Source organism: Pyrus communis, chromosome 8, assembly GCF_041283825.1.
Source record: "Pyrus communis isolate YQ-2024b chromosome 8, ASM4128382v1, whole genome shotgun sequence".
NCBI classification, from domain to species: Eukaryota; Viridiplantae; Streptophyta; class Magnoliopsida; order Rosales; family Rosaceae; genus Pyrus; species Pyrus communis.
This window is the reverse complement of record NC_142572.1, coordinates 22,657,501-22,795,330: the sequence shown is the minus strand read 5'-3', so window position 1 is coordinate 22,795,330 and position 137,830 is coordinate 22,657,501. Positions and strand designations below refer to the sequence as shown.

Here is a 137,830-nt window from a genome sequence, read left to right as displayed (position 1 = left end):
TATTTGATTAATATAATTTATGTTGATATAGAAACCATAAGGCAGCCCCGAAGATCTGCTTAAATCTTTGACTTTGGAGCTAATGAATCTACGGTTTTACTAGCAGAAGTTTGAAGTAAATAAATATAAGGGTGTGCTATTCACACTTTTTTTTTTTTTTTTATTTCTCACACTTCCATTGCTAATTTCTGTCACTTGATCTTATTCAATTCATCAAATTCGACAGCAGAAAATTAGAAAGGTGGGTGAGAAGTAAAAAGAGATGTGTAGATATCACACCCAAAAATATATATGTGTGTTAGGATAGGGGACACATTTTTCTACACCTATTTTTGTAGTGCTCATTTTGTAATGTTTTTTTTAACAATCTGAACGGTTTATTATTAGGTCTTCTCGCAAAGATCATGTCGACAAAAAATAACCCAAATCTGAAACTATAATTGTTGGATTAAATAATAGCAAAATCGTATTAGTTTATTTTTTTCATAAGAATAAATATCTTAATAGTTTCAAATTTATCTTATTTTTACTAGGATAATTTATAAATAATGAATTGAAATATAGACTGTTCGAATTCTTAAAAAAAAAAAAATTACAGAATAAAATAGGTGGCCAGTTGGGCAAGTCGTTGTTGAGTCTTTTGAGAAGCGGACCGTTTGTTTGGAAAAATTATGAAATTAACAATATAATATAAGAAATTTACCTTTATTCACTGAATCATGCTAACAAAGTTTTCTCCGGTATCCAATTAAATTACACACTGAGTAATTATATATTAGTTTAGAAGTTACCGCTCACTTGAAAAGCTTAAATTGGATTTCATCGATTCCGTCTCGACATAAGAGCATTGGTGGATCTGTGATTCTCTGTGTGTTCATGTATCAACTCCCTACTTTTTTGTATTATTTTTCTACCAAAGGATGAAGCATGAAGACGCACATATGAAGTTTTTGATGCGATATTCAGATGAGAAGATTTTACATGCAATTGTGATGTCAAAGTCCAATCACGTGATACCATGCAGACAAGTGAAAACTCAAAACAACTTGTGAGAAGTTTCGCATCCGGGTTTCGATTCTATGCAATTTCATCCACTGATTTGATACAGTAAACCATGAATGACGGGTTTAATTAGTTTAATTAATTTTGTAATAAAGCAAAGAGAAGTTGGATTGAGACACCAAAACGAAGAACTTAGGGACCACTCGTTTGAAAAAGAAACAAAAATCACATGTGCTATAGTAGGATCAGAGAAACAATTAGAGAAAGTACATTTACAAAAGACTAAAATTAAATTATAATATATGTCTGTAATCTCCAAAGTCTTATTCAGCATCTCTGTGTCCAAATATGAACCAGTCATTATCTGAATTAGAACCCAGTTATAGTGATAAATCAGGAATAAAGTTGGGCAGAAAGAAATAGTAAGCTTAATTATTGTCATACAATGGAAATATTTAGACTAATTAATAATACAATGGAATTATAATCTAGAGCACTCAATGACATCAAATCAAGTTGCTCTCGGGTCACATTATGGATAGTAATCAGCAGGCAACAGACAACAGGCAACATGCATGGCATGATCGAATAATTAAGGGAAAGGGATAAGAATCCTTTGGTTTCGGTTGGTGCTGACGGTAAATCCGTTGACCTGAGCGATGAAATAGCGAAGTGCATGGTGATTATGGTGGTGGCGACTTGTATTACCGGGTTGAGTCTGATTGGATTATCATGTGCTTTGTTTGGACTTCTTTGTTATTTTGACCTAATTACAATTTGTTTTTATGTTTATCTCCGGAAACATCTTCTTCTACCAATGAAGTTTATGTTTGACAAAAGCAAAACGTTAATTTCCTCTAATTGTTGGAATTATTCACTTTAAATCATGAATATTTGATTCTTTAAGATGGCTTGAAAGAAATATTGTCTGAAACAAAAAGATTTAACTCCGCTTTCCAATAGTTTTTCACCTCAAAAAGGGAGGAGGAAGTGCAGGCAAACTCAATCTCTTTGCAATCTTGATTTAACAATAAAAACTGTCGAGAGAAAAAAGGAGAGAGAAAAGAACAAGTACGTCCCTGCATGAACATGATATTATTTCATCTCAAGAGACAAGACTCTACGAAATTGCACTTTGGGTGGATCGAAGTGGGTTTCTTTGATATGTGTCATTGACTATAATGCTTTTATTATCTACTTTGATCATTTTCCTCTTGGAGAGCTGGAGAGTGACGAGCGTGGGGTATGGTAACGTCGAAATACATTAAGTCTCATACTTTTGTAGAAAATATTGTTTTACGAATGACGTAGTTTGGTCGGCACTTATACTGAAGTTTTTTCTCCCATGCATGGATGATATAAATATGTTTCAAGAGTATGTTGAAGTGTGTGAAAAGGCTACATCTGTCATCTTACAAAATAAACCGATGCCCATCTGTATGAAATTTTGATAGATCGGTCAAAAGGTTCGAGAGTCTACCAAATGCACTTTGGATGGATTTAAATGCCATTGACTATACAATGCTTTTGTTATCTAATTTGATTCTTTTCCTCTTGGAGGGTTGTAGAGTTGAGTTGGAGAGCGAGAGATGAGTTGGGTGATCGACAAGGAGAGCCATGCATGTTGGGAGGTGGACAACGTTGTAGGGTATCCATGTTGGATTTTCAACTTAGTAGATATGTTAGATTTCTATGTTTCTGGCATACCGTGGGCTACCACGTTTCTTTCATTTCCTATACTGTGTATATTCATCTGCAACTTTTCATGCTATTAAGCAACTGTTTCAATCCCGCTGATTTGAAATTTTAAAGGTCCACTGTCCAGCACGAAAGCGAAGTGGAACAAAATTATCAATCACCACAGGGTGGTTAGTGGGTTAGAGATGAATTCCAGCCGTGTATTCTACACGGCACTTTCTTAGTTAAATTACTGGCGCTAGTGAATCGCACGATGGTGATTAGGAGAAGCTGAAATGCTTTTGTAAGTATTGCCGACTTTGGAAGGATAGGCTATTGTGACAAAGTCACTGGCTAGTCTGTTTTTTTCAAAAAAAAAAAAGAAAAAGAATTATCATAAATATGGCAGTAAGAACTGTTAAGCAATCAAAGGGTGAGAAAGGAAGAATTAGTAATTGCAAATGTTGATTCTTATTTAACGGCACATATATATTATATACGATGAACGTATAGCTGAAAGACTACAAGACTTTATTATGAAACAAATATGAAAACAATCTTGCACTGTAAAACGTAAGATGCAACAGTACCCTACATAAAAATAAACCAATTTACCAACTAACTTTTTCAAAACGATAATCTTCTTTGCTAAATAAGAAAAATGTTAGGAAGATCACATTTTTGTAGCACATTGGTGTATCATCTGACGTGACAAGTGATGTGTATTTAACATATCAATCAATGAATTTATCTCATTGGCTAATGACTGTATGAATCTTTGTCGCATATGGTACACCAATGTAATATAAATATATAATCTAGCATTACTCCTAAATAATTAAAAACTGCAGACATCTGTGTAGCATTCATGGACAAACTAATTATTGAAGATTTAAGACTGATCTTCATCTTTTCTGGACAACTAACGGCCATGTTAAAAGTGAGAAAGTAATTGATCAATATTTTTACAGGTTTTTTTTTTTTTTTTGTTTTTCTCACAAAAGCTCCTTTGTATGTATAGAGATTTAATTTAAAAATCTGTAAATTATGATATTAACAGATGGAAAGACTTTGTGCACAGAATGTCCTGCAAGAAACCAAGCTTTGACTACGTCTGCCCTAACGAATCCGAAACGTGATCGAAGCCCAAACTTTAGCCTTAAGTATTGATTAACGTACTTATTTATAAAAAAGTGATACATCACATGATTTACAAATTTGATCGAAAAAGTTGGTTTATCTAACATATATAATCCTATATAAAAACCAAAAGATAAGCTGATATTAACTGCTACTGGCAAACTGTGTTTCAATTCCACTGCGTTTGTAGGTGTAATTCGTTTTGTTAACTGGTTCCGACTCTTTGTCCTAGTTAGTTTTCTGTCCATCGCCATTTTTAAGATTTACAGTTCGAGACTCTCTTTTGTGAAAGAAAAAAAATAATATTATCTGTGGATATATGATTTTACTGATTTATTATCTTTATTAACTAATGAAACCCTCTTTGTCAACAAAAAAAGGATGAAAAAACAACATAACTTAGTCTTCTATCACACAAAAAAAAAAATTGATGGGCAATAATGTAATTTCATAGGTCCAAATTTTATTTTTTTATTGAAGCCTCACCTACATACAGATGATGTTCAAATTAAAAAAAGAAAAAAAAAAAAAAAAAAACCAAAAACAAAAACATCTCACTCCCCCCGCTCTCTCTCTCTCTCTCTCTCACTCTCTCTCTCATTTTCTAAAACAATGTGTTCATACACACAAAATGTGTGGGCAAATGCTAGTATTAATTAAGCATAGTGAACCAGCCCTCCCAAAACAAAACCTTCGATCACAATTAGTTATGGAATTTTTTTTTATTAATTAAACAGTTGGTTCAACTCAGTTATACAGATGTGAAAATTAAATTAGGGTTGTCCCAACTGTATTTATTCGTAATATGAAATTATAAATCCTCAAAAGCGTCAATAACATATGTTTTTTTTCATCTTCATTCATTTTACAATATCCACCATATATACGACTAATATGTGCGCTGGGAAGTGTTGCAGTCAGGCTTGGCACTTTCGCACAGCCCGTGCGGTTATATCCATTGCTCTGCAGGAACCTCCGCGACTCTGTAGCCTGCAAATTTCAAACAAACAAAAAAGAAAAGGTAATTAATTCCTCCGTAAGATAACTGGTCGTAAATCTGTGACAGTATATACAACATATTATTCGTAAAATGATTTCATTTCAATACGGACCTGAGCTCAAACAAAATAGCGCGATGCAGAAAAGCACCAAGAAAAGGCCTCGAGCAAAGTTGACGGAATTCATATTGTCTGAGATTTTTTGATATTTGGATGAATGTTTGAAATCATGTTGTTAGAGCATGTCTATTTATAGTACACTAAAACTCTCTCTCTCTTTGATGGCGGATCTGGATTGGCATCTAGCAAATCAGTTTTTGGAGAATGTAAATTATGAGTAAGTAGCTTGTTTGATTCGCTACCAAATCAAGGGATCATGTAAATTCATTACGATTATTGACAAAAAAAAAACAAAAAAAAATTACATTTCTCAGATAGTGGCCCGTTTTGCATTTTATAAATATATTTGAACTATTTGTTTTTTATTAGTTGGTCATAAAAATATCATTCTTGCTAAAAACTAAATCAAATTCAAAACTATAAAGACATTCGTTTATCTTATCATGTTCATCAAACAACCTTAATATGACCATATGAGGACATGTAAGCAACTCTTTAAAAAAGATTTTTAGATTTATCCACCGGTGTATAGGGTATTAGGTTAAGCTGTCATTTTTTCACTAAATAGTTAGTCTTCCTAGTATTACTCTTTCTAGAAATAGTAAAATAATAATTCATTGACTTGAGTGGTTAAATGGTTTTGGGTACGAATAATTTTTGCAAGAACAAACTTTAAGAGAAAACTTAAAATGACGAAGGACAAAGTTGATGTTATTTTAGATATGGAAAAGTTAAAGGGAAGAAGCGCCATTTAATTAAAAAAGTGATTCGAGAATTAGTAATTCATAGGTTAAAAAAATATTTGATGTTGTCAGATCCCGAAAGTGGATGTATTTTACTTTTCAAGCAAAATTTGAGCGAATTATGTCATTTAATGTGTTTTATTCGTGTTTTAATATTTTAGGATCTTTTGATGTTTTGATATTTGTTTGATTCCTTTCCTATTTAAATTCCTAGGGTTTCTAAGGCTTGGTTATATTAGGTTGGCTATCTATCATATTATTAATCAAAATTTGAGAACTTCTCTCAATTCTCTGATGTTTCAGAATCCTAATCAAGAGTGATTGTTCGTGATCCCTTTTATCCTTTAGAATGACTGGTCATTTTCGCAATATCCTCTAGAATGACCATCTAAAGTTAACACCATACCATATTTCTTCAAAGAAAATAAATCCTTAAATTATGAAAAACTACCAATCATCCCTCTAAAGTGCATCATATGCAAGTCAGGTGATTTAAATTGACGAAAAATTAAATAAAATAGCTACGAATCTAATATTAAAGATGTAATTAGCAGATTGTTCTCAAAAAATTGTTCAGGAACCTAATTTTTACTCAAATAATAATTTAAGGAAGGACTAAATCAATAGTTCACCCTAAAAAACTAACTTAAGTTATTGAAATACAATGGGGCTAGGTCCTGAAAGAGTATCCTCAAACAAACTTATTTATGGCGTCCCTCAATTGAAGTTCCCTCAAATGATTTGAACTTTTAAAAGAGTCCAGCACGAAAGCGAAGGGAGGACAAAAATTATCGTCGTAAACAAGATAGTAAGTATGTAACAGCTCGATCACAATTAGTTAAAGAAAGCTTTATTAATTACATAGATGAGAAAATGAAATTAGGGTATACGTCCGACTGTATTGATCCGCAACATCCTCAAAAGCGACAATAACAAATGTTTTTTTCCAACTTTACTAAATGTATCGGCCTCATTGCTGATAGACACACTAGACTGCCGAGCAATCTTCTATAAGCGCTCGAGATCATCCTCCCCATCTTGTCGGGTCTTGGCCTTCCTTGGGCCTCTTGGGGTCGGAAAAGACCGCGCGTTAATAACCATCATCTCTCTTCCCTCTTTCATCCATCATCATCATGTATTGCAATAATCAGCCTTTAGTGAAGGAAGACAACAGTAGAAACTAACCAGTTTTGTACAAAATATTGGTGAATTCGAAGCAGGTGTGATGATGTGGTATGGAACAGCTTGACTGCACTGGTATAGAAGAGAAGGCATGGAGGAGTAGACAGTTCACTTAACCTTAGAGGAAAATGGATGATTTGGAAGCCACTGCCGATGAGGAGAAGACATATGGTAACATCAACTAATCGAGGCCTTCTTGGTGCATGAACATCAAAAAACAAGCACCAATATCGTCTATTTCAAAGCCTCCATGGTCTTCCCATCTTTGCGGAAGCTTGTGTCCCAGAACTTTGACCCACAAATCCATGTCAATCTAGTCTTGCTTGGTTCCCCATCCCCTTGTATCGACTTCAACCCACGGGAAACAATGTTTCCTTAATTACCTGTACAATCAGTTTCAAGTGCCACGCACGTGACTGTATTTAACAGAATTATTGACGGTGTTAACGAAAATGACCATAGTTGCACATTTTGACGAGTTGAGGGACCAATGGTTATGGAAATAAAGTTGAGGAATCATTGCTCCAATTGGATTAAAGTTAAGGAACAATTGCTACAATTTCCTCTTTATAGAACTAGTGGTCACCATTTCTAGACAGTGACACTAATCTTAGAACCAGTGTCAGTGACACCCAAACTAACATTTGGATCACAAGTAGTTTATGAAATTTTTATTAATTAAAGACTTGGGTACAACTCAATTATACAGATGAGAATACGAAATTAGGGTTGTACGTCCCAACTGTATTGATTCGTATGATCTGCAGCATCCTCAAACGCGACAATAACACATGTTTATTCCAACTTCATTCACTTTGCAATAGCCACCAAATCGAGGGTTCATACCAAGCTTGATGCAGAAAGTATTGCAGTCAGGCTTGGCCTTTTCACACGGCCCCCAGGGCCAATGCCTTTGCCCTGAAGGAACCTCCGCAGCACTGTAGCCTGCAAAATTCATACAAACAACAAAGGTAATTCCTCCATAAAATACGTGATCCTAACAATGTAAATGTGACTGTGCGACCCCAAGCCAACAAGAAACCTGTTTTGCAAGGATCGAGGGAGGGGAAACGTATGCGACCTTACTTTTTTTCTTTTCAAAAAGGCTATTTCCACAACTTAAACAATAACATTTCGTTGCGTCAAGGCTTGCCCTCGACCGTACATACTGCATAGTGTTTGAAAAATGATTTCATTTCAATGCGTACCTGAGCTCAGACGAAATAACGCGATGCAGAAAAACACCATGAAAAGGGCTCGAGCAAAGTTGATGGAAGTCATATCGTCTGACGATATTAGTTAGTTACTATATAGTTTGCTGTGTGATGAATGTTTGAAATCATGTGGTATTTATAGTACACTGAACCCCTCTCTCTTTGATGGAGAATCAGAATTGACTTCTCGCAAATCAGTTTTTGTTAAATGTAAGTTATGAGTAATAAGTATCGTTTTCGATTCGCTACCAAATCAAGGGATCATGTAAAATCCATTAGGATTATTGACCAAAATAAGAATTAGGATTCTATTTCGGGATCCTTCAGATAATTTTGTGGGCCCGTTTTGAATTTTATCTTGTATTGGAACTTTTTTTTTTTTTTTTTTTAGGAAAAGTAATGAACAACAATCCACAAAAAGTAGAAGGAGGATTGTCTCTCCGCCTAATCTCTCTTAGTTTCTCTCCCTTCTTATTTAATCGGTTACGATTAAGTCACGTCAACATCTTGTATTAATTTTTTATAGAGAGAAAGAAAAAAAAAAACTATGAGTGGAGGTGAGGGAAGAAGATGAGAATAACATAGGAGAATCCTACTCCCGAAAAATAAACAACAACCATATTTCAACAAACATTAAAAGTCTAAAATAACAATCATTCCTTTTTTTTTTTTTTTTTTTTTTTTGGACAAATGATAGTGTTAGTGGGTTAAATTGTCAATTATTAGGTGGAGGGTGATCAATGGGGATTGAACCCGCACCAGGATACATAGACATAATTGTATTCCGCCACTATGATAATGCGCTATCTGCTATCAATCATTTAATTGAGTAATTAAAAACTAGACGGCTTTGATTACTGAAATATAACAAGGACTAGATCCTAAAAGAGTATCCCTCAAATAGACTTATTTCAGGCATCCCTTAAATATGTATACTTTTAGTATCCAAACATCATAGGGGAATAGAAAATCGAACATAGAACCTTATGTACAAAGGGTAAACGCTCTTAATACTTATAAACTAGCTTGACCAAGTTAGTAAAAACAGTGTCTTCCTCTATACACCCGAGTTCGAAACTCTCTTCATGTATTGATTTTTCGCTCGAAACTCCAATGAATATATATATATGGTCCAGTGGGTTAACTCAAATACCCATATTATACATTCACACATTTAAAGACAGTTGGGCTTGAACAGGCCCGACTGGATACAAAGCCTGTCATAGTCTAAAGCGAATAGTAAGCAACAAACTGGAAGCAAATGGTCAAATCCGACCAGGCACAATCCGGTGTTCATTTGCTGAAACGAATGAGAAATCATATAACTGAGACACATTTGTATTCAAATACTTTGAAACGGTTCATAAACTATGTCATTGTTCCGATCAACCCGAAAATACAGACGTGGCGTGCGAAAGACAGAAAAAAACAAATAAACAGATATGGGATGATATCATATACAGCCATTAGTTACAAAATTACCTCCGCCTTCACAAGTATCTCCCCTCATCAGATTATATCTTCACACCCAGGAATTCCCGGGAAATGGCGTTTATAGCGCGAATGAAGGAGGTCTCTGTCTTCGGTGCTGGTTCTAATTATTCCTTTCAACGGCCTTTCCAACGAGAAAATGTGATTCAGGCTCTCGAGCTGCAAGCCTAATAACCGTTCTTTCCTTTTGAGGAGAAGAATCTGCTGATGCCGCGCTGATGTTTCTCTGGTGTTGGGGTAGAAGACGTAGATGAGGGAGTTGACTTGGAAGACTTGTGTTTCGGACTTTTGGAACTGACTGGTGATTTTAAGACAGTGCTTGCCTCTGTGTCGGATGGGCATGGAGAGTTATGCAGGTTGATGGGAGACTCGCTGCCCACTCTGTTTACATTGACAGAAGAAGCACCTTCCGTCTCACCTTTTTCTGAGTCTTGCAAGTTCATGGCACTGGTAGTGGGTTCATCCTCAGTGAACCCTTCACCCTTTTGACTCCTCCCATTGTATGGAGATCCCACGACCTCTGTTTGAGGGTGCAATGCCTTCAACTGCTTGCCGAGAAGAAATATGGTTTCTTGACACTCGGCAAGCTTCTCCGCTGCATCTGCCAACTCCCTGTCCTGTGATTACAGAATATAAATGTTCAAGCTATCAGCATCCACTTGCTTTAGTAGGCCAGGATATATCAATGTTGACAACACAAAAAACGATCAAGCACGGACAGAAAAGAAACAAGCAGAAAATGAACGTCGCCTCACCTGTTTTGTCTTGAATTCAGTCTCAACTTCCAAACGCTCATTGCTGGCATAAAAAAAGGAAAATGTAAAAGTTAGAGTCGATCGCCAAACCTGAGACCTAGTAAATTGAATGCTCAATAGTTTTCTTTTTTAATTTGCTATCAAGCAACAGATGCCACCGATGGAACAGAGATTGACACTAACCTTTTCAACTGCTCTTGAAGTTCCGTGCATCTGGCCAAAGCATCTTGATGGTTCCTTTTCTCTTCTTGTAGCTCACTTTCCAGAGTTTCGTTTCTGACTTGCAGAAGCTTCAGTTCAGTTTCTAACTCCTGAGCTCGTGACTCTAGTGACCTGTACGATTCTGCCATACATTTCAGCTGCGTCTCGGCTAAGCTATTTGAGTTCTTAGCAGAAGCAAATTGTAATTTAGCTTCAGCAAGAAGCTGCTCAGTTTCCTGTAATTGAGACTTTGTAATCTCTAAAGTTTCAGAACATCTTGCCAAATCCGTTGCCAGGTTATCTTTCTCTGATTTCAGTTGTTCAAACTCCTCCAGTGAGATTTTGCATGGTGCGGCATTTGGTTCATAGCCGGAGACAAGATTTCCATCGTCAGGAACTTCAGGGTTAGTATCATTAGGAATGTGGACACAAACATTTTGAAATCTTTGTGATGAATCCTTCTCAACTACCTTATTCTCTGGTAATGCTACCTTGTCAATACAATCAGGACTGTTAGTTTCTGACTCAACACCCTTGGCGCCTAGAACGTTGAATTTGAGTTCACTGGCGTTTGCTAAAACATGCGAAAGGCCAAGAACAAATTCACCCAAACTTAAGTTTCCATGAATAACTTTACTGAATGTGCCAGAGAATTCTTCAATCTTTAGGGTCAATCCATCGCCATCCGGAAGCGTGTCATGCACTTCCATCACTTCTTTGCCCAGGAACAGCACAAAGTCATGGATCAAAGAAATGGCAGATGCCAGATCTTCGCTTATTACTTTCATCGTCTCTGTGGCTGGCTGGGACAAAGTGATTTCCTTTTCTGTGGTTAAACCAGAATCATCAGGATTTGCGTGCCGGTCACATAGGGCATCAGAGCTGTGAACTTCCTCTGAAACACACTTTACAGTGTGCGGGTGCAGAGTATTTTGTGCTTCCTGGACTACAAGTTTGATATCCTCAATAACTTTCCCAAAATCCGTTTCCTTAGATAAGAATTCCAATAGCATACAGATTTTCGATCGGAGTTTCACCAGTGGCAGCTGGCTTTCATCAGATTCAGGACTGGATCCTGACAATTCCGCATTTGGCAGCTGGCTTTCATCAGATTCAGGACTGGATCCTGACAATTCCGCATTAGAAGATGCCTGGTCACCTACCAAGGGACTTGAATCATGCTGCTGCTCAGATTGGACATCTTTGGCGGCAGTGACATCTCCCAAAGCATCATGACTCTCTCTTTCGGATGTCTTACTAGAGATGGCTCCATTCGAGTCATTTGGCAAACAAGCCAACTTCTCCATCTCCAGAAAGTCATCCATAAGATTCAAGTCGTTTTGACTTTCAGATTTGTTTGACTTTGCATTGTTCTTCTCCAATGTTGTGGCCCAAGACTCAGCATAGCTTCTGGCGTCATCGTTACCATCTTCAGACAAGGAGGTCGAGCTTGGTGGATTGCTTGCATCCTGGCTTGACGAACCTCCAGGGGTGATCTGAACAACAGATTTTGGCGAGCCTTTCTGTAGATTGTTGATTTGAAGTTGTGCTTCTAATGTTTGAAGCTTGCTGGCTGCCTGAGCATACATACTCCTTGAATCCAGCACATCGCTGTTACGCTTTGCCAAAGCTTCTTTCAGCATCTTTGTTTCTTCTTCCATTGCTAATAAACGTTCTGTGAGAAATTCATTCTCCTTTTGAAACTTCTGTACATTATCAAGAGAAAACTCAGTCGCTAGGGACATGTGCTGGGACATTTGTGGACTAGAAGGCTTAACAGGAGACTTCCTTAATCGAGTTTCTCCATAATCTCGGCCTAAACTTTCAACCTCAAGCTTCATTTGTGCAAGTGCAGCAGGACCAGGTAACTTCTTCCGCACAAGACCACGTAATCTTTGGCACTCTGCTTCAAGCTTAGTTATTTTTTTAACACCTTCCATATGCTGCTTGTTGGCTGCTTCAGCAGACCTCATACTCATGTTCTTTTCCTCATTCCGAATTTCTAGCTCCTTGGCGGCTAGATGGAGTTCATACTTCAGAGAATGTATTTCCCTTTCACAAGACTCAACGTTGCTCTTAAAATGCTCAATTTCTGCCTCAGCTTGTGACTTCTCTTCGCTTATCTTGAATAGCATATTCGAACGCTCTTGTAAGGACCTGGAAATAGCAGCATTTTCAGCAGCGGACCTTAGGAGTTCTTGATCTAAATTAGCTATCTTCGCTTCGAGCTCATGCTTGATTTTGTCAACTTGCGTGTTTTTGGTGAAAACAACATCTTGTATTTTCTGCTCATGTTCTTCCTTAAGATTTCGTATCTGCCGCATGCACTCTTTAAGAGCACCATCCAAATGTGCGGCCCGGTCTTCAGCAGTGAGTTTCAAAAGAGTCACAGATTCTAGATGAGTTTTCAATGCGAGAGCCTCCGCTTCAGCCTTTTCCCAACCTGCGGCAAACGGGCGTTTTAAATAAATTAATTTCTGTCAAGTGTCAACTCAAGAAATCCTTGATCAGCACCTAATCAAGAACTTTATTTTTTTCTGTAGTCGAGTTACTTACACCAATATCATTATTATCATACCTGAGACAGCTTCTTCGGCAACTTTAGCATGCTGTTTAACCAAGCTCTCTTTGGTAGTCATCTCGGAATCGACCTCAGTGAGCTTATCATTCAAATCCTTAATTTCGTCCTCCAATGTCTGAACTTGATCCTCATAATTCTTCACTTGATCCTCGTAATTCTTCACTTGCTCCTCCAAACCGGTCAGATGTGAATATTGCTCCACAGAAATTTGCACATAATTTGGTTTTTTGTACTTCTCCTGATTGCATAAGAAGCAAAACCGAAAGAAAAAAAGAAGAAAAAAAAACTATTACTAAATTTGTTGCATCAAAACTCGAAAGAAACTATGAAGAAACCTAAATAATCCATCAAATTGCAACAGAAATTGCTGTCAACTGTGACAAATTCATTAAAAATTCAAAACTGCATAACGAAAACATACTAGAAGTGCCTACTTACTGAGTCAATGTAGTGAATATGCAAAATGTTATTGATTAATTTACTGTCAATGAACTTACTTGCTCAGTCTGTGCCTGGCTAGCTAAGGAGTCCGCTGCGGCGGCGGCTCTCTCCGCTGCCGCCCTGTCCGACGACTTTTTCTTCCACGGCCAACTCCGTCGGTCCATATTAGACTGTAATGTCTGCATAAATTACGATTCAAAATAGTAGTTGTTTGTTAGTTGCGAGAAAAAGGAAACCAATTGAATTAAATTAATTAAGAAACAAAAAAACTGATTAGGAAAGTAATTAGAAACTTCAAAACTTGAATCATTCAGTTTATAATCCAAGTCAAATAATGGTAAGAAAACTCAGAAGTTCCATTTCTGCAAGAGCATTGCGAAGAACAGAAAATGCAGATGCAAATCACAAAAACGACATGTCGACTAATGCAGAACGGAGAACGACGAGATCTTGATTACGGAGCTATATTTAGCTGGTGATCCTACGGATTTAAAGAGATTAATACCGTAATACACTGACACTGAAAAAGCTCAAAAATCCGATACGAAACGGAAATAAATGGAAAAAAAAATTGGAAAATCGGAAACACGAACGAAATCGTTTAATACAAAAGCAAAAAGATGAACAGGAAAATCGGTGGAAACAAGCAGAGAAAACCTCACCCACAGAAAGAGATGAAAATTTCTAATTTGATGAAGTAATAAATCGCATAAAAAATCACAGTTTGTTTCCATAAAGCAGAATAAAGACGAATTATCAGCAGAAAACCGCATTTATTTACTTAATTTCAAATATTTCATCTCTCGTGTATGAGAAGCTTCTGGTAGATGGCGGTGACGAACAGAGATTAAAAGAAGTCGGTGGAGACAGAATGCGTGGGGGAATCGGCTTACCGGAACTAATGCAGCTTCCGAAACACTCCGATGCGGAGAGTATCAGACTCCGAGACGGAGACCAAGACTCCGAAATGGAGATCCGAATTCGGATTTTGTTGTCGGTTTTAGAGAGAGGGAGTGCGACGGAGGTGGAGATTGTGGAAGAGCGGGGAGAGAGAGAGAGAGAGAGAGAGAGAGGAAGAAGGAGAAGGAGAAGAAGAAGGAGAAGAAATGGATTGCGGTGGTGGTGGTGGTGGGTGCGAGAAGAGAGTGAAATATTCGGACTGAGGTGTCACTTTAAAAGGTAAGACGTTAGAAAAAGCCTCCAAAAAACCATCGCCTTCAATTTTCTATTATTTTTTTGAAAAATTAAAAAAAAAATAAAAAATGGAGAAGACAATAAAATAAAAAATTAATTAATAAGCATGGGGGAATGCTTCGTTTTCCCTTATTTTTGTTCCTGTAATTTAATAGAATTTTAACGAAAAGTTCGCGGTATTATTCATTTTAACGAAAAATCATATTTTTATATTAAAAAATCAATCATAATACTATTCATTTTACCCTTTATTTTACCTTTATAATTAAAAATTAAAGTTTTCAAATTATTTTCGTTAATTTTTCTTTAATTTAATTAGAATCTGCGATATTTATTAATTGGAGCCTTGTTGGTTGACAAATTGGCGAATTTACCCTCAATAGAACATAAGAATGGCAATTGAGTCAAGACTGCTTCTGTAAAAAAACACTTTTTCTCACAAGTGTTCAAGCTATATATGTCAAAAATTATCGAAAATCAAAGCGTTTCTACACTTGAATGCGCTTATTCAGAAATTTTTGTAATTATCAAAAAGCACTTTTGGCGTTTACAGAAGCAGTCGCAAACGGACGCTCTTGCGACGCTTGTGGGGGAAGCAAGGGTGAGCTGTATCCGATATTAGAAAGTTCTGTTCTGCTGTTGGAGTATGTTATGTTTCCATTACCGGGTCTGGACCACCGTCAGTAGTCCAGCTCATCGCTCTAAAAATGCGCTGTGCTGTTGGATGCGCTGCGGGTGCTGCGTGGTGCGGTGGACTGTCGCAGCACGTTAGTGATTTTGTTATTTTATATAGATCGGAACATCAACGCCGTGTGAAATTTTTCAATGTGACCGGTACAAAAGATAGTACATCACGTGTTATTATACAAATTGTGGGATATATATGTTAAAAAAGTAATAACTAAAAAAATAAAATTTTTCACTACTTATATAAAAACACGTAGTGTATTTTCTGTGTTCCGGTCACAATGAAAAATTTCTCCAAGACCGTCGGTTGGACCAACCTTGGATATTCGTGGTTCTTTCTTGCTTATCATCGTATAATTTTTGGATATTTGTTTTCTATACCCTACTTCAGCATGGAATAATTATAATTTTCTACCAAAGCTTGACAAATAATTTGTTGATCTTGATTTTAGGATTTACCCATTAATTAAAGTGGAACGGATTCGTGACATTATTTTTTACACAAATTACACGTTCTGATAAGGTCATCTTCATAATGTATTTCAACGATATGAACGTTTATCTTTTAGGTCTTCTCTCAAATATCATGTTTACCAAAAGTTCTCAAAATCTGAAACCATATGAACGTAAGGGTTTGGGGTTTCTTTGTAGAACCATATTCTTCAATTTTCTTTACTACAAATAAATGTCTTAATGGTTTTGGATTTGTCTTATTTTTTTAAAATATGATCTATGAATGATGTTCTAAAAGATAAACGGTTTGAATCATTAAAATACAGTGAGCCCCACTAAAAAAGATTAAAAATTTGTGTAAAAAAACAGTCACAGATCTGTCCCTAATAAAGGACGTGTGATTCTAAACAAAACAAAGCATAAGTGGCAATGAATGAAAGAAAAATACTGTGCGAAAATCAATTCCCTTGTTTAGTAACTTTGGAATGCTCGTGTACTTTTATTTTGTCATGTGTTTTAACGTTTTTGTACTGTATCATAGTTTATTTGACCCAAATTTCTCGTCTCGAATTTTTCTAGTTTATGGACAATATACATGTATCGGTGCACATATTACTGTTATACGCATTAAACGTAAAAACATGTAAAAAGTTGGTAATTTCACCTTTTTGATGATTTAGCCCCATACTCGGTGATAGGTAGATAGCCCAATCAATCATTCAACAAATAGACCTCGTAAAAAGTAGTCATATATGATTAGATACAATACTTTCAACCAAAGCAATATGTAAGAATGACACAAAAATCAAAAGTAAGATTTGTGGTGTTTAAGTTTTGGGCATGTGAATTTTGATATTAGATTGCGGGGTATCAAAGTGCATGATTTCACGATTGAATCAAGATTTCCTTCGGATCATCAGAGTTGACAGACCAAGTAATTCGAATTACACAACGTCTAGCATTAATCCATTCCACTATTCACCTCACACAAATCAAATTCGGATCTCTCTATTTCTCTTGGATGGTCCAATTACACGGGTCATCTGCGAGATCCGAAAACAATCTGAATTCGTCACCATAGTTCTCTACAAAAGGTTGACTTAGATAACACGTATGCATTTGTTGCAGCGATGTTTTGAGTAAATGATACATCGATATGTGATTTTTTATTTTTTTTTCTTTGTACCCTTAAATATGGTCCTTAATTATTTGGTTACAGTGTTTTTTTTTTTTTTGTCAAAATTTAGTAACAGTGTTGGATAAGTATTAATGCAACGCTTGATATATTATAGCAAGATTAAACAATAGTACAGAAAACACAGATTTGCTCTGAATTTCTGTCAAACAAAATGAGACACATATATGGGAAAATATCATTAATTGGAAAAAATCAGAAGCATTATCATATATATTTTGGTGTTAATGGGGTATTCGGAACGATAGTAATGAAACGATGTAGATTTTGTTTTGTTTTTATTGAACTTATCGAAATTAAATATTGATGACATATTAATCAATTTGACGACATAACAATTAAATATGGACAACAAAACGATCAGATATCAACGACCAAATGAAGGTCACAATTGTAATTTTCAACGATAGATAAAACAGGATTACTTACCTAATCAAAAGATTAACGTCATCCATATACAATTATACCTACACATTACACGAAAACCAATTGATTTATCTATTTATTTTGGAGACTGACAGAGTGTGAGTTAGTGTATAATAAAAGCCTGCGTTACACTGCTACAGAACGGCGACTATGGAAAGCATCAACAGTTTCACTTTTTTCTTTTTCTGATAGAATGAAAATGAATAGTTGCAGCCACTGTTTGATGAGATTGTGTACAAAGTCAACCTAATTTTAGTTGACGTGGGATCATGACTGTTCAATTCAAACTATAAACAGGGAATTGGATCCACTTCAAATCTTAATGTTTGGAGCTTAAGGATTAATCCATATGGATCGCTGATTGATGTATAAAAGAAATAAGAGCTGCTGGTTTGTATGTGGGTCAGCGAAATGAGTTAATGGAGACCGTTGGATTCAATTTGTATAGAACCATCCATGAAGAATATCAAGAAAATGAACCCTCTCGCATGCTAAACCAAATTGTTTTCAAACTCAAACCGAGATCCTTTTCAAATCTCGTAGTCCGATGTTGACAAATCGAGATATTTAGACTATTCATTTTAAATTATACAGCTGTCGTTAACTCATTCCACTGGTCTACCGTACAAAAATAAAGAGACCGGATCTCTCTCTCCCTCTCGTGAACAGAGTCCGGACTACTCTGTCAGTGGGTTCCGGACCGCATATTCTCTATTAGCTTTTCATTAAACTTAATTATGGTTTTTAAACATATTTAACTCGATTAAAATTCACCCTATTGATAGCTAAGGTTACTAGTGGAAGTTGTTATTAAGATTTTAAGAAACAAATCAGCCACGAATAATGTAGCAACAAACCACGCTGATATTGTTATCTCAACTTATAATTTACTATCGGCAGATTACAACAGGTGTAAAAGTTCCATCACAAATTTATTAGTGAAACTACTCAATTTAAATTATATTAATTTTTGTTAATTTTTCCAACATGAGATTCTTGTAATTCTAAAATAGATTTGGATTCTATTCGGATCCATTCATCGTATATTGTGCGGTCAGAAATTATTTAAATTTTTTATTTAAAATTAAATAAAAATAGTATCAAATGAAAACTGATCGCACGATGTACGATGAACGGTTAAGATGTGATGATCCGAAAAGGATTCTCATCCTTCTAAAACATGTTATACAACCCCAAAATTGAGCGAGTGGACCCACACGCAAATTGAGGTACGTAGGAGATAGGACCAGTACAATCCAATAGTGGTGCAGAGGAGGAGCGGAGGGTAGCATCCTATGAAAACGAGGTGGTAAAAGACACGTGGTCCCCACGCAGCACACGTTTCAGCCTTCATTTGTCATAGACAAGCTTTGGGCTTTTTATCACGTGGGGTCCACCGACTTCTTACCCTCTTTCCCGCATACAATTGAGACTTTTTAATGTGTCAAAAATACTGCATGATACATCAAATATATAATGTAATTGGTTGAAAATCGGAAGAAATAAAATTCTCAAGCAATTTTATGACACCATGTGTGCCGAGCCATATTAACATGTGTCGAAGGAAACGACCATGTTTCATATAACACGGGTGATTAGCCCCCTTAATCATCGAAACGTACAGCGTCGGCAGCCCTAATTATTAATTAGGTTCCAATGACGACAGTCTATGATACAAAAACCAAACCGCGGTCCAAAACGGCAAAACCTACTATACAAAACAAAACATCATCCCAACATCACAAATTATTAAAACAACAAAACCAAGATTAAGATGTAATTATCCTCCTCGATCATCCTTCTTTTACTGTTTTGTACTCAACAAATTTTAAAATTCCTTCCAAGTACTTTCCCTGTTCATGTTCTATTTTGTACTTCACATATTTTAAATTTCCTTCCAACTACTTTGTCTGTTCATGATCTATAGTATGTACTTCGTTGAATAAGACAAGACAACCACCATAGGACAATTTTATGTCAAAATTCTACACGACACATCTTGTATTCGATTTATAATATTGTAAAGCACACAATAATAGTCAACCGGAGGTTAAAATGCTTATCTGAGTCTTTCCAACCCTAAAAAATATAAACTACCGTGATGAAACCTCCAATTAATCTCTTTTTTAAAAATAAAAAAAAAATTATATATATATATATATCTATACTTTTATACTACTAAGAGAATCCTATTTGTCAACTTTTCTCTTTTTTTCTATTTTGCCCTCACTTTTGATACACACTATTGACAAAAAGAGGACAAAATAGTAATTTTGTACCTTTTGACGAAATGATAATCATATCCCTATTTTTCCTATTTTACCCCTTTTTTTTTTTTTAATTTTAGAAAATGACAATCATATACTTATTTTTTCTAATTTTACCTTCACTTTTGATACACAATATTTACATAAATATGACAAAATAATAATTATGTAATATTAAAAAAAATGCACTTATTAAGAGAAATTGTTAATACACACAAAGTGTGTACTCTCTGCTAGTATATATGTATTAAATGCGACAGGATTGATATTTAGGCTCGTTTTAGAGTTTTGGATTGTTTGAGTTAGAGATTCAGCTTAATTGTGGTGAAGATTTTCAATTGTTTGTGCGGTCCTTCGACTTTCTTTTTGTTGTTAAATGATTCATCAGTGATTTGCCTCTCTGGCTCAATGGTCAACATATACGACGTAGCTTGAGGGATTTTGTTCATTCATAGTTTCATACCAGTTAAATTTTGTAAATTATTTTTTTATCAACAAGGAAAATACAATACAATAATGTACTATAAGTTTATAGAATTCTCTTTTTATTTGTTTTAATATATGGATTAGCTGTAAACTTTAGAAAAATCTAAACCATTGATGGATACATTTGAACCAGTCAAATTTATGTTTATATTTACACACAAAATGTCTCCATCTCTTACTACTAAGTTTTTTTTTTCTTTCAAAAGATGCCAGTTGGTAGTTTCTTCACCGTCCACCATTCGAAAAGTCAAGAAGACTAATAAAGACATTTCAGTCTCATTTCGGCCACCATTGTGTGTTTATCAACGTTAATAATCAAACTCAGAACGTGCAGTGTGAAATACAAGCATTACTAAGTTGTTTATTTTATGATATATTATACGTCTTAACCGAACTACCAAAGTATATAAATTGCAAATTGGAAAGGGTTGTTCTGAGTCTCCAAAATTAATTTATTGTATATTGTGCACTTATTCTTTTTAATTCATATAGTGTATGCATTAGATGACATACTACGCTCTAATAGATTGAGTGGATTTATATATATAAAACGAATGCATTAGATTAGATCAGTCCTAATGTATTGAAACCAACAAGTTAACAACCGAGTCCAGATTAATGAACACATCCACAACTAATTAATCACCATTTTAGTTGATTGCTCGTCTTTTTATTCTTTTTATTTGTTAAAATATGTTTAAATAGTTTGATTGATTGATGGCCTTTAGTTTGGTGGGAGTTGGGGGAGTTCTCCTTAGTGGCAGGGTCAAGATTTCAGTTTAGAAGGGGCCCAAAGGTTTTCATCCAAAACGCTTTTTTTATCTTACAAAAATTACCATGTCGTGTGTTGAGCAATTGACCACTGTCGTTTAGGTCTACTATAGTGTCGTCTTTATCATCATATTTCTTAAACTTAAACCCAAGCTTCTTTGATTTTTTCCTTATCTCCTTCCACTGATCTCAAGACTAGAGTTATCCTCAAAGCTCACAAACATTAACAGATTACCTGAACTCCCTAGGAGCCACCAACCTCAAATCAAACCTGATGAAAGAAATTAAAGTAAAAACGTCGAACCCAAACCTTAAGCCTACGGAAAAAATTTAAAGATCACAAGTATAACACGATTTTTTTTGCGTCCAAAAAATGTCAGAATGGACTTGTGACCATTATGGTCCCTCGTGATAGACAAAGAAAACCCTAATTTTCAATCAGAAACACAGTTTTGGTTGCTGGAGAAGAAGTCAAGTCCCGTCTGCCTCTGCATTTGTCAACAATTTGACCCCTCTTTTTTCTGCATGCCCTTTCCTCTGTCCCCGAACCATATTCATAATTGAATCGTGCATGCTACATGCAATAAATTTTCTACCATACGTCGGTATACAATATACGTAAATTCTCGTCCGTTGATTATTGTTTATTGAATTTTTTACTACGTATTTAATTATTTATTATTCTTTTGCTGTATATCTATACATCTCCATTATCTATTTCTTAAATATTTTTAAAATTTTCCGACATGACATTCAATTTCTCAAGAGACGACATTGGTTGAGCGTTTAGAGAAAGGATTTGGGGATTTGGGTCCTCTGCTAGACTAGGCTAGACTTTTAATAGTTTCTCTCATGTGATATTGAATTATTGAATCGAGACACTATGTATCGATAAACTCATTATATGTAAGTTGTTTTGTGTGTAGCTAATAACAAGGCGCACGAATTGCAATAAAATCCATTCGGTGATAGGGCATTTATCTTTAACCTATTGCGTCCCAGTTAGCATAAACTATGTAACTCAAGCACAAAACATCAATATCAACAACAACAAAAAAATATTTTATTGATACCAAAAAAACCAAAAAAAAAAATCTTCAATATATATATATACCAGTAGGATCCTTGCCGGATCCTCTTCAAATTCTCTTTTTGAGAATCCTGGGAATCTTCCAATTACATTCGTTCATCGTATATCATGCTGTTAGAAATCATTGTAAATTTTTTTTATTTAAAATTGAATATAAACAGTAACTGACAAAAAATGACCGCACGATATACGATAAACGGATGTGCTTGGAGGATCATCGGGATCCTTAGAAAGAGGATCCGGTGAGGATCATCTCTCATATATACATATACATATATATTTTATGTATTGTACATAAATAGATTAAGACAATACCTTAATGGGCAGTTGTCCTGGCCAATGACTTAACGTACTCAAAATATTCATCCATAAGCAATTGGCTGCTGCTAATATCAAAAATGTATTCTTTAGTTTTTACACGCCATACACACACACACGAATAATGGAAGCATTTTCTACGCACGACATTATTGTAAAAAATATTTATTTATTTTTTTTATAAAATAATTTTAAAAATGTAAAAAGTCGTGTAAACGGGGGCAGACATGGTAATATGGGGAACATCTTAATTGGGTTTCTTTAAGCACATGCACCGCGCAAGTACGTAACCATTATAAATCCGCAGTAGTCCCAATCATAACTGATAACTCATTCATTTGCACTCCTGCAAGTTATTTAAAATAAATAAGATTAATATAACATATAAGGATGATTAGAGTATTACTTAAATTTTGATAAACGTACTTATTTTCTATTGATAACAGATCATTTAGTTTACAAATTTTATCGTCTCCCTAACATTACCCAATAAATAAATGATGATGTTTTACTGCATTGACGGAAAGTAATGATGTCTACACTATCTAATACGGAATTGTTCTCACAATTTTCTTTTTTCCTTTAACCGTTAACAATTTAACTACTTTACGCTATCATTTACAATAAAATTATGGCATTAAAAATTTCCACAATTATATTTATGGGTGGGGTGTCCTATTCTTTTTTCCTTTTTTAGAATGTTTTTTCTTTTTATCGAATCCTTCTTTAGAATGTCAATACGGTGATTGAGGTGAGGATAATGATTCGTAAACAAGGTTGCTGTGGTTTGATAATTAATGATCACATCTTGATTTATTACATCTCAATCACTTTTAATTAGCAATTTATTATGATCAGCTAATTCATGTATGTATGGGGCATTTTGGGGATTTGCCTATTTGAAAATAACTTATTCGCACTAGTGTTTTTGCTAGGGCTTATTCAAAAACTAAGTGCTTCTTGCAGAGTGTTTGATAGTTGCTCTGCCTGTCTAATGCTTCTCCGCTTCTCCATAAAGTGTTTGCGCGTGTGCTTGAAAATGTTTTTAAAATAATTGAAAACGTATTTTTTTTATTAAAGTGCTTCATGTAGCTTCTTGAAAAATTTATTTTAAATGCTTTTAAAATTTAAAAACATTTTCATCGAAAGTGATCTTAATCATTTTAAAGCATATCCAAACGAGCTCTATAAAACCTTTATAGAATAGCATTTAATTTTTTTCATTTTTTTATACAAACTACACACTTATCTCTAACTATAATGTAAGGAAACTCAAGTATCTTTCATTTCATAATTCATAAAATATAATAGTTTCAATCTTTTGTGAGAATGGGAATTGGAATTTCATGCCTTTGCTTCGTTCGTACGGAAGATTTTTGTCAATGGGGTAGGAATGGGATTGGGGAGCATTTTTTTTTATTTTAAAAATTGTTATTATTAAAGGGAGGAAAATGATTCAAAACTATTACAATAATTTAGAAAGCGATAATTTCGAACCTGGTACGTATAGATGATAAAATAAAAAATATATTTATAAATAGTACCGAACGAGATTTTTAAAACGCTAATAACAATTCTCTAAATAATTTAATTTAATAACCCACTCACTCACTCACCCACCCTTTGCACAAGACAGCTTTAATACATCTCCCAATGTCCCCCACACTTCAGTTTCTGTTGCCTGCCAAAGTAATTGAGTTTTTTCTTTCCTTGGATTCGATTTCCCTTTGTTCTTACTTCACTAAATATATATGCTTTTCCTTTTCCTGCTTTTCCCCATAGCGCATCATCATCACCATCATCATTTTTCTCCTTTGTTCGCAACCATACTGAAAGTTGATTTTCATTCTATTTAGCTTTTCACATTTTTTTTAATTCTTAATTATTGAATTGGATAACTTAAATAGAGTTAAACTATAAGATTTAACAAGAGTGTGAGAAAAAATTGTCTAAGATGATTTGGACACGTGAACCGAAAACCTATAGATGCTTCGACTAGAAGATGCAACTTTAAAACGGAGGGTTTGGAGATAGAGGAATACTTGTAAAGACTTTGAAAGAGATTTTACAAAAAAATATAGAGTACTTGAAGTTAACGGAAAACTTTTTGTAAAACGTAGCGCAATGTCTTTCTAGAATTTATAGAACCGTCCCGATTTATGTAATAAGGCATAATTGTTGTTGTATTTTGTGTGAAAACTTTATAACAAAAAAAAGTGTTTTTATTATTATTTTTCATGGGGTCTCATTTTATATTCCTTGTGGTTTTTCTGTCTCAATTTGCATCTTAGCTAGCGTGAATAGAAGAGTAATGCCAAAGTGCAGTCTCCTTCCAATGATTCCATTTTTCTTTACAAATTTGACCCATCAATGTGAATGCATTATAATCAATGAAATTAAAGAATGTAAGCGTTCTCATAGTTGAATGTAACCACATTGACTGAAGCATATGCACTATTTTCTTTGTAACTGAGTTCAAAATTCTTCTTTACACGTTAAATCAGTCTTAAGATTACTTATATCAAAAGTAGAAAACATAACATTTTTTCTATTATAGTTATTATTATTATTTTTTTAAAAAGGACCAGCTGGCCGTTCTTTTCGAAGTCAAAAAGACTCGCAGTAGCATTTCAGTCTCTCTCACCACTGTGTGCTTAAAGTTTCACTGTCTCATTTTTTAGTGTCATATCTTACATTAATTAATTAGATTTTTTGTTAGGAAAACTAACTAAAAGTCCAAAAAAACTTTAGTTTTAATGAAAAAGACAAATAAAGGTGTAGATAATAGTATCAGGAAAAAGTAAAAATGTGATTTTTTGTTAAAAATGAATAATACTAGGTGTGTTTCGTTAAAATTTTTTTTTTTTTACTATTATTTGATAGGTCAAAAGTGCATGAGAAGATGGAATGTTGCTTTATAATTTCAAACAAGCATAATATGTTGGGCATTGTCTAAGTTCGGGTGATTCTTAGTGTTTAAGATTTGACAATTAACGAGTAACTTAAGGGAAGCTGGGCCCTCGCTCTGGGTTACGTAAGATTAGGAAGGGGCCCGTATGACAATACTGATGGCCTGTTACCAAGGGCCCATTTGTCATTTTCATCAGCCTGTCAGGCAAGTCATAAGTCACTGTTTCTATCTCTGTCTACTTCATCATTCTCCCTTCAGGTAAATTTGGACTTGCTTCCATAAAGAGTTAAACAGCCTCTGACAGACAACAGTGCAGATTTATCTAAAAAATATTAAAGTATTTTTGGATTAAAGAAACCCATTTGAAAAAAATAATAATAATACTTGATTACTTAAGGATGATAATGAACTTTCACTCAAAATTCTTCGTATTTGAATTACAGAGTTTTGTGCTTATAATTAAAACCGTTCATATTATGAAGCACATTGTAAAGATTATCTTTGTAAAAAATGAATTAATATTAAGGTTGTTTAGTTAATCTATTAACAAATACATAAATGATTTGTAATGCTTTATCAATTTCATTTGTTCTTTTTTTATACAGTTCGATGATTAAAGAATTAGTTTTGGTTGAGTTTTTGCAAAGACAATCTTTATACGATGATTTAAAATATGAATGATTTTAATCATAAAAATAAAGTTTTGTCAATCCATAACAAATAGTTTTGAATAAGATTTCCCACTCATCTTTTAAGTAGCTAAATACTGTTCCTAGATACATACTGCTTGTTTACGAAGCATTTTAAATAAATAAATAAACAACTATGAAATTATACAGTTATAACCAAACCAATTTTATCATCTTACACATGTTATTACTTAATAGAAGTGTAGTTAAAAAATATTATTATTTATTATTACAAGATGAAGTTTGTTCAAATATACATAACGGGTGCCAAGCTGAGACAACAATTTTTTATTATTGTAAGGAGGTTATCTTATTTTAAAGAGATTTTGCTGTAATACGAATTTTTTGCTGCTCAATTCAATTATTTATCTTTAAAGTGAACATGCATGCATTTTTTGGAATGAGGATCCTGACGATTTTCTAATCACAACCATTCATCATGTATCGTACAGTTTGAAATTATTGTAAATATTTTTATTTAAAATTAGATATAAATAGTATATAACGAAAATTAATCGTACTATGTACAACGAACAAATGTAATTGGAAAATCCCCAAATCCTCACAGAGAGAATCCAGAGAGGATCCTCATTGTATTGTTTTGTCTATTTTCTTCTTGAGTCAGTATTGAAATTATAATTAATAAGCACTTTTGATGGAAAATTTTCAAAATAAAATTCATTGTTTTCAATAATAAATCTCTACTCATAATGGTAAATCATCACTAATTAGGTACTTAATCTGCTTTTTTACTTTCGGTAATCCATCAAACCAAAAACAAAACAAAAAAGTACGTAACGACAAACCAAAAAAATAGACATTATTAAAGATCTTGAACAGGTTGAAAATTACGTATAAATTAATGATAACATTAGTTTCAACATATTTTTGTTCGATGGACCGATGTGACAATTACGACGTCAGCCATGAGGAATTCTAACAGTTCGTTAAACTTCCTGTTATGGCAACATGCAAGTTAAACTGATATATGTTGTTCTTGCGGGCCTTCCTCTATTGTTGCCATGCATGCCTGTCGTAACTGTCAAAAGTAAGACTGTAATCTTGTTACAGTATATTATTTGCTCGTTTATATTTGTTTTTAAAACGATTGAAAGTGTTTTGATGAAAATATTTTTAAACCAAATCAATCTTTAATAAAAATTCAAGTGAATTTTAGAATAACACTCTAAGTGTTTTTTAGAAGAAGCACTAGATATATACTTCTTGCAAAAGAGACATATGCAATAGAATGAAGCACCTATTATCAAAAATCAACCATTGCTAACTTGAGCTATGCAACCAGAATGATAAGGTGACGGTCATGGTATCTTAATCCAATAACGCATTTAGTCCAAGTGAGTTAAATGTACATGTGATAGGTCTGGATTCTTTGGAATAATGTTATATTGATATTTTTGTTGCATATAAGTTTTTCAGATGTGTTTAGTTGCAGTATAAGTTAGTTAACATACAACTGTTATATTGACGTTTCGATTTCATGTAAGTTTTTTCGAGAGGTGATTAAATGCGAAACGAGTACTGATGATATTCAAGGCAAGAAACAAAAACGAGTGGTCCATTGACAGAAGATGTGGAGATCCAGAGCAAAGGGTCGTCACATTCACAATGCCCTAACAGAAACATGCCACGTAAATTATCATCTTCTCGGTTGTTATTTTGTTTTTGGAAGCCACGAATGGATGGTCGTCAGACTTGCAAATGAAATCTTGGGTCCAGCAATGTAAGGCACGTTTCTGGTTCACAAGCGTCCCACTCGAACTGTCTCACATGACCTGAGAAACAAAGAAAGAAGGGAATCACTATTACCAATTTTTATTTAATAGTTAGAAACTAATAAGTATTTCGGAAATGAATCACACGTGAAGATTGTTTAAATAATTAACCTACTTAGTACTTAGGTGGATTAGGTTGTCTCTGATATTTCGGAGGTCTTGTCTAGAAATTATAAATGGATCTTTTTGCTCTCGTAATTCATTACATAATATCTCACAAATGTAATAAAACAATAAAAAATTACCATGCATAAATATCATGGATATTAAAAATTAAAAATAAAAATTCCACATATTCTTTTCTTAATCTCTTTAACTCTCACTCAATTCTCTCAGTCCAAACAAGAAACAAAATAATTAAAATCACGAAGTTCATTAATCTAACCATATATCAGTCAAAAGTTACACCCCCTCAAAACCGGTAGTGAGGTGGACTGTCAAAGCCAAACCCCACTTTTACTAATACTATTGAGGGTTTAATTAGACGATAGTCTTCCTTCTTCATGTAATCCATATTTATTCGAGCAATACTCAATTTTAGTTTAAGCTACATGAAGGAGAATTTGAGTTTGGATGCTTAGCCAACTCGGCGAACTTGAGTGAAGAAAAAGAATCGTACTGCTATAGTCAACTTGGCTACGCTTATATCTGCGTATTCGCTTAACTAATTAAAGTGGAACTTTTTGGCGGATCTACTGAGTGTTTTGTAGTAAAGGCATGCAGGACAGCTAGATGTATGAATTATCAAAAGAGTTTTTAAGCATTGCCCTAGCTAGTAGCAGACTACCAGTAGTACAGAAGGAGCAACATTCAGAGAGATTGTTTAGGCCTCCACCAACCGGCAATGTGATCAATAATCTACCCCCCGTAATATGTTTTCCCTATGATGTGACTCCTTGCTTTTGTCTCCCACTCTTGAAGCTTCCAAATCAGAAAAAAGAGGAAAAGGGTAAAACTTCTTTTTGTTTCTGGTTGGCAAAGAATAAAGGCAAATAAATTATTTTTTGAACACGTTTTTCTCTCTTTCTGCACACGTTTGTTTCTTTCAATCTATGTTTTATTCAATTGAAAGACCAAAATAAACAAGGGCGTTCATGAAGAGAAAAATGAGGTATGTAGATCATTTCTACACAAGAAATTGTGTAAGAAAATGATTGGACATGCAATTGGGTCCATGAAGAAATTAACGATACTTTTTTATCTTTGAGTTGTTCTGCTGGATTGGTTGCTCATGATCTTTGGTTTTTACCCCGACCCAATGAAAAAAATGGAAACACTTCTTATGACTTGTTGTGAATGATTATTGGAAGCAAAGGGCGCTTTGGTAAAATCTTCACGGACGTAAAAAGATCTGTTTAATAATGGTCGAGTTTCTTCGGTCCGAACCATGGAATCCCTTCAATATGATCATGATGAAATTACAACTTACCAGGATGATCGGTTTGAAGCCCACAATTACGATATTAAATAAACAAGCCCATCCTGGTCAAGTATGGTGTTGCTGCGAGTCGGAGATTATCGAGGAGCTTGATCCACGGAGTAGGAGGGAGAGCATCAGAATTTTAGAGAGAGAAAAGAAAGGGTTTTTTTTTTTTTTTTGAGAACTTTAACGAAAAACTTTTGGTATTGTTCACTTTAACGAAAAATCATATTTTTACATTAAAAAGTCAATCCTGATACTATTCATGTTACCCTTTATTATGTCCTTATCGTTAAAACTCAAAGTTTTCAAGTCATTTTCATTAATTTTTTTTTTTTTTTTTGGTAAACGAAAAGAAAGGGTTTTTGTTTGAGGGTTTATGAAAAGGGCCATTTAACAAGACGTGCACGGCCTGTCTTCCGTGGCCCAAACAGTTTTCATGTTAATTATGGGTCGAGCTAATGAGGCCAAGATTCGGGCTTACATAACAAATTAACATAAACGGATCCAGTTCATGGGCCTGGGTATTTTTTTAGATTTTGTTCATTCAAAGGATGTTCCAAAAAGAGTATTTGAACACAGGATCATGCGTACAAAAATGAATGTTCTTAGTTACTTGAGTTATAAGCTTTCTGCACATGGTTTTTTAGTTAGCATCAAGCCGGTACACATCTCTGTGATTTTTCAAGTTGTTCTGATTTATTCAGTCTTAAAGCTATTTACTCAATCACAAACATTTCTAAAACACTTCTAAAATAGAAAATCATAGCAAAGGCCTCTAACAAACAATTTATATTTTTTAATATTATTTTTCTTGTGTTTTATTTGATATTTTTTAGGCACTGAAAAAAGAAAATACCTTGTAGAAAATCACTTGGCACAATACACCAGAAAAAGTTGAACCTATTGTCCTTTTAGTGGGATGGCTCTAAGGGGGTCATGAGATACCCTACCCTTATCCAACCTTCCAAATATTTTCTCGAACAGAAATGCGATCGATGCCACTCCAAATCTGATCAGATTTTTAGACCCTATATATTCTCCATAACGGTCCCCATCAGTTGAAAGTGTCCTTATTTCCATTCATTCATCAAATATGACACTGGTTTTTACAAAGCGATTACAATACTATAAACTGCTCCAACTCACGTGAAAGGAGATCGAAACTCAAATTTAAAGAGACGGACATGTCCACCAACCCGCCAACCCTAACCCTAAGTATGAATATTGACTTCCACTATTTTTTCCTTGGCACATGGTTTATTTGTTTACATTTGTGTTTTTAGAGAGCTCCCAAGAGAAATCGACGTTAGCAACCACCACTGGCGCTCTAGTGCTTTGAGTTCAAGCATGATTCCTCAACTTATGGCTGGTTTGATATTGTTGTGCTTTAAGAAAAAGTTGCTTCTGCTGTGTTGTGAGAATAAGCAGTTGTGAAATAAAGCAGCAGAGTGTTTGGTAAATTTATTTGTAAAAGTGCTTTTTAAAAAAAAAAAACAGTATTATAGTGTTTGATAAAATTTTATGTAAAACAGATGTGAAAAAAAGGTGGTTTTTCAAAGCTAGGTTTTGCAGCTTCTTGTTTTTGGCTTTTTTTCACCCAAAACTGTGGAAAAAAGCTGAAGCTGAATGTTTACCAAACACAAAAACAGCTCACAACTTTTTTTTATACCAATTTTTTTTAGAATCACTTTAATACCAAACTAGGTCTTAGACTTCTCGAAAAGCTTGAGATAGATCATCTTGGCCTTAAAAAGCAAAGCAGCATGCATAGTCGTTTGATTGAGACGTCCATTTTGCCATGGAAGGGTCAAGTCGCCACATGCATGTGTTCAATGATCAAGTGCTTTATTCCTTTTTTTTTTTTTTTTTTGTGGTACTATCGTATCATATCGTATCATGCATGTCATTTTCTAAACATAGATTGTACGCGTTGCATGGCACGACATAGTACTAGTCATATATGACACGCTTTTTCAACGTCCAAACAAGAGAGTTTATGGGATACATTTCATACGCATCTTCATTAACACATAAGTCTCTCATTTATTGAGTGGTGCTATTTACATATTTTTTTTAATTTTTAGTCATTGGATTGAATGAACTGAAAAATATTAAAGGATATAAATTGGGTGGAAAGTAAAAATGAGTGTGGATAGTACCACTATTTATCAAACATGTTGGAGACCTAGATGTAGCTCGTGTTCTAACATATGTAGTAAGGGTAATGCTAGAGAAATTAAATTTGTAAACAAAATCACGGAAGTTGATAATTGATTGATTACTTAAACATTCATAAACGTGCTCATTTCTATTGGTAACACATTATTTAGTTTGCTAATTCTGTTTATAAATTTAGTCTCCTTAGCATTATCGATGCAGTAATAAGTCGCTTAATTCTCAAAAACGTTGCAGTATAGACATAATTCAGTTGGATAAAACAATGTGAATACTACTATGCACTCAAGTTCGAAATTAATTTGATCTTTTAATATAAGTTAAAATAGAATTTTATTTGAATAAATTAAAATTATCTCAAAGACGCGGACCATCATTGACCCCATTGCTCGAAAACTCTTCAGAAACTGGAAACTTGTTTGACCTAGTTTGGGACAAGAAAAAGATTAAGTAGGAGTTTGAATCCATCCCCCACAAGTCAAGGAAACTAAATTCATCAAAGGCACTCATGATACATATACATACATATTCATCAAAGGCACTCAATGAATGGATGTTGGGTTCTTGGCCATTTGGAAGTGGAGGCAAAATTACTCCTATAAGTGGCAGAAGGAGAGGAGATCAAAAGTCAGCGCCAGTAGACAAACGGTAGTGCATTGTGAATTCAAATCATTTTCGGATTTCTGTGTCCGGAGCCTACGAATTAGGGAATTTGGACCACTCAATTTGAATTCAGCAGCCCTTATTAGCCTTTTCATTGACCAATTTCACACAAAATCAAGCCCCAAAATGATCCGAATTCCTTGTTCCGTCAGCTCCAGACACAAAGATTCGAAAATTATCTGAATTCGTGCATTGCAATATCTGTACTTAGCTCGTATTTGAAATGTTTGGTTAAAACTCTAATCTAGTAATTTTGGGTCTAAAAGCTTGGACAGCAAAAAGCAAGAAAAATAATAATTCAATCGTTCGTAGCAAGTCAAAGGTTCATAATATAAGTGGATCGATGAGAGATTATATTCTCTTTGAATGATTAATTGGTTGATCGGAGTGACCTCTCTCAGCATCTCTGCATCTCTTCTGCATGGCCCATCAGAAAAGTTGGTGTCCTGTACACCACCAAAATTCGCAATGTTTTGTACTCTTGGTACATCACTCCGCCAGTATATGCTTATGCCTATGATTGCAGACGCGGATGCGGTAACAGTGGTCAGAAACCGAGTCTGAATCGCCCTCTGTATTCAATAAACAGTATCGAGTGTTCAATACTTTTGAATTCACAATTTTTGAATTTTGTAAAATTTAATAACAATGTCATCCTGTGTAATTCACAAATTTACCCTCACCGCATTTCTCGATTAAGAGTAAATTGTAGTAATGGTCTCTCAACTTTAACCAAATTGGAGTAATGGTTCCTCAACTAAAAATTTATTACTATTGGCCCATCAACTCATCAAAACATGTAGTTATGGTTATTTTTCGTCAACTCCGTCTCAATTCTGTCAAAATGAGTTATGGTGGAAGGACCATTGCTACAATTTGGTTAAAGTTGAGGGACCATTGCTCTAATTGAGTTAAAGTTGAGGGATTATTTCTCTAGTTGGATTAAAATTGAGGGACCATTGATACAATTTTTCTTATTTGCCCATTGATTCAGCCTCACGTGCATGGCGCATGACTCATTTTGACGGAAGTTTTAGCATAATTGACGAAAATGATCATAGCTGCACATTTTGATGAGTTGAGAGACCAATAGTAATGAATTTTTAGTTGAGGGATCATTACTCCAATTGGGATAGAGTTGAGAGACTATTGATATAATTTACTCCTCGATTAAACATCCTTGTTCACAAATTTATCCGTGACAAAACTAGAATAATCTGTCAAACCATCCTAACTGTTAATCATGTAATCTGGTGTACGAACCTGAAAATTTATTGAGTTTAACCGTCACACTGCCAAATGATTTCCACAAATACAAAATTGAATGAAGTTAAACATGCGGACCGGACCCTACATAAGGACCCTGGATTTCTGTTGTGATGTAATATGTGAATGACCCACATGAATAGTTTGTTACTATTCATCCAAAGAAAAATCAGATGAGTTATCATTCATATGAAGAAAGTTTGTAAAGCAAATAATGTTACTACAGCAATCTTTTGCCTATAAAATAAGAGCATACAGAGGAAGAAAAAAAGTGAGAAAGAAAAGAAGAGAGAGGAGAAGAAGAAGAGAAAGAAGAGAGATACAAAATAAAATACCAGTCAGAAACAGAGTCTGAATCGCCCTTTGTACTTCTATTATTTCACATAACGAAAGAGAGTACTACTGCTGCCCTAAGGACGTAGGCACATTTGCTGAATCTCGTAAATATTATGTCTTATTTACTTTATGTTTCACTGCACACATATCATCTATTTTACAATAATTTCAATATATAACTCCCATAAAATTTAAAAAAACAAAAGGTACTAATCAGTACTTGAAAATATTGCAGTTAATAGTTGTCAAAAAAAGGTACTAATATGCATTATTATCGCGATAATGAACAATCATGCTGGAATTCCTCTCCAAATTATCATTTAATTAATCAATAAATCACAGAATTTACAAGAAAAAAAGAGACCCAATTCAGTAATTTCCCTTTGTTAGTCATCTTCCTCCTCGGCAGCTCGCTTCAGCTCCGAAAATTCAATCACAAACTCTGCCTCCGCGCCGATGCGAACCCGGGACGACTCGGTGGATTGACTCACCCACTCAGTTGCCATCTCCATTGCATTCTTCGGAGCTTCATGCATTCGTAACTCGGCCACTCAGCTCAGTAACTCAGTATCCAGTGGCCCCAATAATTAATCACATAATTTCCACGGCAAAAAGAAAAAAAAAAGGGAAATGGAAAAGAGCACCCAACCCAACTGGGATAACTCGTCCGAGCTGATTTTGCACTTGAACTCTGCCGCTTAGCGTTTTACTCTGTTCAATCGATGGCTTTGGAGCGAGACGACCAGGACTGAGTCACACCCGGGCGAGTGAGAGAATCGGTGGGACTTCTTATATGTCTTTATTTTTTCAGAAACCATAAAAAAGAAACCGACTAAATTCAGCCGGTTTCCGGTAATTTTACCAAATTGTCTTCTCGGAAAATCCACGAAGCAGCGGTCGAGAATCGGCCCACAGTTCGAGGTTACTCCGGGCACCAACGTGGCAGTATTTCTGGAAGTCGTCGACGTTGACTAACCGGGTCGACTTACGCGACTCGGAGCGGGAAATGAATCGGAGAACCTCCTCGAACAGCGACTCGTCACAGGGGATCGCGAGCGGGCCGCTGTTCGAGAAGCCGTATTCCTCCTCGGCTTGCACAAGGAGCTTTTTGAAGACCGGGTGGTTCAAGTACGACGCGCGCACCACGAATCTGGTGCAGCTGGTGCCCACGCAGACTGCTACGTGTCCAGCGGGAACATCGGAGGGTATGCGCTTGGTGGACGTGCAGGCCTTGCTGCGCCACCGCCGCAGCAACTGGCGGAGCCGCACAATGTGGCGGATCTTGCTGCATTTTCCGAGTCCGTCTGACATTTTCTGGGAAAGTGAAGGAAAATGAGAGACTTCTGAGTTCTGTTTGGTTCGCTGGAAAATATAAGGCGCTGAATGAAAGATTTGGGGGATTGTGCTTCTGAGCCGAGAGGGAGTTATAAAGAGGAGGGGTTTTGAAAGTACCATTGGTTTTGGAGACAATTACATGGGTGCCGCCTGTTGTTTTCACACCTTTTTATTTGGGGCTGATTTGCTGATTCTAGTATATTTTTATGTTTTGTTGTTGTTGGGCTATTTAGGTAATACCACATAGTTACTCAGTGTAACAGTCTTGTGTTATTTTTTATCATTTGAAAGTAAAAGGTCTTAGGATCGAATCTCTTGGATGACGAATTCGAAATCAAATTAGGTTGCCTATTGTGTGGTTTAGCCAAACTCCCCTTCCTTAGTGTAAAAATATTGATGAGTTATAATTCTACAGAACCTATCAGACTATTATTTGGCCAAAAGACCATCAGGCTAACCAAATGTAGCCCTCTTCTTAGCTCCTTTTTTTGGGCCTAGCTTCTCAGTTAAAATAATTTATTCGAATTCAACAGCTAGATTTGAAAGCATCCAATGGTATTTAATTAAGCAATAAATTTAAAATATAATGTTAAGGCTAATAAATTATCGAGGGAGCTATCTTTAGTTCATTCGGTTGGAGATGGTATATGAATATGGCTTGACAGTGTTCATTTTAACATAATTTTTGGGTTAATTACACTAACACCCCCTGAGGTTTATCAAGTTTTCACAAAACCCCTTCACATTTGAGACATTACGCAAACACCCCTCAGGTTTTAATTCTCTTTCATATAACCCCTTCAGTCAAAATTTTGCTTATAGATTTACTAATTTACCCTTATTAATTACTTCAAACTAATAAAGAAAACTTTATAATTGTATAAAATAAAAGGAATTGCTATAGACACTCCAAAATTCTTATTCTACACTTCAAACTTTCTATTTTTAAAAAGAAAAATACACTTGTGAGAAGTGTAAAATGAGATTTTTGGAGTGCTAATAACACTTCCTAAAATAAATTGTAAGTCATTAAACACTTAAAAAAAAAGACAAATACAAAACCATTGGACGAAAACAAACTAAGACAAAAATTTAATTAATTCTTTGAAAATAATATTTTACTTAAAAATAGATGATCATAAAGCAAACAGCCATTCAACTTAATTTTGGAGGCGATAAAATTTTTTTTTTCATTATTAGGGTTCATAAAGATGACTTTGGAATTGCCCAATCCCAATGGACCAAAATTTAGGGCAAAATTTGAGCAAAAAATAAAATAAAAACCCAGCAAATTGAGTTGTCCTTTAGGGTGGCAGAAAAAAACCATGAACTAGAAGTTGAGTATCGAAAATTTTAAACAGAGGAAGAAGAAAGAGGTGGTCTTCTTCTTTGAAAAAATTTTAATTATTAATTTAAAAATAATATTTTATTAAGAAATAGATGACAATCGAATCAATCGTCGTCCATTATGCCGGACTGTGGGATTGGATTTGGTTCATTAGGGTTTTTTTGTTTGGAAGAAACGAGAAGTTTAGAGTGATTTTAAGAGAGGTTACATGTCCCCGCGAATACTGCCAGTTCAATTTGTTTGCTCTTATGAATTAAGGTGCTTCACTGATCTTGTACGGTGTTTTTTTTTTCACGTCGTCGATGCTGGTGTGTCAACCACACTATATTTGTGGGACTAATATTTTCTTAATTATTATTGCTAATCTCGATTTTGTTTGTGTAAAATTATAAATATTTTACACAATGTTGGAGATGGGGAGTAGGGGTGGTTTGGTATGGGATACCGAACCGAAACCTTAGTCCCGATTCCCAAACCGAAAATTTCGAGATTCCTAATTTCAAGACCGATCTCAAACCAAATTTTCGGAAATCCAAATTTTTAGGAATCCCGAAATATTTTGGGCTTTTCAGCTATAATAACTTGGCTGTGACTGTGCAGTGTACATAATAGCTAATCTACACTCAGGGCCGGCCCTGAGAATTTGGGGGCCCTAGGTGAGCCTTCGAAGTGGGGCCCTAAAATTCTATGATCTCCGGTTCTTTATATATTGATTTGTATAAAAAAGAATTCGCTAAATACATAAAAAGTTTGATTTTCACATCAAATATCATTAAAAATTAATATCAAAAGAAGATAAATATACAAACATTATTTAAACATTACACGATTCACGTTTTTAGACACAAATGTACTAACTATGTTCAGTCAAGAGTCTAAGATTGAGAGTGAAGAACAATAAAACTTGATGATCAAGAGATTCAATAACAATAAAACTTGATTGATGAGTATAATAAATTCAACATCATTCTCTTGTGTTTTTTTTTCTTCTAAAATCAACATCACACTAACGAATTGAATATTAAAATAATCCATTGATTAAAAAGTTATTGAAAAGAAAAATATAAATTCAAAGTTTTGACTACCTTAAAGTACAATCTTTAAAACTATATGATAGTTGGTTTAAACATTCAATAGAAATGGAGAGAATGGGAACTTGGTTTAAACATTCGATAGAAATGGAGAGAATGAGAAGTTGAAAGAAAAAAAGATTACAAAGAGACTTGAGTTTTATAACTTTAAATGCATTTGGACAGATGGATTGGGAGTTGGACAAATGGATTGGCAGTAAATTTGAAAAACAAGAAAAATCAAGAAAAATTTAGTAACTAAAAGGCAGCTTCGTGTTTCAAATTCAACACCCCAAGAAAAATGAAGCCAACATTTCCACTGCACTAACAAATGAATTATGATATTTCTTACTTTTTTTGTATTTATATGTTAATTACAAGATATAAAAAAATTTTGGGGGCCCTAGGCGGGCGCCTACTTAGGCTACCCTCAGGGCCGGCCCTGTCTGCACTGCATATCTTGGCTGTGCAGTGAAGTGATCATCATAAAAGAACATCACCACCTATCCATTAAACACCACGAAATGAGCAAGACCATTTATTAATTTGAAACAGAATATCAACACATGAGTCATGACTAATAAATTTCCAGATTAACTATCAATTTTAAGTTTTAACTACTTATTTCAACTAATTAACAAATACACACATTGCCCACAATTATATTCCAAAAAGGATGTTGTGTAAAGCAAACCCAAGTATATAGTATACTACAGAAAGTGACTTCATTCAAACCAACTGCTCAACACACCATTTTTTTCTTAAGATATCTCATTTCAGATTTGTCCTTCCATACCACCAAATATATATACTCTCTCAAGACTCATCATGTCAACAGTTGAGTCAGAGAAGCGGGATATGAACTTATAGTTTACATGTGTGCCAGTGTTCCCGTGAGTGAGAATCTGTGCATGTGTAAACAATTTAAAAGCACAGATAATGTCATGCTTTGATGACCATTCCAGCAAAACGTTTTACAAAGAACAAAGAAACAAAAGTAAAAAAGCTCTGATTGCATAAGGTATTTTAGAAAACATGATTTATGTCAGGCTTCCTCCGCCTTTAACCTCTCATTCCCTCTATATAACCTCTTTGTCGATTCAAAATCCCTAATTCCAAAAGCCCTAATTCAGAAACCCTAATTTCAGAAACTCCTAATTCCAAAAGCCCTAATTACCCTAATTTCAGAATTCCTAATTCAGAAACCCAAATTCAAAATCCCTAATCGAATTTGGAATCAAACAATTTGTATGAACTTTGGTTGAGTTTATTGCAGGAATTTCTTACCTTTTGTAGTGAGGAGGAGTGCGGACTGAGACTGAGAGCTCGATTCAGGAGCCGAATTCGGGTGGTATGGACAGTGGGTGAAGGCGCGATTTGGTGAGGAGTGAGGCTTGAGAGGAATGAGGACTGGTGTGGGTAGATTCAGGATTCAGGCGATGGATGTGGGAGGAGAAACAAATCGGCGAGGAGAGTGGTAAGGTTCCGTTCAGAAGATACTGAGGTGAGGTGAGGTTTTGAGTCTGAGGTGAGGTGAGTGTCGAGAAACAGAGAGAGAGTCAGAGACTGGGTTTGATAACTTTGATTTCGGGATCGGTTCGGTATTGGGTACCGAAATTTTTGAGAATTTCGATTTGGGATTTTTTTGGTTTGGTTTCGGGAATTTTTCGGTTTGGTTTGGGATTTTTTTCCAGCCCTAATGGAGAGATCCTTTTTTTGGTTTGTTCAAAAGTTGAATGGGTAGTGGTGATGGAGAAGGGAGGAGATGGGGTGGGAGGGAAAGAAGAAGATGAACACTTTTTTTTTTAATAAAATATTATTTTTAAAGTAATAAATAAATTTCCTTTCTTAATTTGTTTTTGTCAACGTGGTCTTCTTCTTGTCCTTTTTAAAGTGTTTAATGACTTATAATTTATTTTATACAATTATAAAGTTTTTCTATTAGTTTTAAGTAATTATTAAGGGTAAATTAGTAACTTTATAAGGAAAATTTTGACTTAAGGGGGTTATATGAAAGGGAATTATAACATGAGGGGGTGTTTGTGTAATGTCTCAAATGTGAGAGGGTTTTGTGAAAACTCGATAAACCTCAAGGTGTGTTAGTATAATTAACCCAATAATTGTTTGCAGAGGTATAATTCTGGACATGACTATATTTAACCCTTTCAATTGAAGACGACCTAAATTATGACTGTACTATCAACGCCTCGCACACTTTGATAGTACGGTCATAAGGTATTAGGATTTCTAGTATAGTCCATTTATGGGTAGGACTTTATTAGATTGAAGCCTGTAAATGTGTGAGGTCCTTGCTCGTTCTGCAATCATCACAAGCCATCCGTTTCTTATATGGTTCTCGTGGTTAAGGTGCAGTAGGGAGGAGAAAATCTCGAGTTCTTCTGTGGAGATTATTATCTCATTCATCATGTCGAGCTCGCAAGATTAATTTACTCATTATGTTTTAATGGTATGAAACTGATAATAACTTGCACTTAGATGGATTGAATTTCATGTTCCATTGCATGAGTTTTTCATTATGGATTGTTTTCAAACCTGCTAATGACGATCAACTCTTTTTCTTAATTATTAATTCGCGCCGATGAACTAGAATTAAAAAAAAAAAAAAAAAAAATTTTGGACTCCGAACTGAAAATTGAAAACTGAAAGCTCGTATTGCTTTTAATTCAATATAAGAAATTGAACTCCGAGCTGAAAATTGAAAACTCGTAACCCATGACCAAATGCATATACAATACTCGTGAAGAAAAAAAGGAAACACGAAAGTATATTTTCTGTATAAGTAGTTGAACCGAAACTATCACCACCAACGGAAGATGCTTTTTGGCTGCTCCCAAAATATTAAAATTATTTATAGAAGTTATTCAAAAAGTGCAACGATTTTGTATTCTCCAAATCTGACCTTTACCCCATGTGCAAGGATGCCCCATCTTTCCATTTCTTTATAGGGATGTGCTATTCACACACCCTATTTTACTTCTCACATACCCATTGATAATTTCTGTCCGTTGATCTTCTTCCATTCATCCGATCCGACAGCCAAAAATTAAAAAGGTGTGTGAGAAGTAAAATAGGGTGTGTGGATATCACACCCCTTCTTTATATCCCCCAAAACAAAGAGCCAAAAATGTCCCCCTCCTAATCACTTTTTAGCTCAGAGATAATTAGAATAGTGGTCTCTTAACTTTTGCTCGATTGAATCTTTGGTTTCTGAATTAAAAATTCGCAAGTATTGATCCCTAAAGTTGTAATAATATGGAGCAGTGGTCATTTTGACCAACTCCGTTAGAACTTCGATCCATTTTTTACCCCTTTAAACCTTTTATTTTGGATGAAAGTTCGAAAAGAAATAGCGAAAATAATCATTGCTCCATATTATAACAAGTTCAAGAATCAATACACTCACAGATTTTTAGTTCAAGAACCAAATTCTGTTAGAATTATAATTCAGGAACCATTGCCAATTTTCTCTTTTATTTGCCCATAGTTTTAGCATCCCACCTGATCGAAATTCCAGGTTTATTTTTTTAATCGTAACCCTGATGTCGCGACATCTGGCACTTAACTAACCATCTAAGATCAATTATTTTCCAATATCTCGATTTGGAATACTTAAAATTTGATAAAAAAAATAAAATAAAATAATGCACTATGAAAACTAGGTCAAATAATATGAGCTAATATAAGATGCATCAACAGGTCCACGTGCATGTTATGGGAGGTAGGGTGCATCCCCCGAACCAGGGATGAAGTCAGAGATTTGTATGAGCAGGAGCATCCTCAAACAATAAAGTCATAATTAAAAATCTCAAGAATTTATTGAACAAAACACTAATATATTAATCCATAAAGTTTTTCATACAACATATTACAATATTCCTTGAATCGTTTTCATGTTTTGAAAGTGTTGCATAACAATATCATTACCAATACCATTAAATATCTCTTTATATAAAAAAATCATCGTTTTATCATTCAACCTTTGATCTCTAAATTAAAAAGCTAAATTCTAAATTGAAATGCCAAAAACAAATTAATGAAGTAAAGTTGTATAAAATACCTTGTGTTGAATTTTGATAATTGATTACTTGAACTCCAACTAACACTCCAAAATTCAATTGAGTTTGGGTTGAATGAAAGGGGAGGAAAGATCTGGAGAAGTTGAGGACTGAAATTGCTTTGTCGTACGTGGTGGGATGAGTTTTGTGTGAATTAACGACAACCTAGGGTTAGAAAAGGGGGGAGACACAATTAAATTAATTGTTAATTAAATTATCATCAGGTGTGGCATTTGGGATCCAAAACGGTAGACTAATTTGGAGCTGGTTATTAAAAATTGGAACGCAACCATACATTTTTTTTAAATGAGTGGGGGCATCCGCCCCCTAGGCCTACACTAGTTCCGTCCTTACCACGAAGGTCACGTTACTTTGCATGGTTAGTTTTGGCGCCCTCACTCGCTCACTTGTTAGGATTCAAGGATCATGGTTCAGTGTTCTGTGTTTTTTTTTTAACAAAACACGATCTTCAACCAAATCCTAGCAATATAGTGCTATGATCTCCTCTTTGTCGCAATTAACATTTGGTCCACATTTATAATTTTCCCCGACTTTGTTTTCTTCCACTTTTAATCTATCCCCCTCTTTGTTTCTACTAGGACAAAATATCAGAAAGATTTGAGGAATATATGCAAGATTTAGTTGACATGACTATATCTATTTTAAGTTATTTTAGTTTATAAGGTTAAGATTTGAATTTGAGTGCAAACAGCGAGCACACTAATCTAATCAGTTAAGCTAATTCATATACGCGTCATATATGTAGAACTTGAGGAAAGGAAAATGACTTTTGCACTCACACTATCTGTCTGCCATAGAACATTCGTAGAATATGAAGAAGGAAAAATAACTTTGCACCCAGAGTCAATTTTTAAGACGTACCGCTGAATAAACCAAAGAATAATCCATAAATAAAAACATAGGTAAAATGCAAAAGTGGAAAACCAGCGTGTGAAAATTATTGTACAAGTGGGTAAAGTGGAAAGAGAAATGCTAAAGAGAATCTCTCAAAGTGAGAATCTTCATGAACTATCTGCTCTCTCACAGTTTAACGCTAATTTTGTGCCAACATTATAAAATTGGGAATTGTTATTGGCACTCCAAAAATCTCATTTTGCACTCCAAACTTTCTATAATTAGAAAGAAAAATACACTTGTAAAGTGTGTAGAATGAAAATTTTGAAATGCTAATTACAATTCTAATAAAATATTGTGCAAAAAATAAGAAGTGACAGTGAATATATGAAGAGTCTCCTTAGTCATCTCTAAAGGAGATGTCAAATTTTAAACATAAATTTTGAATTTGACAGCCTATATGACATTTTGACATCTTTCAAAATTTTACTCTCCACTCTATATGTCAAATTAAATATTATTTGATTACACTATTTTCTTTTCTTTTTATTTTATTAAACTATTATTTTCGGGGTTTGGAATGAAGACTCCAGAGTCCCAACCCACCCCCACTCCTACGCATAAAGAAAGAGAGAGAGAGAGCTCCCATTTCCTTCCGAGATAAACGAAAGAGGTAAGTAGGCATGCACTCAATTCTCACCCTTTGTTTTCAATTACGTATTCTCTGACTTTCCATCCAATTTTAAGTTTTAACCAAATATCGGATTCTTTTCCATTCATCATGACGATATCTGGTCTGATTGATTACTTTTTTTTCATAAATACTTGCTTGGTTGTTGAGAAAAGCATAAGAAAAGTCATCAAACCAAAAAAGAAAAAGAGCTTAAGAAACTAAATTATGGATTGTTGACTTTAAATAGGGTTTTTGGAAATTAAGTTACAGCCTTTGAACGGTTTCAAGAGTTCTTATTTGAGGTATCCTCCTTTAATTTTTCTATGTTCAGTTTGGTTGTCAAGAAAATTAAAGCGCTGTCACCTTTTTCTTCTTCTCGCCTTTCTTCAACTCCTCGACGAAGAGCTCCACCAGCTTCCCGCCGTCCGGCTTGATCAACCCGTTTGAAATTTGTAGCCTTTGGCAAGTTCTGGGCTTGGAGAGTTGCAGATCTGATAAAAAAATATTTGACAACGAGGGAGAGAGCTGCTACTCCATGTCATGCCACATCAAATTTGACTTCTCGGTTAGAAAATATTGTAATTATCTGTTTTTACTGTTATTGCTGATTTGAACATTTTAATATCTTCTTTAGAGATGTTCTTAACAATCAAAATTAAACACCGATTGCCTGTCTAATTTCAAACATTATTTTTATTTGAATTTTTGAAATTTATGGGGGTAATAAGGGGTCCAAGGTCCCACGAAGTGATGCCGGGGCGAAGTTCCATATCCGAGTGCGCGGTTAAACTCGTTATCCCACGTCAGTGTCAGGGGTTGATATGGCACAGCCACTCGTCTCGGGACACATGACAATGGATCCTGCAATCAGCTACTAGGGTCGGCATTGTGGTGGGTCTCACATGTGGGACTCAGTGTCCTCTAAATTAGCTAATGGAAGTTTTGGCCTTCGAAAAGGCTTTCAGGTTGGGAAGAGATTTTTCAGTATGGTCGAAACATGAGAAGATACATCTTGTGTTATTGTAGAATAGTGAGATATATGTGTTAAAAAGTTAATAATTTAAAAAATAAAATTTCTCACATGTGATGTACCACCAGTGTTCTGATCACAATGAAAATTTTCTCTAAATTCAAAGGGTGCCACGGGCGTCATGGACCCATAGACGGAGGACAAGGAGAGGGTTCAAATGAATGAGGATTCTCTTTGGGTCCCCTTTGTGAGGATCATGGAGATCCTTAAGTCATGTCAGTTCATCGTATATTGTGCTGTCGTAAATCATTTTAAATATGAATAGTATCTGTCAAAAATTGATCGCATGATATACAATGAATATATACAATTTGAGAATTTCCAAGATTCTCATAAAGAAGATTAGAGGATACTCATCTTCTGATCCTCTCATCCTCGTACGGGCTGTCGTAATTAAAAGCAAAAAGCAAAAAATATATGCACCGTATGCTATTGCAGGCAAACCATGATCTAAAATAAAAAAGCTCTTTGTTTGACCAAAAAGCAAAAATATATGCACTTTATTTGACAAATAAAAAAAAATAAAAACCAAACCGTGACAAGAATCCCATCCAAATTTGGTTGATAATATAAACTATAAACTAACACCAATGGTGCTCTTAATTCTAATTAGAGCACCTGATTTGATCATTATTTGGTGTATTAACTTGTTGAATAGCCCACTAATACAACAAAATAGTGATATTCCTTTTTCGTTATAATTTAAATGGAATATGTCATATTCAGCTCACGAGATTACGAGTTTCATACCTAATTATTATAGATGTTGTAAATCCTATTGAATATGAATGCTTGAAAATACCACGATCATGGTACATTGAGTTGTACAATTTTTTATTTAATTGTACATTTGCCACATTAAGTGAGGAATGCAACTAAGCTTCAACAGTCTACAACACCGTCTGATTGGTGTAAGTACACTGTTTGATGGTTGTTTGGAAGTGTTCGTGCTTTCTGTTCCACTGAAAATCTTTTGATTAGGAGCTATAAAATAAGTTTAAAAAGTACTTAAAGAGACACACAAAGGTAAGCTTGTAATTGCTTTTGACGTCCAATCCAAAGAGAAAAAGAAAGTAATGGCCAGCCATGGACGGTGGAATGTAGACGTGGGCACTTTTTTGTATGTAAGTTTGTTTATCTGATCATAACTTACAACTTTTGTTGCTAATGAGCATCGTATTTGGCCTTAATGTTTGGTTTAGGGAATGTCCTTTATCGTTTTTATAGTTAATCCACTGATTAAGCTTTTTTCATGGCAGTCGAGTCGGACGATGGGTGACATTGTAAGCTGGCACATCCCAATTGCCAAAGCTAGTTTAGTGACGTACGTTCTAATCACTAATTGTTAATTAACTTAATTAACACTCTCTTTAATCGGTCGACTTTTTCTTTGCGTTTATTATTTTTAAATTTTTGATGTTTTGGATTTTATGTTGTAACCACTTTCGGTATACGTCCGCAGTAATGTTTTTTTTTTTTTTTTTTTTTTTTTCCTTCTGTTTTTGGGGAGTACAGGTTGTACAGTGGCCGCAGGCCCGCCACGTAGTGGTTATTAACCTGAAGTTCTGCTTAATTGTTTTGGATTAGCTTGTCGTTTTGTGATTTGTTTAATTAGGGTGATTAAGATTAATACAAACATCAGCAGGGAGGGTTGCAACACAGTGTGCCTCGTACTGGAAACAAACTACGAGCAAGTTCTTACATGGTACAGATCTAAGTACTAATCTTCATCAGACTAGTGCATGCAACAGAAACATATAGAAGATGGTTTTTTTATTTTTTTGGTAACAAACAAGAGATAGTGATTAGTGAAAAGGATTGTCTTTTGTCCCCGCTTAATTAGCTTCACTAATTAGGACATGTTTTACCGTCCAGTGTCAGAACACTGCAGCATCACCATGTATTGCTCTTCAATTAATCTTATCCGATTTGGATAGCTGGATGATAAAAATTTGATGTGTTAATTGTTTATATTTTTGAAGTTAATCCCGAATATTACTGATATTATTAAAGCTCGTATATATATGACGCGTGAAATTCCAGTGCAAGAGTTTTGAAATGAATGTTAATCAAAATTAATCTTAATAAAGGAGGAATAATTACCTCATGACTAGTACTGTGAAATATATATCATTACGTAATTCTCAATTGACATGTACTGCTAATGTGCACTTGGGGAACATATATGGTTGCATCGTTTGTTAGTAGAATGCAAGATTGATTTCACTACACGTGAGCTCATTGAGATAATTTGATTATTCAATATCTTGACTTCTAATGTAAACATTTTTATTCATATCTAATAAAGCTTATCTATTCATAGAGGGAAAATAATACCAGTTGGAGAAGTACTAATTTATATATTGTCTAAACAATCAAGAAAAGGGGAAGGGAGTGAGTGATTACTAATTAATTAGGATGACATTATCCATGCTGTTAATCAATTTGAAGCACGCATGTACGTACACCTGTTGAGTGTTGACATTGTCATTGTCACGTTTTCTAGTTTGCAAACACGCCTTTAATTAAATACTTAATTAATTATATATATATATATATATATATATATGTGTGTGTGTGTGTGTGTACACCTAAAATAAAATGGCATTGAAATTTAATTAATTAAGAACCGCTACCAAAAATCAAAAGAAGTGGCATCGTCTATTTGATTTATGAATGTCTTGCTCCAAATTGTATATATAATATAAATATCCCAGGTTGGAATTAAGCAAACAGCTCATGTGATTCTTCTTTGACTCAAGTTTCTCTTAATTCATCATATTAATTATATAGTTTATCTTAAGAAATGAAACATGAAAACGGAATATAGGGGAACCATTTCAAATCTGAAACTCGAGTTCACATTATAACTGATTACTGACCTAAATATATATTCATAAAAATATACAGAGAAAAAAACATTTAAAACATTTTTTCTTAGAAAAAAAAAAAAGAAAGCTGGTGGTGAAGCCACGACAATTCACCATTTTGGGGGTTGAGAAGACACACAGAGGCGTAACAACCTCTCCATGGCTAACATCGTGTGATTCACCAGCGTAAGGAATCAAATCCATGATCAACCGTGTGAAATAGCCTGAAATTCACACCAACCACTAGACCGTTATGTGGTGGTTAACTTTTCAAACAATCTGAATAGGTGAATAATCAATTCCATCCAAACAGATTAAAAAAAAGAAGGAAATAGATGAATAAAAAATGAATTTTATAAATGTTTAAAACAATGTGGAATCTGGAGGGGTGAAGGAAGAGGTTACGCTGAATGTACAGTTATGCGCCTCACCGTTCAAGCAAGTTAATTGAAAGGAAGAGGAGGAGGAAGAAGAAGAAGCCACCGCATGGTGCATGCTTCATCCTCCTGTTAAAAGTCAAAGTACTGTTTTATTGACGTGTGTGTTTGAGTAGCTACATATTTTCGTTAAACATGGATGCATGCCTGCATGTTATTGGTTGAATATGCATGCGTATGGCAAATCTATATATTTTGACATCTCTCCTTGTTCTTCATTACTCTCTATCTAAACGTTCAATTGAAAATTCAAATTTCATTTGTTTGGTATAGAGAGGATTTTCATCCAGGAAAATTAGTATAATATTATAAATTAATTTTCTTTTGACTCTGGATGTAGTTGGTTTGAGCATCCTTCCCCTACTGTTTATTGTGCTAGAAAAAATATTTGCACATATATTTTGACCCCCCTAAACAAAAGAAAAAGAGCCTAAATTTGATTTTCCTCTGTAAATTAGATTAAATTAAAATATTATTTTATAAAAATAAATAATAAAAAAAGCAAATAGTGGGGGATGTAAGTGGAAACTTATGGATAAAGAATAAGGCGAGGGCAGCAGATGTGATGAGTCATTAGGGTTCCGTGCAACCGAAAGCAGAAGACGGTACAGATAGAAGTGCACTCAGCAGAAAAAGCTAATACGTGCGTGCAAAATATGGGACATTTTTTTTTATAGAAAATTTTAACGAAAAGTTTCTGGTCTATTTATTTTAACGAAAAATTATATTTTTACATTAAAAAATTAATTCTGGTATTATTTACTTTATTTTTTATTTTATCCTTATTATTAAAACTCAAAGTTTTCAAATCATTTTCATTAATCTTTATTTTTTTATATCCAACACACAAACCCGCCACTACTCACAAACCCGCCACGACTTCCAGCTTTTCTGAACCACACGATGCCATCATGATTTGGACGGTGAACACAAACAAAGTTTCAAGAATCTAAGAACCTCTAAATATCGATCAACATTCTGCATTATTTGTGATAGCCACTACTCACAAACCCGCCACGACTTCCAGCTTTTCTGAACCACACGATGCCATCATGATTTGGACGGTGAACACAAACAAAGTTTCAAGAATCTAAGAACCTCTAAATATCGATCAACATTCTGCATTATTTGTGATTCTTTCTCTTCTGATATAAAGATATATACCTGAAACAAAAGAGCAATGAATCGAGAGAGATTACCAGCAATCTATAGAGTCACATGCCACATGGGGGTGGATTTATCATCATATATGAAGGTAATGCCAATCAGATCATAGCCAAATGGCCAGCTATGTGCGTACGATGTATGTGATGATATATCATCATATAGTTGCTTATCTGCAAGACTGTAACCAACAAAACCACTATTTATCCTAATTATTATCATCATTGCTCATTCCCAAGAAAATCCAGAGAGAGAGGCCATGACACCCATATGCCTCCAATCCCTCATGCATTAACGGCCGCCCTCTTGCCTTCAATCATTGATTAATTCCGTTTTTTGTTACTTGGATCAAACCAGGAAAACGAATAGCATCTAGTATATTCCATGTCGAAAATTCTACTTTGCTTCAGTGGATGGCATGCACCAAAGCAATGCATGGTATGTGCTTAAGAATTCAACGATATAACGACCAAAAATTTTAATGTACGCTGTATTCTTGTGCACACTAAAAAACCCTTAATTCATAATTGAACTTTAACAATTGACATAATATTATAGAATTTACAGGACTATGCTATAGAATGATGATATCATATCCCAATTACGTTTTTAGCCAGGAAAATAGTATTGATAGTAGAACTTATTTTCCTAATTACACATAATTAAAAGAGGTCAAAACTTTTTTTTTGACCATCCATTAGACTAAAAGCTTACGTTTAAAACACAAAAGTCGTTTTGTTAAAAAAAAAAAACTCAAAATTCCTAGCCGTCGTTGGACCTTGATTCTTCTAACTGCTTTAACGTATATTCTCCCTTTCCAGAGAATAGGTCGTAGACTCGTAAATTAATTGGAATTAAGCAAACATGCACTAAACTTCTAGTAAGAGATTTGAGCCTCCTTCCATAATATATAGCAGATGATGTTAGAGAGATTATCTACTTGAATTATGTTTTGTGACGATTGATGATTGAATTTTTTTTTAATCATTAAAGAAAGAACATTAATTAACCACCATATTACGTGAATTACAAAATATGGTATCTCGAACATTTTTTGTAGGGTAATGCTAGGAAAACCAAATGTTTTTAACCAAATGATATGGTTGTTGATAATTGTATTATTACTTAAGTATTGATTAACGTGCTTATTTGCTATTGATAACACATCATTTGGTTTGCAAATTTGTTTTAAAAGTTGAGTAATGTTATTCATACTATGTTTTTGTACCACATTTTCATACCATCTTAGGTGGCATTTGATGTGGACAACCACATCATTTGAATTAATCAGATTTTTAAATTTAGTTCATTATTTAATAAACTAATAATTAAGGAAAACTAGTTAATTAAATGATGATTGTGATATACGAGAAGTCATTCTCTTTCGTTTCCTTGGGGTTTGCAAATTTTTTAAATGATGTGGTTGTCCACATCAAATGTCACCTAAGATAGTATAAAAATATGGTATAAAAACATAGTATGAATAATATTACTCTTAAAAGTTTGGTCTCCCTAGCATTATCATTTTTTGTATATAGGGTGTAGCTCGTGTGTATAGTGAGGGAAAAATTATGGTGGCTGAGAGGTTGGCACAATTAGTACTCAAAGCTCTAATCATCTGTTTATTAATTATCTTTTTTTTTAATTAGGACAAATGATTGAAAATGATTGGGATGTTTTAGCAATAAGATTTGGTGGTTAATGGTTAGTTATTACCTATAAAAATATGATCAACTCAACCTATCAGATCATCACTTTAAATATATAGAGATAAGATATATTTTGTGTTCGTAATCTTCTGGCCAAGAGGACTCGATTCTCACTGTATGCATCTTTTCTCTTAAACCTATATTTGGCCAGCACGTTTTAGGACTATGATTTCCATGACACCTCAATATTCTCGTATAAAATAAGCTAAACAAATTCACTAATACAATTAACATTGAAGAGAAAGAGATAATGTCGTTAATTGACATGAGATATACACATAATTTGTCGCATGCATAGCACTCAAATGCAAAGTTTGTCATTGAATTATGAAAAAAGGAAATGACTTTCACACTCTACTTCTTTCCTTGTGCACTTTTACCTTTTACTTCTAGTTGTAGAATTGAACAAATAAAAACAGAAACGCTTGATCTAAACAAATGTAGTGCACAAAGAGAGAAACAAGAACAATAGACAAACGCTAATTTGATATCGAACTCTTTATTCAGAGTTAAAATTAAGAACTTTCACTTACAAATAAAGATAACAGTAAATCGTAATACTAATGATCATATTTTCCGCTTTTAACGCAGAAGAAAGATAAAAAATGGAAAGAGAATGTCTGTCGTCGATCATAACAGAGAACAAAGATTCTAATTAAATCGAGCACAGTAACGTACGTAAGTGCTTTTGCTTTTACATGGTGCAAGTGTACACTGTAAAGGTGAAGGGGGCTTTATGGCTAGCAAGCAGCCAAAGGCCATTGGGGGAATAAGAACGGAAGCATGTTAGTGAGCCGGATTATGTGGGGAAAAGACTTTGTCACGACCCCTTGTGTATTTTTCTCTCATTTTACAAAACACACGACGGCGCACATGCAAGTCGGAATCATTCCATCTACCTGAAAACCCCATCTTCTCCCACCCCCTCTTGTCTTTCTCTCTTCCATAATTAAATTTTATAAAATATAAACAACTATTTGGTTTTAATTTTGTAATCGATGAATATAATACTAGAAAAGATAGGATGAAACTAGTATGGGCTGTTTTTGATAGATGCCCCATACCCTCCACACGATTTGATTATGATTCCACCTAAATAAATATATTTATCGTATATGGGAGGAGTTCATATAAGATATCTCGTTGCACTGTAGCAACAAAAAGACTAGGTTATCACTCATGTTTCGCTTTTATATACTCATATTTTACTCATAAGTTACAAGCTAAAATACTTACAGATTATTGTCTATTAGTATTTCTCCTTGATTTGTAAGTAAGAGATTTCAAGTTTGCTTGTTGTGGATGACAAATTCGATATCAATTTATTATAGTTGAATCATTTTGTGTTTGAGCCAAAATCTCTTGCATTCCGATATTTTTACACTAAGGAGGTGAGAGAGTGGGTTAAATCTCACAATGGGCTAACAATAATATGGTTCAAATTCTTCTTTAGCGAGAATCGAACTTAAGACCTCTCACTTATAAGTAAAGAGGAATAATATTATATCGCATTACTAAGTGGCAAAATAATGTGCATTAAAAAACAAATTAAACTTTAAACAGGTGATATATAACCGGTATGTAATAATAATCTCGTTTTTGGTACAGTTGTAGGGTACCCTGAAGAAGGGGGCCCTTTGTATATATTAATATTATATGAGGTGCCTGCCCATACGTGGAGCTGCAAATAAATGGCAAACATAATTACATGGTGCAAATGGAATGTACTTAGAAACCCCCTCATCCCAACGAAAATGATTGACAAACGCAACGATAATTGTCGATCCTTTTTCATATGTTGTAGCAAGCAAAAGGGATTGACCAAAAATACCAAGTCCAAATGACTAGGTATAATGCAATCTGTTTAACCTTAGCTGTACCATATAATCAATCCATTGAATTGGGACACAACCTCAAAAAAAATAATAATAAAAAAGCTCTACAAACAATACTAACATATGATGTGCTCTTAATACCGCTAATCACACAAAAAAGACTTGCATGCACTGACAACACTGTATAATGTTATGTGTCTATCTTTCTTTTTATGTGATATGAGAAATTATAACCCGTTACAAGTTAGCAAAGCGAGACATTTATGTGAAAACCTCACATTGATGAAGGATATACTGGTAAAACAGAGATGCATGCGCAGCAAACCCTACTCCCAAAAGGTGCTTTTCCAAAACGGCATTAGATGAACATCTTGAATGGCTTTCGATTTGGCCTTTTTTTCCTGCCCCTTAGCTCCTTGCCATACCAACAAAATAGAGTTTAAAAAAATAAAAACCCTGCGAAAATACAAAACAAGCTGCAAAATTAGTGAGGGAACATTGTATAAGGACAATAAGAAGGCACATGTTATGTTGCAAAAATTTCAGAAAATCTAAACCAATATATTTACTGGTTCTTCAGATACAAAATCTGGGATATCGTCTCTCATCCAAAGTTCCAAACTACATGTGACCTGTTTGGCATACTGCTTCCATTCCATAGAGTACACAATAGTCAGTTACCATAGGGACTACCCTAAAAATTTCCTCGCATTCTTCAAACTCTTCGTAATGTCATACAGTAATGACCATATCAGTGACAAGGGCAATCGAAAATGCTTTGGCATCTTCTGCACCGGGCTCTTGCATAACCACTTCTGCCTCACTTTCGCTCCTCTTTGTAGTACATTGTTCATGCAGAATACAGTTTTTGGTACAAACTTTTCAAGTTCTAGATGTCCAAGATGAGTGAAAAACCTGTCCGCGAGTGAAACGTCTGTCTTCCGTATCTTTATCCAACCGAGGAATGCTTCCTGTGTCAGATGGAAGCAAGGAACCAGAAATATGCAGCATTCCTCGTCCAAACGGCAAACAAGAATCAATGACATGAAAGTACAAATACTATGACAATCAAAATTGAAGTCCAACGGTATAAGATTTTCAACTGCATAAGTACGCCATACGAATTGTGCAGGAAACTATCAGAATTTCTTCATTAACATTAAAGAAAGTAATAGTAATTGTAGGTCACCTTTTGACTAAAAGCCTTATTATTGTTTCCAATTTCATCACATGACCCTTAGTTCTCCAGCTAACAAATACTCCCTCGCCATGTTTCTACAAGATACCAGCGTATCGCAAAGAAAAACTTAACACGTACAGGCATGGTGAACAAAAATCTTATTGTTTTATATGTAATTCCATCGCGAATTTCTTTTTCTTCTAAAGTGACGGCACATTACAAAACAAATAGCAAGACAGTGCAGCTAATTTTAGCAGCATTCGATATCAGAATAAACCAACTTTGGACTTAAATCCTTCGATGCGTTGATTCGTAAAGTTACAAAATCTGAATCTAATTTTTTGCACTGCATAACATAAGGGATAAGAAAACCTACCTGAAAACCATATTTGGCTTTGGAGAAAAAGGTGAAAACCTAACTTGCAGTCTCACACCAAAGTATGGATTTAATTTCAGAAAAAATCCTTGGAGTCTCATCAACAATGTTGAATTCATAAGCCAATACAAAACCGTCGAAAATTTCATTGCACCTGTAAGGAAGACCATGGACACGGACACGGGGATACATCAAACTAATAAGAAAAATTGATGTATGACCACATGAAAATATGACACGACAAGGTGATACGAGGAGATACCACTGTGTCCATGCATTGTAGAATTTGAGCTTGGCCAGCACAAAACAGAAAGTACATAAATTAACCCAAATTAGCAGTCATTAGTCATTACGTGAGAAAAATAATAATCATAATCAACGGGAGCTTAATTAACTTCAGCATTATCGATAAAAAAAATATTGAAAAATTGGAGAAAAGCTAAGGGAGAATTACTTGGAAAGCAAGAAAGAGCAGAGCCCGCGTTGGATTGCTTGGTAGGGGTTGTGACTTTTCGAGGTATGTAAACCCGCTGCGTTGTCAGTGTCTGAATCCTTCACCCTCCATTTCCGCGGGCAAATCAACCGGAGCGAGGGTTTACAGCTCCGGAGCCGACTAAAATGCTAGAAGAACACCGCTACATATCGGTCCGGTTAATCATGCGCGGGCTTTTATCCCTCATGGGTTTAGAGGAATCGGACGGCCCAAAATTTTTTGGTATGACCGGCCCAAAATTTTTTTGGTATGACCAGCCCAAATACCAAGTCTGACCAAAAATGCCTTTACTACAATATACTTTTTTTTTTTTTTTAACAAACAATATTATCATCACCTAAGAGGTGAGGGAGTAAGCTAAACGTCACAATGAACTTGTAATAATGTGCTTCAAGCCTTCAAGCTCGCCTCATTGTACTCTGCTTTTGAATAATTTATTTGAATTTGCAAAATTATATAAAAATATCCCAATAAACAAGAAAAGAAGGGCAATCACTAGAGTGAGGAGGGACCTATTTGCAATATAAAGGCCCCTTTCTGTCTTCTCCTATTGAAAAAAATGCCCTTAAAGCTGCCTAGATTCTTGGCCCACCCATCAAAAAGTACCCAAGAGCGGACAATGTGACTGGATCATCAATACTGACAAAATAGTAATATCAGCGTATAAAAAAATTGAAATTTAACGAAAAGTTTTCGGTACTGTTTAATTTAACAAAAAAATTATATTTTTACATTAAAAAATCAATCATGATACTATTCATTTAATCATTTAGTTTGTCCTTATCGTTAAAATTCAAAGTTTTTAAACTTTTTCATTAGTTTTCCTTATAAAAAACGACAATAACTTACATAAAACAAAGTGTTTATCGTCATTGTAGCATATATCACAACAATATCATAACGTATATGAGTTTCTCCTTGCACTATATCACAACAATACATTTTATCTAAGTTGCTCTCTTGCTCACAAAAATTGAACCATGACAATAATAGAGCTCCCTCCCTCTAACTGCGATCATAAGACTTCAGAGCAAATGTCTCCTTCCATCCCTACACTCCTCTGCTTCTATGTTCCCCTCATACCACGCCCCATTTTTTTTTCCACGATTCCTTGTGTGTGGATCCCAATCTCATTAGTGCCACCACATCATATATATTTGGTCGCATTCTCTTTATTAAATTTTATGGCTAATTATGGATTTGTTCATCGTGTTGGGAAATGTGAAGGGACTTTCTTAAAATGACACTATTTATGAATTCTCTCACTTCAGAGTTTAACGTCAATTTTTGTACTAACATTATAAAACATTGTGTCAAAAACATGATGTGACATAGAATCTAATTTATGAGAGAGTCTTCTTAGCAACGTGGTGTTAATGAAAAGCTTAATTATAGTGTTATTGTAACGATCTCAATCATTTGTTTGTTCTTTAAAGTTCATACACTCACCCGACCATCCTCTAGTTATATTTTCATTGGATGACACCAAATATCAACTTGCATATTATATATTAAGTGTTATAATTAATCATGATTATTATCTATAATTTTTCGCTCGTCTTCATTCTTCCGTCGGGTCATTATGCTGAAGACCATCATTTATGAGGATACTACAACAAGCATCTTTAACGGGTTTCTTAAACGAGCTTTTAACTAGAAATTTTTCAAAATCAACTTCAATCATGTTTCATATCTACTTCCTAAATAAAAATTCATAGGGTACCATAGTTTCTCTCATTATATTAAAAAAATAATAAATTATAGAGAGATAAAGTATGCATTACATGCTGAAGATGAAATTTTAACCCTAAATTATGTTTAAAATATTAATTTTTGAAGGACTAAAACATAGTGAACTAGTTAAGTGCCACATTTTGCCCTCAAAGATGGCCTAAGTGCTGGATTAATCTTAGAATTCGGTTAGTTTAAGTTCCAAAGTTGTTGACACTTAGTACTACGGTTTACCGGTATTTCTCTTCACTTGTAAATAAGAGGTATTAGGTTCGATTCTCGTCGAATGTGAATTTGAACCACATTATTATTAGCCCATTGTGAGGCTTAGCCCGCCCCTTCCTCATAGGTCATCTCCAACCGAAGGGTCCAGAGGGCTAGAGGGCCGAAAATAGCCTGAAAACCGTCTCCAACCGAGGGCTAGGCCAGAGGGCTATGAAATTTGAAAGGGCCCCATGGAATCGGAGAAGGCTAGAAGGCTGGCCATAAAATAGAGCATTCATGTCGGTTATAACCGACAGGACTAAATTTATATTAAAAATTAAATGTATTCCTTTCGGTTATAACTGACAGGATTGCTTAAAAAAAAATTTGAATACAACGGCTAGTCAGTTAGCCGTTGTATTCAATTTTTTTCTTTTTGGGCCATTTTTTTTTTAATTCTTAAAAATTCTAATTTTTTTTCCTCTATAAATACCTAAACCATTCATTAAATTTAAGTTCTAATTTTTTTTGGTTTTTTGGGCCAGTTATTGTTGTAGTTTTTAAATTTAAGTTGTTGGATTTGAATTTAAGTTGTTGCAGTTTTTAAATTTAAATAATAAATTATGTTTGGCCCTATGGCCCTTTGGCCTACAGTTGGAGACGGTTTTTCATGACAGGGCTAAAAGGAGCCATAAGACCCTTTGGCCCTCGGTTGGAGACGGAGGCAAATACAGCCTTGTACTGTTCATTAAAATATTAATATCTTGAAGAATCTTGGAGGGCCAGAAGGCTAAAACGAGTCATCTGGCCAGTCATCGGTTGGAGATGGCCTTAGGCAATCTCCAATTGAGAGGACCAAAGGTCTAAAAACCAAAAAATAGTTTGATTTGTTAAAAAATTCATCTCCAAAGGACGGCTAGGCTATAATTCTATGAAACCCATCAAGCCATTATTTGGCCAAGTATAACCCCCTCTTAGCCCTTTTTTGGGGCACATCTCCTCTGCGAAGATAATTGATTCAAATTCAATGACTAGGTTTGAGAACGTCCAACGCTATAATTAAATTAACCCATAATTTTGAAGTATAAACTTAAAACTAATAAATTAGTGAAGGAGGCTATGTTTAACCCCCTTAGTTGGAGATGATACATGAATATGGTCTGATACTGTTTATTTAAAAATAATTTATTGCAGGGCTATAATTATAGACGGGGCTATATTTGACTCTTTCGGTTGGAGATGATCTTAGTATAAATAATACCCTTTGTTAAAAAAATAAAAAAACTAATAATAATTCCAAAGTTGTTGACCATATTGAAAAAGGGGCCCCACCCTTTATTATCCCTTAATCTCAGCATCAAATATGAATCGTTCAATCATGGTTGTCTTCACGATGGATAGAATATTACAATTAAAAAAAAAAATCACGCAGGTGGCCTTTTACCACAGTGGTGAAAATGAGTTGATTCATTGCATGACAGTGTCGATTTAAACATTATTGATGACTAAGCACCAAATGATTATAGTTCCACAAAACAATCTTACGAGAACGACGTCGTACTCACTGAAGACAATCTACTAAGTACTAACCCACCAAACCAGGTGTTTATATTGTTTAGTAAGTGAGGTGGAGCCATGCCGCCGTGAAATAATGTTGATCGGGTTGGGTTTCGCTTTAAATGTGGGGTAACAAAAAAAAAGTACTTATCGAGAAGCGATTCCAACAAAGCATTTATGTTAGGATCAGTTTTAGGATAAACCATGTTGAAATTTCAACTAAAAATTTCAAGTGTTTTCGTTTAGTTTTTTGAACTATATACATCTTCGAAAAAATATTTTTTAAACATAAAAACATTTTCAATCGTTTTACGATTAGTTTGAAATACATTATCTTTTTATATATTATCGGATCGTATTTGTCTTATGCTTATCATGCAATGCAACGATATAGGCAGGGAAAGGTGGTTGATTGTAATCATGTGCGTGGCATGGGAGCAATATAATAATGTGGGAGACGTGACAACACCATTGACCTTTTCTTAGTGCAGCCTCCAGAGTGCCCTTTGCCTACCCCAAAATTCCTTACCCAATTTACACTTTAAGAGTCCCACGCACTCAAAGATAAGTCACGTATGATGCAGACCGACCTCTTTCTGAAAAAGTCTAAAGTGGACTTAACCATGTCCAAACCATATCGAATTCGACGTATCAAATTGGAAAATCGCCCACCCTTTCATGGACAACAACTAGATAACGTGATAGAAAGAACATCTGAATCATAAGCTTTAGTAACGTACCACGTATACTTTACTATAGAAAAGAAAACGCCACATAGCTACCAATAATTCATACTTACATTGTGTCGAACTCATATTCTTTCTTAATTGTTCAGCATCTGAGACTTTTACCTAACACCCAATAGGATTTCCAAAGCTATAGTCGTGTAAGAATTCTTAAAATTGATTTGAAAATGTGAGTTATAACCAGTGTTTAAAATTTATACGATATAGTTGATATTTCGGTGAAAATATCGGAAAAATTAGAGAAATATATGCAAAAGGACTTCACCCCATATTTAGATAAACTCTTAAATTCAGCTGAAACTTTCCCCATATTTAGATAAACTCTTAAATTCAGCTGAAACTTAAAATTTCGCTGATAGTTCATATATATGAAATTGATAGATTTTGTCAATATATTCCTACATGTACATTAAATATTAGAGAAACTTATATTTAGTGTAAACTAGTGTTTGACATTTCTTAAAGTTTAATTTTAAATTTCCATCATTTCCATAAAAAAAAACACAACCAACGTTGATATGTTCATCGATATTTCCCCCGATACCGATATTTTAAACAATGGTTATAACTCACATTTTTTGTGAAAAAAAGTTGAAATTTTTAGTTTTGGGAAATATTCTGCGTGGGAGCTGAGAAAAATGATGCATAATATTTGGATATGATCCAACCATATATTAAGACCCGAAACTATTCAATTATTGATTTTTGAAGTTGAAAAAATAGAAAAAATAATATGAATTAATAGAGGGGCCCCAAATATAATTTATGTGTCGAAAATCTTCGGAATGTCCTAAATTAATTTTAGGAAACATGTGGTGCGAGGAGAATGACTCGAATTTTGGTTTATAATGAATCTTGTAAAATTTCCAAAATTGATTTGAAAATGTGAGTTATGCACAATTTATGTGACAAAAAAATTGATATTTTTAAGAAAAATATTTTGCGTGGAGTTAAGAAAAATGTTGCAAGAACTTTTGATGTGATCATACCAGTTATTAGGACCTATAACTATTTTTTTTATTTTTTATGATTTTTATCATTGATGGTCCTTGAAATTGATCAAACTCATCATTTTGGTCATTCACTTTCAAAATCAATGAATGTCGTCCCTAACATTTACTACCACAGATTAATTTGGCCATTCCGTTTATATTCCGTCAACTATTATGTTAGTTTGTTGATGTGGCGCATATGTGAGACCCACAAGTTCAATAAAATGGTGACATGTGAATTACCAAAAATAATTAATTCTTTAAATGATTTTTTTAGGCTTATTATATTAACACCCTACAAATTATTAAATAAATCTCACGTACTTAATACACCTCACATTTGTTTTTTTAATAAAAAATTATCTTAATACATCCCACATAGTTCCCAATAGTACCCTCACACCTCACATTCTCAATATACACATTACATTTTAAACAAGCACCTCATATTTTCTATACACCCCACATTTCTAAAATCTTATAAAGCTTTTAATTTGGATAAAAAATGCCGATTGGAATTTTGACAAAAGATGCCGCCTCGGATTTAAAGCATATGTGGGTTGTTTTCAATTTCATCCACCATTAAAACCCATGTCGTCTTTTTTTAATATTTGGTGGTAATTTTAGATGTTTAATTCTTCATGTAATTCATGTGATCCCTAAAAGATGAATACAAACATAGAAACTTGAATAACACATCAAAAGCAAGATTAAATAATTATCGATGTCGTCAAAATCATTAAAACAATAAAAAATATGAAGTCTTACCTCATTTGAAGCTTCCGAAAAATCGATTTCGTGTTTCATTTGTCAAAAAAAATTTCTCAATCAACATGTTCGTAGTTTCATTGATTAGGGTTTTGTTCAACAATGGAGGGTCGAAGAGATTTTGATAGTTGAAGAAGATAAATAATACGTTAAAAATGATTTGGGATGTATTTAGAATTTTATTTTAACCTAATAAGATCAAAATTGTCATTGCATAGTAGGATAAATAAATAATTTAATATTAAATTTTAATGTGGAATGCATTCAACATTTTGTAGAATGCTAATATAAAAAACCTTGTTTTTTTTTTTTTTTTTTTTATAAAAATTTTGAGTTAAGAAGGAAAAATAATATGACACGCGGGTCCCGCTCTTCCTCTTCTTTCTCCCTTCCACGCTGCACAATCAGCACCGGCGGTGGCACTGCTCATCATTTTCCCAGATCTTTGCTGCCTTACGTTCTCCTTCCAAGATCCCACATCCCCATCACCTCCTTTTCCATTTCGTTTTTCAAATTTTCAAAAAATATTTTCGCTATTAAAAGTTTTAAATGGTTATATATATGAATAAACAGTCCCACTCTTCCTCTTCTGATTTTTGCGTGAAAGCTCTGCGAAGATGAGGATCTTGGAGGGGAAGAGAAGGTCGAGTTTTCGTCGCGGTTGTGCGGATGGCTCAAGGCCTTGCTGGGGAAGTTGAGTACCAAGTTTGTCAAAGTTGTAAAGAGGATTGTAAAAATAGGACAATGATAAGCAGGAACCTGGGCGGTGCTAACCGTGGAAGGCAGCAAAGATCTGGAAAATGATGAGCAGTGCGACCGGCGGTGCTGGCTGTGCAGCTGAAAGGGCGAAAGAAGTGGAAGAGCGGGACCCGCGTGGCATATTATTTTTCCTTCATAACTTAACATTTTTTTTTTTGAAAAAAAAAAAAAAAGAACATTTAAAGAATTAATTATTTTGACTAATTCGCTTGTCACCATTTTGTTGGATTTGTAAATCTCACATATGTGCCACATCAACAAACCAACAAAATAGTTGACGGAATATAAATAGAATGACCAAATTGATCTATCTTAGTAAATGTCAGGGACGACATTCATTGATTTTGAAAGTAAGGGACCAAAATGATGAGTTGATGACTCTCAAGGACCATTGGTAATAAAAACCATTTTCTAATTGATTTTCAAAGTAGAAACATAAAGAGAAACACCACCCCCCCCCCCCCAAAAAAAAATTTTAAGTGTCGAAAATCATGGGAATGTCCTAAATTAATATTAGGAGACATATGCAACGAGAATAGCTCGAACTTTGGCTCTTAATAAATCTTGTAAAAATTACTAAAATTGATTGAAAAGCGTAGGTTATAACTCATAGTTTTTGAGAGAAAAATAATGTAAACTAACAGAGAGGCCCCAAATATATTTTTATGAGAGGAAAACATTCAAATGTCCTAAATTAATTTTGGAAGATATGTACTGCGACGAGAATATCTCAAATTTTTGCTCATAATAAATTTTGTAAAAATTCTCAAAATTGATTTAAAAATGTAGGTTGTAAATCACAATTTTTGTTGAAAAATTAAAACTTTTAGTTTTAAGAAATATTTTGCCTGAGAGCTATGAAAGATATTTTAAAACCTTTGAATGTCATACTATCATTTATAAGATCATGAGATTGCTTTAAAAAAAAAAAAAAAAAGTAAAAAAATAAAAAGAGAAGAGAATCCGAGTCCAATAAAACAAAGCCGCGAAATGTAAACGAGAGAAGTGTGTAACGCAGAAACGGCACCGCGACGGATCGGACAGGATTCTGACACGTGGCAGTCACATGATTGACGTGCGCCTGCCGCAGTTGATTTTTGTCATGAACGGAAGATCAGTCAAAACACCACGCAAGCTCTCAGTCATCCAAGTATCTTTTCTTCATTATTTTATTTCTTTTTTAATCCTTTTTTAATATTTAAAATAATAAAATAAAAATTAATAAATTGAGACGTAAATACAAGAAGAGAGGGGAGGTTGAGAGCTTGGAAAGTGGCAGTGGCTGGCTTACATGCAAAAAAGCACAAAAGCTAAGAGAGAGTAAGACCCTGCAAATCCACGTAATCCACGTGGTAAATTACGCCATATTTTGATATTTTTGTACGGATAATACTTATGTACTCGTTATGTGTATTGACTTTCTGATTCGGTCCAATAAAAAAATACACGTGTATTTTATTTTTAAGTCTAACAAGAATTGAAAAACATGTTCATTATTTTTTAAATCATAAAACAAGTGTTAAGAAGCTGCGGTGTTCATTCAACAATGGCAGTCGCAAAAGGTGATATTGGAAGGTGACGCCTTGTTGGTGATAGCTGTTATTCAGAATGGTGTGGATGTTAATCATTGACCTTTTGGCCATGTATTGAATGAAATACGTACGTTTTTACAACCGTTCCAGCAATGGAAGGCACAATTTGTGCCAAGAGAGGCCAATTTTGCGGCTCATTGGCTAGCCTGACATAGTTTAACATTGGAGCAGTCAGTTTCTTGGTTTGAAGAACCTCCCGTTATAATTTCAGATGTATTATTGGAGGATAAGTTGAATTCTTAATTTTATTGGTGCGGGACGCTCTTTTTTCCTTAATTCAGGTTCTTTTTCCGGGAAAGTTTTTATCGAGACCCATTGTTAACATCCTTTTCCTTTGGTTGTATTTGGTTTCATCATGAAATGAATATCATACTTGATTTCGGAAAAAGAAAAGAAAAACATCATAGGACAAAATCAAAAGGTGAGTACCCAAGTATTATAGCTCTCTTTTACTCACATATCAAAAAAAAAAAATATATATATATATTTAAAAATACTCTTATCCTTGCTTACATTGAACTCTTTCAAATTTGTGCTGGATTTTAATTGGGACATAATAGAATTTTCGTGAAGATATGGACTTACTTGTTCTCTAACAAGTGATCGATGATTTATAGTTAGCTTACGCGAAGAATTCATTCGTTACATGGTGATCAAGAGTATATTCGTGGGACTTACATATAACACTTGTAGCACACATTGTCAATTCAACTCACTGGTATAATTTGATGCGTTTCAACTTTCTCCTTTTATTGCACACTTTGCAATGTTGTTAGTGTGGCATTTTGATGACTGATATGACAATTTAAAGTTTTATCTCATTTATTGTTAAAATGTTATTTTCGTATTTAAATAGAACTTTAAATGGTTGTAATTATTAAAAAAATGTTGAAAGCAAAATTTTTATTGATTGAAATGTTAGTGCTATAAGGGTCCTTCCATTAAAATGAATTAAAAATAAATTTGTATTGATGTCAAATATGCACAGTGACATTCTACTTAGGATTTTGACATCTCCTTTGGAAATGTTTTAACGTAATGCATTCTCGTAGAGGCAATGCTATATGCACATCTATTTTTGCCTCTCACATGCTTTTCTCAATTTATGACCATCGAATCGAATGAAATGAATTAAAGATTAACAACAAAAAATTAGCAATGATGCGTAAGAAATAAAAGTATACATGTGAATAACACTTCCCCCTCTAGACCGCGCCTTTTTTTTTTTTAATATAAAAACTTACACTCTCTCTCTCTGTATAAGGAGAGATTACTGTACTGAACCAGTACTGTACTGTTTCGTGTTTTCGTGTTCATCTTGCTTTGCTCTGCTTTTTCCCCATTTCTTTATTACTTTTCTACGAAAACGCCATAGAAAAACATAAAAACATTTCTACCAGTACCATTATAATAAAATATGTATTAATATTTTTGCAGCAGAGTTTAAAGCTGCACGGAATCAAACCCTATACAGAGAAGTGTGTGCGTAGGATTGGAGCATGCAGCAAACGAAAGGAAAAACAAGAGAGAGAGTGAGGAGAGAGAGGGTCAGTAGGATTAGTGGGTTCATCGAAAGGTCGGTTTCTTTTGGAGGGTAAAAACAAGCAGTCGATTAGGAGAGAGAGAGAGAGAGAGAGAGGAGAGAGGAGAGAGAGGAGGTGCTCTCAAAAACTCAAGCTTTGGTCCGCGTGCATGGAAGAAAGAAACTGATGTGTCTTGGTTTGTGCCAAAATTAAAGCCCCACTAGTTGATAAAGAAGATCCTTGGCAGTGCCTTTGTGCAGTTTTTGTTCCTTGATTTGGGTTTCTACTCTGGACTGTCCTGTGGTGGTCCTCCTCGTCTGCTTTTGTTCCCCTCCCAACATTGGACTGGATTGGATTGGATTGGGGTGTTTGTTTTCTCGTGGGATTCTCACAAATGGGTTTCTCAATTCCTTGGAATTTCAGATGAAAAAGTGAGAGATTTCTTGATTTGGGGTTCTGGGTCTTACAGTGAACACGTTAAAGTTCAAATCTTTGGGGTAAAAAAGTGAGAAATCCGCAGAAAAAAAATGATGAGTTCGGTTGAGGAGAAGCTCAAAACTGGTTGCTTGCTTGATGAGATGAAGCTGCTGAAAGAGCTGCAGGATCACTCTGGTTTGTTTGTTCTTCCCTTTTGATTTCAAAAAGTTTAAATCTTTCAACGTACCTTTTTAATGTTTCCTTAATCAAACGGCATTATCGTTAATTGTTGTCGGAAGTTTGTTAAAGGTTGTGTCTTTGCTTTTGCTTCAGGGTCCCGGAAGGCTATAAATTCGGAGCTGTGGCACGCCTGTGCCGGCCCGCTTGTCTGTTTGCCGCAGGTTGGGAGTCTCTCGTACTACTTCCCCCAAGGACATAGCGAACAGGTTTGGATTCTTGTCCGAATATCTACAATTGAGTTCTGAATTTGTTACAGCTTCAAAGTTGATGTCTTTATGTTTGTTCCATGGTGTCCGAGGAAACTGATGAGGGTTTTGTTGTACGAATGTAGGTGGCGGTTTCGACGAAAAGAACGGCCACCTCTCAAATCCCCAACTATCCGAATCTCCCGTCTCAGTTGCTATGTCAAGTTCAAAATGTTACACTGCATGTATGTATTTTAGCAGATTGTCACTTGTTTTCTGTACACATGAGCATACTGTCAATGAAGTCTGAAAAAGAGCGATTTTTAACCGTGATTTATGTTTACGATAGGCAGACAAAGAAACCGACGAAATCTATGCGCAAATGATCCTTAAACCAGTGAATTCTGTAAGTTTGATTACTAGTGTAATCCTTAAATTTATCACATTTGTATCTTAATATGATGAACAATTTATCGTTCGATCAGGAAAAGGATGTCTTCCCGGTATCAGACTTTAGAACGAAGCCTAGCAAGCATCCATCGGAGTTTTTCTGCAAAACTTTGACTGCAAGTGACACAAGCACACATGGGGGCTTCTCCGTGCCGCGTAGGGCAGCAGAAAAGCTCTTTCCTCCGCTGGTGAGGCTTTATTTATGTCTATGCTTTTTGTAATTGGGAAACCTTAATCAGAGGTGGATGTGGATTTACAATTTGCTTGTTATGTATTCCAGGATTTCACAATGCAACCACCAACCCAAGAGCTTGTTGTCCGAGACTTGCACGACAATACCTGGACATTTCGCCACATTTATCGTGGTGAGAATGCTTATACACTCGTTTCTTGTTTTGATTTTTACATACATCTGCCAGCAATTCGTTGGATTACTTTTACTGAGTATGACCTGTTTTTGTTCACCTATGTAGGGCAGCCGAAACGACACCTTCTCACAACTGGATGGAGTGTGTTTGTTGGTGCAAAGAGGCTTAGAGCAGGCGATTCCGTTCTATTTATCAGGTACATTGGAGTTGCATCCTAAGCTTTGGTGCTATGTTTGCCAAACACTTGCATATAGTTTACGTTTGTAAGTTAAACTGTTGTCCGATCGAATATTTTTCTCACTATCACAAGGGATGAGAAGTCACAGCTCTTGATTGGTGTGAGACGAGCAAATCGTCAGCAAACGACTTTGCCATCATCAGTTTTATCTGCTGATAGCATGCACATTGGTGTCCTTGCTGCTGCTGCTCATGCTGCATCTAATCGAAGTTCATTCACTATATTCTACAATCCAAGGTTTTTATGACGCGTGATCGTATTCTTATTCATACTTCATAGGCGTTTTTCAAATTCTTTTCTTGACTGTACTACTCTTTCTACTCGACGATAGGGCATGCCCTTCAGAATTTGTCATACCTCTGGCTACATTCCAGAAGGCTGTATATGGGACACAACTCTCAATTGGCATGAGGTTTGGAATGATGTTCGAGACAGAGGAGTCGGGCAAGCGCAGGTAATGGATAAAATCGTCTGTAACTTGTTACAGAATCCAAGTACTTGTAATATTTTCAAATGTGAAATAATGCAGGTGGTTTCAATATGTTCTGCGGAATACAAGAACATCGTTATCAACATGATAATGGTGTGTTCATTACTTTAAGGGGTGACGGAGGTTAACATGTTCCTTTATCTCTGCAGATATATGGGTACGATAGTTGGTATCAGTGATTTAGATCCGCTGAGATGGCCTGGTTCGAAGTGGCGAAATCTTCAGATAGAGTGGGATGAGCCAGGGTGTTGTGATAAACAGAAAAGGGTTAGTTCATGGGAAATCGAGACTCCGGAAAGTCTCTTCATATTTCCTTCTCTGACTTCAAGTCTTAAAAGACCGATGCACTCTGGATTCTTGGGTAAGCTTACTTTCTTCTGTTTTCCAGCAGGCAACTTTGTTACAGGTTTTTCTTACAACTGTTTCTCGCGCTAACAGGAGCAGAAACTGAGTGGGGAAATATGATCAAAAGACCTTTCATCCGGGTTCCTGAGATTGGAAACGGGAACTCTTTTCCATACCCGATTTCAAATCTATGTTCAGAACAACTAGTCAATATGCTAATGAAACCTCAACTTGCTAATCATGCCGGAACATTAGCTGCTCTATGGCGGGAATCGGCTTCTAATGCAGATTCAGTAGTAGATATGAAGGCCATGCATGCCAAAATCAACCAAAAGAATCCAGCTGATGGCGTAAACGCAAATGCACCATCTCATGAAATTCCACCAGGAAAGTTGAACACGGCAGCTAAGTTTGGAAGCCAAACACCAGTTGGAAACGGCATCGAGAAGATGAAATTAGAACCTGAATTTTCCGCGGATCAGTTAAGCCAGTTGAATTATGTGGGACATGGCATTGACGATAAATTAGCTACTGGGTTTGCGAGTCCTTATAACCTTGTTAACCAGCTGACATTTGCCAACCAAAACCAAGATGCAGCGCAACTACAAACTAGCCCGCGGCCTATGCAGCCGCCTTTGGAATCACTGCTCTACCACTCACAAACGGATCTACCTCATTCGGATTTCAACGGCATGAACAGTTCACTCCCATTCCTAGACAATGATGAATGCATGTTCTACTCGCCTTGCCAACCCTTTTCCGGGGCATTGAGATCACCGGGGCCTTTGTCTGCATTTGGTTTACCAGATTCTTCAGCTGTTTTAACTGAAGCAAATTCCTCCCTAACTTCAATCGGTCAGGACATGTGGGATAATACCATCATTAATTCAAGCAGCCTGAGAGATTTGTCCGATGAGAGCAACAATCAAAGTGGGATCTATGGCTGTCCTAGCGTTGATGTTGGTAGCGGCTTAAGTACTGTCGTCGACCCTTCTGTTTCAAGCACTATACTCAATGACTTTTCTACGCTGAAGAACGCCAACTTCCAGAATTCTTCAGATTGCTTGGTCAGAAACTTGAGCTCAAGCCAGGATCTTCAGTCGCAGATTACCTCGGCAAGCCTAGGAGACTCTCAGGCTTTCTCCAGGCAAGACCTGGCAGACACCTCCGGCGGTACATCCTCAAGCAATGTAGATCTCGATGAGAGCAGTCTACTGCAGAACAGTTCGTGGCATAAAGTGGTTGTGCCCGTGCGAACCTACACCAAGGTATGGAGTTTTATCGAATTGAATCCTTATTATAATGATTTTGACAAGGTTTGTAAACATCTCACATTAGCTTAGAGTGATGAATTTGGTTATGGCTGACAGGTTCAAAAGACGGGATCCGTTGGGAGGTCAATCGACGTTACGAATTTCAAAAACTACGAAGAACTATGCTCTGCAATTGAATGCATGTTTGGACTGAAAGGGCTGCTAAACGATCCAAGAGGTTCAGGGTGGAAATTGGTTTATGTGGATTATGAGAACGACGTTCTACTTGTCGGGGATGATCCTTGGGAGTAAGCAAACCAAAACTTTTGCCATAAATTTGTGTTGAAATGTTATACCGGTACTTCGATTCATCTCTGATCGCTCTCATTTGTTAATAATTTTGCAGGGAATTCGTTGGTTGTGTTCGCTGCATCAGAATCCTTTCGCCTACGGAAGTTCAGCAGATGAGTGAAGAGGGCATGAAGCTTCTGAACAGCGCTGCGATGCAAGGGATGAACGGCACCATGTCCGAAGGTGGGCGTCCTTAAAATGGCCGCCACTGCAGCTACAACCGCACACAATGGCCCGGACAGGTTGCACGTTAGGGCTTGTAACTAGGATGCACTGCTAGGCCAGTTGATGTGGGTGCTAAAGTACTTTAGCTTTTGTGTGTTTAGGTGAGGTTTGATGTACTAATGACTTGACATCAATTAGCAGGACCTGAAAGATAATACTTTTTAACTCGTGTTTCGTAAGATTTATATATCCTCTGCTAAACACGAACAAGTTTTACCTGCCGAAGCATTGATCTAACCATCGAACGAGTTTATCTACTGGACTAGATAATGTATTATTCGAGTTTTTAGTAAGAAAGCCAGATCAAAGAAGATTCGGAAGTGGATGCAGATTTGAATGGTAAAATACATCAAATATCGGATGCTATAATACAACATCAACCAAGCCTTAACCCCGCGAGGTCGGCTGTATAAATCATAGAGCGTGCAGTAATACATGATAATACACCATATTCTTTCACTTCCTAACAATTCATCGTCATAGAACAGCACCTATTACTCCCCTCAAGCACAAAATAACAGATACAAATACCTTGTAAATTACAGAACAGATTCCATTTGCTACCGCCAGCTCTTATTGCGATGTTCAAGGAATTTCACAAGGTTGTTAAACGAATGAACCCGCGCAAATTCGTGCGGGGAAGCAGATAGAACATCAAATTTTGGTTTACCTAATGCAGTGTCGTGCGAGAAGTACCTGATCATCAGACTCTAACCGGTTTCTGCAAAACGGCAGACAAATAAATCTCCAATTTGCCTGACCCTGCTGTATCTGCCTTCTCCCCGACGACCCATTTGAGTTTTTTATATCCAAACCGCTCGATCAACCTGGTTAAATCTCTCTTCTTTTCATCATCCGAGCAATAAAAGTTGTCCAGCCAAAACAAACCTCCCGCCCTCAAAATGCGGTCGATATCAAACATCAAGAACTCGAACTTTTCCGGTTTTCCTCCAACATCCAATCCACTGGCGGCATGGACCAAATCGAACACATTATCATGGAAAGGAAACGTGTGATCTAAGCTCAAAAACAGAGGGAAAAGCCCTCTTGCAGCTATGAATTCGTTAAACGGGGCTTCGATATTCAGAGTGTTGGTGATCACAGTCACGTTCCTCTCTGCCATTCTAGCAGCGAAGGTGCCAGACCCACCTCCAATATCAAACCCTATTCTGATTCCTCCACTCCCCAAAGCTAAAACATCATCAATGAGGAAATCATTCTTGCTCCTAGCCTTGACAAATCTCTCGTTTTCGGACCCGTTAACCAAATCGAAACAACCAACGCAATCCTTACTCAATTTCTTAGCATTCAAGCATTCAAATTTCTTGCATCCAAGGCCGCTCCAACTCACAATCTTATCACTAACAGGTTTCCAAAGCGAAATCGGAAAAGGGTCTAAACCCACCTTAGGAACCGTCTTGGCAAAGCACCTCCGTCGCGGCAGAGGCTCGCATCCGCGCAGAATCAGCTTCTGGGCAAGGCTCCAATCGTCGGGACAAGGCCCGGAGACCTTGTAGTTCATGTACTCTGACAGCAAGCCGGCGGATTTCTCACAGGAATGGCCGACGGAAGCCACCATTTCCGTGATCCCGGTTTTCGAATCTTTGCCGAGAGGGAGCTGGTGGTGCTGGAGGAAGACTTTGAGCTCGTTTGCGATGTTGGGATTAGAAAGATCGATGCTTTCGTAGCCGAGGAGCTCCTTTTCCATCTGGGCAAGCTTCTTTTGCGACGAATCAATCTCACGGAGGATCAGAGCGACCTGCTCGGAGATGAGGGAGATGTTCTTCTGGGTGTGGTGGAGGAGATGGTATGTTTGGTGGTCTTTCGGGGAGTATGTGAAGGCGTAGAGCGCGAAGAGGTTGGTGGTGATGACGGAAAACAGCATGAGGAGGTTGACGGCAGAGGAACAGAGCGATGCTCTTCGGAATCTGGCGCTTCCGTCGCCGATCTTGAGAGAAACAGAGCCCATCTTGGCGGTGGGAGTGAGTGAGACTTGTGGAGTGATTTGATTGAACAAGTGGAGAGAGAGAGAGGACACTCAGTCAGTGGGGGTGGTCGAGAGTAGGATTGTTAAGTGAGATCAGAGAGTGATTTGTGAATTTAAAAGACAGTAAATTGTTGTCGGCTGCGATTGCAATGATTCCAGAACTAGTTTGGTATTAGGATGATTCTGAAAAAAATGGCTATAAAAAAGCTACTTTTTTTTATGTTTGGTAAACATTTAACTTTAGCTTTTTTTAACAGTTTTAGGTGAAAAAAAGCCAAAAACACAAAGCTGCAAAACCCAACTTTGAAAAACCAGTTTTTTTCCACATCTGTTTTACATAAAAGTTTATCAAAACACTATAATACTGCTTTTTTTTTTTCAAAAGCACTTTTACAAAAAAATTTACCAAACACTCTGCTGCTTATTCTCACAGCACAGCAGAAGCAGTTTTTTTTCAAAGTACTGCAATACCAAACCAGCCCCAAGTCTGTTGTCCCATTTTGTGGGTCTCGTTTGTGTCTTTTTGCTAATATTTCGACACACGTTTTTTTCAGTTTTATTTTTTTCTTGTCAAATGACAGATTTTATTAAATTATCTAGTAACAGAGTTTGAATTCATACCGTCATGTAATGACTCAACATTTTTTTACCATTGTGCTAAAGAAACATTTGTTTTTGAGACACGTTTTCTAACTTAAGTTAATGATTACGTTGTTAACTTTTTTTATTTAACATTTAAAAATTTTAAAAATATCTGAAACCCGGTATTCAATGCGCCTGAGGGAGTACACAGGACGAAAGGAACCAAACAATCGTAAACCATCAAGACGCACATTCTCATGCTCGTCGCATCATACGTCTTCGATGACACAGATTTTGTTAAAGTGGAAGAGTGTATCGAGTGTATCGAGTGTTTTGTGCAATTGTTTACTACTAAAGTTTAAAGGAAAATTTTGTATGATGAAAATTTTTGTCTTCTTCTTCTTTGATAAAATTGCACATATAAAACAATCAACACCTTTGGTCAAGGCCAAGTGCCTCAAGTGTCCACGATGAATGGAGGGTGCTTTGGCTGAAGAACCTTCGATGCCAAAGTTAGAATTTAGAGAGAAAAATGTTTGGAGAGTTTTTAGGAGTTTTGCAAGAGTGTGGAACTCCTCTTTCAAAGAAAATGGAGTCTTATTTATAGAGTATGGCTGGCCCTCTTTGGAAGAGAGAGTGGCCAGCCCTTCGATGTTTTTTGGGTGGTGTAATGGTGATTAATTTGTGATTAATAGATTAATTAGGAATTAATCTATTAATTAGCCTAATTAATTTAATTTGTATAGAAGGTTTTGAAGGTTATGGAATGATTTCCTTGTAGAGGATATGGAGTAAAGATGGATGAGATAAATTTGCACTTATTACCTATTTTGGGCACTCTTGACTCAGTTGATGAATGATTCTCCACTGCTCGCGTGTAGGAAACCCTGTGTGTCTCGAGGGTAATTTTGTCCTCTTCACCTAAAAATCCACGTGTTGCCTTTTGATTATTTTTGGCTGCACAATGACAATAAGGTCAATGATACTTTATGGCACGTAATGTTGGGTGGTCAAAAAGCAACATATGCAAAAAATGAGGTAGCAAGATGGGATGTTCTGTTGGATATGTGGGCACACAAGAGAAGATAGAATTAAGAACGAGGATATACGGGTTAAGAAGGAGTGGCTACAAATGAAGATAAAATGAGAGAAAATCGGTTGAGATGGTTTGGACACGTGAACTAAACATCTATAGATGCTTCAGTTAGAAAATATGACTGTGAAAAGAGGCTCAAGGCAAACGGGGTAGAGGAAGACTTTGAAAGAGACTATAAGAAAAGATATGGAGTATTTGAAGCTAAAGAAAGACTCTGCGCAAAACCGTGTGCAATGACGTTCTAAGATTCATATAACCGACCACACTTGCTAGAATAGAACTTGGTTGTTGGAGGGGTTGTGGTAGGAGTGCAAGTTGGAGTGGAAACTACAATTTTGACTCAATACACATCCACTTGGAACACAAATATTTCAATTCCGACCATTCTGAAGAAGAAAACAGATTGAACATAAACCGAAATGTATACGGAGATTTAGAAATTTCTATATATTCTGCAAAAAAATTTGGCCACAACTGACACAGCAAGTGTGAAGTTACGTTGAACACATGTACATGCAGAAAGAAGTTGCCGCAATTGATCATGACATGTAGGCTTCCATGGGGGGAAACTCTTAGGGTGAGTATAACAACAAACTAAACAAATGTTGGCAAAATCTAGCTCAAAGGCAATTTTGAGCCACACTAGGAGGCTCCCCAATTGAAAGATGTACATGCAGGTAGTAGTAGCTACATTAACTGCTGATCTCCCTATCCATTTTCATTCTCTTTGCCTTGTGCACCTCCGGCACACTACTACCTCGTGGCTGGAACGATGCATCATGCTGGAACGTGCAATTTGCTCCTTTGTTGCATCCCCTTGAACTGTTGAAGAATATGCAAGGCTTCATATTCTTGGGTTTTGAATCTCTTGATTTGTAGTTATTATTAGATTCTTGGTTTACCACTGAATGGTCGCTGTGTCGGTTACCAAATGGTGGAAAGTTGTCATGCCGGTCTCCTCCATGTTGTTGAATCAAGCTTTTATAATAGTTGATGTCCTTTGCTGGTGGGGGTGGTCCAACAGAAGGCGAAGAATGAACTGGAATTCCTGCAGGCGGAGGTGGTCGTGCATCAGGAATATGTCCCATATTTGGTTGAGGATAGAAATGTCCACTTGATGAAGGTGTGTTGATTTCTGTCCTGATCATGTGAGATGGATCTGATATGCCCATTGGCGGTGGCCTTGTCATTGGTTGTGGATCTGTAACCAATTGCTCAATCATTTTCGGGTTGCTGAGAATCTTAATGAGCAACTCATGGTCAATCATATTTCCGTGCTCGTTGCTATTCACAATTGCACCAAGGGCAGCAGCTACAACATCAGGTTCTGCTGCAATAGGCATTCCAAGTGTTGCAGCCTTAATGTGGTTTCCATTGTTAGGAATATTGTTTTGAGACGGAACCAAAATTCCCTGAACGGATAGAAAGGGCTGCGAGCTTGTGGAATTGTTAAACGGTACCACGGATTCAGATGATGTTTCAACACTGGCATCTTCGTCTTCAATGGGGGTAATAGGTATGATAAGAGGTTGCCCACCAGTATGACTAGAGTCTTCAACATCTGCCAAAACAGAGGGGCTGCGCACAGAAAAAAAAAAAAAACTGTTCAGTTCATGGGTGTGTGAAACCTTTAAGACCAAAATTGTAGAAAGCAAAGTAGGTGACGAACTTTAAAGGAATGGCAGATGGCCGTGGATAAACTGCTTCCAGTACTCGTATCTCTCTCTGATTTTGAATCTCCACCTCTTTGCTTTCTTCCCCAGAAACCACTTGCCAAGTGGAGTTCAGCACAACCTGTGAAAAATTAGTATAATTCAAAAAAATGTTGTTAACTAATATTTCATACTGAAACAGTTTCATATATATATATATATATATATATATATAGGGAAGTGTTATTGGCACTCCAAAAATCTCATTCTACACTCCTCACAAAGTGTATTTTTCTTTCCTAATATAGAAAGTTTGCAGTGTAGAATGAGATTTTTGGAGTGCTAATAACAATTCCCTATATATATATATGTATATAAACAAGGTATATTGGACAAGATTAAAATCTCAAGCCAAAGGTTTACTTTACCTTAGGAGGGCATCTCCATTTGATTAGAAGAATTTGAGACAAGTCAACCTGAGGCTGATTTGCCGGATGCGGTCCCTCAAACCCAGGGGGTAGAGTGTCATCTGAGCCTGTTCCAGATGAATGTGACGGCCAAGATGCCTTGGCTTGGAGGTGATCTTGAGTGCTCAGCCCAATCTGTGAAGGAGATTCCTCCAAGAGAAACAGCTTTACCTGTTTAACAGAGAAGCATCAGTACAATAACCATTTACACTAACATTAATAATCAACATCGTCGATCATCATTTTCCACAAACTTCTTCAGAATGCTGAGCTCACAGGGAAACTTCAGAAATCTTTGGCATAAGTTCTCCTTTAAATTATAACAGGATTGAAATCTTAAAGCAAATTATGAAAATTGAAGTGAAAATGAAAAATGCACAGATAAAAGAAATAAAGATCACAGAAAAATCAATTAAACTATACTAGAGATACCGTGAATGCATATCAGTGCATTCAAACCTCCCATGCCCATCTCCACCCAGTCCCTTGTAGTAAGTTTATCAAAGATTGTACTGGACATATCAATTCGTATATAACTCAACAAAAATCAGATTTCGCATGGAGGACTTTGCTAAACTAAGATAGGGCAATGAACTAGACAACCCACTTCTTAAAACCAACTTATTTCGACCAACACTAATATGAGAAAGTTCAAACAATAATCAAACAGAGTCTTATGATATGAGGTTGAACCCAGAACGCAAAACCCAAACTAGCACCAAGTGTTGCTCTCGATCTCTAACCACACTGCCACAAAATAAAAAATACAAAAGATGCATCGCTTATCACACTCTGGGAGGTGCCCATCCAAGACCCCAACGACCTTTAGCTTTGCATGCCCCAGCAGATAATGTGGAAGTTATCTTAAGTATTTGGCCCTCCCAAGTTGGAAGCGGCTCAAGTCTTGGGCTTATTCTCCTCTTCAAACAAAAAGAAAAGGAACAACTTTAGAAAGAAAAAAACAATGCAAACACTTCTGAGTTGCTTAACTTCATGCTTATGCAATGACACAGTAAATTCTTGTAACAGTAGAACCCAAGAAATTTTGAATAGAAGTCCCCTAGTGATTCAACCTTTCTCAAACAAAAGAACCTTTACATAATTTGCCATGACAAATTATCACAGAAAGACTATTAACGATTCATGAACACAACTACAGCAGACAACCAAAGGTAATCAATTCAAAAAGATAAATGCAGAAGTGGTCACTGTATTCTAAATTTCTAATGCATGCCGATCAAAAAACCTTGACAAAAAGTATGGAATGGGATACTCACAAGAAACTCAAGTTTTTGGCCCTTTTACTGATGGTTTTAGAACAAAATTCATCCACCAATCCAAATAAAGCTATTCAATGAATGCAGCAGCAATGAAGTACACATCATAACCAGGTTTACGATAATGATTATTGCATCAATCTTCATCTAACATTATGAAACTACAATTACCTCGCTATTCTGTTGTTCTTGTAGAACCTTTTTCAGCAGGAAATTAGAACACTTCTCTATTGAAAAGTCGGTTGCAAAAGACCATAAACTTATAGTTCCTCAAAAATATCTAACTTGCATATATTTCTTATATCACCTTTTATTCCCTGCATGGCCAGTTATCAATTAACATTCTCAAAGTCGCTCCAAATTTAATGAAAACTACGTCAACAACTAGTTTGTGATTTTCTCATTCTTTTACGTGTATATTCCTTTTAAACCTCATTGCACATTCTCTTCTTTTAAAATTATATTGGAGAAAGGGCCACCACCTTACGAATTCTTCAGAAAAAGTTTCACAATTAGGCTTTTATAGATAAGAATAATCTCACCTTCTTCTTCATAAGTTGCTAATATTTCAAAACTTCAAGCCACTTTTTTCTCAAAGAATGATGGATAGTTGCAATAATCTAGATATGGACCTGGTGTTCAATGTTCATTCTCCCCCTAAAGATCGTTAAGCAATCCTATGGTTGTTCTTAACATTGTTCCAATCGATTAATTCATCAACACAGCACCAAGTTAAAGACATAAACTTCAAACCTCACCTTTTCAAAATTGACAACTTTACGGAAAGACGGAAAGTAGATCAGGCTACAAGGGCTAACCTTGTTTCATCACTTCATAATCTGATTTTCACTAATACACTCATAAAGCTTCAAAATAAGCATAAACCAATTCATAATGAAACCTGGGACTGTATGAGCTACAGATGCTACATATTCCAAAATTAAGTCTTAATGGAAACTCTACGAAAGTTCATATTGATTGGCTTCTGATTTCCGAACGCAAAATTATTTAAGAGCTCAACAAATAAGCTGAATGAGCTGCAAAGGATACAAACTCCAGCATTAAGCCTTAAAGGAAAATCAGGGCCGGTCCATATTGATTGGCTTCTGATTTCTGAACAAAATTATTTCTTACCACTAGAACTTATTCAGCATTTGCACCAGTTCGCATATAATTTCGGAAAAAGGGCTCTCTTTCTCCACCTTCCTTTGTCATATGACACTGACAGATTTTTCAAACATTCAATGCAATTCGACAGAATATCACTTCAAACAAACGATACGATTACCAAAAGAGGAGAACTTTATCAAACATTTTCTAACAATTCATCTACTCAAATGATACAATGTACTCCAGAAACAATATATAACAACACCACAACAAACAAATATATATAACCCCAAATCAAACCAGCAAAATCCATAGAAGTTCAGAAAGCTGATTATTTCGGGTTCATTTCGCATTCAACGAACAGAAACTACTTAATCGATCATTATCATCAGATTTGGTCACTGAAAAATGCAATCTTTACCTGACAAAGGTTAACATCTGAAGCCCAAGAAACCCTTTTCGAATTCTTCAATCCCCGCATGTTAAACAAAATCCCAAGAACCCTTCTTTTCCAGCTTCAATTCCCAGTTTTAGTCACGGTTTCAAATTCAACTCATCAATTTCGGGTCCCAATCGAAATCTAAAAACGCTACTGCTCTCAGATTCCGAACCCTAGTTCCTACTGCGTCGTCGGCGTAAAAAATCCCTCTTTTTATAACCCTAATTGTACAGATTTTACGCGATCCAATTGCAGAGAGACTCTCTGTGTGTCGCGAAACGGCGATCGCAATCGCTGCGGTTCATCAGACGAAATGAAACCCTACAAAATCAAATTCCTCTGGTTTTTGGGCTTCGGCGTTTTTCCTCCTCCTCTTTTTATTATCCTTTTTTTTCTTTTTCTTTTTTATTGTCATTTAAATGAGCGCGTGGAGTGACGGATATTTTTGCCTGTTGCGAAGATGCCTATCACGCGCTGGTAATGCGAAGCGGGGTTTTTTCGGTTAACTTGCTTTCGGGTGGGCTAGGATCAGGATCCTCTCCCGTTCTTTGTACGGGATCCTCATGACTAACAAGTGTGGGCCGTTGGATGAAAATCTAACGGTTATAATTATTATAATTTTAAAGGAACTTCTTGTTTGTAGCCGTTGTATTTTCATCCAACAGCCCAAAAAAAATTGTGCTTTGTATAAAAATAATAAGGTTTTACTATGTTTCGATGTATAGTAGGCACCAAACAACAATCTCGACATATACACAAGTCTACACAATTTTTTTTTTTTTTTTTTTTTTTTTTAACATTGGCCTGATATTCTAAGCTTGGCAAAACAATATGTACCAAAAGATAGATAAAAGTCCAACACTTACAAGATTGGAGTGCGGTCATGTGGTTTTGTTTATATGTTATAATATGAGCGAATATATTAATAAAATGGTACGAACGTCGAGAGATTTATGATGTTGCTGCCTTCATTGTGTTGGTTACTGATTTGTAGATCGTTTTCTCACCATTCAGGTATGAATATACAACTATGAACAAGTTTTATCTTTATTACATAATAGATTGTCGATATGTCATCGATAACATGTTCATACCATTATAAACAACAAAACATATTGACATATATAACCCTAAATCCAAGACACATATCGATACGTTATCGACAGTTTCGTCACACGCATGCATTGCATTCGCTTTTGGAGTACAACGGAGCGATTACGGCACAACGAAAGCTTCGCCTCTTCCGAACAATCGGGGTTCACCTTCTTGGCATGCAGGATCACCGGCGTCAAAACGGCGCCACTGGGCGGCCGCGGGGACCCTATTCGGCAGCTGCTTTGCGTATACTTGCACGTCCAACGTGATTCTCCAAGAAGGCTGGGACAGATGGGAGACTAGCACCCAACAACTTCAGTCATGTTTACTACGGGGAACACAAATGCTATGGACCGGGAGACGAGACATCACAGAGAGTTCAATGGTCACAAAGCCTTACAAAATAATAAGTTACGCCCTTATTTGCTCAAGCGAGTGCCCTTCGATCCGAAAGCTGGCAAGGTCGTCGGCCTCTCCTTCATCCTTACGGAGCAGGACAAGGAAGTCTGGACGGTAAGAACAAGATCGACAGACAAGCGGAGGCTCCCAGCCCCGTCGGAGAGGAACGGAGTGGAGCGTGGGGTGTCGATCAGCGGGAGTGGAGTAGAGGGTATGTCGAGCAGCGGGAGTCGGGCGTCTACGCCTCCCAGGATTTTTCTCTCTTTCTTTTGGTTACAAAAAGAATTTCGCATACTAAAAATCAATTAGAACATGACAAGTGACTACTTCGATCAGTTTTCAAACATTTGTCTAGAAAACGATCGAAAAAATGTAATAATTAACATTATGAAATAAAGAAAACAAAGAAACAAGAGAACATTGAGTATTATTACAATAAAACCTGGCAAAAAGCTTCCAAAAGCCCTTCACCTTATAGTTTGCCCCAAACTTTGGATAACCAAACCAAAGCATCTGTACCATACCCAAATCATATCACACAGCAGATCATACCATTTGGAGCAAGAAGCAGAAAACCAATTGTAAAAAAGAATAAGAAAAATTTACATGAAAACGTCACTCGGTGTCTTATATTTATAAAAAGAAACCCCTGTAACTAGCGTCGTTAATCAGGCGCCATCCAAAACGAAAAAAGCTAGTTACAATCTGAAGCACTACCAGTACCAGTCGTGTAATCATCAGACTCGGCATTTCCTGTTAGGGACTGGTCATCGGCACTGTTACCTTTGAGATGTTCGATTACTTCGATTCTTCACCTGTTCCATTTCCTCTCTGAAAGAAGTAGCACTCAAGCAGTAAGAAATCGGTTTGTAATGCAGAGATTATACCCAATATGAAATTTTTAGTTATGCCTTATGGCAATGCAATCAAGTAGATGATTATGCATACCATTTGTCTTTGCACCCGGCTGTGCTTGAGCCGTTGACTGCTGGATGCGTGGAGACCCCTGCCTTCCGTTTGTACCAGGTAAGGAATGTCTCTTCTTTATGTTAATGTCTCTGTCTTGCATATCTGGACTCGATCTTGGAGAGGTATTTGTTTGAAGTTTTGCTCTTGCAGATTCTGTGGCTTGCATGAAATGGGGGATGGAACTATTACTACTGCTATGTCTTGGTTCTTGATCAATCTTATCAGCGGCGGGTTTTTCTGAACCAAATGAATTGCGTCTCTTCCCCTTTTTCTGATCTTTATTTGATCCAGAATCTTGGTTTGGGTTAGAGGGCGAATTCTTTCCTGCTGACGCAGACTTGCGCTTTTGGTTGGATCCACTCTTATCAGCTTTGCTCCTTTTAGCTTTCACGGATATCAGACTAGACGGTGTTCCTTGGGATTCTGGGACAGCCAAATGGCTCCTTGGAGAAGCTTCTGGGGGTGATGCATATGCTTGAATACCTGCCTCAGGGTCCTGTTCTCTCTGCAGATCAGACTCAGTTCTCTCTGGCTGAGACTCTGCTTGTGTGGAGTCCACAGCAACCACAGAATTTTCGATCTCACCATTAACAACATCATGTTTTTCTGGTTGATCCAAGACTGGATCAGATAAGTTGGAGACTGGGATTGTAGGGGAATCTTTGGCTTGGACATCCACATTTTCGGTGCTGTCAGGATTGCAAATATCTCCTTCCACTGAAACTTTGGCTCCATGCTCATGTTCCGTAGCTCCAACATCAGATCTGTTAGGCGAATCAAGGGTGGAAGAAATGGAGATTTCAGTGCCACCCATTTCGGTGCCACACTCAGATCCACCAACTTGAACACTTGATCCATGGGTGACTGGGTTTTCTGCTACGTTGAGCTCCTTTCTGATTTCAGTATCCACTGCAGATGAGAATGTGTCCCTTCGTAATTCATTTGCAGCATCATCTTGATGAGATGGACTAATCGAACTACCTGAATGGGGAGTTGAACTCAGCACTTCAAATTTTGACTGTGCAGCAATAAATGCAGGATTACTCACTTTCCCTGATCCAAATACAGATTTCTTTCCTTCGGTTTCTAGTTCTTCTGAGGCTAATCTTTTCATAGAACGTTTAGGTTGTTCAGTTTCTGTGACAGGGTTCCCAGAAAAGGACTTGAGCTCCACTTGAGAATCTGCATTTGATCGCACACTTTGATTTGGAAGATAATTTATCTCTTCCCTGATCTCTTTCACATCAGAAGTACTGTTGTTCTCCAACTGAGGCTGTTCACTGTTAGAATGGCTTGCCTGAAAGTTCAAGTTGTCAGCGTCATAACTAATCAGATTCTCTTCACTTTCAGATGGCACTATTGGTTCCGTGATGCTGGACTTTAAGTCTGGTATCTCACAAAGAACTTCATCTTGAATGTTAGATTCCCGAAGGGACTCAGAAATTTCTTCCTTTCTTATTTCCGTGACAGGGTTCCCAGAAAAGGACTTGAGCTCCACCTCTGCATTTGATTGCACACTTTGATTTGGAAGATAATTGATCTCTTCCGTAATCTCTTTCACATCAGATGTACTGTTGTTCTCCAACTGAGGCTGTTCAATATCAGAATGGCTTGCCTGAAAGTTCAAGTTGTCAGCGTCAATATCAGAATGGCTTGCTTGAAAGTTCAAGTTGTCAGCGTCATAAGTAATCGGATTCTCTTCACTTTCAGATGGCACTATTGATTCCGTGATGTTGGACTTTGAATCTGATATCTCACAAAGAACTTCATCTTGAATTTTAGGTTCCTGAGGGGATTCAGAAATTTCTTCCATTCTTCTTTCCTGTTTCTTTATTGCTGCCACTGCTTTTTCCGACTCTGCAATATCCTCCGTTGACGGTGATGAAAGTGACGTCCATCTCTCCATCCATTCCCAAAAAGAGCCGGGATTAGAGGAATCACACTTGGCATGCATAGTTTTGGTCTTCGGTGATGATTCCAACAACTTAAATTCAAAAAGTATGAGTTTAGGTAGGATATATGAATGAAAGATAAATTAGCCCACAATGCAGTTGCAAAGCACAGAAGAGAAAGATTTCAAAGTATACCCGGCAGGCAAAACTATTGCTAAGTAGCTTGTCAATTGAAGTGTATGTTATATTCGATTTGGCCTTCTCCTGAAACAGAAAAAATATTCCGGAAAATTTGTTAGGAACAAGTAAAAACACTATTAAGTTGTCTCCAAGAACACTTCCACATAAATTAGGGGCAGTAATTGCTGATACAATAACAAAATAACTTACAAAAAAAATTGAAATTGTCAAATAATTATTTATGCTTTATTTCAGAAGGTGAATACAACATGCTATTGCATCTCAATGCGATAAACTAACCTCCCAACGTTGAAGATCTTATAACACTGAATCGCGACAAATTTCAGTTATCCATAAATGTATTATTTACCACTACAGTATACAGTGGCATCTCAATGCAATTAGCTAACCTCACAATGTTGGAGATCTTTATGAAATTGAATTGCAACAAATTTCCGTTATTAGTTGACATTTTCGTATTGAAATTCGAACAATCCATTCATTACCGAAAACTCAGAACTTGATTACAACATGTGATTTAAGAGGAAGGCTATCTCTATCAAACAGTGCCTAGATATTTAGATTACATACATTTATTTATTTTTATTTTTTTACGACTACGGTTAGTATTCTGTGTTACCGTTACTCTGAATAGTTCCTATTGGCTTGACCATGGACAGTTGACATAAGTTAACAGCCACCATACAAACTACCATCAAATAACTTATGAAGTTATGAACAAGATCACTTAACGCAAGAACATATGTGAATAATGACCCTATAGAGAGCAGATTGTACTAATTCAATTGAGTGGCATACCGAGATCTTAGAGTTACGGTCTATCTCCTGACGAGCACGGCGAGCACGAACAAGAGCTTGCATTTTCACAAGAGCTTGAACACATCGTAAAGTTCCCACGGCTTGCCTACGGACCAAATGCCCACGAACAGTAGCTTGCAACTTAACAACATTCTCAAGCTCCATGAACGATTTCTGATCCTGGTTAATAATACAGTAAACATATTATTCGGAATGCTACTAATTATAAACTTCAGAATTCATCTATATCGACAAGAAAAATTACCAGCAATCCTCTAGAAGCTGTCTGCACAACAATAACATCGTACTCATCCGATTTGCATTTGACTGCACTTTCATCTTCTGTGACATTTTCAGTATTAGAGACTTTGGGTTCAGTCTCGGGTACTTTGGGTTCAGTGACGGGTACGTTCGGTTCTGTCTCAGGTACTTTCGGTTCAGTCTCCGGTGCTTTCCCTTCAGCTTCTGGTACATTCAGTTCAGTCTCCGGTGCTTTCCTTTCAGCTTCTGGTACGTTCGGTTCAGTCTCCGGTGCTTTCTGTTCAGATTCGGGTTCAGTCTCAGGTATTTTTGGTTCAGTTTGGGATACCTTCTGTTCAGTCTCAGGTACTTTCGGTTCAGTCTCCGATGCTTTCCCTTCAACTTCTGGTACGTTCGGTTCAGTCTCCGGTGCTTTCTGTTCAGCTTCAGGTACGTTCGGTTCAGTCTCATGTACTTTTGGTTCAGTCTGGGATACCTTCTGTTCAGTCTCAGATACTTTTGGGTTCTCAGGAGTTACCAACTGGGGTTTCTCATCACTGCAATGTATTAACGGTATCTTTTCTGGATCAGTAGCGCTTGCTGATTCCGGGCTCTCCTTATGCCCGGAAGTGGGGGTCTCTGTGATGACAGTGTTGCTCAACACTCGATGCCGCGCAGCTCTCTTTCGGAAACTCCATCCGCGCTTGTCACTCGGACTCTTGCTCTAAAATAAACCGAAACAACATCGATCAATACACCATGCACACAGATAACAAAGTGCTCAATGAAGCAACTACTGCAACAACCAATTTGAACGAACCATAACAACAAAATCAACGCCATTCGTCACATCAACTAATGGACCAATTTCAAATGCCAGTTATGATGAACCCGATATGCTTTCGAATCACACGATTTTCGGGCAATTAACGGACAGATAATTAGGATTACATTTATCCTACTTATACCAAGGGCTCATTTGAATGTGCTTTCAAAATTTTGCAAAACATGTTTTTGGGTTCCAAGAGCAATTGAAGTTCTTTCTGCAAGAAGCACCAGTTATGTGCTTCTTCCAGTGCTTTTCCAAGATTTGCTTACATTTTTACTAAATATTGGTTCTACAAATATTTTCACCAAAAGCGCTTTCAGTCGTTCTAAAAGCACGAGCTCTAAATCAGCAAACGTTACACACAAACTACTCAAACATAAAGATTATGTACGGTTTTTCGCAATCCGAAAATCGTAATTACAAGTACCAGTTCAATTCCTAATCAAATAACAGCTCCTAATGCTCCGTTTGGTAACACGAAACAAACAGAATTTAAGCAGTTAAATGCACATCAGATTCTTCAGATCTTCGTGTAGAAAAGCCATTAATCTCTCGAAATCCAAACAGAGGATTAGCTGCTACAAACATATAAATTAACGAAATGCAAATCGAAACAGACCAATTGAATCATAGGCAGCAACGAAACCAAAGACGGAAAGTCATGAGAAACATCGGAATGCAGAGAGAATACCTCAGGAGCTTCGAGATCATCGTTGTCCGCTGAATCCTTACCGCAGGAGATAATTTTGAAGCAAGAGGTGGATTTCCCCATTTTCTTCATCTTCTTTCACTTCTCTCGCTCGCTCGCTGGCTGTTTCTCTCTCTAAAAATACAGACACACAACACACACTCTCTCTCTCTTGATCTTCGAGACAAAACCGCCTACGTTGTTGCACTGTTGCGAAATGCGACAAATTTAGTAGCTTAAGAACACGGACCTCAACACACTCCTTAAATCTGGCTAAAAGTATTTTCTGGAGTCCGCCATTTAACAGGTCCGTTGCGCTTCTACGCCCTGCCCGTGGAAACGGGATGAAGTATAATTTTATTTTATTTTTAAAAAGAAAAAAGAAAAAAGGAAAAGGAAAAGGAAAGCTGTCAGTCGTCTAATTTTTCTTTTTCTTTTTTTTTTTAAAAAAAAAAATAACATGTTGATTAAAAATTGAACCCCCCAATCTTAAGTGGTTGTTTCACTTTAGTCCTTGCATAATATCAAGTTGGTCTGTACTTTTAAGAATGTGTTAAATGTGCGCAACATGACATAAGTCGAGTGGTGGTGTAATTGTATTCAAGAAGCTTTGTGGCCAGAACAACTCATGTATTCGACAATGTAAAATTGGTTTCTGAACTTATAAGAATATGTTAAATAGGGATAACGATGATGTTATTACAAAAGTTATCAAATCTAGTGGCAGTTCAATCAATTTGATAGCTTTTTTGTTTGGAAGCCATGAGTTCAATAATGTCAAGTTGGTCCATAAACTTTCAAGAAAGTGTTAAATACGGACAACGGTGTCATCAGTTACAAAAGTTGCCAAATTTAGTGGCGGGTTCAAGTATATTCGATAGGTTTTTTTGTCTGGAATGACCCATGAAATCAACAATGTCAAGTCACTCCTTAAACTTTAATCATGTCTTAAGTACGGACAATAGTGGTTTCTATTACAAAAACTGTCAAATATAATGATGTGTGACACTTAATTGTCAGCGTTTTGATAGAATATCGAGATAGACTGTTGACATAGATAAAGTTGTCAATCATGTATATTGAATAAATTGATGAAGATGGACAGTAAATCTATGTTGCTAAGATGCTCAATGAACCAATGTAACACTGACATGACCACTCACATTAAAGCTCATGTACGTCATTATGTCTAACCATAGATAGAAGTGGCCATGTGGCGATAGATGATGACCATTTTGTTCAAACTAAATGTATCGCTAAAAGGTCATTTAAAAAATGATCACGTGTTATTATGTCAACTTTCACTTGTAAAAAAAAACTATTTTCTGCCATTATTAAACATGTTTTCAACTTGCCTAGGAGAAAAAAAATATATATATATATATTTTTTCGCATTGTAAAAGCAATCTCTCAAATTTGATTTACTTAGAATAATGAGTTAAGTTCCTAATTATTATCAAAGTACGAAACAAAAAAAAAAACCTACTTTCAAAGGTTACGGCACCAAATTGAAACGATCCTCAAAATTTATGAGGCAAATTGTAAAATGAGACTATCTTATCCAGCCCACCAGCCGTTGGTCACGGCTGACGAGAGTCTCGAGAAATTGCGTTTACCGGGGGAAATTGGACAAGTTACCGTTAAGATAATAGCATTTATTTTTGTGCTAATGACGGTTTATTGGTTTATCCGCACTCATGCTTATTGTGATTACACTTCAAAGTACAAAGTCCAAATTGGAGTTTTTTTCTTGGCCCACCCCACTAATTATTGCCGTTTTCTATTACAACCCACTTCTAACTATGATTATGATGGGTGATTAAATTTAATGAGTAGAGAGCATATAATTGCAAGAAATTTTGGACAACTTGCGTGTTGCTTTTTGTTATCTATCAATATGTTAAATTAAAATACTATTTTATTACGTTGAATTATTATTATAAATGTTTTAAAACAAAAGTTAATAATAAAATGGATTTAGTAATCGATTAAAAAATGATTTGAAATTGCTATCAATTTTGGCAGCAAGGGTTAGAGCTGCCAATGCATGTCATATTATATCAGATTTGGCTTTTCAGTTGAAAAAACATTGTTGTCGTTGCTGATTTGGACATTTTAATATCTTCTTTTGGAGATGCTCTAATAGGTCGTGTAGCTATAAAGTGGAGGAAAATATCATATAAGATTAAAATATATTTATATTTAAGTAGTCGTTTGCTTTAGTGGATATGACTTTTTTTCACCTCAATGCGTCTCATGTCTAGAGTAGTATTTAGACTATGAATATTGCTTATAATAAAAAATATGTTTAGAAAAAACTAGTCAAGAGTTCAAAGTCACGTCACACTTTAGAGTGCGTATGCCTCTTCTTATAGTTAAAATATTTGCGTAAATTCCTAGAACTAAATTATACCACGTAACTTTTCACATAGTTTCACCGTCATTCTTTATTTTCAATAGCACCGAATTTGATCTTTGTATTGTAATTCAAAAGTATCTTCTAAATTTTATAAGTTCGTTGAAGAAAGTGGTAGAGAAAAATGATTTGAGTTAGAAATTTCAATCCACCTTGTTTTGGTATTTGTTTCTATTTTTAGGCTTATCTTTGGTGTTAGCAACTTGATTAATCATAAACCAATACATTTGTCCCTCAAAGCATGTGATGTAGGGATATGATTAGTAAACGGATTATAGATAAGATTGATTAGGCAAATTGCTCTCAACCCTACCAACCATTACACCATTCAAACCTATCCGCGACAAGAACTAGATTATCACGAGAATATGGACACGATTGAAAAATAAAAATAATGATAAAAACAACGGTGTGTTGTGAGGAGGAGTGGGCCCAAAAGTGGCTTTTCATGTGAGAGGATCTCCCTCAACAATAAGATGATGATGAAGGGGAATAATATAAATGAAAACGGTGGTGTCCTAGTAAGAGGCAGATTTCAACCTGTAATGAGCCCGTCTGTATTACGTGACAAGAAAAATACTAATAGTTAAAGAGATATTCGTCCTTTTGTAATATGGTGCAACTTCTAACTTGTAACAAGAAGCTTGTCACTTAATGATATATGCGTACTCGGTTTATGATTCCTACAAAGGCGAGTAATATCAAAACCCCTAAAACGTCTCGTACTTTTGTAATACTAACTCATCGGATGACGCGGTCAGTGTATTCTTTCTCAAAGTATTTTTCTTTTTGTAAATAAAGCGAAGGGGAGCAACGAGGTTGCTAAGTAAGATAAATTTGTTAGTGTACTCAATATGAAGCGGTACATCATATTTCATTAATAATTAGAATTAAATTTTCTTCTAAGTATATCTTCAATTGTATAATAACAATTAATACGTGATATATTATCCTGTATTCCCGACACACTAAAAATTTAACGCCACCTAATATTGTTTCCTTTAACCAATAATGTTGGCCTTTGCTGTTGGTCTCCAGTAGCCAGTGACCAACAAACTATTGGCAGCTCTTTTGTCCTCACGTTCCACGTGTTTGACCGGCTGCTGGACACGTGGATCACATGGGAATCTGAGATGGTCCACAATTTCAGCTGCGAAACGCAAATGGGTTGCCATGAATCCGTCACGTGCGGACCCCACCACCAATTACTTTACCACTCTGAGACTGATGTCTTCGCTCTCTGATTTTCATGGTGGCGGGTTGCACCTGCTCTGCTCTGCTCCGCGGCCCCATAACTGCACAAACGACTCGCCGCCGCACAGTTGAAATTTGGCCTCCACTGTTACCGGATACTTACTTGCAATCGAGACGTTATATCTTAAGTTGATCATGCTTACTCAAATATTTTAATTTATTTATATAATCGTGGAATTAATTTATGATATGTTGGTTTTGTTCGATGTAAATTCTTACAAGATTGAGACTCGAGAGCATTAACTAAAAAGTCTTCTATTAATCAATTTGAATAATTATGGACTAATTGGTTTTGAACTGATTGCTCACATTTAAACATAATACTAGAAAAAAAAAAAAAACTACATCATGTTCATTACGTAGGAGGATTGGTGGCGGATCTAAGATTCGAACTTTACGGCTTTGACAGGTTTGTTATCGTCAGTCAAACCATTTCACACATGTCAACATATGTCAAAATATGCCGAAGCAATCTAATGAGTGGTATCGAAACAATTTGTTGAGGTGTTGTCAAAGCAACCTGTTGAGATATACCTAGTACTAGCAGACATTACATCAAACGCTTGGTAGGCACAAAACATGTGCCAAACATTCAGAGGGTCCTTTGAAGACCTTCGCATATATATATATATTTTCTGGATTCCGGATGGTCCTGGGACCATCCTAGACGCAATGTACATCAGTCCCTGAGAAGGATAAATGTGCACGCAACTGTTGAATCAACTAATTTTGCCTAATCTTTCTCATCTTTCTTCAACCTAAATGACTAGTTAAATAACTATTAACGATGTAACTTCATTAATGGTTGTGTGGTCTCTATCCCCTTTGTCCATCTTAACCATGGAGATGGACATAAAATGGCACCAACCCACTTAAAACTATTAATGGCACAACAACGTCTTACCCCCTAAGATTAAGATTCAATGTAGGTCTTGGACTTAATCTTTAGGTGGGGAATTATTTCAGCAATCAGCATTTTATGGTAACCATTAAGGTACACCGGCGATCTATGACTGTCCACCGCGCTGGGCCTACTCCTCCATTAGGCTAAAAAGGGCTGGTGGAGCCCACTTTTCACATGGCCGACGAGGACGTGAATGATAAAAATGCTTTTTTCAAGGCCATTATTGCAATTATAGTATTGCTCTCAGAGGTCGTAGTTGTCCGACTGTCAAAAGCCATGAGCTCTTTTCTTTGGCGTACTTACTCTTTGGCCAGGCTGCCTCTATTTGGAGAGGGGGGAGGGCAGTACCTAAATTATTTGGGACGCTACGAATTTTATGTTTTTATATTGGCGTCGTATGATTGGTTGGGATACGATCATTTGGGTGTTATCATTTCGTATAAATCTTTGTACTTGTTTCGTATAAGTCTTCATACTGTATCCAATATATCATCCTAATGGTACCACAATCCCACAGTGCCCCCTAAAGTCCTCCTACTAGAGCAATTTATCCGTTTTAGGAGGGCAAAAGAAAGGCAAAAAGGCAGTTAACTTGCCCATACTATTCACTCTAAATAGTACTTTCCTTTGTGCACTTCCAACCGTTAGGCAAGGCCGAAAGGGCAAGTACTAGTTACAAATATATATATATATATATATATATTTTTTTTTTGGTTGCCTTGTTGCTCTTATCGTCCGCGTGTTATAATAAATGTCTGAATAGCATAATAAAGATTGCAGTTAACATAAATATTGAGTTGTGATCTGAGGAAGAAATGGCATTTGGTTTCCTTTTTTTTTTCTTTCTATTTTTTATAAAAAAAATTACAGTTAGATTAATTATCGCGGTTGATTTTTGAACTCACCTGAAATCCAATGCACGAGAAAGTGCGACATGTCAGACACCCATTGAATGGTGGTCCTAATAAGATTCTGTCTCGGTTACAATACAAAATTTCTTCTACTTGAAATTGAATTTTCTTTTGTGTTTGTGGTGATTCACACGATCCACGCCCGAGTAAACGACTTCCAACATTGCTGATAAAACCCAACCCAACAAACTAATAAAGGAAATAGAACATGTCCTTATAGGAGTTTGGGGTCTCAGCTTATTCAACAAATGTTTCCTCATTTATGGACATAAAGTAGCAATGATGGGAAAATATGGGGCCTGTTAGGCCCCGTCCTTAGCTTTTATCTCATATCACCAACAAGCTTTGTATTCAAGTATTCAGCAACATGTCTGAAAGCAATTGATGCCTGCTCACAGCTTTCCCATTCCTCGACTTTACAAGCAAAAATGAGTGCCTGTATTGGTCCCCTCATTCCACAGATCATTCTAAGTCGGACTTTAAATCCGAAAATTTTATCATGCTCCGATGTAGATGTACCATTTTAATGGATGGTTATGTGTGGCGAAGAATCCAAGGGCCAAGGATCCCGGTGGTTGGTGGTATATTGTATTCTACACACCTACGCATGCTAAAATTCTTTCCAAAACCTTCATTTCAATCCAGACAGAGATTCCAAGAAGCAGGTAATCTAGATCACTCAAATTGAATTCGACGATCCTCATCAATTCATTTTGCTGGCCCACCTCATACAAGTCCTGAATCTTTTTTTTTCTTGAACAGTCCGAATTCCATGATACTTAGGCTCCGGATTGTGAGGTCCGTAAAGATCCAAATTCGCCAGACACATCGATCGGGCCTCATTACTGTAGGTTGTAATATTAATAAATCTAATAATAAAATAGTAACATTAATAATAATAATAATAATAATAATAATACTAATAAAATGTGGAATAAGAATAAGGAGCCGAGAATGTCTATCAAAATAAAATTATGGTACAAGTTATCACTCACATTCTTTCATTTCGGCCGGATGTTAAAAAAACAGAATGTTCAATCCAGTGTGTTTTTTTCATCAATTAAGCACATCATATTTGGAGTGCATGAAAACGATGAAGATAAAAATCGAACATAGTACAATAAAACACTTCGAAATGGGACGCAAATTAAGCGCCGTGGAGTAATAAAGTACCCTTCTCTACATTGAGAGAACAAAATTTCCGATTTGGACTTGGTATGCTGGGAACGTGCACAACTTACGACTTGCGAGGCCTTCCTCTCTTACCGGTTCCAGTTTTTGATGGTGCAGGTTTTGGGCTCTTATTTGCAGGAGGGCGACCCCGTCCACGCCTTCCCTCAGCTGCTGCCGCCTTTTTAGCTCCATTGCCCCTACCTCTGCCAGAAGTCTTCCCACCTCGTTGCCTTTTAGGTTCTTGCTCGCCACTGTCCTCATCATCGCTTCCATCACTGTCGTCATCAGGCTCATCACTGTCTTCTTCATCTTCCGAATCAGAGGGTTCTTTTGACTTCTTCCTCTTGGAATTTTCAGATGCTTTTGAGGCACCCCTTTTAGGAGTTTGCTTCGCAGCTGGAGCGGCACTCACAGGTTCCTCACTCCCTGCAACAATAGTGGAAAGAATCGAGAAACCAGGTTGAACTTACATCTTCACTTAGTTCGGATCAACTGTCCTCGGGCCAACTGGCCAAGGATGAATGAAATATCTCACTTTTGCAACCATCAAAATCAGCATACCTTCTACAGAAGCTTTACCATCATACACCTCAAGCTGCAAAAAAAAATATTTTTTAAGTTTGAGAGCAGCCATCCTCTAAACAAAGGAACTTAAAACAACCGGGGAGAGATATGAAGTTACCTGATCAAGTCGGTCACCAACAGTTGTTCTATCAACAATGACCATGGAATGGCCGAGTCCACATGCAACACTACAGAGTACAATCCTCAATCGTTAAGCCGGAATGTATAATTGAAGCTTATGGTACGTAAGAAGAATGTAGACAAGATAATACAAAAACAAATACACACCTCATAACATGCATACCCTCAAGGATATCCACCTTTTTGGGAACTGCAGAAGACCTAAACAGCCAAAGATTAAGTTAGAGAAAAAAGACGTCAAAAAGAAAGGAAGGTATAATAACACGAGATATCGCATACTTCTGTCCCATAGGGCCATATCCCAGCTCTCCATATTGAGCATGACCCCAGCTTATGCAGGAGGAGTCAGCACCAACGAAATGGTGCATATTGCCTGAATCCATGCAACGCAAATTCCAGCCACTATCAACAAAGACAAGAAAATAATTTATCCACATCCTTGGTCAAAAACAGAACCGACATATTAGTTTTTGTGAATCCCGGCAAAAGGATAAGACGCTAAGCTATTTTGATGAGAGTTCTCACTACACAAATTATCACAAGAAACAACTTCTGATCTTATTCAAAACAGTTCCCCTGCTCCTTTCCACAACAGGAGATAGTGTACCCAGAATTGCTCTAGCTCTAGAAGAGTAAAATCTTTTACAGTGAACAGAACAAAATCAAGATAATCAAGGACGAGAGCTGACCTTAAATCCATGAGTGGTTTAGGATACATCCAGTCATCACCTGTATTCTTAATTTTACCCCACATATACAATTGCCCTCCACCTGGAAAACGAAAAGAAAAAGGAAAAAAATAATTACGATGAAATCTTGGCTGTAAAAGTGATGGGTCGTTTTCAAATATAAAATTATAGCAGTTAACGTGAGTCCAGTTACAAAGATCAAATGGTCCGATGGCCTTCCAAATTATAACTATAAAAAGTATAAACGCTAAGATTTGTTAGAGAGGGAGCTAATGAGCTTTGAAAACTACGATGCTATGCAGAAGGCCTCATCTGAAAGCAAACAAGAACAAGTGAGAAAAAGAGCATTGGAAACGTATTAATTGGGTACCTGCAGTACATGCAGAGTTTACAGCACCAGCTGAAATAATGGCATCAGGAGGCAGAATATTATTCCTTTGAAAGACATCAACACGACGAGGAGCCCATTCATCCTTCTGCTCCCTATGTCCAAGCCTATAAACAGCACTCCACAAGTCATATGCATAGTAAGAACATCCAAATAAAAATGACAACAAAGAAGCTGATGAAAAGGCGAAATATCCATAAGAAAGTTCATGCACATTCAAAAAAAAAAAATCCAAATGCTGTGGAATAGCGAGCACCAACCTTCCATAACCACCAAAGCCCCACCTGAAGTTTCACCATAAATGATTGCAAGTTAGACAAACATGCCAATCAAAAAGTTAGGAAGCAAGACAAAGGTAATGCCATATAAAAGTACTTACGTATAAACATAGCCATTTGCATCCACTGCCACTGTATTCTCAAAACAAATAAACTAATTAAGGAAATGATAATGACAAATATTACAGAGGGAGAGAGCATGCATTGCGATAACCTGTATGATTTGCTCCACATGCAGCTTTCACAATAGTTTCCCCAGCTAGAGAAGCTATTGCTTTAGGGCGTGGTTGGGCTTCATAAGCAAGCCTCACTGAGCTGTCTTTAGTATTATACTGAAAGCACATCCAGCATTTTATCTCATTATCCAAAGATTAAGGTGTACAGAAATGTACAGAAAACACTTATGGAATCTTCCCTAAAAAATACCTCATTATCTGTACCATGCCCAAGTTGCCCATACTGTGGAAGGCCCGCAGTTCTGGAAACCAAGAAACATTTTGTAATTCAGCCGGTAACCATAACAAATTGAGAACCAAGCCAAATAAGCAATTGGTTAAAAAAAGAAGAAACTCAAATGTATCTGCAGACCCTACAGTATAGAAGCTCCTTCAACACTAGATAACCACACAGTGAAGTCACCCCCACAAGCAACATTTTTAACCTCAGAAACTTGACAGCGAACAGGGGAAGCCTCAACTTCTACAGAGAACAAAGCAAGCACATAACCAGAAAGGCTGTTAGCAACTATTTAACCAAGACAACGTGAAATAGGAAAATTTGAAATGGGTCCTAAATAGTAGAAAGCCACACAAAAACATGAGAATATTGATGGATTTAAACAGTAGAACGTATCAGATTCTCATAGCAAGCTCCTCAAATTTCATCAAACGAATTTTACAGTGTAGAACCTACCATTTTTTGCTGAACCTGAACCCAGCTGTCCATGCTTATTCCAGCCAAAGGCAAAAGAATGCCCGTCCTCAGTAACGACTACAGTGTGATTCTTCCCGGATGAAGCTCTAACAACTTTGTACCTGCAACACAGAACTTTTAAATATTGAAAAGTTCTCCAAACACGACCCATTCCGCAATTCACAAGTGGGTCCGCACGACTTAACTCTTAACTACTCTTTCAAATGTTCCAGTTTTATTACATTAACTGTCAACTAATCTTTCAGGTAATTTCCATCAAGAAATAAGATGTTTTCAACATTAAACAGGCAAACATACTTTGAAAGTTCAGAGACTACAGTCGGCCTATCACGCTGAATTCTATCGCCATGGCCGAGCTGCCCCTTCTGCAAATCATAAAATTTATGCATAAATAAAAAATTGAGAGTCCGCATATGCACCAACAAATAATCCGAAAGTAAAGTTCGAACACACCTCATTGCGACCCCAAGTATAGCACCGCCCTTCGACATCCAATGCCACACAATGACACGAAGCTAAACCCAACATTAACACAAACAATTAATTCAATCAATTAAATAAACCCCAAAAATATCACATTGTTTGAAACAAACAGTGAGAGCGAAACTCACAGCAACCCGAGGCGACGAATCGGATATCGACGTCGACGAGAGGGCGGAGGCGCGTGGGGGAGATCAAGTTACCTTCAACGGCGCCTTTGCGGCGGCCAATGGCGTCCCAAGACGTACCTCCGCAGAACAAAAGCTCTCCCGATTTCCCCACCTGCTTATTCCCCCCATCCTCCACCTTGTTCTCCGCCTCGACCGCAGACATTGCAGGTCGAACTCCGGCAAAGCCGACGGCCAAGCTTTAATCTGGAAAATAAGCGGAGAGGCTACAGAGGCGGTGGACCTAACGGCTAGTTTTCAAAAGCGGATAAACGAACGGCTGTGATGGAGGTGAGAATGGCGGGAAATGGAGGTAACGGCTAGTTTGAAGAGATCGGAAGCGGCATAGGGTTTTGGGGGGCCGGGACGAACGCAGGAGGAAGAAATTGGATGTGAACTGAAACCCTAATTCAAATGGGAAAGGAAGATATTATAAGGAGGGATTTGGTTGGGTTTACGAGAACAGGGACTTAATTAATTTTAAAGGGAAAAGGTAAAAATAAATAATAATTAAAGGAAAAAATATCTCCATGTTGATATTACCTGCTCCTCCTCGATAGTTTTCTAGTCTCGAAACTTACTTGCAACAAGAACGTTATTTCGAAGTTTTGACGTTGACGTTAAAATATTTTAAACTTATCATACAATATTATTATGCAATCGAGTGATGTCACGTTGACACCAACGTAAAATATCTAAAACTTATCACGTAATGTGCGGTATTAATCGTTTTTTGCGACTTCTGCTTTCGGTGAAGGCTTGTATGTTTCTCGTGAGGGTATTAATTTCTATTTCAAATATTTTTCCATTAAATATAAGAAATTATAATATTATAGTGCAATATACAATTTTTGGGCTAATAAAGTACAGTTGGTTTTTTGGACATAATATTAAAGGACACTCGGTATAATTTGACAAACAAGTAATGTTAGTATCGTTTTCGTGTTATTTTTAAAAAGTTATGTTATGTTAAATATATTATCTTAATAAGTTCTTAACAGTTAATTTGATACAACCTAATTCTTTAACGGGTAATGTCGTTTCGTGTCGAATTAACGATCATGCAAAACATTATCTTGCTTAATGTCTAAATCGGACATATTTTATCAGATCTTAACGAGTGACCCCATAACAATCCGACTCGTTAACAAATTGACCCAAAACTGTTATTTTCATATTATTTCGTGTCGAATTAATGAGTCGTGCAATAATTGCCAACCCAATTGTGGGATTTATGAAATAATTAAAAAGACAAAAAAAAGGAAAAAAAAGAAGAAAATACTGTAAACAAATCTCAAAACAGTATTCTTTCCAAGGAAAAATGTCCATACATTAACCAAATATCCAATGAACCAAAAAATGAATTATAAGTTACATAAATTTCATAATAATATTTCTCAATTTAATTTAGACAATTACATATGGATTTAATATATGACATCATATTTCAAAACAAATTTTGGCACCAAAGAGACCAAGACAAGCCAACGTTTGTGTTGGCCAACCTACTGGCTCAACTCAGGCTTAGCAGCAGCGTTGCCGTTCTGGTGATGCGAAGGTCGATTTTGCTGAGGCTGCTGCATGAACTGCTGCGGTTGCGTGTTCTGTTGAGCTTGGTGCTGTGGCTGCTGTTGCATTTGATAGAGGTTTAGATGCTGCAGTTGAAGCATTTGCTGGTTAAGAGATAGTTGCTGCGCCATGCGGTTTGAAAGGTGGCCTTCTCCTCCACCGAGCTCTCCAGCGGCAAGCTTTAGTCGCTGGACTTCTCCTGTCAATGCTTCGTTTAAAGCTGCACCATCATAGACACAAATTAAAGGAAGATAAAGTTAGTCCAGATCCCGCCTTCATCAGCAGGAATTGGTCGTAAACAAAAGATAAAGGGAATCCGTTTCTCATGTGTTCAAGGACATTCATCAGCTGATATTTGTATGTTTATATCAACACAGAGCACAGAGGGAACAAGCGTTAATCAACTTCCACAGTTTGGCAATTTGACTATGGCAAAATCATGGACCTAAAACATATCGAGCTAAAATCTAGTTTTTGAGACGAGAGGGGAGGGAACAAGGGTTTATAAAATCATTGGAGAATCTCCTGTATTATGATTATGTCTCTAAACCAAACTTCGTAATATCCACAGGAGTCCACCTGATATGAAGTTTAATGATACCAGCGTCGGAGGACTAAAATCCTACCTTGCTTCAATTCATCCAAAAATCACTACATGTATGTTTGCATTAACTCAAAACACTGCATATGTGTATCTAAAATGAAAATCACAAACAGACGGTTGCAACAGCACTTTATCTATTTCCCCTCGAGATGCCACAGCACAGTTTGAAACTAACTGAAAAGTTACCGGTTCCAAGGCTTTGAGGAATTGGTAGAAGTGATGAAAATCCAAAGTCAAGAGGTGGACTACCAAAGACATGAGCAACGAAAACTTACAGCTGGATAAGGTTAAACCCACAAACTAACATGTGATGACACGACAAGAAGAAGAAGTCGTCAATTAAATCCACATATTCTTAGGTCGTTTAAGATAGGGGAAGATAGAGGAACCTGTCTTCAGATAAATCTAACTTTATGTGCAACCAAATTAGAAATGCAATAACATAAATATGTATGCATCCTGAACTTTAAACAATTGTTTTGGTTGACAAGTTGTTTCAATTGAAATCATATAGCTTATGTGGCACGTATGATAACTGTAATTCTCAAAATATATATAAAGAGCTGAAGAAAAAGCACAATACCATCTTTAAGTTGAGCTTGTTGTTCCAAAGCTTGAAGCCGAAATTTCAACTCATTGTTCTCACTCGTAAGACTCACAGATTCTCTCTGGAGACAAGCACATAACACACAGTCGGTAACTATTTGATGAAGGTTAATTTCAAAAAAGGAAGAGGTAACCTTAGAATCAGAAACCTCAAATAAAATTGCATACCTGCAACTTCGTAAACTGGGCAGACAAAGTGGTTGCCTCCGTCTGCAAAGTTTGCACCTTGTGTTCCAATTCTTGAATGTATCGCATCTTCCTCTCCTTGGAACGAGCAGCTGACTGACGGTTAGCCAAAATCCTGGATGAACTCATAAAACATGAGCAAATTCAATAAAAAAGACATCCAGTACAAACAGATACAAGACAGAAGTTAAATGCATAATACCTCTTTGCACGTTTAGGGTCTGATAGCGCTATCTCAGCAAGTTTCTCGTTTTCCATTATCTTTCTCAGCTCAATTGCATTGAACTCACCACTTCCAAACTCCATGTTGAACTTGGCTGAGTTCCCATCAAGCGAAGTGCTTGGTGATTGTTGGCCGAGCGGCAGGGGTTTCAGCGGTTCATCATCGAAATTCAGATTTTCCATATAACTATCCATTGAAATGCTCCTACAGTGTCGGATGGGTACAACATCGCCGCTAGCAGTCCTCTTGAGTCCTTCCCTCCTCTCACTCGGAAAACCAGAACCTGGCCTCTGCCTGCCGTTACCATTCCCATTTAGACCACTTTCCACTTCATTATCACTACTCTCGCCCCCGTTTGTCTTCGAGCCACTGGCTCTGCTATCCAGATCCTTATCCTCGTTACCCGACGAGTTCATTTTGTCAATGTTCTCCAAATTCATGTATGCATTAAACAAGTCATCCACAACCTCTCCCCCCGATTTCCTCTCGTCCATTCCCTCAGCATTCCCATTTGATCCCTGTCTCATCAGCTGATTTGGCTTTCCAATCCCCGAATTTTCTCTCCCAGAAGCCGATCCATCCAAACTTGTTCGCCGCCCAATAGGGATCAATTGAGGCGAAGATTGAATAACAGCTGAGAATCCCAAAGGAACATCACTGTTAGAGCGCCGGTGCCCTCTCCGAGGAGGAAGGCCGTCTCCGGCCCAAAATGCACTGCTATCAGCAACCGGGGAACGAAGCGAAGGTCCATGAGAATTAACAACAGTCTCCTCCATGGAAACCTCAACTGAATTTGGGTCAGGGAGCGAAGGACCCGAGGGGTCCCGGTAAGTCAAAGGGCTCAATGGGGGCAATGAATCAAGCGAGAAAAACGGAGGCTGAGACAAAGACCGAGTGTGGGATGACCCTGGGCTCAAATTCTGCGTTCCCAGCTGCCAAGAACGCGATTGGGGCCTCATGACATTCGAAAAAGGCATCGAATTGTGGTTATTCGGGTGCGAAGGAGGGATCCCGGGCCTCTTACTGTTCTCAGGACTCAAACTTGGGGAAGATTGACGCATGGGGAGACCCATCTGAGAAGAAGGGCTGAAATTGGGAATATCTAAATTGCTGTTTGGCTTAGGAACCGAGAAAGACGACGACCCAAACGTTGGATTAGGCCGCTGCTGCTTATTAGCACTTCCAGTTTCATCACTTCCCTCCATTAAAGCTCTGCTAAAAAGCTCTAAAAACGTTGATTCACACAAAACAAAACCATCCAAGTTCCCTACTTTCTCTTCAAATGTGAATCAAAAACCTCCAAACCCAAAAACCCAAATCGAAAAACGAAATTAAACCCTAGAGAGAACAAAAAAATGGGATTTTTCAAAGATTACGGCTGCAGAGTACCTGATTTTATATCATCCGTAGCAGCTAACCGGCCTGCTTAGGTTCTCAGTAGAAGTGCAGAACGGCAAGCAGAAGCAAAGGAAGAGGTAATCAAAAATGTCAAAGGCGGAGATTTCACGGCGCTTTGATCATATAAAATTGCTGTTGTTTACTACAAATACAATGTCACCATGAACAGTAAGCATACGCATAGTAGTAGGACTTCAGACAATTTCACAAAAGGACGCGTTTTTCTTTATATTTATATTCTGCCTTTATCACCGGCTTCTTCTCCTTGTATTGAGGGAGACATTTTCAGTGCGTCGGGGATACGATTTAGATACTAAGAATATCAACAAAGATTTTTATATTTTATTAACCAAATCAACGAAGCGAAGAAATGATCGAATCACAAGTCATTAGCAAACAAAACCAAATTGGACCCGTTTAACAATTTATAATCCGGCGCATATTCGAATTTAGTTAAATTAATTAGAGAAGAATGATTTTTTTTTTCTGTATTCAAATTCGAATTATTATTTCTGGTAGCTCAAATAATTTTAGTATATAATCTTATCGCTTGCAAAAACAAAAAAGTTATAATCGAGCATATATGGGAAACAATTATGGTTTAGTATATAACATTTAAATTAATTTCTATATTTGTATAATGATTGGATTCCACGAAAATAAAACTTATCCATAAATGAATCTATCATAAATTTTGTCACAATTCAATGGCAATTATCAAGTAAAAATATGGTTACCATAATTAGGTTCATTGATTTCAAAGGAATAATACAACCACAAACTCTTATCTCACTAAATAAAGTCAACGTATGAATCTTAAAACGTCATTGTGGTCGGTTTTCCGTCAAACATCAAAAAGAATAACGTGAAGAAAAATAAAAGGAGTTTAGGACATAGTTCACTTGCTCTTAAGGCAATATTGCATCTTCTTTCTATCATGAAAATTCGCAGTACAGAAAACCAAAAAATGAATTAAGTTACATAAGCTTCTTAAGAATATATATGTCAATTAATTTAGACAATTACATATAGATTTAATTATGACATCATATTTCAAAGCAAATTTTGGCACCAAAGAGACCAACGCAAGCCAACGTTTGCGTTGGCCAACCTATTGGTTCAACTCAAGCTTAGCAGCAGCATTGCCGTTCTGGTTCTGGCGATGCGAAGGTGGTCAATTTTGTTGAGGCTGCACGAACTGCTGCGGTTGCGCGTTCTGTTGAGTATGGTTTGAGAGGTGGCTTTCTCCACCGAGCTCTGCAGCGGCTAGCTTTAGTCGCTGGACTTCTCCGGTTAAGGCCTCGTTTAAAGCTGCAGCACCATAGACCCAAATAAAAGGAAGATAACATTAGTCCATATCACATCTACATCAGCAGGAGTTGATCATAAGCTAAATCATACGTGGTCAGACAAGGGTATTTTAATAGTTCAAAAGTAGCATTTATAAATGTTATAATCCAGTTCCGACATCTGCGGGAACATCCATCACCTGATACTTGTATAAATGTTACCACAAAGGGCCCAGGTGTTAATCAAGCTCTGCAGTGGGCAATTCAACTAACTACCACCCACCGAAGTTTTTGAAACAGGGACGGGGAGTGGACAAGGGTCAATCGAGCTCAATCCCTTTCTCAGCCAGGGGCCCAGGATTGAAATCTCAGCTAGGTGCCATTCCCTGGTCCTTTCTGTTATCAAGATATCGATTTTAGGTCTAAAGGGTTGTGTGAATACATATCCTGCATTCCGTCTTAAAACGACATCTATTTCAGTTGATGTTTAAGTTGGCTATGAGAGTTCTGCGTCTTTATCTAGAAATGCAAAGAATATGCCGATATTATTGTTATTCTTTTAGGATTGCTGAAACTAACTGAAAAGTTACCGGTTCCAAGGTTTTCAGTAACTGGTAGAAATGAAATGAAAGTTTATAGTCAAGGAGGTGGACCGTGGCCTATCAAAGACATGAGAAAATAATGCTTATAGCCGGATAAGGTTAAACCGTTAAACTTACATGTAACAAGAACAAGAGTTTTTAATCAAATTGACCTATTGGTGAAGACTTAATAGCATAATTACGTATGCATCCGGAACTTTAAACATTTGTTTTGGTTGACGAGTTTTCACTAAAAATGATACAGTTTATATGGCACGTATGATAACTGTGATTTTCGGTAGACATACAAAGAGCTGAAGAAAAAGCACAATACCATCTTTAAGTTGGGCCTGTTGTTCCAAAGATTGAAGCCGAAATTTCAATTCATTGTTCTCACTTGTAAGACCCATGGAGTCTCTCTGGACACAAGTACATATAGCACAGAGTCAGTGGCCATACCATGAAGATTAGTTTCAAAATGGCAAGAGGTAGACTTTCGAATCAGAACACCCGAAAAAAAAAAAAAAACTACCTGCAATAACGTGAATTGGGCAGACAAAGTGGTTGCCTCTGTCTGCAGAGTTTGCACCTTGTGTTCCAATTCTATTATGTATCGCATCTTCCTCTCCTTGGAACGGGCAGCTGACTGACGGTTAGCTAAAATCCTGGATGAATTCATAAAACATGAGCACATTTACTAAACAAGATATCCGATACAAACAGATACAAGACAGAAGTTAAATGCATGATACCTCTTTGCACGTTTGGGGTCAGATAGCGCTATTTCAGCAAGTTTATCATTTTCCATTATCTTTTTCAGCTCAACTGCATTGAACTCACCACTTCCAAACTCCATGCTGAACTTGGCTGAGCTCCCATCTAGCGAAGTGCTGGGTGATTGTTGGCCCACCGGCAGGGGCTTCAGTGGTTCATCGTCGAAATTCAGATTTTCCATATAACTATCCATTGAAATACTCCTGCAATGTCGAGCATTAGGTACAACATCTCCGCTGGCGGTCCTCTTGAGTCCTTCCCTCCTCTCATTTGGAAGACCTGAAGCTGGCTTCAGCATGCCGTTACGACTCCCATTTAGACCACTTTCCACTTCATTATCACTACTCTCACCCCCATTCGTCTTCGAGCCACTGGCTCTGCTATCCATATCCTTGTCGTCGTTACCCGACAAGTTCATTTGGTCAATGTTTTCCAAATTCATGTATGCATTAAACAAGTCATCCACAACCTCTCCCCCCGATTTCCTCTCGTCCATTCCCTCAGCATTCCCATTTGATCCCTGGCTCATCAACTGAACTGGCTTTGCAGAAGCCGATTCATCCAAACTCGTTCGGCGCCCAACAGGGATCAATTGCGGCGAAGGTTGACTGATCGCTGAGAGTCCTAATGAAACATCACTGTTAGAGCGCCGGTGCCCTCTGCGAGGAGGACGGCCATCTCCAGCCCAATACGCAGTGCTGTCATTAACCGGGGAACGAAGCGAAGCCCCATGAGAGTTAACAACACTCTCCCCCATAGAAACATCAACAGAGTTCGGGTCAGACAGAGAAGGAGGCGAGGGCTCGCGGTACGTCAAAGGGCTCAATGGGGGCAAAGAATCAAGCGAGAAGAAAGGAGGTTGAGACATAGACCTAGTGTGGGATGACCCTGAGCTCAATGGGGGCAAAGAACCCGATTGAGGCCTCGAAAAAGACATCGAATTGGGATTATTCGGGTGCGAAGGAGGAATCCCAGGCCTCTTACTGCTCTCAGGACTCATACGGAAACCCATTTGAGAGGGGTTGAAATTGGGAATATCTAAATTGCTGTTTGGCTTAGGAACCAAGAAAGACGACGACCCAAATGCTGGATTAGGCCGCTGTTGCTTGGCACTGCCAGTTTCATCACTGCCCTCCATTAAAGCTCAGCTAAAAAGCTCTAAAAACCTCGATCCATCAAACGAAAAACCGTCAAGTTTCCTACTTTTTTTTTCAAATGTGAATCAGAAATCTCTAAACCCAAAAACCCAGATCGCAAATCGAATCAAACCCAAAAAAGAATCTGAAAAATGGGATCAGTTAAGATTGTGGTTGCAGAGTACCTGATTATATAATCCCTAGCAGCTGTTGCTGGCCAGCTTTGGTTCTCAGTAGACGTACACAATGGATGATCAAAGATGTTAACGGCGGTGATTTCACAGCGTTTGATCAAAAAAAAAAACAAAAAAAACTTTAACGAAATGTTCAGGTATTGTCATTTTAATGAAAAATTATATTTTAATTCTAAAAGTCAATCTTGATATTTTTTATTTATCATTTATTTTAATTTTATTGTTAAAATTCAAAGTTTTCAAATCATTTTAATTAGTTTTCTTTGAAAAAAAAATATGTTGACTACAAATACAAGGACAATGTTGTCACCGACAAAAAGCAGTAGCGTAGGAGGTGGAGTTCAGACAATTTTCACAAGACGCGTTTTTATTATCTTCTTTTTTTCTGCCTTTATCGCCGGCTTCTTCTCCTTTAATTAAGGATATCAACAAAGATTTTTATTTTATTAATGAATTCAATGATGTGACAAATGGTTGAGTCACACGTCATAACGAAACGACCAAACAAAACCACAGCAATGGTGATTGGACCCCCTTCAATTAATATATAATTTAGCGTAGATTTAGGTTTCGTCAAGTTGATTAGGGAACGTTGTTTTCTTGCTACATTCAAATTTTAAAGTTTTCTTTTGATCGTATGTCTTACACTTTGAACTTGCGCTTTCTGTTAAATTATGTGATACAGCTTCTTGTGTCATGGGCCATCCTTAAATTGTTTACTAGTTTAACTTAATCACCTGGATGCAATATGTTGAACGGGTCAAGTTCAATGAACCCTCTTGAGGCATTATGCTTGATTACAGTGGATCCGGAACCCCTCCTGATGTTTAAAAATTGAGTCTGCTAAGCAAGCGATCTTGTCCGATGAAATTTAATCAAACGGTTACAAACAGGAAACCCTCTAAAAGTTTTAATAATTGTAGCCGTTTGATCAAATTTCAACGGTCACGATCTTCTGCTCAGCAAGCTCGGTTTTTAAAGGTCAGGAGGGGATCCGGATCCGATTACAATAGCCTTGGTACAGTTACGGACGGAGTCAGAAATATGTTTTAGTGGGGGTAACTTTGAATGATTGAATTAAATTAAAATTTTGATACAATGCTATTTACTTATTTTCTAACAACAGGATTTTGAGCCACTCGGTTTGGTGGTATTCCTCTTCATTTGAAAGTGAGAGGTCTTAGGTTCAAATCTCGTGGATGGCGAATTCGATACCAAATTAGGTTCGAATCCAATGTAAAAATATCAATGTACTAAAAAAAAAAAAAAAAAAAAAAAAAACTTGATTTTGAATAACTGGTGTTTTGAACGGTAAATTCGTAAGAAAAATTACATGACTCGAAAAGGTGAGAGGGTATCTTGATTTGAGTGTTTGGACTTACACTTCATTTATGAGTATATAGATAATGTTTAGTTTTAGTTGGAGTATCAGTGGGCATATCTTGCCTCCATCCATGGGTACCGTTAGTAGTGAATTATTAAATTTACACCAATGTGAGACTCCTTTACATATGACGTTTTAGCATAAATGGTTGAAAGCAATCATATTTATGCATTTGGTATGGGTTCGATTCTCACCGACTGTCTAAACCCCTAACAACTAATTGAAACTTTAACATACGACCGCTATCTCTCTACTAAAAAAAATATAAAACTCCAACTATTTGACAATATAATTCTTGACTGAAAGCAATCATATTTATGCATTTGGTATGAATTCGTTCACGTCCTCTTGACTTTGTATCGAGCCAACTTTACTCCAACCGCTTGACAAAATAATTCTTGGCAAGAAAACATTACTCGTCACGCATGCACCTTTTGGGCCAGAGTGCAGTGTTCCAGGCCCAGTTCTTGGCCCAATGACGTTGCTACATTGAGGCCCAATCATCAACTGCAGTTCACTAAGCCCACTACTCCAAACACATCAAATCTCAGCCGTCCGATCAATAACACCCCAAACCCAAAACCCTTCCGAAATCTTTTATAAACGGGTCGAAGGCAACCTTAATCCATCGGTCGAACTTTGAAACCCTAGCAGCCTCTCACCATCGCCGGCTTCTCCGTCCGCAACCTCAAAATCTCTCTCTTTGATTTTTTTATATGTTTTCCGGAGCTTGCTTACTGTCGGTATTCGATGTTCCTTAATCTTTTCTCTTCTCATTTATCTTATTTTTCGATTTTTCAAAGGCTTTAAGAAACATGTATTGCTTTTCTTCGGATTTTTCGAAATGCAATTTTCAATGTTGTTTTGCTGATCGAATGTTGGGCCGGTGATGACTATGTTAAATCGACAGAATCGCAACGTAAAACTTGCGTAATGTGTTGATAGAAAATATCATGAACTAGGACGGTCTGAAGGCTCTCTGTTTTTTTTTTTTTTTTTTTTTTTTAATTTGTATATTTATGTTTGATTAAATTGCTGTGGATGATGAGATCACAAAATTAACAGTTATCCCTGTCTGACGTACGGATGCTGAAAACATGTTATCTGACACAGCTTTTAACACCACATATTTTTCAAATTACATTAACATGGTTTAAACGTAATTGTTCAAGTAATTTTTTTTTCAAATTTGAACTTCAATACCAACGAATACATACGGTTCTACATCGGAGAACAAGTAAACAATAATACTTCACTAAGTGGAGCCGGCTCTGTAAATCTTAAAATACATTGCCGTCATTTTAGTGTTAAGTCTTCCGTTAGCTGCTAACCGGAACATTTTCTAATTGGAGAACAAGTAGACATGAAAGAATAAAATGTAGGAAAAACAAATTATGAAGCTAGAATGATTTTGGTTTCGTGCCGCTAAACTGGGAGTGCCAAAATCGCTAAACCAACGGTGTTACATATAAGATTGATTCGGTTCCGGAATGTGCACATAAACAATGGAGTGCCAAATTCGCTACATTTGGTTTGAAGTCGGAAGTGATTCAAATTTGAATGTCCTGCACAGATTTAGGAAGAGAAAAATCAACTGGTCTGGGAAATACACCAATAAACGATGGCCGGAAACGTTGATAAGAAACGCTAACGTAATTACAGTTATTATGTTCTTATTAGTAAACTACAAACCCTTCAATTACATGGGATGATCGAAATCCTTCACGCCAAGATGGTGTCGAAATGGCCCTCCTGCTTCCTCGATTTCCGACCGGCCTCAGTTTTCCAGAAAATCTTACTGCATTATCAACCCATTCAGCTAGTTCTAATGTCGAAAAAATTTGGGAAGAAATAGCCAAGGCCTTAGACAACCACATAGCAACACTCCCAAATCCTACTACTTCCAACTGCCTATTGTCGAATCATTATTTCCCCTCCGCCATCGAGCTGAAAAGAAAATTTGAAATGCATACATGATCAATCACTATGTTCCTTCTCCTACCTGCACGTGCCTCTACCCAATTTTCATCTACTTGATTGTGATGTAGCGGTTTGTTCCGTGCTTGGCCCAGTGGTCCTTGAGATCAACTGGGTTCGAGAGATCATGGCCTTCAGCTGTAAGTCGGCTAAGTAGCTTGTTGAAGGCACTCCCACTCATCTTCCTCCCACCTACACGGGCGTGTCTTTTGTTGGGCACTGCTGGCAATGGGTACATCGACATTGTAGTTGTGCAACATGAGGATTGCCAACCCCCATTCCCCCACTTGTAGCATTGCCTGAGGAGACCGGTGCACGAGCACATGGGTGCTGGCATGGTTGACTCATCATACGCAACCTGGTTCAACCCCAGGTCCTGAACTTTCCAATCTGACTTTGACACAACCACCTGTTTGTTAAGATCATCACCTTCACTGCCCATATCCTGGCCACCCTTCCAGTCATGTAATTTATCAAACGTCATCTTATTTAAGTCTTCACTCTCCCTCTTCATCTTCCTTGGAGATTTTGAAGGTTTCTTATTTGGTTGCGTTGTCTTGGGCTCCCTTGGTCGTTTGGGCTGCCGTGACTTTGTAGGCACTGAAGTTTCTGGTGGCATTGTGATGGAATCACTTGTGTGCATATCCCTCGTACCATAAGTAGGTTCATTCATGTGCGGCATGTGATGTACATGCTGCTGCTGCTGCGTGTGGTGCATATGTTTGACCCCGCGTGAAATTTGACAACCTGGTGGGCATGAAGATCCATTGCCACTGTTTAAGGAGTTATCCCGGTAGTGAAGAGTTGCAATGGCGCTGTCTCGTTCCATTATGGCACTATTTCGTTCTGCAATTGCTGCATCTCGTTGCAGGAATGCCATGTCTCGCTCTGCAAGGGCAGCCTTTTTCTCGGAAAAGGCCAAATTTCTTTCTTGAATAGCTGCATCTCTTTCGCTCATTATGGCCATTACCTGTTTCATTGATGGCTGATTGTGCATCAACCACTAAAAAAAAAAAAAAAAAAAAAAAAATATCATCAGATAAGCATTGATATTTATATACCGCATACCTCCTGAAAGACTTTACGTGTCAATTCACATGATAATCAATTTAGGTAGCCGTATTCAGAAAATTGCTTCCACATACCTGACCCTGAGCTGCTTTATACTGATCCGCTTTGTGTCTTCCATTTTCACGATGGCCACCGTCATCCATTTGAGATCAGTAAATAGCAACAGCTGCAGATGCAAGTTTCACACCTCTGCAGCTAGTATAACACTACACTGGTTAAACATCAAACTCCGACTGAGGCTACATATCCTGCAGTTGATGCCCATTAAGATAAATGTCCGTATTTCGTTTATAGGTTGCAGAAGTTAAGCGGAAGCAACAAAGTTAAGCAGAATAATCCAGGAACCCTAAACAAGATTATAGATGCAGTCATGCAAGACTAAATACCCTAGTCACCTTAAACATAAAATTCAGCAACTCAACCGATTTCTTCATCTCTATTTTCGGAAACATTACGTCATTTCCAGAGCATATCGATAAAAAAATGCACAGAATTCCTACGAATTTTACAGATTGTACTAAAATTAACCAAGATAAGACCTACAGATGCTCCGGTTAAAAAATGCAATTATGAGACAGAGGCTAGGGGTAAAGGAAGACCTAGGAAGACATGGAAAAAGACTTTAAAAAAGAAGACGCTGAGTACTTGGAGCAAAGCTGAGTGCAGTTGCCTTATAGGATTCATACAGCCGACCCCACTTAGTGGGAAAAGCTTTGTTATTGCTGTTGTTCTAAAATTAACCAAGACAGAACTAACTTAAAATCGACTTTTTTATGTTTTCAACATCCAATCAATTCTAAACGAAGCTAAGATCGTCAAACTTTCAAAAATTCATAAAAACAATAGCTTCAAAGTTCAAAGAAGCAGTTCCTAATTTCCTAAAGCAGCACAAGTAAAACCCTAGAAATCCCAAAATCTCCAATTCAATCACACAGATAAAGCATCACTTGCAGAATAAAAACACAACCGCAATCGAAATTATCAAACAAACAACAACTAATTCCAATCTAAATCGAAGCAGCTCTGAAGACCACCACCTAAAACCAAGCTCAAGTAAAAAATCAGACGAAAAATACCACAAATATAATCTGCAGAAATGAAAAACAATCGCCATGGAAGAAGAAGTGGAAGGGAATCGGAGCTCACCGGAGAAGGAGAGTGGGGGAGTTCAGTAAAACCCTGATTTTTGAGGAAGAAGATGAGGGAAGGGGAGTAGTCAGGAAGAAGAAGGAGAAGAATTTTCTTACTTTCGTTTGGATGCTCTCTCTCACCAGACTCTCTCGGAGACAAAGAGGACCAAGCCAGGATGTAAGATGTGGACTTGTACTCTACTGTATTTTCCCCTCCTTTTTTTACTTTCTCATTATTAGAATAATGAATTACTATGTTGCAATAAGAGAACTAACATGTCGATTTAAGTAGTTAAGAACATTTATTTTTTCACACGAAATTCTGGGTGTTCATTTTTTATCTCTAATGTACACGTCTATATCAATCATTCATCATCATCGTTAATCATCAACCACACGTAGATCAGAGTAGTTTTCAAAATTCCTTTTACAACTTTACAACAACGAAAAATACATACGTAGCTATTGAATTTCACTTGCCTTAGAAATTAGACCAAGTATAGAGTTCGTTTGCAAGTGCTTTTAAAATAGCTGAAATCACTTATAGTGAAATATGTTTGGATAGTAAAAATGCAAGTGAATCTTGGAAAAACACTTAAAGTGTCTCCTACAAGAGGCACCAGTTATGTTATTCTTGCATGAAGCACTTTAACGCTTTTTGAACTCAAAAACATTTTCATTAAAAACACTTTCAGTCATTTTTAAAGTATTATCAAATGAGCCATTAGGCTATCTCCAACTGAATGATGACCAAAAGCCTTCCTTTAGCCCTGCAATAAATTATATTTTAATGAACAGTGTTAGGCCATATTTTATACCATGTCCAACCAAGGGGGCTATAGGGCCATAGGCCAAACATAGCCCTTTAACAAAAAAGCATCTCCAACCGAGAGGGTCAAAAGGCTATAGGCCAAACATAATTTATTATTTTAATTGAATTAATATGATTACTTAAATTAAACTACCATATTAAAATAAAGTTTTCGAACATATTTTGAGTGTCACTTGTCGCCAAATGAATAAGCCTCCAAATTTCTTATCTTTATATAATCTCAATAATTTTTTGAATAGGATTTCTAGTGACACGTGTCGCTAACGTAAGTAACTATTCAGATTTCATATCTTTATGTAATCTCAATAATTTTTCGGATAGGATTTCGAGTAACACGTGTCGTTAAAGTGAGTAACTCTCCAGATTTCTTATCTTTATGTAATCTTAATAATTTTTTGTATAGGATTTCGAGTACTACGTGTCGAGATGTAATTAGTTGTGTAAAATTTAGATAAAATTCTTATTTACGTGACACTTCTTATCGTTAGCTTCTAATATTAATAAATTGGCTGGATATTGGGGTAGAATTCACACACCTCCAAACACTTTCATTTGTTTGAGAACTACCCTTGACACTATCTTCCGAAACCCATCTGTAAACCCTACAAAGAGCTTTATCTTCTTTTTGTGTCCAAGCCTTTCTTTTCATTGCAGATGTGGCCATTTGAAAATTATTGAAATAAATAAAAGAAAGATTATTGGAAGAGGTAAGAGAATAGAATGTGAAGAATTGAAATAAAATGAGGTAAGATAGTATGGAATGATAAAAAGTATGTGATAAATGGTGTATGAATGACTTAGGTATTTATAAGAAACAAATTCGTTAAAAAAAATAAAAAAAAAATAAAAAAAAATAAAATTCCAACAATAACCTAATGGCAGCATGACATCAACTAGCCGTTGTCATTTAAATGGGTTTAGCTAGAGGGGTGGCAAAGTGTCAAGCTTGACATTCTGGCACTAGAGGGCTGGTTCTCTCATTTTTGGCCGGGTGAGGACCATGAGCCCTTTGATCTAACCCTCGGTTGAAGACGATTTTCGTTTCAAAACGGACTATTTTTAGCCCTGTAACCTTTTGACCGGGTCGATCGGAGATGATCTTAATTATTATGTTGGTTTGGTGTTCTAGGTCCGGTTATTTGGTAGAACTTGACCGAGGTGGACAATATTTTGGGTCATGTGCACATGATCCATGAAGATGGCAGCGTCTTGTACACAAAGCTTGGAGGTTGTTTTTCAATGGTTGGGCTTTAGCCCAAAAAGTAAAGTAAAATCTGAATTTTCCCAGGCCAGCCCACAAACAGATGACGCACCCACCTATCTGACTCGTCTGAGTCGAGACTCGGGCGAGTAGGCCATTGCGACGCAGCGTTTGGCTGGAGATTTAACGACCAAAGAAAGTCACCAAACCATAACGCATTCTTAAAATTTCTGCCAGAGATCGTCTGTTGAACCAATCCCTATGACAGGATCAAACCCTTACCTATCTCCCGAGGACGACACGAAGACGGAGAACAAGACCAAGAAGTGCAAGAGGAAGAGAGGGAGCAAGCCATTGGAATCGTCACGATTAAGACCAATAAGGAAATAGGAATCCAGCTGGTTTAAGTATCAAAAATGATTTTCGCACACTGTTTTTCTGTTTCTGCACACTCGTTTATTTGATACACGAATACAATGAAATGAAAAGAATGAATAATCTTATTCACAAAATGCGTCACCAAAGTATAAAATTACACAAAAAGCACAATTACACATAAACAAAACAGATTGTTCAACTGTTTAGTTAAATGTACATCCTCGCAAAATCTATAGTTATCTAATCTCTCAACCAAATGCGAGAACACGAAGTGGAATGCAGAAACATTAATCCGTATGAACATTCTTCTCGATACTTGACTTACTAAGCACGAGAGCGCCAATGACAATGAGCAGGGCACCTGCAAACCACTGTCAACAAGCCTTTCCATCAGATATGCAAATGAGATATGTCAAGCAAGGCTAAAGCCACATTTTCTCAATGTTCTTACTATGAACAATTATATGCAGGTGTAAAAACAACAATTATATGCAGGCGTAAAAACAATGTACAAGCAGCAGCAATTCTACGGCCTCTCCCAACAGAGAAACGAAATAATTGGTGAAGAAACTCCGTCGTCTATCACCATTCTGTGATTTTACCAGATAAGAAACACTAGCAGCCATATAACCCATGGTTCATTCAAATGTTTTATGTGAAAAGAACCAGTTGTTTTCGATTTCTTCGTTGACTGAAATAAATTTCAGAATCATTTGATCAATGACAACAGAGTTAAAGGCCTACTAGTGAAGGCCAAACATTTCCCACCACTTTTATGGCCTAAACACATACTACTAGGTGGCTTGTTTACTTACATGGCATGAGTACTGGAGTTATTCTGATTCGTCCCCACGTCAAGTAAAACATGGGTATTAGAACTATTCAAATTACCGACTTCCTTTTTATTTACTAACATGTGAAATAAAAGAAAATTGTGAGAGTCCATAATCTAATACTTAAAAATTATGAATCATATGAAATACGACATGACAAATAGATCTCGTACTCATTCCTTCTTTCCCTTTCATGATCAACGACTTCCCCTTCCAAGTAAGTAAACATGTCGCATACGACAACAGTGTCATCCATTCATTTTTTTTTTTTTTTTTTTTTCATTTGCTCCACACATTTGTATTCAGTAATGCATTAGACAAGAAACTTGGCAGAGTTAATAGTTTTGAGCATTTTAGTCACGAAAACAAAGGGCGAGTCTTGACGCAACGGAAAGGTTGCTTCTCTGTGACTGAAATGTCACATATTCGAGTCATGGAAACAGCCTATTTGCAAATAAGGGTAAGGTTGCGTAAATGACTAAAACTTCATTAAAATTAACACAAAACGGAACAAAAACAATGAATTTACCTTCTCAGATAAGGGTTCTTGAAACAAAAAGTATCCAGCCAGACCAGAAGTGAGGAAGTTGGTAGCAAAGTTCGTCGCTGTAGCTTGCAGAGACGACAGATTTTTTAAGCTTTGCACAAAGCACCCCCACATCGTCACGTTGAATAATACCACGAAACAGTACTTTACAATCTGTGAAAATCCCCAAAAATTAATCACCTGAATTACTAAATCAAGAGATTCTAGGGTTTTCGAGATGTAAATCCAACGGTCTTAAATTCGTGAAATTGAATATCGGAAGGGCACCTGATTAGTGATGAGCTTCGCCGAAACGGCGGCGGAAGCGGCGCAGAGCCCGGCTGAGACTGCCCACGCGTAGCCCTTTTTGCAAGCCTCCATCGAACCACCAAAGCTTCCAATTTTTCTCAAAGGAAGAAGTAAACTGGGTCGAGATGATTTGAGTATGTACTTGAAACGATGTCGTTTTGCCTTGTAGTTGTACAACTCGCCGAGTTTTTCCTAGTCACGACTCGTTCACAAATACAAAGAATATGGTTGTATACAATTAGTATTATAAAATTAGGAGCTCCATTGGAAGTGTATTTTAAATAAATGAAAGCACTTTTAAATAAAATATTTTTGAACTTCAATGCACTTCAAATATTATTGTGGTGTCATTAAGAATAGCACGTTGCGCGTGCAAATTATTTTTTGACACAATAGCATGCAAATTGGTGTTTCACTGAGCCTTTGTAGGCTTGAGGTCATTTGGAAGTCATATTGCAGGCCTGTCGACTGATGTTAACAATTTTCAAGCGAGCATGTCGACTGATGTCAATACTTGAAGGTTTTGAGAAAGCATGCTGACATATGCTAACATACGTCGAGTGAGCCTATCAAAAGAACCCATAGCAATGCATACAAAGGTATGGGGCTAGCAGCTATCCTTATCAATGCCCACAAAGGCAACTCGTTGAGCAATTATAGAGCAACTTTTAAAGACATTTTAGATTTTCAAACGGCAACACCCGACCCTTCCGCAAGGAATTCTGAGCGGAATGAGCTGACCTACCTTGTTTCAAAATGGATTTGCCTCTGAGTGCAAACCAAAATATGCCTCAGTATTCTTTTTTGTATTGGTAAACTAGAAAAAAATTGAGTAAAATTGGAGTTCTTCCCACATTTAATGGAGGGGTTCCACCAAGCACCCACCACATTGATCAGTGATAGTAACTACTGGAGACACTGAGCTATTTAATTGCTGTTCTGCACGGGTTTTAAAACAAGGGCTCTGCGAAAAACTGCAGGCCCGTATATATATAATTGTAAGGATTCTGAAAAGCCACCAGCCCACAGTTAGTGCATTGGTCCCACTCAGGCCACGAACGAGGGAAGCCAATGCTCTACACGCAATTGATAGAAGAAAGATTCTCCCATGCAACCGATAGTTAATTTTACTGGTATCATTGTACTCATTAAAAAAAAAAGGCATCTTTATTAAAGAAGAACTCGCCACGTGTTCGAAAGATGCACTAATCGTTCAAAATTAACAATCATCATTTTCTACTCGGCTGCGCCATTTTCTAATTACCAATCTGTCCACATATAGTGTATCGTTCCATTGACGGTAGTCATTGACATTAGTCGGATGTCATAAATTGTTAAAAAAATTTATTAAGGAGAGAGAGAAGATTTGAAACTATTAAAATAATTTAGAAGAATGCAGTTTCGAATTTGGAACGCATGAGCATAAATCACACCATATCCACTTGTGTGCAAAACTTGCAAAATAAACTCTTTGCAAGTACATAAAAAAGCACTGGCGCCAAAAAAAGTTCGATGGAAATTAATACAACTTTATTCATTAGATTAATTACAACTTGTAATCTTTGGTAAGAAAAATCAAATACAAATTGGAAATTGCTACATGGTCCTAATCTTTAAAATGACACACAGAATTAATCAAACTGTTTGCTTTTGTAGTTTGATCTCTATTGATGAACATTTTTATTTTTTCAACTCACAATTAATCTTTTTTTTTTCAAAGAAAATAAAAAGGAAGAGGAAACATTGTATACAAATTTAAATACCTTCATTTTGTCACAGAATTTGGACCCAGATGGCAGCACTTGGAATTTTTTGATGAACCACATACAGAAGATAATATCCTGAAGGTGCAAGATTACCGGGAGCCGGCGTAGTCACCTGAACTTGGTAGGCCGTTGTTCCTACCTTTTTAACGTTCTCCGCCTCAAGAACTAGCAGCCTCTGATTCATTGAGAACGAATGTGTATTAAATGAGGGCGCCACCATCGACACTGACACTGATTTTGTTGCTAGGTTTCCCTTCACCGAAAACTGAATGGATAGTTTCTTTCCGTAGTTGATCTTAGCTTGTGATATGGGCGCAACGATTTGCGGACGCAAGTTATTGTATTTAGCGTCCAAATAATCAGGACTAAATGCCTCTAGTCGCAATTCAGTTGGGAAAAGCACGTTGGTGAACTCGTATTTTTCATGAGGGTTACTACCTCCAACTAGTACCCTACCATCGCGTAACAATATCGCGGTGGAATGGTACATCCGCGGTATGGTGGTAGGGTTTTGTTGTTCAAACCGTGATCCAAGTGCGTTGTCAGGTCGGTACACAACCGGGTTGAGAACCGGATTGCGCCCTATTTCCCAACCTGCAGTTCCTGATGATGCACCGTTGATGAGTAGAACAGTGCCATCTGGAAGCAATAACATGTCACCCATGACTCTAGCTTGAGGCATAGTCTCCATAACCCACTGGGGTTTCGGGTTGTTTATGTTGATCCGAGCGCATGTGTTTAGAGCTTCCACAAAAGTACCCTGATTTGCCTTGACAAAAGACCCCTTTGGAGCTCCGCCGCAAACCAAAACCTCAGCCTCAACAGACGGAGCCGCCAAATTTTTTAACGGCAGCAACACGGCTGAACCCGTGCTAGGGTAACACCTTGGGTCACCGCCCGGTATTTGTGGATAGGTTTTGACGACATTGTTCTTTGCATAATCGAATAGAATAGCTCGATTATTCGCAAAGATAAATAAATTCCCATCCACGTTGAGGAAAACAAAAGGGTAAAGATTGTTTTCCTCGCCGGCGTCATCGGTCTGCACAAGGAAGGGCAAGCTGTAGACTTTGCTCGAAGACCCGGTCTTTGGATAAAACTCGTAGTTGAATTCCCGCCTACCGCCGATGATGATCTGCCGTCCGTTGGGCAAAATATGATCGGTAGCGTACCAACGGCGAGCGCCTAAGGCATTCTCAAACTCCTTCCAATCACAACCCGTGCAGGGCTCGAAAACCCTAACGTTGCGCTCTCCGTCGCCGTTACCCCCAGTTTGGATTAAGCGTCCATTGGGGGCTACAGCTCCGGAAGAGCACCAAACGTCGGTTAAAAGAGAGAGAGGGCGGACTGTGTTAGTTTTGACATCATACTCGGCGGAGTGGGCGGTGCAGTCGTTTCGAACGCATTCTCCGTTGGGTAAGGGCAGGTTAGATTTGCCGAAATCTGTGCGGTCGAACATGACGACACGGTCGTTGCGCAGAAGCTGCATGTGCATGGCGGAAATGCCAACGCTTTGTTGCAAGAGCTGCCATTTACCACCAGCGGCGTGGGTAAGAGAGAAATGAATTAAGAAGAGGATTGATGAAAGAATGAGACTAATTGACTTCATTTTTTCTGCTTTTGAATCTCTTAATTTGTGCTTTGGTTTTGTGGGTCTGTCTCAACTCTCAACCTTCAGCTCTTTAAATACACGTACCATATGTATATTATAAACGCGTGGGACCGACACCAGGTGCCCGGTAAGTGAAAGGGACTGTAACCGTTGAGTTGAAGAACAATTCAATCTAATTAATCTGAGTTTACACAGTAGGATCCTGGATAAGCATGCTAGAGTTTAGGTGTGTGCTTTGAATCCTTCTTTTTTTTTTTCTTTTCTCTTTTTGTTACTGGTTTAGTCTTTCGTTGGTTGATGAATTTATTTCATCTTTGTGTGTGCTTTAAATTCTTCTTCTTTTTTTTTTCTTTCTTTTTGTTACTGGTTTAGTCTTCCGTTGGTTGATGAATTTATTTCATCTTTTTATTATACATATGTTTGGTAAATGTGGAAATATTCATTTTTTAATGTATATTTTGGTTGTTGTAATATTCTTTTTTAAGAGACAGAATAATAAACTTATGACTACTTGTTTTGGGACAAAAATCTAAATCTTAATTTACTCATGAAGAGTGAACACTATTTTTTTTCAATTCTAATTTCAACCTTTTGAATTTTGAACTTTTCAGCTCGATGATGTCATTTTGGTTTGCATGAGAAATTTTTGTGTTGGAGAGTGATGGGTCATAGAGGGCAAACTTTGTCGCAATAAAAATATTGCTATTTTGTAACCCAAAGGTCGTTGGTTCAAGTTGTGAAAACATCATTTTTACAATTGCAAGGATAAGGTTGCATACCACAGACGTTTCTCCCTTCCTCTTATCCTCGTAAAGCGGAAAATTTTGTTTGCTTGGGATTGCCTTTTAGAGTGATGGATCGTATATTTGGTAGCTGGAATTAATTAATGAAAAAGAGCAAGAATCTTCCGTCTGATTGAAGATTTAAGTTTTTGCTTGCAGAAGGTGAAATTCATTCTTATTAAATTCACATTGTTGCAAGAGCTATCTCATTGTTTAGCTAATTTGCAATATCTAAAGATAATTATGCAGTTTCAAGCGAGATTAAATCTGATAATAGCATGCAGGATCGATGTTCACCTCCAAGATTTAGTCTGTACTCCCTCTTAAAAGTCCAATGAAGTCAACGTTTCCTTTGAGCAAAAACACTCAAGCCTTATCCCACCAAACGAAGTCGGTTATATAAATTTTAAAACGTTACTGTGCTTAGTTTTGCACCAAATGTATCGTTTCTTTTCAAAAAAAAAAAAAATTATTTCAGTTTGGGCAAGCTCCAAGCAATATCAATTTCTACTGCAGAATAGGTGCGGTGCAGAGTGAGAGTTAAATGATTGTTGCTTTTGTTGGGTTGTTCTTCGCAATTAAATCAATACCTGAACAATAATATTAAATTCTTGTCATGAAATTTGACCATCATTTGGCTGCGCCCACTTAATCATGCATGGTTCTAACTACATAAAATATTTAATAGAAAAAAAAATCTATTTAATAATTAATATTCCATTTCGTGGATATATTCATTGCAATTCTCTTAATTTTCTGGGATTTGGTCTCTATGTTAAATGTAAATTCTTGCAACCTAATAATAATGTACAGGTTTTCCAATATATATATATGTGTGTGTGTGTGTGTAGTCTCAGTAACTACATATATAACGCTCTAGTTTAGTCAAACCTCCATACAAAGACCTGAAACATCCAGAAGCTTGAATTCATACACGTGCAAAGAAAGAAGCCATACTCTAATATATTGTCTTTGAAGCACTTTTTTTTCTGAGCATTTCTATTTGTCCTCTATTCTTCTACTATCTAGCCGGGGAGTAACTCTCTTGTAATCAATGATACTTTATGGAATGTATTTATTCGACGGGGTAGTGTACTTTTTGAGCATGTAAAAATGTTTTTTTATATAGATAATGTCATTAATATTATGTTTTGATTGCAGAAGAGTCTCTAATTTAGACGTCAGCCGGTATTTTACCTCAAATTTTTTAATTGATGACTTTAGGGTTTTGTTATTGTCAGTTTAGAAATGAACTCCTTGATTTGTCGGCACTCTTCGATTTACTTTCACTTGTTTGTTCTTCTTTTCTGTTGTTTATTTTGTCTAAGTGATGCGATGATTATATGTACTTGTTGTCCTAATAACATATTGATGGGTCAATCTCTTCCTAGCTATGTAAGTAGTATTAATTAAACAAGAAAATGAATGACAAAACTAATCAATGGCAATGCATGGCATATAGTTGCTGCCAACAATGCCGATAGAGGTCTTTTTGTATAACTTGGGGCCGGCAGCAGCTAGTTCCTTAAAGCCAAGTCCGACGACCACCATGGCCCGTACTCTAATTTTATTTTATTTTAAAGTTATGCAGCTGTAATTTGAGTTTTATAACAATAAAAGCTATAGATTAATTGACTTGATCAATCGCATGCCTTGAATTTATGGAACTTCAGAATATATATCGTTTCAAAAAAAAAGAAAAAAAAGAAAAAAAAAAAGTTATCATTAAAGAAAACTATAACACGAAACCGACTATATTTTTCTTCTTTTTGATTATTCTTGCTATAAACGTTTAAAAGTTTTTTTTAAACTATTTAACAAGTTTCATAAGATAATATTATTCTATTACACTATTCAACATCTTTTCCAACAATTGTTCATTTACGTTTTCAAACATATTTATAGAAGAAAAGAAAACATATACAGCATATGGATTTGCTGATTTAAGACATCATAATCATCCTCGTGTTTGTTGGTTTTGTAACTTTCTTTAGGTTATACTACTTTAGTTTACAATTGGATATGTATGTATTGTTTTTTTGTTTTTGACAAACGACAATGCTAGTAGATTAAATTGTTAAATGTTAGGAGAGAGAGAATCAGTTGGCGTGAAATCATACCCAAACCAGAGTACATATACATTATTGTTTTCCACTGTTGCAGTATAGTGCTATCTGAGATTATATTATAAATTTGACAAATAAATGATGAGAAGCCTAAAGTTAGAATTCAAAAGGCAAGTCCTATATGCAACAAGTAGTTTTTCTGACCCTCACTATTAATCCAAGATGAAACAAATGACCTTAAATTCGATTCAAAGTTGGCGGACCCTTTCCTGATCATTTATATTTACCCATTTTAGCATCAAACCTTGTCTATGAAAGAATCGAAATGATTTAAATTTTTAGGGTGGACATGTATTTATGTTATCCAAAGCTAAGCTACAAAGGTTGTCTCGAATCAGTTCATTTTCTTCCATTCTCTTTCGGTGCTGCAGGACAAACTGTAAATAAACATATATTCTACAAAAAAAATTTAGAGGTCTCTTTAAACAAAGCAAACATTCTGCTAAACGAAAACAATATTTTTCAAGCATATGGGATTTTGTTTTCTTGAACCACCTCCTGTTTGGATTAGTGATTTTTTGTCCGTGATATTGTGGGGTTGCTAGGAACAGCTTAGTTTGTGGTTCTCAAATAATTTAGTGTTTTTAAGATGTTCAGCACCCAGATTACAAAAAATAAATAAAAATTCAATGATATGTTTTATAGAAAAAAGGGAGGAAAAGAGAGGATATGGTTATCAGATTTTAGGTCAAATATATGAACTCAATTTAAAAAAAGGAGCAAAAGTTGGTCCTTCTGTCGTGCGGGACGCTATTTTTCATTAGACCGGAGTGAAAGTTCCGGCAATATTTTATTGAGGCCCATTATGCAATATATCCTCAGTTTGTTGTTAGATTGTACTTGTATTGCTTTGTTTGCAATGAATATCAAATATTGTTTTTTCTCTCCCAAAAAAAAAAAAAAAAAAAAAAATCGAGCTGGCTAGTGTTAACATTATCATCTCAAATTGGTCGGGTCGTGAAAACAAATAAGAAGCACGACTTGGTATTATATACCATCCGTATTTGTATGGATTCATATATACGTATATATATATATATATATATATATATTGTTTGTATTTTATTGTCGTTGATATGCCCATTCTGCGTGGGAGAGTTCTTAGTCCGATTTAAGACACTGCACCATATAGAAATTGAAGCTCTTAATTCATAACAACAATCAAACATTATCTCATTAAGTAACGTCGATTGTATAAATTTTAAAATGTTAGGACGCTCGGTTTTGCAATACATTTTTTATTAGCTTCAAATACTCCATGAATTAGACTGATGATTAGCCGCCATGCGTGCTTCTTGTTAACCACCAAACTCTACGAGTCAAACCTTTGATTCATGAACTTATAAGCATCGGAGGGAATAAAACCATCTTGCTTAACACCAGGAGACAAAACCATTACCGTTGCAGAGACAAAAATATAATGCAAGAAATATCATTTGATGAGGACTCAAAAAATTATACGCTTTTAAAATGACCTACCTTGACTATCTAGTTTCATTATTGATGTACGTTAAGCCTTTGCATCCCTTGTTTAACTTAAATAAAACAGATTACGTACGCTGGGCTCTGCCCAAATGCTTCTGTTTAGTCACACCCCTCAACCAAACAAAAAAATAATGCTAGGGAGACTAAATTCTTTAAACCAAATTGTAAATAAAATAATGTGTCATCAATAAGAAACAATCACGTTAATTGATACTTAATTAATAATCCAATCATCTACGACCACATCATTTAATTTGCAAATTTGATTTAAAAAAAATTTGATCTTCCTAACATTACTCACCAAAAAAAAATATATTCTACTAATTAATAATAAAATATTTCGAACATGATAATTAAAATATATTTCCCACTTTGGTTGTTCCTTTTATATATATATTATCGAATTCCACTTTGTTAACCATGACCATAGATATCAAATCATCTCACGGCTCAGCTAGTTTCATATATATTATATGATTTTCTACATGATGTCGAAGTTTATTATTATAAAATTACTAATTTCTGCTAAGTCAACAAAATTATTGTATTTTCCTCTTTTGTTTGGTTCACTTTGCTTTCAGTTTGAAGATTATTTGTGCTTAAGGAGAAGGATTAGAAGGCTTTAGAGATTAACTCGAAAATAGTTAGGTAGGCACTCTATTTCCACACCAAAGAAACATGGTTCAACTTGATTAAGTAATTAACATTACTTAATTACTAGCTAAAAGAAAATCAGATTTTCAACGTCTTATACTCTGGTGTATTCCTCTTTCGTGTTTGAATTTTGCATCAAATAACTTGTTCATATGGAGTTCCTCCGAGTGGCTGTTTCTACAAGGGCTGTTTTTGGTTAACTCAAATACTTGAAAACGACTAAACAACTTCTTGTGATTGTGTAAATTTTATTTTATTTTTTTAAATCCACGACTTAAATTTTTGCTATAAAATGAGCTTACTAAGAGCAAAGGAGTTTGAATACAAACTCAATGAGTCGATGAAGAAGACCTATCCGTCAGACCAATTTACCACTTGCATGTAAAAAGTTTGTTTACCTATATAGTTCAAAAGAAAACCAAGGCTTTCGGACAGGGGGAAAACATTTGCAATCTAGTTGTAGATCAAATTAAATTGCGAATAATCCACCTCTTATATACTTACGTAAAGAAACTTCGTTCCCATTGAGTTCAAAAATAAACATATCATTCATGACGTAAAGAAGCTTCGTTCCCATTGAGTTCAAAAATCCCATTGAGTTCAAAAATAAACATATCATTCATGACGTAAAGAAGCTTCGTTCCCATTGAGTTCAAAAATAAACATATCATTCATGACGATTTCTTCCTGAATTATTTTGTAAGTCTTACTTTAACATGCATTAGATCTTCTCCACCTTAATCACCCCTAAATCCTTGTTCAAAATAACAAGCAATAGACTTTTTAAAATAAAATATAAAATATTATCATATGAGGGCGAATCTTGGCGCAACGGAAATGTTGCTCCTTTGTGACCGAAAGGTTACGGGTTCTAATCGTGAAAACAACCTCTTTGGAAAAAAATGGTAAGGCTGCGTACGATAGATGTTCCTCCCAACCCTCGCAAAGCGGAAAACCTTATTAGTTTGAGGTCACCCCTTATAATAATAGTATCATATACATATAACTATGATATACAAAAGGAAAGTGATTGGAAATGAACTTTCTCTAATCTTTTGAATAATATTCGGCCCATGTAAGAGTACAAATCGGATTTTCAATCATAAATCTGAAAGTTAGAGAATGATGGAGTAAGGTTCTCTCCCTTCCAAATCTCTTCCCTTTTCCTCCCCTCCTCCCTCACCTTTCTCTTTTCTTTTTCTTTCTATAAATAAGTCAACACAAGATGTTGACGTGACTTAATCGTAACTTTTCAAATAAAAGAGGACTAGAGAAGAGAGGAATTTACTTTTAAATAGGAGGGGACTGGAGAAGAAAGGAATTTATAGGGGAGAAAATTCTACTCCGAGAATGATATCAGAGAGCAAATGGGCATGAATGACATTAGGTTCATTAGCACAATAACATCAACATTTCGTTATGTAACTTCATTGCCAAAACAAAGTGGGACAAGCTTTTTAGGCAAAACAATATGTTCATATAGGATGTTAACAAGTAAAAAACCCGGCTAGACTGGTTTTAATGAATGGGGGACCCCTGCTGGGATGCAACATTAAAACTAGGTCATCCTCACGAGTCGAAGAAATCGAAGCCGATAACCGGTTCGGTTTTAACAATTTCGGGTGCCGTGTGGAAGGAGGACTTCGTATGGACCTCAAACCATTGCTTGTTTAGTTGTCTGAGTTCCAAATACCACATGGTTTTGTACCCGAAGATAGGACACCACTTGGTTCAAATTTTACAAGCTCAAAAATTATGAGGCCATCTAATTCCAGAGAACAATAACTCACACGCGTCATTAGTACTCACCAATTACTCTCTGAAATATCGAAGCAATGGCGGCCGAGCGAATTAATAGAAACCTAAAGTCATGAAGATAAGTTCAACTTATGAGAATTCAGAATCCAAGGGATGTAAGTAGCCATTCAAGAATATTCAAACATATTTCGAGAGTGATATTGGTCACACTAAATAATCAAGAATGTGGACTCTTATCATCCACAAAGATCAAGTTAATAACTTCCAAGCAGCAACAACCTGCCCCCACGACCAAGAATTTGACACCTCAGTTCGGGGACACCGTGGCATATCTCGCCGATGCCATTCCATGAAGGACCAAACCACATGTACATGTCCACATCATCCACTGTGAGTTTGGCTCTGTTGTTTAGTTACAAACATGCAGCTATAAATCTAAGCATACGACAACTGAGACCCCGTATTATTTCTCTGCTACTCCTAATACGATTGTCAGTTGAAGCACCGTAGCAACTCATCAAGCCTTTTTTCAAGGAAGCAACCATTGTCAAGCAGCCCGATAGGTTCAGAATCAAGCCCAGCGTCCACAAAGAGAGCGGAGACTATTCTTCTTTCTTAAAATCTTTATTCTCGCTAGTCAGGAATTTCTTGACTTATTATACGAAAACTGGTCCAATGGGGGAGCCGTAGTAACATATTTGTCTTGCTACATTTCATCCTAGGACCACAATAGTACAGTACCCTAGAGGCGACATCGGTTCACGTTCGAGGAGGATAGAGATCCCAAAGTGCCACCACTGCGTCTTCTTATGCAGCAGAGGCCATTAGCTAGCATACAATCAGCGGAATAAGAAACAGCATTACACTGCAAAAAATAAAAATTAAAGAATAAACAAATAAAAAGCAACTAATCAGGCCCTCAGTAGTTTGTAAAGCATCCAAGAGCTAGATAGAGGTGTTGTTTGCACAAAAAAAGTGTGTTAAATTAGAGAGACGGGCCGCGGTGTTTGGGAAAAACTTAGAGTACTCAACTCTAACACAAGTATTGGAGAGACAACTCAAGTAAACTAATTACTTGTATTACACACACAAAATAGGGTAAAGTACAAAAAACTACCTCAACTATTGAGGTCACGACAGTTTCATACCTCATCTTTTAAAATTGACAATGTCATACCGCATCTTACGAATTTGTGACAATGTCATACCTCCGTCAAATTTTCTGTTAGTTTTTCTGTTAAGTGCTGGCGTGGCAAGAGATGGGGACCACTTTCTATTAAAAAATTATTATAAACTAAATTTTTTTTAATATTTTTTAAATATTAAAATAATAAATAAAAGTACAAAAAAAAAAAAAAAAAAAACCCTTAGTCATCCCTTCCCTCCCCCTCTCTCTCTCTCCCCCCATCTTCATCTGCCTTAATCTTTAACCCAAAAAAAAAAAAAAAAAATAACCCAGAAGAAGGAAGAAGAAGAGGAAGAAGGAGAAGAACAAAAAAAATTGAAATTGGTGCAGTTTCCATTTTTTTGTTTTTTTTTCGGGGTTGCTGTTTCCTTTTTTTATTTTTTATTTTTTCCTCCTCCTTCTTCTTCGGTTCTTCCTCCTTCTCCTGGGGGAGGGGGGCAGGTGGGGTTGCATTTTCAATTTAATTTTTTTTTTTCCTCCTCCTCTTCTTCCTCCTTCTTCTTCTTCTTCTTCTTCTTCTTCTTCGGTTATTCCTTCTTCTCCTGGAGGGGGGCGGGTGGGGTTGGGTTTTCAAATTTTTTTTTTTTTTTTTTTTTACTTTTATTTATTATTTTAATATTTAAAAAATATTAAAAAAAATTTAGTTTATAATAATTTTTTTAATAGAAAGTGGTCCCCATCTCTTGCCACGTCAGTACTTAACAGAAAAACTAACAGAAAATTTGACGGAGTTATGACATTGTCACAAAATCGTAAGATGCGGTATGACATTGTCAATTTTAAAAGATGAGGTATGAAACTGTCGTGACCCTAATAGTTGATGTAGTTTTTTGTACTTTACTCCACAAAATATTACAACACAAACTATCAAAGACACTCTTGGGAAGTTATGACACTCACTCACTTTCTAGAGATAAACTCTAGACCACTCACACTCTTACAAGACTACTCTTTCTTCTCACTCTCACTTGGTTGCTTGCTTGCTTGATTACAAGCTTACTACACCACACATAGCACTACCTTATATTTATACATGGCATAACCGACCTAGCCAAAGTCGGTGGACTTGGCTTGTGCATTTCCAGCCGCTAACTTATATTTCTTTCTAGAATTTTCGCTAACATTCCATTACAACAATCTTAAGATATTTGTTTACATAATTCTAGATAGGTAACCGACTTTGGTGCTAGAATTGTCTAGCATTTTCAGTTCATGCACCATCCATCTCCCATGCATATTTGAGTCTTCAGAACCTTCTAGCTAGTACCACCGACATAGTATTTTGCTAGAGTTGTCTAGCATCCAAATACTAATTGGGCTGGTGTTGATCTTCAACACTCCCCCTCAACACCAGCTCATTCTTTCCTCCATGTTGAGTTGATGACAGAACTTTTTGAACTTGCCGATACTCAAACCTTTAGTGAACAAGTCTGCAACTTGTTCATTTGTATTAATATGTCTCATCTCAATCTCTTCCTGCAAGACCTTCTCTCTAATGAAATGATAGTGTACCTCCACATGTTTAGTTCTTGCATGAAAGACTGGATTTTCCGCCAAGTGAATTGTCAATTAGTTATCACAATACAATGGTACTGCAGAATCTACTGGTTGTTGTAGATCACTCATCAACTATACCAGCCATGCATTCTCTTGAGTTGTCATTGATGCTGCTCTATACTCTGCTTCCGTGGTTGACAAAGACATTGTTGGTTGTCTCTTGCTGCACCACGAAACTACTTCATAACCAATTCTGAAGACATACCCAGTGGTCGATCTCCTGGTGTCGTGATCTCCTGCAAAATCTGCGTCACAATAGCCAACCAACTTACCATCTTCTCCTTTCTTGTACAAGAGACCATAGTTAATTGTACTTTTTACATATCTCAATATTCATCGAACCGCTTTTAGATAAGGCTTCTTTGATTTTGCATGTATCGACTTATCACACCAATTGCATAAGAAATGTCAGGTCGAGTCAAAGTCAGATAGATCAGACTACCTACCAATTGTCGATACATTGTTGCATCTTCCAAGTCTCTGCCTTCATGTGCACACATCTTGGCATTGGGTTTCACCAATGTTGAGATTGGCTTGCATTCAAGCATCCCAAACTTCTGCAACAAGTCTTTTGCATACTTTTGTTGACACAGAAATATCCCTTCTTGTGTGCGATTAACCTCTAATCCAATAAAGTGATTGAGTTGTCCAAGTTCTTTCATCTTGAACCGAACTAACAAATTTTCCTTTGTTCGACGAATTTCTACCTCATCATCGCCAATGATGATTAGGTCATCCACGTACACCAGCACGATAACTATCTTTCCTCCATTAGCTTTAACAAATAAGCTGGAATCTGTATGCGCCACTGAGTAACCACTTTGCGTTAGAAATTCTGCAATCTTACCGTACCATGCCTTTGGTGCTTGTTTCAAACCGTAAAGTGCTTTCCTCAACTTACACACGTACTCGGGATAAGCTTTGCTTTCAAAGCCCATTGGCTGCATCATGTAAATTTCCCGATCTAACTCTCCATGCAAGAAAGCATTATTCACATTCATTTGGTATAGATTCCAATCTTTGTTAGATGCAAGTGCAAGTAGGACTCGTACGGTCGTAAGCTTTGCTACTAGACTAAACGTTTCATCATAGACTAGTCCATACTGCTGAGAGAAGCCTCGAGCCACCAACCGAGCCTTGTACCTTTCAACCGAACCATCAGGATGACGCTTTATCTTGTACACCCAATTGCAGGATATGGGTTTCACATCCCTTGGCTTTGGCACCAAATCCCAAGTCTAATTTTGCTTAAGCATAGTGATTTCTTCTTCCATAGCTCTTACCCATTCAGAACTCTATGATGCTTCTTCAAACGCCTCAGGTTCTTTTGGTGCTCCATCAGTTATGACAGCATTGGTATATTTAGGATTTGGCTTTCGTACTCTTGTTGACCTTTTTAGTTGTGCTTGTGGAGTTGATACTTCCGCTCCACTAGGTCTAACTTCTTATGGTTGTTGGTACACACCTGTTTGCTAAGGACTCTTAGGTATTTCTTGCTCGACATCGTCTCCAGCAAGCAAATCTTCAGGCTTATCTGGACTTGATTGGATTTGGGCAACTTGGTCTCTCAATTTCCCTTGCAACTTATCTTCAAACTCTTTTGAGTCGGGCAACGCCTCATTTTTTAAGCACCAACAAGATGATGCTTCTACGTCCCATTCTTCCTGTACAGTTAGAGACGCAATGACATCCTAATCATCTTCAAGTTTCTTCTCTGAGTTGGCGACGTTACTTTCTGCAAGCCTTTTGAACCATCAATCATTCTCCATGTGGCCCTTCTTTTCACAATTGTAGCACTTGCCCTCAAACCTTTTATTATTCTGGGACTGACCACAATTGCCATGATGCTTGAAGCTTTCCCTGGTCGAGAATTCCCTCCTCCTTGATAACCTTTTTCCTTGTCACCATTTCTTTTAGATCCACCACCAGCACGTTGCTTAAAGCTGCCTTTACTTTTGGTGTAGAGCGCTTCCTCCTCACCTCTGAACGAGACCTTTCCTATTTGCTTTGCCAAAGCTTATTGATCGGCAAACAAATTCTCAAACTCAACAAGTGATGGTTGGGTCGGCCATCCTTGTACAACAGCAACGAAGCCTCCATATTCGGGTCTCAATCCATGGATAATTATTCTTTTTATCCTGGATTCTACAATGACAGCACTAGGATCTAATTCAAAATTTTCATGGCAAATAGACTTTACCTTGTGGAAATACTGTGCAATCAATCATGTCCCTTTGGGCCACTGATAATAGCTCATTCTCGAGAAGCTGCAATCTTGTATTGTTCCTCTTTGAAAAGAGTGTGGCGAATGTGTCCCACGCTTTTTTTGGTGTCTTGGCCTTCCGTATGTGCTCCAACATGTCATCTTCAACTGTGGTTTTTAAGGCGAACATTGCCTTACCTGCCTTGATCTTCCACTTTCGCATAACGCCGCTGGTGTCTTCTTCCGGCTACGTAACATTACCGCCGACGACATCCCAAAGAACGTCGCCCACGTGTTGTAATTTTTGTTGTTCAACTTCTTGATTCCTCTAACAACTTGAAGGTTTTCCATCGTGTCGGCAGAGCTTCAATAAGATGAACAAGATTAACCAATAATCTTGCGAAGTACTAAACTTCTCACGATTCTCGGAAGCTTCAATAGAGACGGTCCCTGATCGTACCGCTCTGATACCAATTGTTGGGGAAAAACTTAGAGTACTCAACTCTAACACAAGTGTTGGAGAGACAACACAAGTAACCTAATTACTTGTATTACACACACAAAATATTACAACACAAACTATCAAAGACACTCTTGGGAAGCTATGACACTCACTCACTTTTTAGAGACAAACTCTAGACCACTCACACTCTTACAAGACTACTCTTTCTTCTCACTCTCACTTGGTTGCTTGCTTGCTTGATTACAAGCTTACTACACCACACATAGCACTACCTTATATTTATACATGGCATAACCGACCTAGCCAAAGTTGGTGGACTTGGCTTGTGCATTTCCAGCCACTAACTTATATTTCTTTCTAGAATTTTCGCTAACATTCCATTACAACAATCTTAAGATATTTGTTTACATAATTCTAGATAGGTAACCGACTTTGGTGCTAGAATTGTCTAGCATTTTCAGTTCATGCACCGTCCATCTCCCATGCATATTTGAATCTTCAGAACCTTCTAGCTAGTACCACCGACATAGTATTTTGCTAGAGTTGTCTAGCATCCAAACACTAATTGGGCTGGTGTTGATCTTCAACACGCGGTCCACTACAAATTACACTGATGTTGTCTTCATTTAATCACCTTGCAATCAATAGGTGTGAGACTTTATGCAAAAGACCTTGATACAATTAGAAGTGAAACCATTTGATATAAGTTGTGATTTATTTTGTAAGATGGCCGATGTGAAATTTTTGTTTTTTACGTATGTTGAACCATTTTGGAGTGGGCCACATGTGGTGCTATATCATTCATGTTTGTAACTGAATCCATTCAAGCCCAAATTTGACAATCGGCTTTGATACCATGTTAAAGTTTCAGAGAGACGAGTCACGGTCCATCACTAACAGCATTAATCAATCATGCACTGTGAGATTTTTATGCAAAAGACCTCACTACAATAAAAAATAAAATCATCTTATATAAGTTATGATTTGTTGTGTAAGATAACCTACGTAGGATTTCATGTTTTTATTCAACAAAGTGACCAAATAAGCTCTTTACCAAATAGGTTCTATGTCATGTGGCAATATCACGTTGCATGGTGATACCTTCAATATCGCCAAAGCAGTTCTTTTGCGATAGTTATACCGTTGCATAGTAAACAGAAACTACAAAAACAGCGAGGCAATCATGCGTATATAATTGACTTGGTTACATTTCTAATTAGTCAGTACTTTCACAGCCAATCCTTCGTACAATTGATATCATCATTAGGTCCACGAAAAAGCCCCACAATAGCACGAAGGACAACACTTAATTAGCATTAATCTGGACCCAAGTTAATTTAAGGATTTTCATAAACCACATCTTTTCAAGTAATATATGATTATGCACTCGCTGTAAGACAGTCCACAAATCACCTTGAGAATCAATTAACAATTGGAACCCAAGTCATTGACTTTTAAGTAATTCCATTTACATAATAATTGATAACTGGAAATAACGAAATACAACTTCATTCATCATCAGTTTAGATACAAAGTTACACACTTTACAATTTTAGTAAAAAAAAAAAAAAAAAAAAAAAAAAAAAAAATTACAACTTGATCGAAATTACTTGTGATAAGTTAGCATTCTTAGCTAGCTTGATCTCTCTCCCTGCATGAACCTTTTATTTCATTTTTTTCAACTTATATTATACACACTAGAAAATGTACCTTCAAATTTCTCAGTAAATTTTGACAAAGATGCCCTCACTTGGAATTTGCTGGTGAACCACGAAGAGAATGTAGTATCCGGAAGGCGCAAGATTTTTCGAAGGCGGAGTTGTCACTTGAACTTGATACGTTGTTGGCCCTACCTGTTGTACGTTCTCCGCACCAAGAACCAACAGCCTTTGATTCATCGAGAATGAATGCGTGCTAAAAGGCGGTGCCACCATCGTCACCGATACTGAATTCTTTGCAAACGTGCCCGTAAGCGAGAATTGAATGGCTAATTTTATTCCATAATGGATTTTGGCTTGGTTTCCAGGTGCAAGGATTGTAGGACGCAAGTTCGCGTACTTAGCATCGAGATACTCAGGACTAAATGCTTCTAACCTCAGTTCTGTTGGGAAAAGCACGTCGTTGCCAAACTGGTATTTTTCGTGTGGGTTACTACCTCCAACGATCACTCTACCGTCACGTACCAATAATGCTGAGGAATGGTACATCCGTGGTATGGTGGTAGGGTTTTGTTGTTCGAACCGTGACCCGACTGCATTATCAGGTCGGTACACAACTGGATTGAAAACCGGATTACGCCCGATTTCCCAACCCGCAACCCCGGACGATGCACCGTTAATGAGTAAAACAGTGCTGTCTGGGAGCAATAACATGTCACCCATGACTCTAGCTTGAGGCATAGTTTCAACAATCCACTGTGGATTAGGGTCTGTTATTTTGATCCGAGCACATGTGTTTAGAGCTTCCACAAAAGTACCCTTATTTGCCTGGACAAAAGACCCTTTTGGAGCTCCACCGCAGACCAAAACTTCAGCCTCAACAGATGGAGCCATCAAGTTCTTCAATGGTAGCAATACGGCTGAACCCGTGCTGGGGTACGACCTCGGGTCTCCACCGGGTATTTGCGGGTAGGTTTTAACGACGACGTTCTTCACGTAGTCCAACAAAATAGCTCGATTGTTAGCGAAAACAAATAAGTTGCCATCAGGGTTGAGAAAAACAAAAGGGTATAGATTGTTTTCTTGGCCGGGGTCATTGGTCTGCGACAGGAACGGCAAGCTGTAGACATTGCCTGTAGACGCGGTCTTCGGATAAAATTCATAGTTGAATTGCCCCCTGCCGCCGATGATAATTTCGCGTCCATCAGGCAGAATATGATTAGTGGCGTACCAACGGCGAGCAGCTAAGCCGTCCACAATCTCCTTCCAATCACAACCCGTGCAGGGCGTGAAAACTCTAACGCGGCGCTCGCCGATGTTGTTGCCGCCTGTTTGGATTAAGTTTCCGTAGGCGTCCATTGAGCCGGAGGAGCACCAGACGTCGGATAAGACCGTGAGGGGGCGGACGGCATTGGTTTGGACGACGAACTCGGCGGAGTGGGCGGTGCAGTCGTTATTGACGCAGTTACCGTTGGGCAAGGACAAGTTGGATTTGCCGAAGTCGGTGCGGTCGAACAAGACGATGCGGTCGTTTTTGAAGAGCTGCATGTGCATGGCGGAAATGCCAACGTTTTTCAGCACTTGCCATTTGCCACCAGCAGCGTGGGCCGTCAGAACAGAGAAATTGATTATTAACAACAGAAGTGAAAGATCAAGGAGACTAATTGTCTTCATTCTTTCTTGGATTTTGCTGACGTGGTCCTTTTGAATCTCTTTATTTGTGCTTTTTAGCTTTGTGGGTCTGTCTCAACTCATTACCTGGAGCTCCTTAAATACTAGGGTTTGAGCTACCCATTCTATATTATATACGCGTGGGACCGACAATTTGTCCGGTTAGTGAAAAGGACTGTTGTAGTCGAAGAGCAATTCACAATGGGAATGCTAACTAACCTTATTACTCTAGTTTGGTATTGTTGTGCTTTGAAAAAAAAAAAAATTGTTTCTATTGTGTTGTAAAAATAAGTAGCTGTAAAATAAAATAATAAAGTGTTTGGTAACAATAATTGTAAAAGTGCTTTGAATAAAAAAAACAGTGTTATAGTGTTTGATAAATATTTATGTAGAACAGCTGTAATTATGTAAAATGACAAAAAAAAAAAAACTTATGGGTTTTTCTTCCTTTCTTTTTCTTTTTGCCAAAAAGTTCATGATTGTTTTCTTTTTCCTTTGTTCTTTGTTTCCCTTTCTTTCTAACTTTTTCATTCTTCTTTCTTTATATTTTGTTCTGCCAAAATGTTTCTGGCTTTTCTTCCATTTTTCATCAATGATCCCTCCTGAAATTTCAATGTCCTCACCCACCTTCGTCCCTTCGCATTTCTCTTTCAGGTCCAACGACCTGGGACCTTCATCCTCACTCCTATTTCTATTTCCTGCATTTTGATTTCCAAGGCATTACATGTTTTGGAAGGTGCGGTGGTGGATGGGTGGGTGGGATCTGGGTTATCATCTAGCAGGGAGTGGGTTGGGATCATGGTCTGCGAGGTGGCGATGGGTGTATTTGGTGGGGATTGGGAGAGAGATGGGGTGGCGAATTTGGGGAGTAAGAAGAGATGAAGGGGATGGGGTGGTGAATCTGGGTAGTACGGCGCCAGAGAGCGATTGGAGAAGGGGGGTGGAGCCTAGAACTGGGATGAAGGAGAAAGAGAGGGTAAGGTTGCCATTTTGAAAAATTCATTTAATGGCACTGTTCACCCGTGAATTATGATAAAAAGCTGGTTTTCCAAAGCTAAGTTTTGCTGCTTTGCCTTTTTAGTTTTTTTTTTTTTTTTTTTTTTGCCCCAAAACTATGAAAAAAAAAGCTGATTTTGAAAGTTTACACAAAAAAAAACTGAGTGCTTTTTGCATACTGCTTTTTTTTTTTTTTTTTTTTTTAAGTTAAGTAGCACCAAATTGGTACTTAGCCAGGTCTTCTTCTTGTTTTTATTTTTATAATTATACTTGTTAAATGTTTATTCTTTCGTTGGTTGATCAAATTTATTTCCTTTTTTTTTTCAGGTACATATCTTAGGTATAACTAAGTTTATCGACTTATTCTTTCATTGGGTTGATGAACTTTGTTTCGTCTTTCTAATTTCTAGTTCATATATATGCTAGGTACGTATATAAAAAAAAAAATGATCAGTTTAATGCATACATATATTAATTAGAGACAAAATATGAAATGATTGCTTGTTTGGGTCAAAAATCGAAATATTGTCGTCAAGAGTGAAAACTACCTTTCGAACTCTAATTATTAACTTCTTAATTTTGAACTTAATTTCCAGTTGAATGATGTTATAGATTTTGGTATATGAAAGAGAAATTTTTGTGTATATGCATGCAATTTTGGGAAGCAAACTTATCAATGTGTATTGCAGAAGCTGCTCTTGTTAGGTTAATACTAAGATCAGAACTATAATATTAATTAGATTCTTGATCATGCATGGTTCTAATATTCCATTTGGTAGATATCCATTGCACCTCTCTTTATTTTCTAGACATTTGGTCTGTATTAATTGTACAATCTTGCATCCTAATAATAATGTAAAGGTTGTCCAATGCGTGTATGGCTGAGGGAGTTGACAAAGTGACAGCAATAAATATATTATATTCCAGTAACTAAATATAATGCTCGGTCAAACCTCCCTGCGATCAAACCTTTGCCATCTTATATATTCTCATCATTCTTAATTTTGAATAGGCCAATCAGAAAGAGAAAATATTTCAATGGCACGAGTACATTACTAGCATTCGGTGTCAATGATATTATGATACAAAGATATGCATAAATTTTTGTCTTCAAGAGTCATATTATTGATATAGTTTCAGAGAGACCGGCCAAATAGTTCAACACCTATATTGTTCTCAACCTAACAACCTGTAGCCCAAGTGGTGTGTGAGATTTTATTCTAAAAGAGCTCGGTGTAATTACGAATGGAATCATTTGTATATAAATTGTAATTTGTTTTGTCTCTGATGTGGGATTTCCAACATGCCCCTTCACGTGCGATCATATATTTATGGGTCACACGTGAAGAGAACTTCCACATCGAGAAAGTAAAGACAAGCACGTTAAAACTACACACTTGGACTAGACCCAGTAATGCGATTCAGAAAGAATACAAACCCAATATTCGAGTTCATACAAAATTCGCTCTAATACCATGTTGAAAAAGAATTTCACGGCAAATTGTGTACTTTATTGATACATTCTGAATGTATACTGTTAGATATTATATGCTTGAGGTAGTTAGTTAAGGTTGTTTAGAATATGTGAGTAGAGATTATGACAAGTGTCAAGATCTTGGGAGTATTGTAATAGCTTAGTACTTAAGCAATGTAACTAGATATATACAGGAATATAACTGTATAGAAGATTAACAATTGAGAAAATATATGAAAGGAAAACCTTCTCTCTGTCCAAGACTTTTCTGCACTTCTTCTTTCTGCACTTCTTCTGTTTACATGGTATCTTTCGCCTGAAAAGCTTTGTGCTTGAAGGTTTTGATCTTGGTTCTTTTGCTTCCGCTCCTCTATCTCCATTGCTGATCATTTCTCTTCTTCTTGGGATCTTGATCGTTCTCTCCTTCCTCGACTGGGTGCATTTTCGTGTCTGCACACCAACTGTTTGTTCTAAGTTCTTAGAGAAACATTCATCTGGGTTTTCTCTTGTTTTGTGCTACAATGGTGACTTCTGATCAGCTGAAGATTCTTCAGTCTCCTATCACGTCTCTTATATCAACAATTTCTTCTTCTGTTACTGTTAAACTTGATGATTCCAATTATCTCACTTGGAATTTTCAGATCGAATTGCTACTTGAAGGTCATGGTCTCATGGGTTTTGTGGATGGGTCGCATTCCTGTCCTGCTCGGTCTGTTGTAACTAGTTCTGCTGATTCCTCTATTTCTGCTGAAACTGATGCGTTCAAGATTTGGAAAATGCATGATCGGGCGCTGATGCAATTGATTACAGCGACCTTATCTCCGTCTGCTGTTTCGTGTGCAATCGGTAGTGCTAGTGCTTCTGACTTGTGGATTCGTCTCAAGGAACAGTTTTCGATTGTTACTCGGACTACTATTTTTCAGATGAAGTCAGAATTGCAAAACATTAAGAAGGGCACTGATTCGATCTCAATGTATTTGCAAAGGATTAAAGAAGCTCGTGATCATCTTGCTACTGCTGGGGTTCACTTCGATGATGATGATATTGTCATCTTAACCTTGAATGGTCTCTCCTCTGAGTATAATACCCTGCGATCCATTATTAGGGGTCGAGAGAATGTTATTTCCATGAAAGACCTGAGATCTCAGCTACTTGCTGAGGAAGCAATGGTTGAAAATGTTCCTCTTACTCCTTTACTGTCTGCGATGGTTGCTAGGAATAATAGCACGGACTCACGGTCTTGTGGTGAATCTTCCAAGGCTGAGACCTCCTTCCATGGTCATTCATATGGAGGCTCCTCTGGGTTTCGCTCTAACTACAACAAGACCAAAAACAAAGGGAAATTCCAATTTGGTTCTCATAATCGGTTTGGGAACTCTAAGCCTAACTATGGGAACTATACTGTGAATCATGCTCCGGGTATTCTTGGTACATCTCCACCAAGACAACAGAGTTTTTCTGGTGTTTCTTGCCAGATATGTGGAAAGTTTGGCCACCTGGCTCCCAATTGCCGATTCCGGAATTCTGAAGCTGCCAATACAAATGCTGAGGGGTGTCAAATCTGTGGGACGAAGAATCACAGTGCTAAATATTGTCATTTTAGGAACTCCAATGTGTCATCTTCCACTCCTACAGCTATGCATGTTACCAATACTCAGTCCAGTGACCCGAATACTTCTCCTCAACAGTTCTGGCTCACTGATTCAGGAGCATCCTCACATATGACTACTGATATTAGTAACCTGTCCCTGGCTTCTCCATATCCCACTAATGAAACAATTCAGACTGCAAGTGGTGCAGGTTTATCAATATCTCATATTGGCTCTTCCACACTACACACTCCATTAAAACCATTGCAGCTTAATTCGGTTCTATATGTTCCTAGCTTGTCTCAGAATCTATTATCTGTACATAGACTATGTCTGGACAATAATTGTTGGCTGATCTATGATGCGTTTTGTTTTTGGATCCAGGACAAGGCCACAGGGAGGATTCTCTTCCAAGGACGTTGCAGTAATGGATTGTATCCCATTCCTCTTCCGGCTAGGAGTAATGCTGTACCTCCAAAGTCTCATGTTGCATATCTTGGACGTCAAGTCTCTTCTAGCCTTTGGCATCATAGATTAGGTCATCCCTCCAATTCCGTTGTCTCGGTCATGTTAAAGAAATGTAATCTGTCTGTATTACCTGATTCCTTGTCTGTGCTTTGTCATACATGTCTGGAAGGCAAGTTTTGCAAACTGCCCTTTGCTCATTCTGTGTCTAAGTCAATTCACCCCTTTCAAGTTGTTCATAGTGATGTATGGGGTCCATCTCCTTGTAAGTCTGTCGATGGCTTTAGGTATTATGTGACATTCATTGATGAATGCACAAGACACTGTTGGTTGTTTCCTATTCTCAATAAAAGTGAAGTTTTCTCCATCTTTGTTGGTTTTTATAACTATGTTTCGAATCATTTTGCCACTTCAATTAAAACTTTACAGAGTGATGGTGGGGGTGAATACCTTAGTAAATCTTTCCAACAATTTCTGGTGTCTAAAGGAGTGCAACATCAATTGTCCTGTCCCTATACCCCTGAGCAAAATGGCTTAGCCGAGAGGAAACATAGACATATAATTGAAACAGCTCTTACCTTGTTACAAACAGCTGCCTTACCTCCATTTTTTTGGTCCTTTGCATGTCAAACTGCTGTATACCTTATCAATAGAATGCCATCACCTACTCTTCACAATCAGTCCCCTTTTGAGCTATTGTTTAATGCTGTTCCCGATATTCATCATCTCAGAATTTTTGGGTGTTCAGTTTTCCCATTGTTAAAACCATACAACAATACCAAGTTACAACCCAAAACTATCAAATGTATTTTCTTAGGCTATGCTTCCAAATACAAGGGGTTCATTTGTTATGACTTTCTCCATGCTAAATTTTACATTTCCAGACATGTGATATTTGATGAGTCTGAGTTTCCATATTCCAGCTTCTTTTTGCACAGTCCTGTTCCTATCACTACTCCTTCTACACCGGTATGTGTCTCCTCATCTCCCTCTATATCCATTAATCAGCAAAATCATGTAGTTCCCTTTCCAGTCTGTCATCCCACGTCTCTGTCTCGCTCAGATCATCATAGCAGCTCCCCTGATGCTACCTTACAATCTGTTACTGCATCCAGAACTTCACAATCCCCTGTGGCTCCTGCGATTCCATATGGTTCTTCTGGTGGTGAATCTGCTGCTGATCCTAATTGTGAGTATGGTGTTGTGGTTTCGCATGAATTTCACCCTGATCATTTGCAGGTTATCCTTCCCATTCCTCCTATGAATACTCACTCAATGCAAACACGAGCAAAAAATGGTATTTCCAAGAAGAAATCCTATCTTTCTGTTGTACAAAATGATTGCTCATTGGCTCTGTCTCAGATTGAACCTGCCACTTATAGGTCAGCTCTCAAGTCTCCTTTGTGGTTGTCCGCTATGGAAGAAGAGTTGCAAGCTCTTAAAACTCAAAATACTTGGTCTTTGGTTCCCTTACCTCTCAATAAGAATTTAGTAGGCTGCAAATGGGTGTTTAAAATCAAGAAACATTCTGATGGTTCTATTTCCCGGTATAAGGCACGGCTTGTTGCCAAAGGGTTCAATCAAGAAGAAGG

At 36.8% G+C, this 137,830-nt stretch overlaps 11 protein-coding genes, 1 non-coding gene and 2 pseudogenes across 16 annotated transcripts; 2 read left to right on the top strand and 12 right to left on the bottom strand.

Moving 5' to 3' along the window:
* Positions 1-9,393: 9,393 nt before the first annotated feature.
* On the bottom strand, positions 9,394-14,711 carry LOC137717589 (filament-like plant protein 4). The gene is made up of 6 exons (XM_068457000.2): positions 14,439-14,711; positions 13,602-13,724; positions 13,102-13,342; positions 10,506-12,966; positions 10,323-10,365; positions 9,394-10,184 (listed from the first exon to the last, which is right to left on the bottom strand). Exons 2-6 carry the CDS (start codon positions 13,707-13,709, stop codon positions 9,735-9,737), a joined length of 3,303 nt encoding a protein of 1,100 aa, XP_068313101.2. The 5' UTR covers positions 13,710-13,724; positions 14,439-14,711; the 3' UTR covers positions 9,394-9,734.
* A 19,270-nt stretch (positions 14,712-33,981) lies between these two features.
* LOC137718825 (protein SMALL AUXIN UP-REGULATED RNA 12 pseudogene) lies at positions 33,982-35,100 on the bottom strand (annotated as a pseudogene). Its single transcript, XR_015965163.1, has one exon. The product of XR_015965163.1 is annotated as a protein SMALL AUXIN UP-REGULATED RNA 12 pseudogene (transcript).
* A 28,646-nt stretch (positions 35,101-63,746) lies between these two features.
* Positions 63,747-68,738, top strand: LOC137716715 (auxin response factor 5). The gene is made up of 13 exons (XM_068456095.2): positions 63,747-64,623; positions 64,762-64,874; positions 65,000-65,098; positions 65,203-65,259; positions 65,339-65,491; positions 65,584-65,668; positions 65,777-65,867; positions 65,982-66,146; positions 66,241-66,363; positions 66,549-66,760; positions 66,838-68,012; positions 68,115-68,305; positions 68,404-68,738. The coding sequence occupies exons 1-13, from the start codon at positions 64,539-64,541 to the stop codon at positions 68,543-68,545; spliced, it is 2,691 nt and encodes an 896-aa protein (XP_068312196.1). The 5' UTR covers positions 63,747-64,538; the 3' UTR covers positions 68,546-68,738.
* Positions 68,739-68,904: 166 nt separating this feature from the next.
* Positions 68,905-70,728, bottom strand: LOC137716716 (putative methyltransferase At1g29790). Its single transcript, XM_068456096.2, has one exon. The coding sequence runs from the start codon at positions 70,540-70,542 to the stop codon at positions 69,277-69,279; it is 1,266 nt and encodes a 421-aa protein (XP_068312197.1). The 5' UTR covers positions 70,543-70,728; the 3' UTR covers positions 68,905-69,276.
* Positions 70,729-72,648: 1,920 nt separating this feature from the next.
* LOC137717564 (zinc finger CCCH domain-containing protein 6) lies at positions 72,649-77,600 on the bottom strand. Of its 2 annotated transcripts, XM_088699067.1 has the most exons (5): positions 77,166-77,361; positions 75,161-75,277; positions 74,319-74,528; positions 73,908-74,032; positions 72,649-73,816 (listed from the first exon to the last, which is right to left on the bottom strand). In XM_088699067.1, the coding sequence occupies exons 1-5, from the start codon at positions 77,223-77,225 to the stop codon at positions 72,931-72,933; spliced, it is 1,398 nt and encodes a 465-aa protein (XP_088555193.1). In that variant the 5' UTR covers positions 77,226-77,361; the 3' UTR covers positions 72,649-72,930. The 2 variants fall into 2 exon arrangements, with proteins under 2 accessions (XP_088555193.1, XP_068313071.1); XM_068456970.2 differs by lacking the exon at positions 75,161-75,277 and having other exon boundaries at positions 77,166-77,600.
* Positions 77,601-79,041: 1,441 nt separating this feature from the next.
* On the bottom strand, positions 79,042-84,629 carry LOC137717958 (protein IQ-DOMAIN 32). The gene is made up of 6 exons (XM_068457478.2): positions 84,298-84,629; positions 82,803-83,501; positions 82,538-82,717; positions 81,734-81,802; positions 79,626-81,630; positions 79,042-79,508 (listed from the first exon to the last, which is right to left on the bottom strand). The coding sequence occupies exons 1-6, from the start codon at positions 84,385-84,387 to the stop codon at positions 79,489-79,491; spliced, it is 3,063 nt and encodes a 1,020-aa protein (XP_068313579.2). The 5' UTR covers positions 84,388-84,629; the 3' UTR covers positions 79,042-79,488.
* Positions 84,630-90,751: 6,122 nt separating this feature from the next.
* LOC137717610 (uncharacterized) lies at positions 90,752-95,042 on the bottom strand. The gene is made up of 16 exons (XM_068457025.2): positions 94,557-95,042; positions 94,399-94,460; positions 94,243-94,310; positions 93,925-94,046; positions 93,606-93,711; positions 93,439-93,490; positions 93,227-93,344; positions 93,114-93,144; positions 92,995-93,018; positions 92,717-92,841; positions 92,347-92,428; positions 91,937-92,059; positions 91,805-91,858; positions 91,635-91,704; positions 91,514-91,547; positions 90,752-91,378 (listed from the first exon to the last, which is right to left on the bottom strand). The coding sequence occupies exons 1-16, from the start codon at positions 94,756-94,758 to the stop codon at positions 91,017-91,019; spliced, it is 1,635 nt and encodes a 544-aa protein (XP_068313126.2). The 5' UTR covers positions 94,759-95,042; the 3' UTR covers positions 90,752-91,016.
* An 832-nt stretch (positions 95,043-95,874) lies between these two features.
* LOC137717399 (bZIP transcription factor 29) lies at positions 95,875-99,492 on the bottom strand. Its single transcript, XM_068456762.2, has 4 exons — positions 97,760-99,492; positions 97,540-97,672; positions 97,349-97,433; positions 95,875-96,381 (listed from the first exon to the last, which is right to left on the bottom strand). Exons 1-4 carry the CDS (start codon positions 98,983-98,985, stop codon positions 96,098-96,100), a joined length of 1,728 nt encoding a protein of 575 aa, XP_068312863.2. The 5' UTR covers positions 98,986-99,492; the 3' UTR covers positions 95,875-96,097.
* A 588-nt stretch (positions 99,493-100,080) lies between these two features.
* Positions 100,081-103,495, bottom strand: LOC137717400 (bZIP transcription factor 29). Its single transcript, XM_068456763.2, has 4 exons — positions 101,801-103,495; positions 101,581-101,713; positions 101,383-101,467; positions 100,081-100,489 (listed from the first exon to the last, which is right to left on the bottom strand). The coding sequence occupies exons 1-4, from the start codon at positions 102,958-102,960 to the stop codon at positions 100,353-100,355; spliced, it is 1,515 nt and encodes a 504-aa protein (XP_068312864.2). The 5' UTR covers positions 102,961-103,495; the 3' UTR covers positions 100,081-100,352.
* Positions 103,496-105,569: 2,074 nt separating this feature from the next.
* On the top strand, positions 105,570-105,651 carry LOC137718907 (small nucleolar RNA R38). The gene has a single exon (XR_011065986.1). It is a non-coding gene; the product is annotated as a small nucleolar RNA R38 (small nucleolar RNA).
* Positions 105,652-106,143: 492 nt separating this feature from the next.
* On the bottom strand, positions 106,144-108,909 carry LOC137717496 (protein BASIC PENTACYSTEINE6). Of its 3 annotated transcripts, none has more exons than XM_068456878.2 (3): positions 108,731-108,909; positions 107,659-107,832; positions 106,144-107,516 (listed from the first exon to the last, which is right to left on the bottom strand). In XM_068456878.2, exons 2-3 carry the CDS (start codon positions 107,725-107,727, stop codon positions 106,566-106,568), a joined length of 1,020 nt encoding a protein of 339 aa, XP_068312979.2. In that variant the 5' UTR covers positions 107,728-107,832; positions 108,731-108,909; the 3' UTR covers positions 106,144-106,565. The 3 variants fall into 3 exon arrangements, with proteins under 3 accessions (XP_068312979.2, XP_068312981.2, XP_068312983.2); XM_068456880.2 differs by having other exon boundaries at positions 107,659-107,779; positions 108,731-108,882; XM_068456882.2 differs by having other exon boundaries at positions 107,659-107,773; positions 108,731-108,882.
* A 2,315-nt stretch (positions 108,910-111,224) lies between these two features.
* On the bottom strand, positions 111,225-112,965 carry LOC137718698 (cell growth defect protein). Its single transcript, XM_068458245.2, has 3 exons — positions 112,773-112,965; positions 112,488-112,658; positions 111,225-111,496 (listed from the first exon to the last, which is right to left on the bottom strand). The coding sequence occupies exons 1-3, from the start codon at positions 112,863-112,865 to the stop codon at positions 111,413-111,415; spliced, it is 348 nt and encodes a 115-aa protein (XP_068314346.2). The 5' UTR covers positions 112,866-112,965; the 3' UTR covers positions 111,225-111,412.
* Positions 112,966-114,301: 1,336 nt separating this feature from the next.
* LOC137718333 (aldehyde oxidase GLOX1) lies at positions 114,302-116,229 on the bottom strand. Its single transcript, XM_068457860.2, has one exon. It carries the CDS (start codon positions 116,166-116,168, stop codon positions 114,567-114,569), a length of 1,602 nt encoding a protein of 533 aa, XP_068313961.2. The 5' UTR covers positions 116,169-116,229; the 3' UTR covers positions 114,302-114,566.
* A 13,553-nt stretch (positions 116,230-129,782) lies between these two features.
* LOC137718703 (aldehyde oxidase GLOX1 pseudogene) lies at positions 129,783-131,789 on the bottom strand (annotated as a pseudogene).
* Positions 131,790-137,830: the final 6,041 nt, after the last annotated feature.

Coding starts and splice junctions, on each gene's coding strand:
- LOC137717589 (XM_068457000.2), bottom strand. CDS start 13,709: ATGGACCGACGGAGTTGGCCGTGGAAGAAAAAGTCGTCGGACAGGGCG. Junction 13,343..13,601: donor GCCAGGCACAGACTGAGCAA/GTAAGTTCATTG, acceptor TTATGCAATCAG/GAGAAGTACAAAAAACCAAA. Junction 10,366..10,505: donor CTTCAAGAGCAGTTGAAAAG/GTTAGTGTCAAT, acceptor TTTTTATGCCAG/CAATGAGCGTTTGGAAGTTG.
- LOC137716715 (XM_068456095.2), top strand. CDS start 64,539: ATGATGAGTTCGGTTGAGGAGAAGCTCAAAACTGGTTGCTTGCTTGAT. Junction 66,364..66,548: donor GAGGAGTCGGGCAAGCGCAG/GTAATGGATAAA, acceptor TTATCTCTGCAG/ATATATGGGTACGATAGTTG. Junction 68,306..68,403: donor GTCGGGGATGATCCTTGGGA/GTAAGCAAACCA, acceptor ATAATTTTGCAG/GGAATTCGTTGGTTGTGTTC.
- LOC137716716 (XM_068456096.2), bottom strand. CDS start 70,542: ATGGGCTCTGTTTCTCTCAAGATCGGCGACGGAAGCGCCAGATTCCGA.
- LOC137717564 (XM_088699067.1), bottom strand. CDS start 77,225: ATGCGGGGATTGAAGAATTCGAAAAGGGTTTCTTGGGCTTCAGATGTT. Junction 74,529..75,160: donor GTCGTTGGGGTCTTGGATGG/GCACCTCCCAGA, acceptor TCTGTTAAACAG/GTAAAGCTGTTTCTCTTGGA. Junction 73,817..73,907: donor CCATCTGCCATTCCTTTAAA/GTTCGTCACCTA, acceptor TTCTGTGCGCAG/CCCCTCTGTTTTGGCAGATG.
- LOC137717958 (XM_068457478.2), bottom strand. CDS start 84,387: ATGAAGAAAATGGGGAAATCCACCTCTTGCTTCAAAATTATCTCCTGC. Junction 83,502..84,297: donor ATGATCTCGAAGCTCCTGAG/GTATTCTCTCTG, acceptor GGTTTATTTTAG/AGCAAGAGTCCGAGTGACAA. Junction 81,631..81,733: donor GCAATAGTTTTGCCTGCCGG/GTATACTTTGAA, acceptor TTTGAATTTAAG/TTGTTGGAATCATCACCGAA.
- LOC137717610 (XM_068457025.2), bottom strand. CDS start 94,758: ATGTCTGCGGTCGAGGCGGAGAACAAGGTGGAGGATGGGGGGAATAAG. Junction 93,345..93,438: donor GGCATGGTACAGATAATGAG/GTATTTTTTAGG, acceptor ATGTGCTTTCAG/TATAATACTAAAGACAGCTC. Junction 91,548..91,634: donor TTGGTGACCGACTTGATCAG/GTAACTTCATAT, acceptor TTTTTTTTGCAG/CTTGAGGTGTATGATGGTAA.
- LOC137717399 (XM_068456762.2), bottom strand. CDS start 98,985: ATGGAGGGAAGTGATGAAACTGGAAGTGCTAATAAGCAGCAGCGGCCT. Junction 97,673..97,759: donor GACCCTAAACGTGCAAAGAG/GTATTATGCATT, acceptor GAGTTCATCCAG/GATTTTGGCTAACCGTCAGT. Junction 97,434..97,539: donor CCCAGTTTACGAAGTTGCAG/GTATGCAATTTT, acceptor GCTTGTCTCCAG/AGAGAATCTGTGAGTCTTAC.
- LOC137717400 (XM_068456763.2), bottom strand. CDS start 102,960: ATGGAGGGCAGTGATGAAACTGGCAGTGCCAAGCAACAGCGGCCTAAT. Junction 101,714..101,800: donor GACCCCAAACGTGCAAAGAG/GTATCATGCATT, acceptor GAATTCATCCAG/GATTTTAGCTAACCGTCAGT. Junction 100,490..101,382: donor ACAGGCCCAACTTAAAGATG/GTATTGTGCTTT, acceptor ATGGTGCTGCAG/CTTTAAACGAGGCCTTAACC.
- LOC137717496 (XM_068456878.2), bottom strand. CDS start 107,727: ATGGATGACGGTGGCCATCGTGAAAATGGAAGACACAAAGCGGATCAG. Junction 107,517..107,658: donor ATAAAGCAGCTCAGGGTCAG/GTATGTGGAAGC, acceptor TTTTTTTTTTAG/TGGTTGATGCACAATCAGCC.
- LOC137718698 (XM_068458245.2), bottom strand. CDS start 112,865: ATGGAGGCTTGCAAAAAGGGCTACGCGTGGGCAGTCTCAGCCGGGCTC. Junction 112,659..112,772: donor CGAAGCTCATCACTAATCAG/GTGCCCTTCCGA, acceptor GGATTTTCACAG/ATTGTAAAGTACTGTTTCGT. Junction 111,497..112,487: donor AAGAACCCTTATCTGAGAAG/GTAAATTCATTG, acceptor GCTTGTTGACAG/TGGTTTGCAGGTGCCCTGCT.
- LOC137718333 (XM_068457860.2), bottom strand. CDS start 116,168: ATGAAGTCAATTAGTCTCATTCTTTCATCAATCCTCTTCTTAATTCAT.